The sequence below is a fragment of the Brachypodium distachyon genome, chromosome 4, assembly GCF_000005505.3.
Source record: "Brachypodium distachyon strain Bd21 chromosome 4, Brachypodium_distachyon_v3.0, whole genome shotgun sequence".
NCBI lineage: Eukaryota > Viridiplantae > Streptophyta > Magnoliopsida > Poales > Poaceae > Brachypodium > Brachypodium distachyon.
This window is the reverse complement of record NC_016134.3, coordinates 37,898,169-38,035,743: the sequence shown is the minus strand read 5'-3', so window position 1 is coordinate 38,035,743 and position 137,575 is coordinate 37,898,169. Positions and strand designations below refer to the sequence as shown.

Here is a 137,575-nt window from a genome sequence, read left to right as displayed (position 1 = left end):
GCCGTCGTCTCCAGCCCTCCACCTCGTCTCCCTCGTAAAAAGCCTCGGCCAACCGCCGTACCAGAGCTTGCCCTCCTCAAATGCCCGAGACCCCAACTCCTGAGGCCAGCGCTGCTACCGACCCGTCCCCACATGGCCCCCAGTCTCCTCCGGCCCGCTTCTCACCTCGCGCCCCCCTACGCTGCCGACTCCGGCCGGAGCCGCGGCACCGCGTCGGTGAGATCCCCGCCCGCCCATTTTCCGGAGCCCGCGCGGTTCCTCGTGATTCCGTTTGTTAATTTGTGACTTTTGTGGGGAGTGGCAGATCGGTGATTCCAGAGCGCGCAGCGCTACCCTGAGGGTGGGAGGATCTAACCGGTGAGTTATTTCATCCGGGGCATGAAATTTGTAGCTTTGTTAGTTTGGAAGAGTGACCAGACCATGAAATTATCTGCGTCTCTCTGAATTCTGCTTTGATATGTTTTTTTTTTGTACTCTTGGGTGGCGATGTGGTGCACAAATAGTAGTTTTAGTGCAATCTGGGTTAACTGTTCTGGTTTTTTATTGGCCAGCTCCCTTGGAAGTGTTCTGACGCGTCAATTTTGCTGATCTCTCAGTTCTTACTTCTCATCAGTGCCCGTAATTAATGTCCATGCCTCTGTTCTGTGCGTGTGTTCAATTTTATAGAAGGATTGAAGAAGGATTCAAATTTGGGGCCTAATAATTCTTCGCATGTACTCCCTCCGTTCCTGTTTTAGTGCACTAAAACAACGACAAGTATTTAGGAACGGAGGGAGTATAAATTTTCAAGAGATAGTGACATAAATATACAACTGTAATTAATGTTTCGTGTCACACTGATAGTATGATTTGAATTGTGTATATTCCATCGGTGTGATGCACCATTTCCAGTGGAACACTATGGTAAATGGGTGAACATAGTGCTCTGTTTTAACACAATACAAGGGCTGTACTGTACTACACTACTACTAATCACGAATTCCTATTGTCAATGTTCATGATTGTAAGTATAGTTTGTAGAAATAACATCTCTCTTTAACTCAACTATTCATTTTCAGTGGGTTTGTACTGTTATGTCGAGAATTTTGGGCAGGTTGATGGATTATGGTTACCACTGTGTGTTCTTCTTCAAAGAGAACTGCTGAAATATTAACAATGCAGTAGACCTTAAATGATCTTTTTTGTCAACTTTACCATGCTCCCATATTTTTTATATTTGCATATGTTAATGCTAGAAAGCCAAATCTTAGGATGTCCTACTTGATACCAAATCCTCTCTTTTTTTTCCCTTCTAATCAGCAATATTTTTCTGTTGTAACATAATGTGTATCAAAAAAATAAAGTTTTTCATTTGCAGGAGAGACTTCTCATATATTACATATGCCTCGAGAGATCATTCTGGCTTGACCCGACAACTTCTAGATTTTCAACATGCTGCAGTAGATGAGACAGATGAGGACCATGATCCATTCAGGAAACTGAAAGCGAGGTTCATGGACTTCAAGCAACAAAACTATTTGTAAGTGAACCAACCATCTAATACACAATGAATATTTCACTTTCAGATGTAACTTTGGGCACTTGGATGTTAGTTGAATTTCTTTGTTGCTGTATTTGTAACTGTGTTCAGGGAAAATTTTACGAAATATCAAAATCTTGCTGAGCAGCAAACACCAGAGGTACAACATTGTGATGTTAGTTTCAAATCTGTTTAATTTTCACATTACTGAGTCTGATGTAGATGCTTTTGGTTTCATGTTCTATTTCCAGTTCATGGTGATTGCTTGTGCTGACTCCAGGGTCTGCCCTAGCAGTATTTTGGGGTTTCAACCTGGGGATGCATTTACTGTCCGTAATATAGCAAATTTGGTACCACCATACGAGGTATTACCAATGCAGCATATCTTTAGGTTTTAATTGAACTTGGAGCAATGCAATTTTATTGTGGAAGTTCTGACAGTAAAAAAATGCTGCAATGTTAGCATGGAGCTTCTGAGACTACTGCAGGACTGGAGTTTGCTGTGAATTCACTTCAGGCAAGAATCGTTGTGATGTTGTGTCAGCCATATATTTTCTTTTTTCACTTGCATGTGACAGAACATATGCAGCTAGTAAGTATCCACTATTGATAAATTACCTATCTTTGCGCAGGTACCAAATGTTTTAGTTGTAGGTCACAGTCGTTGTGGTGGCATCCAAGCATTAATGAGTATGAAAAGTAAGAAAGATGGCTCAAACTCTAGGTAAATAGCTCTCCTCATTTTCCCTTTCCTCTTTCCAAGATGTATTTGAACTTGTACATGATGCGTATCTGTTTTTTCTTTAACAGAAGCTTTATCAAAGACTGGGTCTCACTTGGGAAGAGCGCAAGGTTAAGCACGGAAGCAGCCGCTGGAAATTTGAATTTCGAAATGCAGTGCAGGCACTGTGAAAAGGTGATTTTGTTCATAATCAGGGTGATGCATGATTGTTAGAAACATTGAACTTTCGGGGTACCAGTGCTTCCAGAGTAGTGCATTGGATTAGTCTCTTCCATCCTTTGTAAATTCCATCTCAAGATGTTAGGCATAGGCAGTAAACACTTATTACACATTCAAATTTCGGTATTAGAATCAGTATGATTTTATAGCTTTACTCATAAAATTTAACTTCACAGGCATTGTTCATTCCCTATTTCTGATTCCTGTAAGGTTCCTTTTTTTAGTTTTTTTTTGGTAAAGGATTAAGGTTCCATCAAAATTTAGCATGGGAGATAGCTGAACATTGATTCACGTTTAGCTGTTACTTGTGTGAAGTGGTGAAGTGGGGCCATCCGCCATTGGCACTGTCTGACATTGAATAAATTATTTGGTGCAGGAATCAATTAATAACTCACTGTTGAACTTGTTGACATACCCTTGGATAGAGGAGCGGGTGAACAAGGGAACTCTGAACCTTCATGGAGGATACTACAACTTCGTTGATTGCACATTTGAGAAGTGGACATTAGTGTACCGTCAAGGCTTGGAAGGTGGCAGCAAGTATGCCATAAAGAACAGATCTACTTGGTCTTGATCAACGTATGGGCCTTGGTAACTTGGGTAAATTTCACTCCGCCTCCTGTCGTTTTGCATGCTCTGCCATTGTGTTGTTCATTTTCATTGCACCTTGCACCATGGTGGTATTGATATAGGTGCTCTTTTTACTAAAGAAGAACAAAACCGTGATATTCAAGGGCAACACAGCAGACAATACATAGCAAAGTAAAGACCGCCAAACTGCTGGGGACTAATTCAAACCAGTTACTAGTGTGTTGCTTTCTGTTTAGAATCATGAAACAGTGATTCAAGAAACTGCAAAACCACAATATACAGGACAATGTATAATCCTGGCACATATATCGGACCATCGTGTTGTAATTTGTATCATTTGATGTATCATTGTAACAATAAGATACAGGTTTGTAATGATGTGTGTAAGTGTAATAATTTTGAATACATTTTGAACGCAAATATAAAAGACTATTCTGTAATTTTGTACATTTTTGTGGGAGACATTAACATTTTCCACCTCGTTGCCATCTTATTTATTTGTGTATACTGTATCCAAAGGTTTCCGTTATCTGGAAGCAGTGTTTCTTACCTCCTCTAATTGAGTTCTATGCTGCCGCCTGCCGAGATGTAACCTGTTCTAAGAGACTGGCCATTTCACCTTTTTTTGGTTGCTGAGGTCTTTGCTGTTCAAAAGAGGGGTGTACACTTACCTTATCACACAGATTATGCAGCAGAACTTGACCTCTATCTATGCTGTACGTCACTGGCGAAAAAACGTGGAGTACAGCAATTCATTATTAATGTGCTATATCTAGCTAGAGGTTATTGTACCCTCATTTATCTCATTCTCTCTCACGGTATGATAGATACAGAGTTCAGGAATTGCAGAGCCAATGGAATGAGAAACAACGGATCAAAGTTAATTCTGTGGTACACAACATACTACAGGGGTGATGGATCTAATTAAAAGGTAAACATGCCACAATACTGTTCATCACCACTTCACCAGGCCCCTCAGCTACCTAAACCTCGGAGATGAGCGCCGAGAAGCGCTGCCTCTTGTAGCCGCTCTCCAGGGCGAGCAGCTCCTCCCTTCGGCCGAGCAGCACTGCACGGAGCGCCGCCTGCAGCGCCGGCCGGGACGCGCCCACGGCCTGCCCGACGTCCAGCTCCAGGACGCTTCGCGTCCTCCCGGCGACGGTGGCGATCTCCGCGCGCACCGCCCTGGCGCTGACCGACCGCACGGCGCGCCCCAGCTCAGACATGAGCCCCGGGCGGTCGGCGCAGCACACCCACGCCCTGACCGGCCGCTTCGTCCTGATCTCCCCGGAGCCCCGGGCGTCCCAGTGCTGCTCCTCCTCCTCGACGCCGACATCGTCGCTCTCTCCCGGGAGGAATCCTGCCTCGCCTGCCGGCGCGCGGTCCCGCAGCTCCCGCACGTGCCTCACCACCTCCCCGAGCAACGCCGCCTTGTCCATCTGCACGCACGCACGCACGCAGCAAAATGTGTTCCTTCAGCTCAAATTGGCACATCATCAAGAACAAGAGCGCTGGCTTTCACGAGGACTCAGTCACCTGGGAAGCCGACGGGAGGAGGCTGCGCAGCGTGGCGAGGTGGGCGTTGATGCGCTGCCGCCGCTTGCGCTCCGCCTCGCTGTGGCTCCTGCTCGTCCCGCCGCCACCACTCCGCGTGGCCGGCGCGCGCTCCTCGTCCTCCATGCCCATTTCCTCCGGTTCACCGTTCCGCGTCGGCACCATCATCGTGTACATATATGTATGTAGTGTAATGTAATATCCTCGCGCTGTTTAAAACGACCAAGGGGCGGGAAGCCGGGTCGAGCCGTTAAATAAAGAAGGAGGCCGGACGGCAGTACGTACTACGGTGGCATCATCGGCGCCGACACGCGGCTCTGCGGCGCCGGTCGGGCCGAGAGAAGAAAAGTTGTTGCGCGTGTAGACAGCAAGCAGTATTCGCAGTATCTATCCCACTGAAAAATTAATTCTTCTGTTCTTTGACCGAGAGGTGAGACGGTAGCTACTCTCCGTAAAAACGATCGGAACAGCACCGGCAACTGCAGCTCCTAGACGTCGCCTCTCGCTGCCGCCGGACGTGTGACTGGCTTTGAAGGTTATCTCGGAGTGATGGAGATGGATGACGCTTTTGCCGGGCCTTTCAAATGTGGTAGAGTAAGTAATTCTGTCGGACGGGGGCGTTCGATGGCATTGGCAGTGAAAAAGCGTCGGCGGCCGGACAACGGTGCTGCCCAAACTGTTCCTCCTTTCCCCCCTTGGTCGTTGCCGTGCTACACCATCTGATGATGATGTTTTGGTTCTTGGGGCGTAGTACCAGCCCTTCGCGAGTACATGTTGCGTGATGGATCAATGTCGGGACCGGACAGCAAAATAACGACGACCCGGTCTCGATCTTCTACCCAAGCAGAGGAAACGAGGAAGCCGCGCAAGAAAGTCCGGATCCCTCTCATGAAACCCCGCGACCTTTGCGTCAAAGGCCTTCAATCTTTCTCCCTCGGTTCCCCTTGTTACTAACTAGATCCAGCAAAAACGTTGAACAAAAGCGACGGACAAGTGATAGCCAACCTGCTTTAATCGTTTGCCCTACACGACAATGCAGGCAGAGGCGTGCCCCCTCGCGCCGTAACAACGGGCACCCCCGCTTTAGGATGCAAGTCAGGCAAGAAAGGTAAAAAAAAAAAAAAAGAGCTACTCCTTGAGAGGCAGAGCCAAGGTTTAAGGCCTTCAGATTCTCATCTTACACCACAGCCAGCGCCATGCGTTGGCACAGTGGAGACTCGTGGTTCCTCCCGGGGTCCGGCCGGGCGAAAGGCATAGCGGGGGAACAGAACCGTCTGGCATTCGTCCCCCTTCCGCGCGCCCCGTGCCGGGCAGCTAGACAGGGGATCGGTGTAGCGAAACAGGGACGACGTCTGGCGCGCAGGATCGATGATGCTAGCTAGGACATGATGCCGTTGCCGACCGGCATGAACACTTGTTTTCCTAGATGATAGTGTTCTCCTTGCCGTCGCATCAAGAGGGTGCTCACTTGTAGTTGCAGGCGAGGATCGGGGCCGGCCTCCACGGCGTGCATGCATCGATCGCGTCCTCGCTCGTCAAAGGTAAGACAGCCACAGCCTACCATCGCTGGTGACGTTGGTCCCGGCCCTAGCTTGGTAACAAGAGATCGTCGTTCGTCCACAAACCACAGTCCACATTTGAGGGACTGCTTGAGATAATCGAACTCTCGAGCGCTCGGATCCAATTTGTCGATTTCTAATGAGATATCTTGTGCTGGAATTTCATAGGGATCACGAGAATTTTCTTCAAACCAAAGAGGTCCTAAACGGCAAGCCGAGAGAACGCGTCTCTCTTGGCACACATTATTTGCGTATTAATAAAGCTAGTCATGATTGGTATTTCCTAAAAAAAAAGTGCACTCTCTTTCTTGAGGGCTAGTTCTGTCTCCAATCCCCTGGCAAACCGAACTAGGCCTGACTTGTCACAACACACAAGCAGATACGTAGCAGTTACGAAGCCCTACTAAGCAGGTACGAAGCTCTAATTAGGTACTAAGACTCAAGTTTGGCAGCGCTGAGCTGTGCTAACTTATTTTATAATCTAACGTGGAAAAATATACATGAAAGTAAGAAAAATTTTGTTAGCCAAACACGAAAATAGTAAAAAGGATGAAAAAAAAGGAATTACGATAATCCACTGCAATGCCAAACGAAGCCTAAGAGCTGTGGTAGTGTGGTCGGCGCTTTGCTCATAAACAGGCGACCGAGTATGCAACGAATTTACCAGAGCAACATCAGGAAAAGCTAGGTAAGAGCTGCTGTTCTTCTTCCCGTCCATAGTAAAGGTTTCTGCACAGCTAAAAAAACATGTAACACTGTCGAAGCTGAGCAGCTATCGTCAGCTAAATCTTACCGATGATCGTCATCTCCAGGTACACTGGGGCACATGTAAATATGTTACCCCCATGTCTCCCGCTATCGTGCCATCACCTCAGTCTTCGATGCAGCCGAGCAGCTCCAGGGATGTACTAGCGCTATGTTCAAACATGTGGGCGCCATGTGTTCCTTCATATTTCAGAGCACCGCATAGCCAACAACCTTCTCTTAGCAGTTGTATTTCACAGAGAATCGTTGTCAAATTCCAATTCAAACTTGAAATTGAGTCCGAAACACTTCAGTTCAGACGCTGGAGAGTGGAGAACTAAAATCAATACCTGGAAATTTAACTACTTGAGGTCTCGCAGATCCTGCTCACTTGAGATTTGAATACGCATGCCAACCTCACACAGGTGTAGGTACCATGTTTCAACATTGACCTCACTGTGGATACCATGTGAGGAATCAGACCAAAATTAGCTGCTAATACAAGTCCATAGGAGAACACAGCTTGCACAAACAAGTCATCAAAGATTATTCAAAAGTAATGAAAAGAAAGCATATCATCAACTGTCAGTAAAACATTGTTGAGTTTTCATCAGCAAAATAGAGAAATCTCAATTCATATGGACCTGTGGCCTTCTTTGACCAGTCATCCAGATTTTCTTACAGTGATCCATTTACATGGTAGCAAGTTGACTAATATAACACGGTAATTCAGTATAATGATGGAGGAAAAAGGTGCATTGCATCGAAGTAAATCTGAATTCATAGGTCATAGCACGATCTCATAGGAAGGACAGCTAATGTTCAAAATTCTGGGACTTGGAAATTTCGAGCAAAACACGCTGGAAATAAGAAAACTATTTTATTCATTGATGCAACCCTATGAAGACTAGAGCATATAATAGCATCAAATTTGAATGTACAGCGCACAGTATCAAATAGGAATCCCCAATAATCATAGATCCACACGGCTAGCTAAAGGAGAATCATGAAATTGGACAACATACAACAGCTAATACCTAAAGCATAATGGCAAGAAAGGTAGCACAGGTCAGGATCAAAGGATTTCTGCCATCTCGAAGAATTGCCATGCTCCTAATGTAAGATAATGTCAGCAACGAAGGCGAAAGGAGCATTCAACCTACACATGAATGCTTCAGTCAAAGACAACAACAGGATCAAATGAATAGCCCGACTAACCAGGCTGATCAATGATCTTGTCATTCAATCCATCTTCATCACTATCAGTCACGATTTCATCTTGTTCTTGCTGCCCTTGGGTCGACCACGCTTCTTTGCCCCCACCTTCACTGAGTTCACTCTCATGGGCATTACAGGTTCTGGCATGGCTGGCACCTGCACCCTCGTGTGCATTACAGGTTCCGGTGCGGCTGGCACACCCACTCTCATGCGCATTAAAGGTTCCGGCGCCTCTGGTATCTCCACTGCAGCACTAACGGGCGTCCCATTATCAACACCAATCTCACCATTGGCTTCCACACCACCATTGGCTCCAAGCCATGGCTGATTCAGCTGATCTGGTTCCCCCAGCTGCGAATTAACCAGTTTTTCGAAGCCCGGGCACCCAGGGAACCCGATGGGGAAGAAACCCCAGGTACAATAGTACATGTCAGTGCCCGGAACAATTGGCGGTGGCTCGGCCATTGCCTCGGCTACAAACGGCTGGCGGCAGCTAGAGCACTTCAGTCTGCGTGCCTCATAGAGGCGGTCGTACTGGTGAATGTGGCAGCAGGCCCTGCACACCGCCCAGAATGTCGAAGGCAACGTGCCAGACTTCACTGGCGTGACCGCTGCTCCGGCGGGCTTCACTGGCGGGACCGCTGCTCCGGCGTGCTTCACTGGCTGGGGAGCTGCCCGTAGCGGACTCCGCCGCTGTGGGGGCGGCGGTGGCTGCGCATGTTGCTGTTGAATCGGAGCGGGAGAGTGGTAAGCGCGAGCTGCAGCGGCATCCAATTCGGTGTCGAGGGCGGATTTAAGTTCGGCGTCGGAGAGGAAGGCCCAGGATTCGGCGACGAGGCCGGCAGCTTCTGCGATGGAGACCGAGCAGGGGCGGTCGGGCTGGGATCGGTTGAGGAGGAGGGAGAGGCGGCGGTAGTGGGAGTGGATAGCGTCCCGGTCGCGGGAAGCAGGGGTGGCAGGGTCGAGCCCAAGAACAGCGTAGGGATCGGGCAGGCCGTTGGGGATTCGGCGGCGCTGGGCGGATAGGAGGACGTCGGCGGCGGCGTGGAGATCCTCGGCGCCCGGAGTACGGGGGTCGGCGGCGAGGGCCTGGGAGGAGAACTCCTTGCAGCCCTCGAGGTCCCGTGCCATGAGGAGCTTCTCGGCCACCGTCATCCACTTCTCCGCCTGCCGCCGTGCGCCGGCGGCGGCAGGATCCATCGAGGGTTGGAGGATGAGATCAAGAGGTGGTAGGATAGGGACTCGAATTGGGGATTCCGGGGTTGGGGCGGTGGGCGCAAGCTTGCTGTGTGCGAAAAATAATTACATGGACGTGGCAGGCTCTTCCGTAATTAGGGACGAATGTAATCAAATCTCATCTATGCTGCTTATAAAAGCACCAACATATTCATTCCAACGTCTACCTCACTAAACGTACACGGACTATCAATAACCTCACAGTCGGACTCACTAAACATGGATTATTTCTTTCCTGGGTGCGTTTAGCGAATAATTGACGTCCGATCCCTCTCTGCGTCCGAACTCCCGATTGGCCGATCCCCACATACCTTTTCGTCAATCGATCTATTTCTTTTTCCTCCCGGTGTTTCCTTTTTCCCGCCTCCGCAGACCGATCGCTGCCCGCATGCCCTGACGTTGCCCGTCCGCCTGGCGCCGCCGCCCACGTCTCCTCCCGCCCCGCGCCGCCGCCCGCCCCGATGTCTCCTCCCGCCCCGCGCCTCGAGGTCTGCTGCCGCCACCCTCACTCTGCCTAGCTGCCTCGCACCGCCGCCGCCGTCTCCTCCCGCACCACCGCTCCTCGAGGGCTGCTGCCGCCGCCCTCATGCCGCCTCGCCGCCTCGCGCCGCCGTCGACATCTCCTCCCGCACCGCGCCTCGCGGGCCGCCGCCGCCGCCCAGTCCTACCTTCATCGGCTGGCCGAATTTTTTTGCGGGGAATCAGGTAATTGACACGGCAACTACTCTTTCTCTGTTTTTGCCCTTTTCGCAAATTCTGGTTCAGATTCAATAGCTGAGTTTCAGATGTTGAAAAGTTAGAACATCGTGTGGATAATTAGATTTTTGAACCATGTGTATAGCATGTTTTGCATTCTTGAGTCGAGACATGTTGGACGCCTATAACTAATCTTTTTCTGAATGAGACCATGCGTGTATTAATGTTAACAGTAAAGTTTCCATGTGCCTGTGACATGACAGAGACCTATTAACATGTCATCTCGCAAACGCACTGGGCCTCCCTCCCCATTCTAAGATATAAGCGAAGGCCAAGACTTGGGTACGTAAGAGCCACTGGCACCTACTAAATGCCTCATATTATTTTAGTGTAATGAACGCTACTGTTTCTGACCTGCAATATTGGTGCATGTGACTAAGACCAAGCTAAGGAATTAAAGAATCAGAGGAACAGAGAATATTATGCACGTAATAGAGATCATATTCTGGCTAGACGGCGTGAAGCCAACGAAAATAAACAAACTTCAGCTGCGGTCACCAATGGCACGGACACTGTGCCACATACACCCCTATCCATTACACAAGGTAGTGTTCATAACTGCATTCTTTTATATTTTAAGCTTAACATATGAGGTACATATTCCATTTTTCTTCTGCATCTTGAAGAGATACTTTGCATTTGTGGATCGATTTTATTTTCATCATATTCTGGATCGATTTTATTATGCACATTTGACTTGGGCAAGTAAACAGCCACCGGCGCGTACTAAATGCCTCATATTATTTACCGTAATGACCGCTATTGTTTCTGACCTACACTATTGGTGCATGTGAGTAAGAACGAGCTAAGGAATTAAAGAATCTGAGGAATAGAGAATATTATGCACGTAATAGAGATAATATTCTGGCTAGACGGCGTGAAGCCAATGGAAATAAACAACTTTCAACTGCAGCTACCAATGGCGCAAACATTGTGCCACATACACCCCTATCCATTTCACATGGTACTGTTCATATTTGCATTCTTATATTTATTTCGTATATGATATAATCTGTCCAACAATTCAATCTGACAATCAGTCATACCGTTCAAGCTCATCATGTCGTGTCGGCGGCCACTACCGATGGAGAACGTACCCCATTTCAAGACATCACCAACTCCCAAGGCTCAGGTAAATGTGGGCAGCAACCGCCGATTTGACTACGGATTTGCTCATATGCTAAATTTAACACATTTATGTAGGTCCGAATGACATAAAGAGGCAACGGGAACAAAATTCACTAAATATGAGTGGTATAGTAAAGAGACTGCGTCAATCATATGGTGAGACAAATAATACTGCGGATGATATGAATGGACAAATAAATGAAGCACATACACCGCTTGACGTGTCCCATGGTAATGATTATCAACTACTCCATTTAAAATATTGTGCGTACTAATGAGCTGTATCATCTATGCAGACCCAAAAGAGAATACAAATCGGAGTGAAAGGGAGCGACATGCACGAAATAGAGAAGAGATATTAAAGCGACAACGCCACTCACGCGAGCAAAGTAACAAAAAGGAGGCCCTCCTCGAGGGCAATACCAATAGGACTCCTACACAACCAACTGGACGATGAGCTCTCACCCAACAACTACAACAAATAGGATGTGCAGATCCTGTACTCCCATAAATTTGAAATTGCATATTCTGAGCTTGCAGATTGTTCAATTACTGACTGATGTGATTTTTGCTATTTCCCTGCAGGCTTATCAAGCAAGGACAATTTAAACTACGACGATGAGTCCGATTGGTTACGCAGGAATGACGCATACCGGATGCAAGAAATTTATGGGCGAAGGAGGGCTGTTCTTATGCCTTCTGGACAGAACCAACAAAACAAAAACAAGTCCACAGTAATACGAGATAGTACACAAGGTAATACCTTAACGCCTTGGTACGAGGTCAATAACAACAACACTATAATAATATTCTTGTGATTTCAACACTTTGCAGGGCTTTTAACACAATTGATAGAGGTTCAAACACCTCAGCTGAACCAAGAAAGCGACAAGAGGCGAGGAATGGAAGAGTCCCCAGATGCGGGGCAACCAGACAATTATGAAAAAAATGATGAAACAGACGATGTATATGGAATATTTGAGCCTGCTGAACACCCATCAGACTCAGAAGGTACATAGGTCGTATTAATATAGTTTGAATATCATTTGAGCCTGCTGAACAACCATCAGACTCAGAAGGTACATAAGCTCGTATTAATATAGTCTGAATATCATTTGGGAATGCTGACACAGAACCTAATGAGGGCAATGAGGCAGACGATAATGACATTTAGGAGGAAGAAACATTATTCAGGGAACGTATGTACATTAACATCTCAGTTTTTTATTACAGCACTATCATATACAGCTAGGATAGTACTCCTTAATTGTCCACTTTACTTACACTTGTACATGTTGAGTATGAATCGGTCCGAGACGAACGTCAGGCTGCTGGTGGAATACCGGAGCATGATAGTTTTGATAGTGTCTACCGAGATCTACCCAGAGAACACCATGTTCTCAGAAAAGTCAGAGACTGCGGCCATTGTGAAGCAACAAGGTTTCAGTACGAGGGGCCTGCATTTTGTTGTAGAAAAGGAAAAATCCGTGTATTCATTCCAGATGTCCCTGAAGAGTTGAAGCTGTTATGGACCAGTCAGGACGACGACGAAGCTAAGTATTTCCGAGAGAATATCCGGTATTTCAACTCTCACTTCTCATTCACAAGTCTTGGAGTTACACTTGACCGCCAAGTCAGCACTGCGGCAGGGACCGGCATATTTACATTCTGTGCACATGGCATGCTGTACCACAAAGTGGATGATTTGGTGCCTAGCAGAAATGGACCACGGCATTTGCAGCTTTACATTTATGATGGTGATCAAACGTTGTCTCACAGGATCCAGAGGTCACCTGATCTTAATGTAGACCTCATCCGGAAAATTCTAAGTATACTTGAGCACAACCCTTATCTGCAGACTTTCAAGACCGTCGGGTCGTTCTCAAATCTAGATGAGTACAAGATTGAGCTGAACACAAATATAACCTTGGATCAGCATCGGTACAATGCACCCACGACTTCTGAAGTGGCTGCGATTTGGGTTGAAGGGAACGACCCGACAAAAGTCTTTGATAGGAATGTTGTCGTGCATGCAAAAGGAGGAGGACGTCCTCTATATATTAGAGCATACTATGGGTGCTATGATCCCTTGGCATACCGATTGTTTTTCCCGGGTGGGGAGACCGGTCACAATTTGACCTCCTATCGGACTTATTCCCTGAATCACCTATTATCAATCCAACAAACGACGACCTCATAGAATTACTTTGCTTGCAACTGGAGATAATTGATCCCCGTTTATTCGAGAAAGCCACCTTTTCTAGCAAGTTCATTTTTTTGTGTTCAAATAAACTATTATTTGTTCCATCGTGCTTGACAAAATTTGCTCTTCCACAGGATCTCTAAGCCTTATCCAATTAGTTTAACTCTAAGACAAATAAGGAACATATTGTTCACGGATTATGTGGACCCGGATTGCTTCAATGTGTGTGTGCGTGTACAAGCGAGCCACCCATCAAACTTATGTAGAGATCAGCTGGTTCACTTAATGGATCTGAAGTTTTGCGTAAGTTACTTTAATCACATAATCACATTTTCCATCATATTGCTAAGACTTTTTTTTTTATCATTTTAGACGATGTCCAAATTTGCACGAGACGCGGGTTGTCGTGAAATGTTAGACGTTGAACAGCTAGCACAATTGTTTCGTAGCTGGCCTGGCTGCATCGACGAGTACTCAGATTGTGACACGGTAATACTTCATTCCTTCTTTCTTATGTAAGTTGGGGTTATTTTTTGTCATAATGCGACTAATGTATTCGTAAACTTACTGTTACAGATTTATTTGCCTTATGAAATTTATGGGCTATATATGTTGTTCGTCTTCAACCTTCAGAAAAAAATTGTCTATATTTTGAATCCGCTTCCAATACAATCTTGGGAGAGCATTTATTTAAAACTATGGAAATAGGTAAAAATTTAAACCTTGCCGTCGAAGTTGCAAATCCTGGATGGAACGATGATATATGTAAATGGGAATGCAAAGTTTCTGATGCTATTTCAAGGAACTATCACGGGTACGAAGTTTCTCACTCCCACACAATCTTATCTCATTTGTTTCAACGCACAATGTAACGTTACATATGTTTGCAGTGGTCTGTCTGGATATTTGGTTTTCAATGTCATGCACTCATATCACAATGAAAGGCTACGCTACTGCTCCTAGCTCCATGGATCAATTACCAATTTGAAATTGATGCGTACGTGCTGCACTACTGCTCTGCCTTTTTTTTTAGAACCACTACTCCTCTGCTCATCCAGGGCTATTATCGATATTTTCTCATATTAATTTTGTTTGCTCGGGTGTCCCCAAAAGGGACATATATTGGTCAATGAGATTGATACATTTATTACCGGGCCCTGCAATCTCTCGACCAGGCCATTCTAATTTGAAAGCACGGTTAATTCCTCAAATAATCAAATAGTTTATTGCAAACATTGATAACCAACAGGTTGGACTTAAATTAGGGACTACGATAAACCGCATAGAAATAAAAAAGTTGTGCCACCTACTTCTAGGTAGGTGTAATGTAATCTAAGAGCACGGAAGTACACCAAGCACATATCTAAGCGACGTCTCGGTATCCTTGGAAAAAAACTCTTGCTGCAGGCACGCGCTTATTGCTCTATCGATCAGGCCTGCTCTATCTCCCGCGTACGCCGCCGCCTAGCTCCGTCTCCCACCTCTCCTCTTCGATCTTCTGTCGTATCCTAGGCAACACAGATGTACTTACTATATCGGTTGAAGCACCATATGATCGGGCCTCCTATCATATAATGACACTGCCGCATCCGCTCCACTGTAGGTACTGATCTCCGTATGTATCTATCGCTGATCTATTTGCTCCGTCGTGGAATCGGTATACATGATGAATCGGTATATACAGGGGTCGTATCCTGTGCGTGGATCCGTGCATCCAAAGCATTTCCACCGGCCGGTCCACGTTTGACGGTAGATATACCAAACCTGGTAATTTTGCAAAACACACCGCCCGCCTACTGCTTTCAACCTAGTAGCGAGGCTACAGGTTTTGCAAAAACACCCGTGTCTCCCTAACTCAATAGGCCGGTGGCACCCAGTCCCGAATCAAGAACAACACCTCGACGGGTATTCCCAGTGCTATGCGGGCACCCCTGAGTAGCAACCAGGGAATCCTTCGGCCTCGACAGTGATTTGGGATGTTGAGCACGGGCCGCCGGGCCGGCAAGCGGTGAACAAGGGCCGGCGTGTGCTGCCAATTTTCCAAACAAGAGTATAACTTTTAGCCAATACGGGCGGTTGATCCGATCCGGCTTCCGCAGGAAATCAATGGAACAAGGGTGCGTGTAATCACCTGCATCCTATTGCATCTGAATTGACATTTTGCAAAATTTGATGGTGTATAGATGAGAGTGGATTTTCTGCGCATTTGCTGCTGAACCAATTATCTGAAACTTCCATTCACCGGCAGCTTGCAATCCTCATTCACCAATTACAGAACATTCACGTTGTAAAGATGCGTCCAGGCATACACACCCAAGAAGAAGAATTGCAGTCCACGAAGAGAGATCAAATCTGGGCAGCAGGGGCAGATTGGGGAAACTAGTACGGGTACACAGGTCGGAATTAGGAGACTTGCCCCTAGCGGAGGGGTGTTTAGCAAATTAACTTGATTAGCTTTCGTAGGCTGCGGCGTTGAGTTGCAAATTTACCAGGTTCAGTATCCTGCCGTCAAACCTGAATCGGCCGGTGGAAGTGCTTTGGATGCACGGATGCACTGAGCCAGACGGATGCATATGATACGACACCGTATATACACAACAAGCAATTGATCTGGCAAAACCTATTGGTCTTTGGACTAAAATTAAAGTTAGATTTATCCATCCTTGATTTAATTGGAACCACGTTAAGGAAAACAACAAAACACTACTCCTTCCGTCCTAAATGTAAGGAGTTCTAACTTTGTATTAAGTTGTTAAACTTCTTAAAACAAACAATCGATCAGTCAGATTCAAAAGTTGACCAGTCATTTGACACCCAAAATTTAGCCGAAATAATAGCTACCCGACAATTCGGGTACCCGACATTTCAGGTTCGGGGTCGGGGTTTTCCCGATTTGCCCGAGCTGCTGCACAAGAGAAGGTCAAGCCAGCACCGCACAGCTGGCGACCAGTGAGATACTAGCCGGCAGGATACAAGGAAGGCATCCTGCATGGCACGGTGCTGCTCCACTCCACGTTGTTCATGGTTATGGCCTCGCTAGGGACAAGAGGAGCTGAGGGAGGTGGGAACAAACCATCAAAGATCTTTAGCACTGTCTTTATAGAGACCAATTGTGTTGATGATCCGAACTTTATTTGACAGTATGTGTGCAGTGGCGTTTATTAATTATGTGTTTCTAAGAAACAGTCGTGCCGATGATCTATATCCCAAGTTTTAATTTCTTTTTTATACTATTCTAATAACACACACAAATGATACACACCTTCATTTATTAAATGCTTTTAAAATAATGCAAACAATATAGCGATATGAATAATAAAGACGTATAAAGATGTTTCCTGCGCAAATAACACCATGCTAGTGCTAAAAAAAAGTGAGACCTGATCTCAAAGCAAAGCAAAATAACCCAACAATGATTAAATACATGCAATACAATTGTCAGCTATCTCTGTTTTACTAGGATTTCAAAATCAAAATATTAATAAAAAACAAAAATTCTTAGTCTAAACAAAGTGATATTTTAGCGAAACTGGAATGAAAGAATAATGCATTTTTCAAAAACATATTTCATCAATGTTTTGTGTTTCAGTTTCATCAAATTGTATTTTGGTTTGACTAAATTTTAATAATATCTACATGACTCTCACATTTAAAATATATAGGAGGCCATGCCCCCACAGAGTTGTTCCGACGTGCGCAACAACAAGGACAGTGACACAGTGTATTTCTAGGAATCACCGGAAAGAAGGTGCACTACGGAGAGCTCGCCGGAGGAGGTATCGGGGTGCTGTTAGCTCGCCGTGTGTTGTGTTCGTTTTTTACGGAGAGATGCACAAGTGGTTTTCCAGACTTTTGTAGACCAAATGTGAAACACAACAATTTTATGACAAGGTAATTGCATGTATATTTACTTAAGCCATTAAGTAGGGAATTGTAAAAAAAAATAAGGGCTACTCACAGATTTTCCATTCGGGTCCAGTTTATTCCAGATCAATGCATTTTAAAATTTAGCATTTCTCTTAGGAGATCAATTATTTTCTCGTGGAGGGTGTCCTTATCTTTATCTGTTCAGTCTCCAATGTTGTTTTAGTATTAATTTTTTCAGGAAAATGTCCTTTAAGTTTTTTTTAGAATACTGTAACTTTATTCAAATTTGAAAACTATTACAAGTACAGTATTTGGATCATAGACACAAGAAATTACGAAGTAACCCCTCAGAATAACAATGAAATATCTTGAAAACATATTCTCCATGGTATTAATCTTTGCAACATGAAGTACTATCCAAGCTTCAGTAAAAAGACTCCAATTAGATAGGAGCGGCAACATCGTCACTCATATCCCTGCACGAATTTGACTATCTTCAAAGGTTTTAAAAAGCTCTTGAGTCGCCCATAAAAAAAGATGGGAAGCCGTGAGCGTTGAACGTACTTGGGCCGAGGATGATCCCCTAAAAGCACAAGTCGTTGAACCACATGATCTTCACCGGAACGCCAAAAGACTCCCAAGTCACAAAAGATCAGACCAACAAAATCACCATGACACACTGACAAAAACTCATCAAATTCATAAGAATGGATCTGCGACGAACAAACTCAAAATCCGCAAGGAATTTGCGGTGAGTAAAACTCTCTGGTCCCATAACACTTTCTGAGAAGGCAATGCCGTAGTAAAAAAAAACCCAGAATACATTTATTCTTGATGGCATCGCACCCTCGGCCTGAGGAAATGCAAACTTCGAATCTGCTAGAATGGGTTCTCATGGGCTGCTGCTGCGAACAGCAGTATTGCATGCTACTTGGGCCACGCACACTGGTTTACTATTATGCACCCAAATCATCTAGGCATGGCCTGCAGTTGGACATTTTGCGTCGAGGGCCCTTTTGTATTCGGTCCAGTTTACTTACCTAATTTCTTCTTTCCATTTTAGCAGATTCTCTAACAGACAGTTCTTGCGCTTTCACTGTTAAGAAAAGTCAGCTCACTACATTGCCAACATGAAATTTGCTTCATGATACTCCAGAATATCTCATGAGAAATTCACGCAAATCTTCTCTGACCTTGACCCGCCGATACAGTTGTTCTACTTGTACTGGAAGCTCTGTTTACAACAAGCTGGATATATAAAAATTAACTCAAGTATGTAAGCAGTCGACGGTACAAGTTAAAGAACATTATCACAGGTTTACAGATATTGAAATGCAATGAGTGAATTCCGGCCATTTTTGACCCACAAGTTTCACTTTGTTGACAGCTTTGACCCATTTAGTGAGATTTTCAATTTTTTGACCCCATTGAGCAAACTTGTGCCACGATGACCACATTTAAGATTTTTGCGCAATCCCCTCCGTTCTCTACCAGCATTTGCGTCCGGCCCACCGCTTGTGGTGGACTTAGTTCTACAAGAGTGTAATTTTGAGGGTTCAGAATCTCCTCTATCTCAGTATCAACTTCGGTTATAGTTTCGGTGATCAACTTCGGTTCATCCATTGATGCTGGCTAGTATGGCTAGAGTGAGGCATTATAGGGTTATATCATTGGGTTCCGGCCCACCGCCTGTGGTGGAGTTGGTTCTCCAGGAGTGTAATTTTGAGGAAAAAATAGTTATCTCCTCCATCCCAATATCATAGTTTCAGTGATACAACTTCAGTCCGTCCAAGATACTCTAATTAAGATGCTTACTGACGCTTTTTTTTTCCGCTCCAATACCCCTTGGTGTAGATATATGTAAACTAAATAGAAAATGTTCACAGAGCGAGTTCTCCCTCGCAAAGTCATATCTACCATCTTCGATACCTATTGGAGCCAGTCGGTCCATCCAAAAGCCAACATGTGCCATTAACTTATACTCCCCCCCCTCCCATTCATAATAAGCGTCGGAAGTTTAGTACAAAGTTAGTACAACTTTGTACTAAATTTTCGACACTTATTATGGATCGGAGGGAGTATATGTGTAATGACGCGGAATAAAATACATATGTTGCAATATAATTTCATTGATATAGTTATGAAATATGAATAAATATTAATGAAATATTTTAATATTGATATTGCAATCAAATCTCATTGATATAGTAATTAAACTTGATTGATATGAAATAGATGTTGTATGAAATTTGATTGATATTCATATTTTTGTGCTCCCGTAGGTACGGAAGCTGTTAGAAAATTTTCTTTAAACTCTCCCTCTACTCCAACTTTCTGAACTGAGCGAGAGCACATAACTGAACCGTCGATGACAGAATTCATCAACTCATGGTTGATGTTTGCCACGTCCGTGGACTTTTTATTTGGTGATACTTTTGGTTACTATAACCACATATTTAGGTCTTTATATTAAAATAGATTCAAAAGAACTTGAGATTTAATAGAAAAAATCTTGGAGCAGGATGATTCAAACGGGATCAGTAATTAACCAAAACCTTGGCCACAGCTAGGCTAGCTGGAGGCTACGAAAGCAAGCTTGAAAGTTATGATGAACCTGTATACATCTTACTCATCAATCTATAACACTAGCAGCACTTCATCGATCCTATACATTCTCAACAATCCAGATCGTGAATTGTGGCCCAGCATCAGCATGCATGCATGGAGTACATTACAATACATAGGTCGCCCATGCATCTTGAAAGATGAACAGCCCCACGTACTGAAGATGATTGCCTTTCGGTTTCAGGACCAAAGCCTGTCCAAGGGAGATGAGTCTGTCATGCTGGACCGATGTTGCAGATCGATCGACAGCTACTTGGCCTTGCTGCGTACGAACTTTGATTCGAGTCCTGAGTGCATCACACTCTAGGAGTCCCATGTTTCTTCTAAAGTATGGTTAGGATACTCCAGTTACTGTGATCTGTCGTATCTAGGCAACAGATCACAGATGGTGGACTAGGATCAAGATTTTCGAAAATAATACGATCGAGTAATAATCAAAGTACACAAGATTACCACAGCAACTGATATCCTAGCAACAACAAAAAAATCTGCCTAGTTCTCTAACGATTAATCATGCGCACTATCCGAACTTCATTTGAGTGTATTATTTTAATGTCATGTCAAACACATACATCAGTTTTTTCAAGCGGCCAACTGGCTTACATTGCGTCAAGACCCCTAAATTTTAATTTCTTATGTTGGTCTAATATGACATAAAAAATGACACACATCTATTATAAATTTTGCGTTTTGTTTGAAATAATATACTTCCTCTTATGACTGATCCAAATTAATTGTTGTAGTTTTGTCTATACGCATGTAACTACATGCTGAAACACGTCTAGGTCATGCTTATATAGATATATAAAGCTACGGCAATTAATGTAGATCGGAGGGGTATATACGATGTATAAAGACAAAACCATTTTTTTAAATGAAATTTAATGTATTACAAAGACAGCCTAGCTTAATTTCACAATAAAAAAAAGGAGGAATGTACTGTTCCAAACTTATGACTACTGTGTGTCAGTGCGTGTCTACCGACTTGTACATGCATCGCCTTAGGACGAAATTATTGTAGTTCGTACATGGTCCATTATATTTACACCTCACAGTCCAACTCTCTAGGTTCCCATCTTATGAACAAGAAAAGTAAGTTTACCAGAAAAGAATTTATAAGGAAAAACTAATGGCACATACACTTTTTTTTGCGTAGAAATGGTACATACACACGAGTAATTAACATACAAAAAGTTGCAGCGAAAATATAGATTCCATCATCAATTCACCATGCATGAAGACATACAAAATTAAGTGTCTAGTTAACATGGATATATACATTTCAACTTTCTAAACTATACAATTATACGTACTCAGCTCTATGTTCCAATTTCGTCGAACAGCTGATCTGCACACAAGAGGGTATCCAAAAAGGGGGAAGGAAAAATGGTATACAAAGATGAAGTACGGAGTATCAGCCTTTGATTACTCTGTTTATTTCATCCTTACTAGGAAAATGCTCAGCTCCGGCGCGTCACCGTCGCCGGCGGCGCCACCGTCGGCCCCGCCGACGCCTCCCTCATTGGGGTTGATCATGTAGAACGCCTCGGAGTCCTTGGACCCGACGACGCGCTCGACGCGCGCGCGGACGTACGTGAGCTCCCCGTCCGGCCCCGCCGCCACGGGCGCGCCCTCGCCCACGCCGCCAGCCTCCTTGTCGCCTGGCCCGGGCGCGTATGCCGGCAGCACGCCGGCGCCCATGGACACGCCGCGGAGCAGGCGCATGACGTGCCGCTCGTCGTCTGAGGCCTCCTTCCGTCGGATGGCGTACCCCGCCTTGCGGCCGTTGCAGAAGACGGCCCACACGTACTCCTCCACGAGCCTGCGGCGGGCGCTGCGGGTGTCGCTCTCCAGCGCCAGCTTCACCGTCCCGGACGCGATCTCCCTGTGCAGCGCGCTCGTCAGCATTGGCAGCTCGATGAGGAACACGGGCGGCGCGCGCGTGTCCTCGTGGATGGCCAGGCTCACGCGGCCCCTGCGGTGCCCGAACAGGGTCACCGTCGTGGCGTGGTCCGCCAGGAGCGCCCTGGCGGTGTTGTGCCGGCCCAGCAGCGCCACCATCTTGCACCCGGACGACAGCATCGGCATCAGCTTGAACATCTTGAAGATCCCTCCTCCATGGCCTGATCCCCTTCCGCCGCCGGCGCTGTCCGAGATCTTCGTCCGCCGCCCGTTGGTGGACGGCCGGAGCAGCGACCGGAGACTGGGGCCGTCGATGAAGGACGGCATTGACGGATGAGCTAGCTAGGTAGAACCTGATCGATCGGTACTTTGCCGATCGAGCTGGTGCGGGTGATGTACACCCTTTTTTTTCTTAAGCAAAGGGACTTCTGATGGAGTGGATATATAGCCGTGCGAGGAAACGGGGTTCGCCTTGAAGAGGTTGGATGGTCGTTGTTGCATGCGCTGTGCATCGTGGAGTCTGATCGAACTCATCGTTTCCCTGTTTGGGTCGGTCCGGTTGTCCGTTCCGTGTCCCTCTGCACTTGCATTTGAGTGTGGCCTGACAATGGATTTCCATATCGTTCGATCCGTGGTGATTGAACAACGATAACGAAATAAAAACGACCTCCGCCTAATGGATATTGCGGTTGCATGCATGTACGTCATGGATGGCTCAGGATCACAGAATGATCCACTAGATCCGTATGTGTATGCATGTCATGATCAACCGCATACAATTGTATCAGCATATACGCCTCTGTTCCCTTGTCAGCGTGTCAATCAGGCACTTTCGTCATTGCGTGGTGATTTAGTAGTAGCAGCTAACTGTGGGTCGATGTTTACGGCTTTCCCTATCGATCCGAGAACTGGGATAGGCCAGTGGTCTTGCCCGCCCGCCCGTATAACGAAGCTAGCCAGAGAATTATTGGGGACTACGTGCATGCACTAGCTAGTTGTGGATGTGGATTAATTTGTGGATCTGCGCGCACATGGCGCGTTTGATCGAACAGCACGGGCTGCATGCACATCCACCTTTAATTGCCCCCGATCACTGTTAGTTCAGTTAACGATTGGCGCCCATTTTCGTGTGAAGAAGATGGGATCGACTCGGCAGGATGCTTGCGCGCGCCCCCTTGTTAGTTACTCTCTGTGTCTCTGTTCATGATCAGTAGAATCTGAAATGGAGCATAATCTGCCAGCCCTTGTATAGATTGCACGCAACTACAAACTCTTTCTCTGCATGCATTTAACAGAGAACTCGACCTGTCGCGTGTCATAGCAGCCCTTGTATAGTTTTTAAACATGGTTTCTGAAATTCCGAAATGGAGCATAAGTTACCATGACAAGAATTTAGGATCGATTGAGAGTACCAGCTAAAGGAGCATATGCTCGGTTTGGTGAAGGAAAAGCCAGCAGCATACGCATATGATCTAGCTAGCTAGGCCGCCCTACACGACAGAGGATCGAAGGATTTAGGCGGACGATGCTGACCCGTCGTTAAAGCAAAGCAGGCACGCACGTGATGCTGTGCCTCGCTAGCTCACCTTAACTTCTCGAAGAGCTGTGCCACATGCTCGTGTCGTCGTGCCTGCTTGCCTGCCCGGCCCACGGATATGCTTGCTTTCCGGCCAGTTCCCGTCGATCTCCATGCATGCCCCGGCCCACGCCGGAGAGGGACACAACGATCAAGATGCGTCTGCCGGCCGGGCGCAGGACTCGTTCGGTGGATTGATTGCCGGGACACGCCCCGGCCGGACGCTTGCTGCTTTCGTCGGACGATAGCATCTTATCCCGCTAGCTCTTTCTCTCTGTACAGAGGAGGAAGCTAGCTACTAACTCGTTGGAATTTTTCTGTTCTCTGTACGTGCGTCGCGTACTACTCCTAGCTATACATTCCGTTGGAAATCCTAAAGTGTGGGGGACCGTTTCGATAGATTTTGCTGGCTTTGGTTGCCAATCGATCACATGTCGATCGAGGGGTATAGTACTCGACAGATCGATAAGCACATGGACCCGTCATTTTCATTTCGCAGGTACCTGAGAACCTTCCTTAGTTAGGATCTTTAAAGTCCAAGAACACACTCGGTTCGTCTTTCGCGGATAAATCGTCCGTTTTAAGCCCCTCTGATAGTTTAATTTCCTGGCGATTAAATTGTGGAATCTGTTTGTTTATTGGTCTCGAACCTAGAATTTATTCAGGAAAAATCATGGATTAATTCCAATTCGAGACGATGTATACGTGCCATGCTTCGTCATGGGCCAAGTCGCCAAGATGATATAGGGAGTAGATCATAGGTGTTCTAAAGTTGACGCTGCCTGCCGCACCGGGCACTGAAGCCTCCGGAATGATTGCGCAATTGGCAGCTGACGGCCAATCCTTCATCCATCCATCCGTCGAGGCATCGACCCGTCGATCTAGATGGTGATGCGCGCTGTTCACGTTGTTGCTGTCGTCTCCTTTCAGTTGTTGCTCGATTCTACAATTCGTGGTCCGCCATGATGGGAGGATCGGGTTTTTCTTTCTCTCCACGGAGGTATACGCGACGACGGCAACGTACACCCGGCCATATCGATCGCCCACCGAACTGCTAACGGGAAAGTGACCGATCGGTGGATGGCCAGACGTGAAACTGGTGGCCGGCGTCGGCGGGCGTGGTGGTGGGGCGACGGACTCCGACGTCGCACGAGCACGGTTTCGCCTTAGAGTCTGGAGATGGAGACGTTCTGCTTCAGGTTCGCCTTAGAGTCTGGAAATGGCTTTTCGATAAATAAAGGTCGCACGAGCGTGAGCACGAAATGACAAGGGCCCAGGCAGGCGGCCAGCATTTGCGGGCTGCACAGCGCGCCTCTTTGGATAGAAGGCTGTATTTGGCAAGAGCAAGGTAGGAGTATTTCACAACTGATGGCCCGTTCTGCTTTGGGCTGAGTATTGTTTGTTACGGCCCAAACGCTGAGACGCTATCGGACCACGTAGACAGCAGAATTGTCATCAGGCCCGTGGTACCAGGATGCGTTTTGGCACACGCGAATAAACACATACGAAAAATGTAATGTGTTATAAAAAAACAGAAAATGTAATGAGGTTACAGAATAGGCAGAGTTCGTGCGTGGTGATCAATTGTGATTGTCGTCGCACGTGCGTGGTGATCAATTGTGATTGTCGTCGCACGGTGCTTCGACACCGGGGGTGTGCGGTCACGGCCTCTTTTTAGGTTCGGTAGGGGCGTCGGGACAGAGCCCCGGCGATCGCCGGCAGGGCCGATGAGGCCCGGCGGGGCCGGCGATGCGAGGTACTAGAAAGTGCGTGCTAATCCAAGAACAAACACACGCACGTTTTTTACCCAGGTTCGGGCCACCCGGAGGTGTAAAATCCTACGTCCTGTTTGTCTGAGCTGATATTGATTGTGGATCAAACGTTTACAAGTTGCCGGGCAAGTTCCCGGACTTTCCTTACTACTCTTTTCTAGTGCTCCAAGCTAACTCAACTCGCGCGGAACCAGACTCTAACCTTCTGAACCCCTTCACCGTTGACGTGGGTCCTCCTTTTATACTCAAGGGGATGGCACAGGTGCCATGGTGCATGAGCTACAAGTGTCCAGCGGGGAGGCATACAACTCCCCCCGGTGAGCTGGTGGCGTGCATGGATGCCACCTCCGCTGCTAGGGGTCTAAAACCCTAAAGTAGGATTGGACAACCACTGTTCCTTTGATCGGACGGGTAACGATCCGTCGGTCGGCTCGTTTACTGAGCCGTGCGCCTTACTCCTTGCCCTGATGGGACCGCGCATCCCACGCCCGCCACGCGGCCTCGCGTGGCGCTGTTGATCTGGCCACTGGGCCTCGTGCTGAGGCGGGGGCAGGTGCCCGGGAACCCCCTGTCCCGGCAAGTCAACCCCGGAAAGCACCCAGGCCCAACGCACCCGGGAACCTCCCCCCGGAAGTAGCTTCCCGGGAGGTGCCCAAGCGAGAATGTTCCCAGAAGCCCCGCTAGCCCCTTCAAGGCTGGTAGCTTGCTGGGCTGCGCATAGACGCTGCCCGGGATGAAACCTTCCCGGGAACTCGGGAATGGGGCCCACGCGTCGCGCAGCGGTGGTACCCGGGTGCCACTGGTGCAACAGTAGCCCCCGGGCGTGGGCCGGCATCACCTGTTCCCGGAAGAGTCTCCCCCTGGTCGGTTGCTGGGCTACGCCCTTAACCGACGCATGGGCCCCGATCAGTCGCAGGCCCGCTTCCCTTCGCTGCCCCGTGTACGGCGCCGTTACAAACGGAGCAGTGGACGTGTGACTTCCGCCCTAACACCCCCCGTGAATAGGGAAGTTAAGGCCACTCCGCACATTACTCCCAGTGATTAGAAGTTATCCCCGCGCACCCGTAGTGTACGGAACCGGCCGTTACCAAACGGCCGGTTGTCATAAAGCCACCATTGTTGCCAAAAGGGGAACAATACTCTGCCCCCATCGCCTTCCCCTCCATCCCCTTCCGCATCTCGCATCCCTGCGCTCCTGTTAGCTTCCGCCCTCGCTTTGCATGGTGCCCCCCACCACCAGAAAAAGGAAGGAGGTCCAGGTCTCGAAGAGGGCTGCGACGAACAAGACCGATGCGGCAATCAAGGCGGCCGCCACCAAGGACCAGAAGAGGCGGGAGATGCGCGCCACAGTCGCCTTTTTCCGCCCCGGCTATAACGGCGAGGCGTTGGGGAAGCTCCGGCATGCCGTCGCTTCCCGCTTCAACGAGCATGGGGAGACGCAAATCTTTCCGACGGGCGCCGAACACCAGGACAATGACTTCCGGGGTGTTCGCGCGCTTCCTCCTCTGCGGCATGGTGCCGCCCTTCTCCCTATTTCTCCACGCACTGATGGAGTCCTACCAGCTGCGGGTGGCACAGCTCCACCCCACGTCGCTGTTCCTCCTCGCCACCTTCCAGTTCCTCTGCGAAGCGTTCTTGGGGGTGATGCCGTCAGTGGGGCTCTTCCGCCACTACTTCTACCCCCACATTGACAACGCGAAGGCGATGTCGTTGGGGGTGGTATTCTGCGCCCGCGACCAGATGAAGTCCGAGTTCATCGTCCGGTCGGGGAAGAAGATTGAAAAAGAGTGGCGGAGCGATAGGTGCTGGGTTCGAGTGGACGACCCCCAGGAGTTCATCCAATCGCCGACGGAGCTGCCGCAACCCTAGAACGGTTGGCAAGACAGATACCACTGCGACGCCGACCTTTTCCCCATCGTGGAGAAGATTAAGGCGCTGTGGCTAGCGCGGCTCACCGATGTGGACGTGGCACGCACCTTCGTCCATCGGCGCATAGCCCCGCTGCAGCTACGCTCCGGCCCACGTGGATGTACACGGGTCCCGGGGACAGGACAGTCCTCCAGGAGGACAGCGTGGACTTGGAGACCCTCAGGACATGGGTGAGGAGGATCTCCGGCGAGATCTTCCAATCAACGGAGTTCCCGCCGGGGGTTTCTCTCTTCACGCCGGCGTCGAGGCGCTCAGCGACATCGTCGGTGCCTTCCCGTCCTGCAACGAGTGGGGGTTGATGGACGACACCCCCACCCGCGTCCTGCACGCTCCCCCGCAAGCATCCCGCGGGAAGCAGGTGCTCGAGGAGAGCGGGGGTGGATCCGAGCCCAGCTGGCCCTCCCTCCAGTCGCTGGAAGACGAGGTGGGCCAGGCGGCTGCGTCCCCGGAGGTCGTCGCCATGGATGACGACGACGAAAGTAGCAACAGCGCGCCCTTGATCGTGAGGAGACCGAGGACGTTCGCGGCGGCCGTAGCCATCTCCTCAACGGCGCGTCCGCCCCGGCAGTGGTCCCCAACCTTGCGGCGGCGGCCGCTTCAGGGGCGCCCGTCGGCACCTCGACGGCATCCGCGGTAACAGGGGCCGCGGGTGTCTCGGCGGCGGCCTCCGCCCCAGTGACAGCCGCCAGCACCGTGGTGGCAGCCGGTCCCGGGGCGCCCGTCGGTACCCTGGCAGCGCCAGCGCCTGCAGGGGTCGCTGGTGCCCCGGCAACGGCCTTCGCCGCGGTAGCGGGCCCCTCCACGAGTTCGGCTTCCGGCGCCGCGGCGGCATCGCCGTCGACACCCGGGGTTCTCCGGGTCACGACGACCCCGTGGGAGGCGCCTCCCGCTCGGGGGGTCTTCCGGGGCTTCGCGCTCCGGCGTAACCCCCCGAAGTCTTCCTCGCCGGTGGGTACCAGCAAGAGGGCGAGGAGCGATTCCCCGCCCGGTACACCAAGCAAGAAGGCGCGCGCCGAGGCCAGCGGCGCCGCCGACTCTACCGCCGCAGGGGTCTGCAGCGACACGGGCGCGCCCCTTGGCGACCCAGCCCCCACGGAGGCAGGGCCGGCAGCCGGTATGTCCCCGTCGCTCCTCTGCAAATGCAATTCCTGTTAGCCAAACTCATGAACATACCTTTTCTCTGCAGTGAGTGGCAGCTCGCCCGCGGCAAGCCTCTTAGACGCTCCCGCTGGCGCAGGCGAGGCACGGGAGGTTCCCCCAGCAAGCCCGACGGCCGCGCAAGGTAACCACGCTGGTCACCCTTGCACGTCTTCAATAGCACCACCCCTCGCTGGTCCTCATGCTTTTCGTTGTTGCAGGCACAAGTGCACCCCTGCCAGGAACGGGCGCACCAGTGGTCGATCTTGACCCGGTCATCGAGGCCGTGGGGGCGGAGGTGGAGCCGGAACCGGCTCTCATGTCCAGCCCCGCTGTGGCGGACACAGTGACAGCCGTGGACACCTCCGCCGTCGTGACTGCGCCCGGCGACACGCCCGTAGCTGCGGGCGCGGCCGGCGCGGGCTCACCTATCATCCAGCAGGGGGCAGCTCCCGCCCGAAGCAGGGAGACTTCTCTAGCCCCGAGGTCCCCGGGCACAGGCGCAGGGGACGTTGCCGGGGGAGGACAGCAAGCCGCCCGGGAGCAAGTTGGCGACCCCGTGCACAGCCCCGCATCGGCAACAGGGGCTTCACCGTCCTCGGCGGCTCTCCCCGGTACTGACCTCGGCACCCTCGCCGGGGTCGCTTGGAACCCCCTTACCTGGGATCCGAGCATCTTCGAGCGGGGGCACCGGTTCCTGGACGCCGTCAAGGACCAGCAACTGGCCTTCGTCACCTCCTTCAACGAGGTGAGGGAGCACCACACCGCCGCCAAGAATCAGCTCGGCGAGGTGCGGAAGACAGTGGAGAGAGAACGGCGTGAACTGTCTTGGGTGCACGAGGAGACGCGCCTCGCGGAAGAGGAGGCGCGGCTGGCCCAGCAAGCCCTGGAGGACGCCCGGGAGCCGGTGGTCCCGGAGACCGAGCTCCATCGACAACTGGAGGCCCAGCGCGTGGAGCTTCAAGGGAAGCTCGACTCGATGTCAGTCACCCTTGAGGCGACCAGGAAGGAACACGCCGAGGTGGTCGCGGCTGCCTAGGCCCGGCTGGACGAAAAGAGCGTCCTGATCGCCAACTACCGCGGCGAAATCCAAGGCCTCCGCGTCATGCTGGAGGTGCAGGTCAAGGCCACCGAGGACGCAGCGAGAGCGGCGGCTCGGCATGAGACCGAGCTCAACTCCGCCAAGGATAGGGCGGCCAGGCTTGAGACCGAGCTGACCACCGTCCGGGAGGAGCTCGCCAAGGCTGGCGAGGACAATGCGGCCAAGGCCGCAAAGCTCGAGAAGCTGGCGGGCTGCCTCAGCAAGGCTAAGAAGGCCGCGCACGACACTCGACTTCATCACGGCACGCTGATCGGGCAGCGGCAGATCGAGACAGAGAAGCTGCTCAAAATCGCCCAGGCGCTGCGCGATTTGCTACCCAAGTTTGAGCTACAGGCGGCGGAGGTGGACGGGACGGATGTCACGACGTTGATCCCCTTCTTCTCCGACTTGGTGAGGAAGCTTGGGGCGCTCGACGTCTGGATCGCCAAGTACGGCGCCAACGAAGTCGCCAACTGCGCTCGGGAGGTTGCCGGGACAATCCTCCCGTGGATTCACCTCTGGGACCCGGAGTTTCCCTTCGAGTCCCTGCTGGACGCTTGGTCCGACAGCGAGGACGAGCCCATGCACACCCAAGCAGTGCGCGAGTTCTTCGACGAGGTCGTCGAGCGGATGCAGATGAAGCCGGAGCCTGATCTCCCCACCGACCCCCCGGCCGAAGACGGCGACAACTAGTTGCCGCAGCCGCCGGTCGTGCTTGTCGCTCCCAATGTATTCTCCTTTTGCTCACTTTCCCTGCAAGTATGGCGCTTAGCGCCGTTTGAACAATCATCTTTTGATTAGTCCATGTAACCGTTCAGTACTCAGTCAATCCAGCTTTTTAATTTGCTTAATTTTTGTCCCTTGTTCCTGGGGTTGCCTCGCGGGGCGGCTCCCTTAGCCTTTGCGTGTTGTGCCTTGTGTTGCGGGGACTCACGCGCCTCACCCTTGACCGGACCAGGGACCCGGGACGGACCCGCAGTGCCGACCTGGGGCTAAGCGGTAGCGGCGAGCCACTCCACTTGCGAGGTAACTACTCCAGGCCAAGCCCTCCCGGGACGGATCCGGGAGTCACAGGGGGAGCGTCCTCCCCCTGCAAGCGTCCTCCTAACACTCCGGCCACGCGCAGGTTCCGGGGCCGCACTTAGCGAAGCAGCGTTCAATTCTTAGTCAATTAAGTTTTTCGACATGTTCATTGTTCCTGGTGCTGTCTAGTGGGGTGGCCCTTTTAGCCTTTGCGTGTTTCGCCTTGTGTTGCGGGGGACTCGCGCACGCCTCACCCTTGACCAGACCAGGGACCCAGGACGGACCCGCGGTGCCGACCTGGGGCCAAGCGGTAGCGGGGAGCCACTCTACTTGCGGGGTAACTACTCCAAGACATGCCCCTCCGGGATGGACCCGCGAAGCCACACGGGGAGCGCGCTCCCCCCGCAAGCATCCCTTTAACACTCTGGCTACGCGCGTGATCTGGGGCCACACCCAACAAGACGGTGCTCAATTTCGTTCAGTTCTTAGCGAATTCAGCATTCATGTTCAGACACTTAGCTTTTCCGCTCAGTCCAATGCCTCGTGACGCTCGACGGTAAAGTGCATCTAGGGCACTGCCTTGGTAGGGACCCTCCTTGGGTACCTGTTCAAAGGAAACGGTTCCTGAGGGATGCGGCAGGAGCGTGGAGGCAGGATCGCCGCCCGCGGCAACCGCCGCTGACGATGCTACCACCACGCTCACGCGACAACCCTCGCCTTCAGGGACGAACCCTGGCTTAGGAGGACTCCACCCCGGGAGCAGTCGCAAGACGGCTATAACGTCCTCGCCGCCAGCTGCGCCCCACCCCGAACGGCGGGCACGGGTGGCGAGGAAGTTATAGCCTCCCGGCGACAGCCCCTGCAACTGGGGAGACCTGGTTTTTTCTGGGGAGCTCATCCCAAGGGATATGACAGCCCTTGTTGCCCGGGAGCAAAGCTGCTCGAGGGCCGTGGCAGGGACGCGGTGATGGGCCGGAACGGGCGGCGACCGCCGGCACCGGCGCCATCACAGCGTTCTCGCGACGACGCGCGCCCGAAAAAAGGCTCTCTCAAGGGGAATGCGGCCGGGTCTCTCTGATAGTGCACCCGTCGGCACAAGGCACAGATGGCATGCACTACCATAGAGTCTCCGCGGCAGCCCCTGCTCCTTGCGGAGGTGTCTTATGGAGGGGCGCGGCAGGGGCACTACAGCAATGCACCCCGTCAGCGCCGGGTGCTAATGGGATGCACCACCACAGTGCCTCCGCGGCGACCCTCGCCCAGGAGCCACCCATTTGAGGGGCGGGTTCGATGGGGTGATGCGGCAGGGGCGCCAGGGCAGCGCACCCATCGGCGCTAAGCGCTGATGGGACGCACCACCATCGCGCCTCCATGGCAGCACCCGCCTTAACAGCCCCGGACCCGGCTTCGCTCTGAGCCGTTCCATGGTTGGGGCGCGCATTTTATAGGCGCAGGAGGGGGGTTTGCCACCGTGCGCGACGGGCCCGCGCAGCACCCGTGGCACCCCTTCCTTGAAACGCGGTACGGTCTCCGCCGTCATGCACACCAGGCAACTGTGGCACACGTGGCGGCGCCCTCCCGAGTCAGAAGCCTCGGAGTGCGGTGAGCCTCTTGCGCTGTGGTCATCCCGCACCACAAGGCACGGTGGATGGTGCGACCCGTGGGCAGCCCACGGGCATCACAGTGCACAAGATTCCATCCTTTCCTACAGGTTAGATTCTTACCAGGCTCGAGGTGCTGCAATTTTTTTTCGAAATTTATGAAAATATACAAAGCAACACAAAGAAAACTCCTCCTGCCTCCCAGCCCCCGGGCACATAGGGGCCGATACTAGACTTGGATGTGAGCATTTTCTTTCCCAGGCGCAATGATTGCGCGGTGCACGTTGCGGGGAGCCCGGCAACCGCATGTCCAGTGATGTAGGTTGCGGGAAACCCGGCAATTGCATGTCCCGTGCCGGAACGATCCGGCAACGGGTTTATGTTTTCGAAGCTCCAGCAGCCCCCTACTCACAACCAAGTATGGAAAGACACCTTTGTGCTCTTAAAGCAGGAGACAGAAGAGGGAGAAACATGCGAATAAATAAGGCAAATTAAAAGCTCAGGGGCGAGACACTTATCTTTATTCACAATAACTAGAGGTTTACACACGGGGGCTGCCCGGCTACACTAGTTCGAGAGGTATGCATCGGCGACATCACCTGAGGGTCGGGCTCCGCCGCTTCACAGGTAGAACTTGCGCAACTGCTCAATATTCCAACTATTGGGCACCGGCAAGCCGTCTTCGGTTTCCAGGCGGACAGCCCCCGGCCTGGTCACCTGCACTACCCGGAAGGGGCCCTCCCATTTCGGAGTCAACTTGTTCCCGGCCTTCGTTCCTTGTATCCGCCGCAGGACAAGGTCTCCGTTCTCGAGCCCCCGGGCACGGACTCTCCTGTCGTGATAACGACGGAGTCCCCGCTGGTAGCGCGCGGCTCGCATAGCAGCCCGGCATCGAAGCTCCTCGATGAAGTTTAGATCGTCGACCCTTTGCTCGTGTTGGCTGGTGTCACCGTACGCGCGTACTCGGGGAGATCCGTGCTTGAGCTCGAGGGGCAGCACCGCTTCTGCCCCGTAGACAAGGGCGAAAGGAGTTTCGCCCGTTGCCCGACTAGGTGTGGTCCGGATGGACCACAGCACGGGCTGCAGTTCTTCGACCCAGTGTTTCCCGTGGCCTTTGAGCTTGTCAAATGTTCTCGTCTTGAACCCCCGCAGCACCTCTGTGTTGGCTCGCTCCGCCTGTCCGTTACTCCTCGGGTGAGCAACGGACGCGAAACGCAGCTTTGTGCCCATGTCCTCACAATAGGCTTGAAACGCCGCGCTTGTGAACTGTGTGCTGTTGTCGGTGAAGATGCTGTTAGGCACACCAAACCGGCACACAATTCCTCTGAAGAACTTGATGGCCGCCTGGGCGGTCACCTTCCGCACTGGTTCCACCTCCACCCACTTGGAGAACTTGTCGATGGCCACGAACAAATATTCGTAACCGCCGACCGCCCTCGGTAGCTTGCCGACGATGTCGAGCTCCTAGACCGCGAACGGCCATGAGGACGGGATGACATGTAAGGCTTGCGCCGGCTGGTTGCTCTTTTTCGAATGAAACTGGCACGCTCCGCACGTCCTCCCCAGCGGCTCCGCGTCGGCCAGGGCCGTGGGCCAGTAGAAGCCGTGCCGGAACGCCTTGCCGGCTAAAGCTCGGGAGGCCACATGGTGCGAACATGTGCCTCGGTGTATGTCTTCCAATGGTGCGCACCCTTCTTCCTGCGACACGCAGATGAGCTTGACACCGTTCGCACGCTTGCGGTAGAGGTTACCATCTACCACAGTGTACATCTTGGCTTGCCGCGCTACACGCTCCGCGGCGACGTCATCTTCCGGGAGAGTCTCCCCTTTTAAGTAGCGGGCGATCTCTCCCGCCCAGGAGGGAATCTCCCTGCCAAAGCATGCCGCTATGTCAGCGGCATGGGCCCCTGCTGCCGCAGGGGTTCCTTCGGTTGCCGGAAGGGCGTCCCCGGCAGTCGGCCGGGGGCCGACTGAAGGAGCCGCTTGCTTCTGACAGAACACCCCCGCCGGAGGCTTCCGGCGCTCTGCTGCCATCTTGGCCAGCTCGTCGACAGCGAAGTTATCCTTCCGCTTGACGTGCTCGAAGCGCAAACCTTTGAACTTTCATTCTAGCTTGCGGACCTCCTCCACGTACGGCGCCATTTGAGGACAGTCGTAGTCCTTGTTCACCTGGTTGATCACGAGCTGGGAATCGCCGCGAACAACTAGGCGCTTAATGTCGAGGGCGACCGCTGCCCGCAACCCGGCAAGCAGGCCCTTGTACTCCGCCGTGTTGTTGCTGGAGTTCGCGAAGTCGAGTTGGACAGCGAACCTCAACTGGTCCCCTGTCGGTGACTCGATGACGACCCCAGCACCTGCTCCCTGAAGGCTGAACGCACCGTCAAAGTAGAGGACCCAGTGGTCCTCGTCCAGCTTGCCGGGCAGGCTGATCTCCGCTTCACCTTCTTCTGCGCCCGTGGACGTCCATTCCGCGACAAAGTCCGCCAGGGCCGTGCTCTTAATGCTTTTGGAGTTGCCGAAGTGGAGGTCGGACACCGACAACTCCATCCTCCATTCGGCCACCCTCCCGGCGGCTTCACGGTTGGTGAGGGCCCGCTCAAGGTAGAACCCGGACACCACCGTGACGCGGTGCGCCTGGAAGTAGTGGCGCAGCTTGCGGGACGCAAGGAGAATCCCCAGAAGGAGCTTCTGTACTTGTGGGTACCTCGTCCGCACGTCGCGCAGCACCGTACTAACGAAGCACACCGGGTGCTGCATCAACCGCTTCCACGGTGCCGAGGTTGCTGACTCGGAGGTGGTCCCCGGTTCTGAGGCGGTTGCCGGGGGCCGTTCATCCCCCTGCCCCGCAGCCCCAGTCCCCGGGACGTCTTCCTCCCTCTCAGCAACCAGCACCGAGCTGACCACCTGTTCAGTCGCCGCTAGGTAGAGTAGCAGCGGCTCGCCCAGCTTGGGGTGACGAGGATGGGCGTTTTTCAACCCGAAAGGCATGCATGGATGCCACCTCCGCTGCTAGGGGTCTAAAACTCTAGAGTAAGATTGGACAGCCACTGTTCCTTTGATCGGACGGGTAACGACCCGTCGGTCGGCTCGTTTACTGAGCCGTGCACCTTACTCCTTGCCCTGGTGGGACCGCGCATCCCACGCCCGCCACGCGGCCTCGCGTGGCGCTGTTGATCTGGCCACTGGGCCCCGCGCCTGAGGCGGGGGCAGGTGCCCGGGAACCCCCTGTCCCGGCAAGTCGACCCCGGGAAGCACCCGGGCCCAACGCACCCGAGAACCTCCCCCCGGAAGCAGCTTCCCGGGAGGTGCCCAAGCGAGAATGTTCCCAGAAGCCCCGCTAGCACCTTCAAGGCTGGTAGCTTGCTGGGCTGCATATAGACGCTGCCCGGGATGAAATCTTCCCGGGAACTCGGGAATGGGGCCCACGCGTCGCGCAGCGGTGGTACCCCGGGTGCCACTGGTGTGACAGTGATGCCCTGAATTTATTTTATAATTACTCCCTCCGGTTGAGATATGTGTTGAATATATTTACGAGTAGGGTTACAATTAGACTTGGAATTAGCGAAGGGTTAGGTATTGGAGTCGAACACGTGTAACCCGACCCTAATATATAAAGGCACCGCGGGGCAGCCCAAAGAGATCATGACAACATAATAGCAATATGCTCGTAGGGGGAACCGGCGGCTTGTGCCGGCGCCCAGGGTGGCCGGTGTTGCGGTGTTATGGGGGAAGGAGCGCCCATAGTCATGTCCTGGGGACGTAGGCTTCGGCCAAACCTCATTAATAAATATCATGCCTCGGTGTCATTCTTGATCGTGCATCCGCCAGATTTCGTAACACGTCCGATTCATAAAAAGTGTTGCCCACTTAGTACAAACTTGTACTAACTTAGTACAAAATGTGCGACATATTTTATGGATCGAAGGAAGTATTATTAAAGAAAAGCACATGCAAGCAGGAAGAGATTTGTTAGCTAAACAGTAAAATAACAAAAAACGGGTGGAATAAGCCAAATTATCACAATCCATCTCAATGTCAAACTTGCAGCTTTACATGCGATGTGGTGAGTGCTGCGTATAGTCAAAGAGGCCAGCAAGAGTTGTACGTGGTTGCATTGCATGCATTATTAATAGTACTTGTTTGACAAGAGTCTTGCATGTTCCCTCTGCAAAGGTCGCCATCAGAATCGGTGCCGCATTGTCGTCGGCACGAGTGGTTGACTGTTGCATTATGGGCCAACGCTAGTTTGCGTGTCTATTGAGGCAGGAGCTCTATTGTTGATCATCCGAGGTGAAGTCGGAGTTCTCACGAGGAATGTTTTGTGATGGCAATGACATATGCATGCAGTGTCTATTGAGGCAGGAGCTCTATTGTTGATCATCCGAGGTGAAGTCAGAGTTCTCACGAGGAATGTTTTGTGGTGGCAATGACATATGCATGCAACCTCAGACATCGCTCTTCATTTGGCATCGCAAACGTTGATGCATGTTTTTTGTAATATAGTGGCCAAACTTTAGAAATTTTGCTAGTCGATCACCAAAAGTTATATGACATACATTGAAATGAAGAGAGTGCTACACGATCGAGCTCACTTTTTCATTTTATTTTATTTTATTTTTTAACGATACTAGTATGTGTCGGTGGCACGATAACACCTAAATGAATGGTATCATGGTAATATCCAACCTTAGACCTGTGTTTTGGTATGGGACAGATTAGGAGATTTTCTATGCCTAGTTTTCATGGTAATACTCAAAATGATGGTAGCACAACAGCATACTTGGGCTCAAAAGTCATTCCGTACTTAATGTAAAAAGAAGTACTTCCTCCGCCCAACAAAAAATATCTCAACTTTTACTAAATTCTAAATACATTTATACACTAAATCATGTCTAGATACAGAGGGAGTAGAATAATGATGCATTTCTAGGTTCCAAAATGTCGGGCAACAACAATTAGCAAAAGCCAAAATTGCCCGTGCAAACACACGCTACCGATGCTCGCCGCCCAACCGAAAGCAAACACAGACTACCAAGCTACTACTAGCCGATCAAAGCCATGCCATCATCCCTCGACTGCCATGCCCTTTCCCTTTTTTCTTTCATGAACAAGAGAGGAATCCACAGTTTTTGTTTGTTTTCTATTTCTCTCTTTCCAAAAACAAAAGGAGTGGCTGCCGCATCGGGATGATGTGATAGATATGCACGCACACAAAGATGAAAGAACCCTTGTGATAGATACGGATCTAGCTGCACAAGGCCTTCACGAAGCACAATCATGCCAAATCTCCCCCCACGCGCACCAATGGTCCAATGCACCGCCGCGCGCACAAGCGGACAGCCCAACCCGGCTGGAATATAAACGTTTGCGCCTTCGTCGCTTGTTGCCCATCGCCAAACATGTACTAGCTCCAAAGCCATCAATTTGAGCGCTTGCAACGCGACAAGCGCAATCCCGGGGTTCAGACATGGAACGAAACGATCGCAGTGGATGATCCGGGGGCAATGGAACTCTCCGAACGTATACTCTGCATACTGTTGCGTTGATCCTGAGGCTGCCAATCCCATGCTGATCACCCGAACTGGCCTGGCCTGTCAGCCTTTTTATACGGGACAGGAGGTTATCAGTTGCAGGTCCGGTTCTCAGTTTCTCACGGATCTAGGCTTATATATACATGACGATTACAGCTCTTCAATCGTTTAACAACAGTGAGATTAGCCTTGTGAGCTCTAGCGACAAATCAGTAATCACTGAGAACATCAGAAGAGGAAGGAAAATCGTATTAGCCTTGTCAGTTGTGAGCTCTTGCGCAGTGGCGGGCCACTTATTTGCCCGGTTTTTACCCTGCTTGCCTTTTCGCCGTCAGCTCGTCCGTGTAGGTTCTTCTGTTCTACCGTTGGCCTCAATCATCGGAACTGAAACATTACAGCGAGAAAGGGAGAGGCGAAAAGCTGCAGTGTCAGGGTTAATCACTGAGGCAACCGACAAGAGGTACCATGCTGGGTGCATGCCTTGCCTTCTTTCGCCTTTTCACATACAAAGAAATCTGACACGCCTGCAAGCAAACTGTGGAGTAGTATTTCTTCCTTGCAGAAAAGGAGGAAAAATAAACAGTGACACATGTACCTCGATCTCCACTGGAGAAGGAAAAGAAAAACTAAACAGTATATTTTTTCATTCCTTTACCAAGAAAACGGGCCAGATTGCGTCGCAGCAAACACAACCTAACCACAATTTTATTTGCAAGCCTGTGTACAATCTACGAACACGGAACACCTTGAATCAATGGTGTTTTCTGCACGGCACGATCGATCAAAACGCTAGCTGCATGCTTCACGAATCACGACGCCAGCAGGTACCTGAACCTGAACTCGTAGGGGAGCACCTGGATGCGGCGCGCTCCGTCGGCGGCCACGGCCCGCAGCGCGCTCTGCCGCAGCTCGGTCGGCAGCTGCAGGCAGACCCAGTCCATGAGCGAGTCCACGTCCTTGGCGAAGTCCAGGAGGTACCAGTGCAGGAGCTTCGGGACCGCGAGCCTCGCCGGGGAAGACACGCCCACGGCGGCCTGCAGGTAGTCCCCCTTGGCGCCCTCCAGCTCCTCCTCCACACGTGCCGCCGTGTACACCCTCACCTTAAATTCAATTCAGAGCCAGAAAAAAAGATGACGAGCAAGATACAACAGAGAACAGAGTGTCGACGTTGTTACTGTTTTGGAACCGTGCTAGCTAGAGAGAGATCTTGTTCTTACGGCGGGAGAGGACCAGCTTCCACAGGAGAGCGCGAAGGTGACCAGCGGCTCGGGCCACTCCAGGCCGAACCCGCCTCGCGCCGTCATCGACGCGTCCTCGCCCTTGGTTCCTTCTTCGGGATGCACCTGCTCACGCACGGGTCATACGTTTAGCTAGCGACGGGTCATACCAACGCAATTCGATCTCCATGTTGGCTATAATATACGGTGGGTGGCAAAGCATGGATCGATGGTGACAAACGCCTTACATGCTTGGCGCTGTAGGGTAGCCTGAGGACGAAATGCTCGATCGACATGGCGCTGTGCGTGCGCCCACCCACCTCGATCGTCGCCTGGGAAAATGGAGATCGTCGTCAGAGGCATGCTCATGTGTGTCTTTAATCTCACCGGTTTACTGCTTGCAGCCGTGATTTGAGTAGTAGTAGTACTAGTATGTTCTTGGTGAATTCAGACAGAAAGTGGGGGCAGCAAGAACGGGTTGATGGATGGATGGATGGATGGATGTGGTACCTTTGGCATCATTGCCACGAGCATATGGGGCGTGGTAGGTATCCCTTGCTCCAGGAATGCCTGCAGTACATGACAGGCAAGTATATACTATTAACATAGTAGATCAAGGCAAGGACACTTTATCTGATTCAGAGTAACTTAAGCCTCTGGTGATGATTATGGAGACAGGGAACATTTACTTAAACCAACATGTAATGGGCCTAGACAAACAAGTACTACATGAACATGCCAGGATTGTGTTGAGTGTTCAAACTTAAAGAATAAGCATCGTCAGAACTACCCAGGCTGTACTGTCGCACAGCCAAAGTTATGGCACTTCCCCAAAATGCTACAGGCATGCAGTAGTTCTAGCAAACGCTAACACTGACAACTGAGCTGTGAGATGCATATAGTGTAAGATCGACTCGAGATGGAAAAGAAAATTCAGGGGAACTAAAGGGCAGCCGCAATTATGAGTGCCAGCTTACATTCATCATGCAGGAATTGTAGATGTTGATCCAGAACGCCAGCTTCTGCTGATGGGAGAGCCCCACCAGGTCAACTGAGGAGAGCTTCCGGAGCAAGGCCCTGCAGATTCGCCAGATCGACAAGAACCGTTCTATCAGCAATGCCATTAAGTCAAAGAGAGACACCCCCACTGTCCAGACAACCAAATCTAGCTCGCAATAATTCCACGAAAAACAAACAGTTGGTGCCGATGACAACAACTCACTTCAATCTCCGGCCGAGAAGCGTGTTATTGGCCAGCGCATTCCGATCGAACGAGGCGGCGTCGATCACGTGGAGTCGCTTGTATGGGCCAATGTCCCTGCTGCCCAATTCCAGTATGCCGTAAGGGTCCTGAGGGTACGCGTCCTCTGATGAGCTCGCGCAGGAACCTGAAACCGAAGGAGACAATGCCTGCTCTTCTTCTTGCCCACTGCTGGATGAGCTCATCTGCGAGAAGATGGTAAGCAGGCAGCTCAACAGTTCCTCCGACAATCTGTTCGGCCCGCTAGAGCCGTCCTGGGACACCTTCTCTGAATTATTGCTGGCAGCGTCTGCGAGCCTTTTACGGTCAGGCGCTGTATTAATCGTCTGTCCGGAAAAAACAAAATGCAGAGTGCCAGTACAAATTCAGAAAGTTCCTGGATACACATTGTTTTCTGGGGATAATTCACTAATTCAGCAGCAGTAAGAAGTTCACTGTCTTTACCTGAGCAGCCCTGCGTTTCTCAGGCGCCACTGCCGGCACCCTGGATTTAGCAACCTTCTGCAACGGCGACTGGCGACAATTTCTGGTCGAGGTGTTGCTGCAGGACTGGTTCTCTTTTCCAGCCCCGGAGCCGGCGCGGTCGTCTATGTTAGCTGTGGCAGGAGGTGGCTTTCTTGCTGCCTGCTTGCCGCTAGCGGTCCCGTTGGGTGATGGACGAGCAGGAGCATGATCCGTTGGAGATAACTCTGAATTTGGCGTCGGGCTCGACGGCATTAGTTGCGCCGGCACGTATCCCTCGCCGCCGTTCTTGGTGGAGGAGGAGAAGATTATGGCCTCCTGGTAGATGCCTTGCCGGAAGTTGACCACCTGCTCCTCAAGCCGCACGACTTCCTCCTCCAGCACCGCCACCTCCGCGAGAAGAGCTAGCGTCTTGACGGCAAAATTCTAGGTTTCAGAATCGAAATGCTCCAAAACAGAAAAGAACCATGCTCTGTTTGTGATACCAAATGCAGAGGAGAGGACTAACTAACATTGGACGGCAGATACGGGGGCAGGCGAGGCAGGGCGCCGAGCGGCCTCGTGAACGCCCTCTCCAGAGCTCGGTGGACGTTCTCTTCGTGCCGCAGCTTCTTCTTGAGCTTGTCGACCTAGCAGAAATTCGAACACCGCCAAAGCGTCAGGAACATACTGCGGGAATCAACGGGTTCCTGAATTCGAGAAATCAAGATTAGAATTCACGTACATCTTGCTGCAGCGCAAGTTTGCGCTCTCTCCTCGATTGGATCCTGTTCGCCATGCCTCTGGTCACCGACCTCGCGGCGTTGGTCGGTCCCTTCACCGGCATGGCTTTCCTCGGGTCCTTCTGCATCATCTGAACACAAATGACATGAAGAAAAAGAGCGAAAAGAGCCCTATTTAGCTGTCAAAGAAACTAACAAAAGCAAAGCGACAGATTCCTCTGCCCCTGATGATGAAAGATATAAAGCAAGCAAAGCGGATTAAAGAAGAAACCGGGGCTCAGTAGCGATCAAGAGGAGAGGAGGTACCCAATTCGAGCTGGTCTCTGAAGCAACAAAAGCCGTAGAAACCAACGAGCCCATATACTACTTAATTGTTTAACTTGCACGAACATCAAACAACAGTGCCCGCCGTTGTACTCTTGCACAATAAATAATCCATCGGACAAAAACCAAAATCGACGGTGCAACAAATTAACAACAACCACTGCCCAAATGGCCACCAATGCCAAACAACCACAGAAGCTCGTACCTCGAGAACCAAAAATGGAAGAGAAAATGCAGCAGTACGCGGAGTTCGAACGACCAGCCTCAAACAGAGAGCAACCACCGCAATAAAAAAAAAAGTCGCAACCTCGCCGATCCCACGGACGCCGAGTACCGAGAGCTCAAAGGATCCAAGAATCCGTCACGAAAACCGAAAAATAACCGCACATTGTCACCTCCTGCGCGCTCAATTCCACTAGGAAAAGGAGCGTCATTCTTTCTGAACAACCAACTGCAGAGAAGAAAAACAGAGCATGCCGAGAAGACGGAGAGATCGAAGCCTACCCTGTCGCCCTTTGGGAATGCCTTCGCACCGTGCGCCCCCGCCGGCCTCCGAGCCCGGCCATTCATCTCCGACGCGGGCCGTAAGCTTTTCGGTATCAGCAGCACCACTCCGTGCACCGCGACAACGGAACAGAGCAAGGACCATACAAGTTAAATCTTCATCGCCGCGGGGCTATGGACCGCGAGAGAACAACCCAGCGCCATTAAAGGCACCGCGAACTCAGCGGTGGTGTTCTTGCTGCCTCTTGTGCGGTGGGACGAGCGCGGTCCAGCCAGCCACCGCGGCCAGACTATGCAGGCGCGAGCTCTGCCAGCGGATTCGATTGTGGTGTTTCCCGACTGGGTTTAGCGTGGGATTGGGATTTGGGAGGCGCGTGCGTGGAAAATGGGATTTGCGGCGGTGGCGATGGGTGGCGGTCGCCGTTTCCCTCGGGTTGCGGGAATTGGGTTTGGGTTGTGCGCACAACCCCTTCTAGTAGTTGCGGTGGCAAAATTAAGGTCCATCGTTTTGCAGATAACGCCCTTCACGAATCAGTATTATCGTCCCGGGTCGTTCGTGCGCAATGTAGCAACTGTGAGTTGGGTAGCTGGCTGTGTGAGTGTGTGGATTTTGAGGAACAGTCCATAAGTAAGATGCAAGGGCAAAGTGAAAAGAAGCCATCATATGCAGATACACGGGGAAGGGTGCTCTCGAAACCAAGCGATACCTACTTAGGGCCTGTTCGTTTCATCCCACACCGGCCGGTATCAACAGGGATTAGCAAAATTACAGAGCAAATTCCATGTCAATCCCCCTCAAAACCCACCGGGATTCTGCCAACCGAACGAGCCTTTAGGCAGAGTGTTTGGTTAGGAATGGAATGAAATACTCTCTCCGTTCCATAATTCTTGTCTCAAATTTGCCTAAAAATGGATGTAGCTATTCCTAAAACATGTCTAGATACATGTAATATTTCGACAAGAATTATGGAACGGAGAGAGTATAGTTTTAGTTGTATAGTATAAGGAGTCAAACACTTGAAAGCAAATGATGTGTATTTTTTTTGAGTTATTTTATAATTCAGCATATTGCGGAAATATTCCTCTTGCCGAACCATATGGTTTCGTTACAGTTTTCATATTCTAGAAACCAAACACACAAATCATATAAAAATCTGGCACGGTTTCATTATATCCTATCATTTCTACCTTAGAGGCCAAGTAATAAACAACCTAATCATTGACATATGTGAAACCGGTCTATGACACTGACAGATAAAAAAAGTCAATGACATTACCATTTTCACAACTGTCGAAAAAAAAACTAACATCTCGTTGATCAAGTTTGCACGGCCTCTCAAGCACTTATTTGTTGGCCATTGAGTTTTGTGTTAAGAGTGACAACACAAGATGTTCAAGGTGAGATGCAACTAATTACCACAAACACATAGCAATGTGATTTTTTTTTCTTAAATTAGGATACTCGTGTGACAGTTAGTCGATTTTACATATTTCACTCGACTGCCCTTCTATGGGATTTATCAAATAAAAAATGTTTGATTTGTAAAAACCACCGCTATTTTGCATTCATGAATGCTTACAATAAAAATACATCAGGTTTGGAAGATCACTTGACCTTTTTTGTGACAATTAGATTGAAGATGATTGAGCTCACAAGATCTTTTATTTGTGACTCGTGACTATACCTGGGCATGGGTGGCCCGGCCTGAAGCCGGACGGGGTCGGGCTTCACTTTTCTGCCCAAAGCCCAGAAAAAGCCCGAAATGGTTTAAATTGAGTTTCTTTTTGGAAAAAATAGGTATAAAAATATATTTATTTATTCCAAAAATAATTATTTTAATGCTCAAAGGGCCTATTTTCCGGGCTTCGGGCCGGACCGGGTTCGGGCTTCAGGTTTGACCGTCGGGCTTTTATGAAGCCCGGCTCGGGGTTTGCCCAGGTATACTCTTGACCGCAGTGTTTCATATGCAATGCTGCATCGAGCTCTTGTTCCAGGTGAAGGTACATTCTAGTTTTATTTCGGTCTCCTTCGTGATTCCCCTCGGAAAAGAAAATTACAAGTTTTTATGTTAATAAAGTTGCACAAACAACTGGACTACTTGGGAAAATTACGCAAAACTCTCCTGGACTACTGGTACGGTGAGCTCTGGATTTTATTTCTGCTTACTGGCCAGGGAATTATGCAATTTATTTGCAGTACGTACGAGCACTGCACTGGAAGCAGGCAGAAAGTTCTTGGTATACCAAAGTCAGTGCCGTACCGTCGTACCACATCCGTGGCTCCGTGCGGGCGGTGCATCGCCTGCATGCGTGTCCAGTTTTCCTAAGAAAAAAAACTGCGTGTCCGTGGGCGACGTGAGGACGGACCGCGTACACGCTCCTCTTCTGCCACCGGGCGGCCCCCGGCTACGCGGGTAAATGATGCCGTAGCGTGCGCTCCTCGGCCCTCGGGGGATCGTTCATTCGATCGCCCTGCCTTCGCTTTTGATCGGCTCGACTTTGCAACGTGCGGGGAAAATTATTGCACGCCATGGGGTTGGCACCGTGGCGCGGTAATTAATCGTACCCAACGGTAAAATGAGGTAGTAGTACGCGTGGCGCCAAGGAATGGGGTATTGAATGTACAAGGAACAGTGCCGGCACCCTGTTTGGCCGTATGTACGCGAGCCCCTGAGATTGGGACCGGTCCTGCGCGCCTTCCCGGGCAATCTTGGTTCTGGTGTTCTGCTAGCCAGCGGAATCAAAGACGTACTACTACAACAGTCACGGTATTGTCATACATCAAGCTCACTGCAGCCTCTCAACCTGGAGAGTGGAGGCTGGAGTGTACACATGGTTTCAGGTGTTCAGATTCAAGACACTTACCGTTTCGAGTGAAGACCATCAAGATTGCGCGAAAGATCGGCCTGTCCTCAATCCCCTTGGCCCTTGCCATCTACTGCTACAATTCTTCCGTCAGATCGATTTGGAGCAGCACCTCCTGATGCCAGCAGGGGATTAATGTCCCACGCGGCACTAGCCGAATGGTCCGACTGGTACGTGCGGGCAACCTGCATCGATCGCGACAGAGGAAAGAGGGGAGGCACGTGCCCGTCGCGGAGCGGGGAAGCAATCCATGCACTCATGCATCCGGCCTTTGCTCCCCGCCGCGCGCGCTTTCCACGGCTGCCTCTGTCCTCGTGACCCGATCCTTCGTGCATGTGGCCCAACCCGGGTCCTGCTGCATATATTCCGTGTGTTTGTGTGTCGCGCGCGGCTCTGTGCTTATATATGCCGCTTGCGGGATGGCCATTTAACGGTACGCATCACGGTATCAAGTGTCGACGACGTGGAAGGGACGACGATAGAGTCCATCGTGACTCGTGAGTTTAGTTGGTGGCGGCATGCTGCCCGGTGCTGCAACCAGCTTACGGAGTATATATGACCACAACATTAATCCATCTTACCTGCCACCAAACCAAGAACGCAACACATTCTCAGGGCATCATCAATGGTGGGTACTAAGTACCGGTACTGAGAAGGGTGAAAAGCATCGTCTAAGTTTTAGTAACAATGGCTCCAACGGTCAGTTCCTAACCAAAATATCTAAAGTTATTTAATTGTTGCGTGTATGATTGATTTAGGGATCCACTATGAAACTATCTTTGTGGCATCTATGCTGTCTAGCTTTCACATGTGTACTAAAGTGACACACAGGAAGGGACAAAGAACAAACTGATCAAGTAACTGTGGTGGGGTCCATGTCAAGTGACGACCTTGCCTCCAACAGCAATTTTTATCGTTACCTAGGGCGTGTTTGGTCGGTCCGACGTCCCGAGCTCGCAGCGCAGCCGGTGGGCAATCCTCTCGCTACAGCTGAGTGTTTGGTAGCCTTTGCAGCAGTCGATGGAGGAAAAGGAGAAAGGGAGGAGAAATGGTGGCGGCGGAGGAGAAACGGCGACAGAATCTTGCGAGGAACATCAGAGGAGGACCGGTGTTGGGCACAATCTCGGAGGAGGACTGGCGCGGGATCTCGTCGGAGGAACCGCTCCTTGTGCGAACCGCGGCGGCGGAAAAATGGATGGGCGGCGGAGGAGCAGCCAAGGGGCAGCACGTGGGCGCCGGAGGACGGCGCGCACGCGGGCGACGGCGGGATGGCTGAGAGGCGGCGCGGGGTGGAGGAGAACGACGAACAGAGACGACAGTCACAGCGCTGCACGAGAAAAACGCCCGATTCGGGCGTATCCGGCATGCAGGCTTGAGGCCCTTTTTTGCAGCCGTGATGCAGCGTGCGGGAACTGGTCCGTTTTTGCAGCTCGGCTGCGGGCCAAGGCCCATGCGGGAGACCAAACACGCCCTTAGTTCTTGGTAACGGCGCTGGGTGGTCAGAGCATCTCCAATAATACATGTCAGAAGGTACCAAGGGTGTGCCATGTAAGACTTTTGATGATGTGGAAAGGAAGAAAAGTGAAGTAGCAGTTGCTTGTATAAGAACGCAACACATTCTTATACCGTTGTTGGAGAGATCTCTTGTACCAATACATAAGTAACAACAAAATATTTGTTGGAGAGATCTCTTGTTACTAAAACGTTACTTTGTTGGTCTCACCCTCTCACATTCATCTATTTGTTTTTCAATCTTAGTACTAGATCTTGGTAACCATCTATTGGAGGTGTTGTTACTAGTGCAATATAAAATATTCACTCTCCTCTTAATAATGCCCTGAGTATCACCTTGTTGAAGCAACAAGATGCCCTTACTCGTGCTAGAAACCGTTTCTACTTTTCCCCTTACTTTTTAACCTCCACGTCATCCAATTGCTGATGTGTACACATTATAGTAACAGCTGACTGGACCTGTTGGAGACGCCCTCAGAACCTCTAAAGTGAGAAGCTGAACAGCGCGACCCTGCATAATTACATCCCAAGGTACACACAGCACACCGGCTAGATAGATCATGGTTCATGCATGGCCTCCTTTTCCAGAAAAGCGTGCAGCCTTTTTCCTGCGTCCGGTCCACATGTCCAATGCATGAGAGTAAGCAAGGAGGCCCCACGATGGCAGCACGTACGTACTGAATCCGATGACACCTGGTCCCGGACACCGTTCCGTGCATATAGCATGGCCAACATTTTTTTTCTTTCGAGCGAAACGGGATGACCAACAATTTGGAGACTTCACAGGTTTTCTCTTCCATGCTGTTTGATCACAATGTGGCTTACTGTGGACGTACGAGGCCGGCGTCTTGTTCTGGAAACTTAAACTGTTCAGGGAAGGGAGCCCGCGACTGTACATGCTTTGTTATTACCTGACAGAAAAGTCATACTCCACTGCTTGCTTTTTGTTTCGTTACGGTACGTACGTTTGTTTCCCCTTGTTCCGGTAAACAGTTCAGAGCTCACAAATATATTGAGCCTAGCTAACTGCATGCAGCAGTTTGTCCATTAAAAATTCGCCAATTTAATTACTCCGTCCATAACGTGTATACTGAAGTATTGAAGGAATCTATATCAGCTTTTGGACATATCTGCATTTCTGGGAAGGCAACTGGGGGTCTGTCTTTGGTTCCAAACTTGTCTCGCACTGCAAGCTGGCCAGGAATATATGCGCTATGCATGCATCTGTAAAGTGTGTCAAACAGAGAGGTAATATATATGTGCAACAAAGCTTCCGTTCATCCATTTATAAGGGAAGTAAAAAAAACAATCATTTCTGACGATGTACATGTTTGCATTTTACCTCCGCTCAAATGTCCTTGACGAAATCCTCGATCAGTACGTGGAGGGATTTAATGGATGATTAAGAAGTTCGATCTCACTACACTAGCAAAATCTTATGACAACGGGCCAGCTCGTTTGACACACGATTCATCGATCCCATCATGTAAATCGAGGACGACGTACCTACTTAATTATCTAGCCGAAAAACAGTATCTTGAGACGGTGAAAGATGGTATGCATGCATGCAGGGACGCACTGTCGATCCGGCAGCAGCCAAAAGAGAAGGAAGCAAATCGACCGCAAGATTGTTGGTGTCGCCTGCCCGGCCGTACGTGGTCCATACGTTGCTGCTTTCCTACGAAGCTGTGACCACGCTACAGAAAACGCATCCAGCCATCCTTGCATGCATGCTTTGCCTGACATGTTTTGTGCCTTTGTGGTGTGGCTGGTGAAAATGATAATAATCCGTACTGAAAAAGGCCTCGAGTTGTCGTCTCCTAGCCCGGCCCTCCGGCTGCGTCGATCGACGCGCACCGCCGGCCGTTCGTTCGATCCGCGGCCGCGGGCTTAATTCCGGGCCTTGTAATAATTGGCAGCTTCGATCGGCGTCGGAGTTGGGTGGCTAGTGGTACCTTGTAGGTTCGTGAACGCGGCGCGGTTTCTCCAGCTTCTCTCTCTCTATCGGTAGCTATTTCTTGGTCGGCAGAAGAAAACGGCTGATAATTAAGGAAGCGTCTTCAAAGAAGTTGTTGGTCTGGGTCGGTTTCCTGGCCTGGCTTTGTACTGTAATAGTACGGCTTAATTAGCTGGTGTCCAAATGTGCATGCACGTACGGTGCACTTGACGATGGCTTTGCCAAAGTGTTTTTGAGCTAGCAGATTAACCATGCAGGCATGCCTGAGCTGGTAGATAGAACACGAAAGATAGCGTGCGGTGTACCGAGAGAAGTTTCGAAGAACGTACCTAACAAGTTTTTTTTTTCTTGCCTTGTTTGGTGCCACATTGATAAGTATGTGATCATGTGAACCAGGGAATCGATCAGCATGCATCACGCTTGCTAGCTTACTCAAAACAGTGCATTGCGCAATACTCAAAACAGCTCCCTCCATTTACAACTAAGTGTGCTTCTAAGTATTGCGCAATCGATCAGCATGGAATCACGCTTGCTAGCTTACTCAAAACAGTGCATTTCAATTATTTTTTTGTGTACATGCCGTTTCTGTTATATGAACGGACCGAAAGAGATTTTGCACGGATTTTAATCCTACTCGAGACCAGTACTCCCTCCGTCCCATATTAAGTGACTTTCTATTACATGTATCTAGACGCATTTTAGACATAAATACATTTATATTTGGGCAAACTTGAATCACTTGATATAGGACGAAGGGAGTAGCAGTTAGGCGCGACTTGTATTTTCTCATGCACGTTTTTCTGTTCTGATCGACATCCAGTACATATATCTTACTGTCCGCACATGCTCCTACGCAATGTAGCGTCTGCACAAATGCAACGTAAACCCAGTTTGGACCGGGACATGACTGTGCATGCATATATCTAGAAGAGTAAAGTCAATTTTAAACCCTGTGCTTGTAGAGCTTGTCCAAATCAAACCTCCACCTCTGAATTCCTGAAGTTGGCACCCTAACCTTTTAGTTCCCGGTCAAAACTAACCTTTGATCCGTTTGGTTCGCCGGAAAAAAAAGCGATCCTGACCGGTATTGCTAACACCTCTTATTTACACCCACTGACATCATGGCCCACATGTCATGTTCATCTTTTTTCTCGAACTCATTTCACCAGATTCGCCGCCGGGAACCACGGTTGCCTCCTCGAATCAAGCCGGCGTGCCCTGTCGGCTGCTTCTCCGTAGCCCCGCCGGCCGCTGCGCTTCGTCCCGAGGCGCCTCCAGCCTCTTCCTCCACCGGATTCGCCGCTTCTGTGGCCTCCGCGTGCAGGAGAACATGGACAACTCGTCCGTGCCGTGGACGTTCGAATCATCCAGAACGACGGTCTCTGTGGCTGCACACGGGAATTGAGGAAGAAACAATCTCCCTGCAATCTACTAGTCTACTAATTTCACTTTCATTGCTACAGGAGCTTGCACAGGATAATCGAGGAACTTCATGTGACATGATCTACTCCATGGTTGAACTACTGCAAGCTACGGAATTATTTCTACTGGCTACCCGCTAGTTGCTGTAGGAATTTAATGTTGCTGGGACATTCCGTCGCGGCTGGAAATTTGGCAAGCGCCTCCAGGATACCTCTCCGCCACTCGATGCCAGCTGCTCGCTTCGGAAGATGATCCTGAGTCACGACGAGGTCGACGTTCCTGCAGAGGAATAGGGTAGGCTGCAAAATTAAATTTCCTACAGACGCCTTGCTGCACCTGCATCTTCTCCTCATCTTCTTGCCGCTGAAAACATATTAGAGAGGGCCATGGACTGAACTCGAGGAAGAAGATGAACATGACACATGGGGCCATGATGTCAGTGGGTGTAAATAAGAGGTGTTAGTAATACCGGTCAGGATCGCTCTTTTCCCGGCCAGCCAAGCGAATCAAAGGTTAATTTTGATCCGGATTAAAAAGGTTAGGGTGCTAACTTCAGGGATTTAGAGGTGGAGGTTTGATTTGGACATGCTCTACGAGCACAAGGTTTAAAACGGACTTTACTCTTTGTCCTACACGTGGCTTTATTTTTGCTACCTGCCAAAGGTAACGTAGTAGATTAGTAGGCAGACCGTACGTACGTAATGCCAAATGCGCGACACTTCAAGAGTTGAATTTGTCGTACTCCTATCCATGTACACATATTGCTTGTCAGTTAGGCCATGTTACTCCCCACGAATGTGCATGGCACATGGTGGAAATAGTGTCCTTTTGGAAGAAGATAGCTAGTAGTACACCGTACTATTATATTAGCCGTCGTTGCTAGTTTGCCACCTAATTCTAGGCATCAAGTTCACGACATGGCTTGCTTATTTAAGATGGTAGTAATAGTGCACCACATATTGAACTGGCGAAGAATTATGATGTAGATGCAGGATCGTTTTCATTTTAACGGAATCTGGAACTTACGATAGGGCTGTGCGTTGAAAATTGGAAATCTAAATATTACAACATGCATCATGACAACCATGTTAATTATGTCGTCGTTTTATGCTACGGGGTACACCATTTAAATCGTATATAGGATCGTGATCGAAATGATCAGAACAACCTTTTCTTTTCTATGCATAACAAGCTTCCAAATTAAGTGTATCTAGTGTACGTACTAGTAATCATCTGGACATCATTAAGACAAGTTCAACGCCGTATTAAAAAATTCTTAATCATGCACGTTTTATTCTAAATCATCTGCACGGAAGCTCATCCAGGTTATTAAACAACTAGACCTACCTACATAGGGGAACAAATCAGCAAAAGGCAATTGATCTACCAGCAGACAGATTGCTGTAGGCCTTCATATCACAGGAAAAGCAGCGGTTTCCTATAATCATCCTCTTTCACTGATGTGCTCCTTGTTTAGAACCCTGCACCGAAAAGCTCTGGTGGTTGGTTTCTCGAGTCTCACCCAAAAAGGACGGGCCAATTGTCCTATCTGATAGACTGATAGGTATCCCCGCGTCCTGGCGCTCTGCATAACATGAAGTAAATCCTTTGCTTTTGAGTTGGAGGCGAGGTGAGAGCATGTGTTATCTGAATTATTGAGGGGCATGGCATATGCTCTGTGATCTGTAATTCTTTTCACGCAGGCATGAGGAGAGGAATGTGGCTAATGCTGAATTGCTGTTAGATCGTTTTGGCAGACAGGATTGGCCTAGGATAGGATCAGCTCTAGGAGAGCTGGATTCCATGACATATTGACATGTAGTGAAGATTACATATTAGTGCAATATAGTGGTGGTCTGGTGCATGTGTCATGTGCCACACTTCAGCCTACCACTGTGAACGGCAAGATCTGCATCTTTGTATGTGCATAAGCTAGCTATTGGAGTGCTTGTCTGGACACATGATGGAAGGGAGAGATCAGCTGCGCTCCCTGGCCATCCGCCTTCCTTTTTTGTAGAAATATCTGGAAAATCCATTTTGTTGCATCGAAACGTCGAATAAAATTTCGTGTGTAGCAAGGTTGTTCTTGCATCCTTACATCGCTAAGATGAGACTCAGAGAACTAGCTGATTTGTTCGAGTAAGCTGCTCTTGTCATGTCACACTCCGTGAACACGGATCAGTTCTTGACAAAACAGAAGATCGACGGCAATGAGTTTTGGTCCCTTCCGAGTGTGTATCACGACAAGCATAGGCAGAAGCAAGAACATACAAAGTGAGGCCGTACTGTCCATCGTGAATTTGGAAGCTTGTTCTAGATCGTGAGGTCTACCTGAATATCTTGTTTTTATTATGTTTTTTACTTCTAGTCTTTTAGATCTGAGCCATTATAATTTTGGACCCACGATGATGAACATTGAAGATTATTTTTTCTATGTGGACGAATGTGGTAGCTTCATGCTTATGTTTTAATTATATACTCCACGACAAGAATTTAGGATCGGATCGGAAGGAGTAATTAATACATGTTTTTTTTGCAGGAACATTTAAATACATCAGTGCTGATATAAAGAGAACGAGTTCATTTGAAGTCCTCAATATAAGTTTATATATTTTTATCCAACTATAGGTTTATAAATGGCTGTGTGCATCAGATGCAGAGGCCGGGGGTATTCCCTCCTTTTCGAAAAAAGACTATATCTTTGTAAATGTTTATCTAACTAACGGAGTGTTCCTGTCGATGAAGCAATGGCACTTCGCATGGGCCTAGAGCTTGCCAACATTGCAGGATGCAACATGCTATTAGTGAATTCAGATAGCATGGAAGTTATCGAGGTCATGAAAGAGGGAGGTAGATCTGCAGGTCTCGGTGCTGCAATTTTTGAAGGAGAAAAGTACTTTTTTCGTCCCTCAACTTGTTGGAAAGTTCGCTTTTCGTCCTCAAAAAAATTTCGTACTTTTTTCGTCCCTTAATTTTCAAAACCGGACACTTTTAGTCCCTCAGTCCATCCAAAGTGGTTTTCCTAGCCACGTGTCTGGTTTCGCATAGTTTTTTCACTTATTTTTTTCCCAATCAAGATATGGTTGATGCAGATGGAGGAGAAGTACAAGCAGTGCCTGGACGAAATCCAGAGCACGACGACGGCCAATTTCAACAGCCTCGGCTGTCACGGGATTAAGTGCAAACCGGACACGTGGCTAGACAAACCGCTTCGGATAGCCTTAAGGACTAAAAGCGTCCGGTTTTGAAAGTTGAGGGATGAAAAAAGTACGAATTTTTTTTAAGGGACGAGAAATGAACTTTCCGACGAGTTGAGGGACGAAAAAAATATTTTTCTCTTTTTGATGACTGCTTCTACCTAGCTGCTGATTGTGCCAAAGTAACGTTTTGTCACTGCCCTCGGGAAGCGAATATTGTTGCTCATGAGTTAGCCCAACTTGCTAAATTTCTCCCTCCCTCACCTGGATGGAGAATCCTATTGAGAGTATTGTACTCACTCTGGTCCTAAATTCTTGACTCAAATTTGTCCAAATATGGATGTATCTATTCTTAAAAAACGTTTAGATACATGTAATATTCCGACAACAATTTAGGATCGGAGGGAGTAGCTCTTCTCCTAAATGATGTAACCATTGTCGATAATGAATAAAGAGGTATTTTACTTGGTAAAAAAAAAGTGACCTGCACATTTAATTGACCGGATTTCCCCATGTTATTATATAGTTCTAAAAAACCAATATTTTCATAAGATTTTTTTGCGGAAAAATTTATCATGGTCCTTTAAAGTCAACTTCCGTAGATCCAACTTTTGCATGTTGACGTTTTCCGTCGTATTAGGTGACGAAATTATAAATACCATAATTGTACAAACTGACTTATTTTATTGATTTGAAAAGCCCATATGGACACCGGGATCACTATTTGCCGGAGCGGCCGGCAATAAGATTTCCGATGCATTACAGATGTTTACCGATTCAACCAACCGGCCTGTGTACAGTTTCTGAATGGGGCCTGTTATTATAATGTTACAGCCCAAGCTGTCTCTTTAGATTTGGGCTGGTTTTTGTTATGCCAACGCATGTTTCAACCATGACAAGGTCGTAAGCTGAAGAAAGTATAACTTTGTCGCTTCGTGAATCGTGAGTAAGCAATGCTGTCAGAGTCACCGGCGGAACTGTTTGTCAGATGTCACCTCGGTCCCATCGTTTGGATTGTTGCCGAGAGATGTCACCTCGGCATCGACGGCGTCGCCGGGAAAGGCTGCATTGCTCAATGTTCGGCACACTGGAACAATGTGGAAGATATCTGGAATACTACCTTGTCAAACCAAATCAAACGTCCATGCATGCTGCAGAGCTATTAGCTAGCTTTAGGTTGTTTTCTTTTCGCATCGATTTCGGAGAATCCTAAACTGCAAAGTTTGGAATGCCCGAAAACCTATACCATGCATTTCGCAGCAACTTACCTCCTCTGATCACTGACTGCCTATATAAACACCAAATCATCTATCTACATATCCTCATCAAGCAACTAACACGACTACAATGAGGAACAATAACTCGTATCTCGCGGTGGCACTGGTGATCCTACTGGGCGCATCGGTGACGCATGCTACCTTCTTGCAGCACGATGCGCTGAAGAGCTTCCTCAAGTCCAGGGCCCAGACGCTCGCTAATGGGCCTGTTGAGGCGGACACATGGGCCGACCCGGACAGCAGCTTCAGCAACCTGCCCACGAGCTGCAAGAGCCCGCCGCCGGGCACGAGAGAGGCCGACAAGATCGCGGCGCTGCCCGGCCAGCCCCCGCGCGTCAACTTCGACCAGTACTCCGGCTACGTCACCGTGAGCGAGCAGCACGGCCGCGCGCTCTTCTACTACTTCGTCGAGTCCCCCTACCAGGCCTCCTCCAAGCCGCTCGTCCTCTGGCTCAACGGTGGGCCTGGGTGCTCCTCGCTCGGCGCCGGCGCCATGGCCGAGCTCGGCCCGTTCCGCGTGAACTCCGACGGCAAGACCCTCAGCAGAAACAGACACGCCTGGAACAACGGTACATAGGCCGGCGAACGATCAATGATCAATGCTCTAAATATACAATTTAGCGTATACGATGTCTCAGCGTGTCATCGATACATGGTTGCATGCATTTGCAGTGGCAAATGTGATCTTCCTGGAGTCGCCGGCTGGCGTCGGGTTCTCGTACTCGAACACGTCATCGGAGAACACCGTGAGCGGCGACAGGAGGACCGCGGTGGACGCCTACATCTTCCTGCTCAACTGGCTCGAGAGGTTCCCCGAGTACAAGGGCCGTGACTTCTTCATCGCCGGCGAGAGCTACAGCGGCCACTACGTCCCCCAGCTCGCCACCGTCATCGTTTTCCTCCGCAAACTCGGTCTCACAAGCATGAACCTCAAGGGAATCTTCGTAAGTCAACCGGCTGCATGCCTGACAGCGATAGCTTGAGTATATCACGACCGCCGATATAGATTAATTTGGGGTTCATGCATGCAGGTTGGCAACCCGTTACTTGACGACTTCAAGAACGACAAGGGGTCTCTGGAGTTCTTGTGGAACCACGGTGTGATGTCCGACGAGGTGTGGGGTCAGATCATTGCGCACTGTAGCTTTTCGGGGCAGTTGGAGGGTAAGGAGTGCAGCGTGGCAAAGGATTCGTTCAGTGCCGGAGACATCGATCCCTACAACATTTACGCCCCGATCTGCCTGCAGGCGAAGGACGGGAGTCTCCACTCCAGCAGCTACGTACGTTACGTAACAACATTATATTCTTTTCTAAAAATCTTAGCAGCATTAACAAATCAAAGCTGTCACTGATTAAACTGTTGTAACTGATACAGTTACCAGGCTATGATCCGTGCATCAGCTCCTATATCCAGGACTACTTAAATCGTCCTGAGGTGCAGACGGCTATGCATGTTCGGACCAAAACAGACTGGTCAGAATGCAAGTAAGTAATGAACACCCCCCGGCTACAAAATCTCGGTTATTTCTTAGCAATTTCTCTTAGCAATTCTATCCACAGTAACTACGACTGGACCGATGCCCCAGTTTCCATGGTGCCAACCATCAATTGGCTTGTCGATGCCGGATTAAATGTTTGGATATACAGGTAAATTACACACGCATTTGCAGTTCATTCCTTAACTACAAAATTTGAAGAACAAAATTTTCGTTTATAGTTGCTGCTCCTAGTTATTATGATATCATGGCTTCTTCGATGTTCAGCGGCGACATGGATGATGTGTGCCCGATTACTGCGACAAGGTACTCCGTCAAGGATCTCAATCTGGCTGTCACAAAACCGTGGCGTCCGTGGTACACACCTGAGCGCGAGGTAATGGCAACGCAATAACCCCAATAAGCCCCAGGTCACCTTTTATTTTATTCTATCACGGCGATTAGACTAAAATAAACTTGATTTCGATCAAATCTAGGTTGGAGGCTATGTTCAGCAATACAAGGGTGGATTCACGTTTGCATCGGTGCGGGGAGCTGGCCATCTGGTTCCTAGCTTCCAGCCTAAGAGAGCTCTTGTTCTTTTCTACTCCTTCTTGAAGGGTGTTCTCCCACCAGCAAACGTCTCAGTCTGACGACGTCCATGAGCAATGGTTGTTTTAGTCCTAAGTTTGCAACCGGCGAGACTACCTGTCCAGCCGGATATGAATAAAGTGGATCGATGTCGAGGTCCCTGCGTCTGAGGAGTCTTTCTAAAAGGAGTGTTGTTCGTATCATGTATGTTGTCCCAAATAAGATGTGGACAACGCTGTTTAACTTAATAATACAATACAATATGATTTGCCTAGTGCCTGTGTTTTAAGTGTAAGTAATAATTTTAAATATATTGTGTACAATGTATGAAAACTCAAAACACACATGCTCCAGGGACAAAATAAAATATTAACTCATGGCAGACTCTGCCGTACCTAATACTCCCTCTAAACTAAATGGAGTATTAGGAAAGCACTTCTGATTCAATACATCCCCCCTCCTCTAAGGAAAAACACAAAGACGGTTTAGATTAATCCGTACCCCTTCATAAAAAAGGGCACGATGGACATTAAACAATATTTTCTTTTATCATTTTCGTATGTCTTCGAACAATACTGAGTGTTTTCAATTTTTCCGGAGATTGCACCGTTGTATCGTCATGAAATTTCACGCTATAGTAGTAGACACAATTCCACACAATCTCACCGAAGGGATCGACAAAATATTTCTTGAACCAGCGGAAAACAGACAAACAAGTCGGATGTTCATGCTGTCCCGCAAGGCCGCGAGAATTCGAAACAGCACTCGGTGTTTCGAAGCTTTCCGGATATTCCACCGTTGGATCACAATGAAATTTCACATTGTAACAGTAGACAAAATTCCGCACAAGCCCACCGAAGGGATCGGCAAAACACTTCTCAAAAAATCAGGAAACATGTGAACAAGTCGGATGTTCGTGCTGTCCCGCACGGTCGCGAGAAATCCAAACAACACTAGGTATTTTGAATTTTTCCGGAGATTCAACCGTTGGATTGCAATGAAATTTCACACTGTGGTAGTACACAAAATTCCGCACAATCTCACCGAAAGGATCATCGAACATTGTTTGAATCAGCGAGAAACCTGTGAACATCGTACTATCACGCAGGGCCGCAACAAATCCGAACAACACTTGGTATTTTGGTATTGGCCAGAGATTTCACATGAAATTTCCTAGCATTGTAGAAGACACAATTTAGAACATTCTCACCGGAGGGATCATCTAAAAAAATTCTTGATGCAGTGGATACCTTGCGAGAGAGAAAAGAGGCAGGAAGAAGGAAAGAATAGGAGAAAAATAGGAACATGAAAAAGCTATCCTACCCTTTTGAGTTTGGGGAGGGGGTGTATTGAATTAGACCCCTTAGGAAAGGGCATTATAGAGTTTTCACAATTACGAAAAAAATTTAGATTTCTCAACCGTGGTGCGCCGCCGTCCACTACGTTTCAGGCCGCCGCGCCGTCCTCCTTCTGGCGTGCCGTCGCTGCGCCTTCCACCCAGCTCGCCAACGTCGTCCTCCTCGCTGCCCGTTGCCGCCGCCGCTGCCCTCGCCGCGAGCCGCCGCCGTCTCCTCGCTTCCCGCCGCTGCTGCCTTCGCCGTGAGCCCCCGCAGCATCCTCGCAGTCCGTGGCCTGCCGCCGCTGCCCTGTCCGTGAGCTGCTGCGCCATCCTCGCGGCCCGCCACCGCCATCCTCACAGCGTGCCGCCGCTGACCTCGTCTGCACGACTGTCCTCGCCCTCTTCGCTGCCATACATGTTGTTCGCGGCAGCGGCGGAGGCTCACGAGCACATCGACGGGACAAGGAACGGGGGAGAGAAGGGGATTTAGTTTTTTTGACCGCTATGAGATTATGTTTTTGCCCCTGTTTCTGGAGGAGGCGCCCACTCAAGGAGGGTACACACTTTGCAACAAAACTAAACAAACTATTTTAGAATCGTAGGAGGTTGAGTAAAGCTTTTTCTCCGAGAGCATTATGCTCTTCCAGGACAAACCCCGGGCCGGATTTTGGGCCAGACTTCATAAAGCCCGACGGGAAAATCTCAAGCCCGAGCTCGGCCCGGCCCGAAGCCCAAAAAATAACCATTTAGCATTAAAATAATTGTTTTTGGAATAAATAAATAATTTTTATACCTATTTTCCTTAAAAAATACCCGCTTTTAGTCATTTTGGGCTTTCGGACCGGGCTTGGGACTGAAAAGTGAAGCCCGTCCCCGGCCCGAGATGTTGGGCTTCGGGCCGGGCCACCCATGCCTGGGTATACTTCCACCTACCCGAACTCCGAGGAGAGGCCCAGTTGTAACCATCTTGTCAGACCGAGGCACATCCCGTAAAAGCAACTCTCAAATCGTCCGCTGTAACACAGATGGATAAGAGAAACCGTCGCCACTACTACACCAACAACTGGAGATCAGCCCCTACAAAGGGCTAGCAGCACCACCACCACCGCTACAATTGGAAGGGCCAACCAACCACCTCCCACATATGCACCAAGCGTGGTCCAAAATCTGGGCACCACGATCACACAACAAACAATCTGCTGAACCCACCCCACACACTGGCCTCTGGTGCGCCCAGATCTCGGCCCGCGCTGTGTCTGCAACCACACCCCCCCTCCTCCTCCTCCTCCTCCTCGTGTCACCACATTCACCGAGCGCCAGATCCCATATGCGCCCTGCCGCCACCGCATGGGCTTGGCGCTCTTGACCACCGCCGCTACTATGAGCATCACCGCTGGTTAAACCACATTATCCGTCACCTCACTGTCTTTGCTCGGTGGCTTCTACCAACAATAGTGAGGGGGAGGAGCAAAAAGAGAGGTGGGGACGTCTTCCGGTTTGCCTTGTCAGTGAATGTGTAATATACAATCTAGAAGTTCTTGTAAAACTTGCAAGTACTGTTCGGTGGGGGAAGGGGTGTGGATATGTCTCAAACGTCTAATTTCGAAGCAAAATGATTAAATCTCAATCAACGTATCGAACCCGTTGGATTAGTATGTGGAGGGCATTCTACTAGTCTCTTTCCATCGTTCGTTCCGAATCTTAAAGCAAACCATGTCCAATTAATGACTAAGAGAACGTTTTATCTCAAACTTAAAAATCAGGCGATTTAGATATAGCAAAACCGACGGAAAGGAATTCACCACCATGATAAGATAAAATCTGACAATATACAAACTCGGGAGCTCCCAGAGGCATCCCCCAAAGGATGTTGTGTGGGTAATATGCAATCTAGAAGTTTTTTTTAGAGTTGGAAATACTAGCCTGGTGGGAAAAAATCTACCAACATGCTAAGATAAAATTTGACAATATCGAATTACCGGAGTGCAATCTTTTAAGGCTTCATTTGGTATTGCGATGGATTATCATAATCCTGTTTTTTTCATTCACTTTTACTTTTTTTTCGTGGTTGGCGAACCAACTTTTCATGTACATTTTTCTCCACGGCAGATTATAAAATAAGTTCAGCGCATCACATGCCCATCAGCATTACACTTGCATCCATCGATACTGAGTGCCAGACAATTAATTTTTTGTTTGAATTTAGGAGCTTCATTGGACTGATGTAAAAGAATGTTCCAGCTTGGCCTCCATCGGATAAATTGGCACTAAGCCAGCGAGTTAAGTTGTTTTCCACCTTTTCTTAAACTACTGCGCAAAGTAGGTGCTTTCAATGTAAAATCGTTAACCACTGCCTTGTTTTCCACCTGTTTCCTGAACAAACGTATGTGAATCCGCTGATCCTGAGCAGAGTAGTATTGAACTGAACCAATCGGTGACCGGATGTGATATGACGTGGTACGCTGGCATATTACTCTCAGTGGCTAGCGTGATCTTCAGTCACCGGCCGGCATCGGGTTCTCCCACGCGAGCAACAACTCGAACAACTGAACAACAAGGAATACTAGCCCGGTGGCAAAAAAATCTACCCTATGCTAAGATTAATTTAGCAATTTTTGAAAATATTCAAAGCTCACTTTCCGAAGAGCCCATCAACATTAACTTACGTCAAGAGATACTATAGCAATTTTTTTTTGAGGCAATCATCAGGGGAAAAGACTTCCCACCTGAATATATTACTCCAAAACAAGAATTACAAACGGGATGATAAATAGTCACGCTATAGACCGGTGACTATTTTTTATTGTTTTTCCTAATTCTAAAAGTCCATAAGGTTAGGTCCTCAATTATCATTACAAGGCTATGAGCTGAGGTGACGACCTCATTATTGAAGACCTTGGCATTACAAGCTTTTCAGATCCTCCACAGAATGATAAATAAGATTGAAAGCCAAATAACAACGGTGAGACCCAAATGAGGATGGAGATGCCAAAGGTCGGTGAAGGCAGTTACATGAGATGGAATACCCAACGTACCCCAGAGCTACAGGCGCAAGAGAGCACGAGAGAAACAGGTGGTGATCGCGATCTTCTGAACCATGAACGCAGCTCGCACAAGCCGCCGTTTGAGTGGCGAATTTGTGATACAAATTTTGTCGCGTGTTGAGTCGATCCCTGAAGAGGAGCCAAGCAAAGACCTTGATTGTTAGGGACGAAAGCCCGCCAAATGAGATCAGCGTTAGGGTCCTTGGGGGCAGCGAAAAGGGCAAGGTAGGCGCCTCTTGTGGACAGCGGAGACCCGTCCTTTAGAGTCCTAACATTGGGAGCATCATCAAGAGCAACGTCCTGCAACACAAGAAGCAAAAAATCGAGTTCTGGCTCAGCAGCGAGAGTTAGCCGATTCCGCAAGCCAAGTTCAAGTCCACCGTCCATAATTTTTGAAACTAAAGCATTTGGCTTGGCATGGTGGGAGAAAAGAGCGGTAAACTCCAGCAATTTTTTGTCTGAATGCAGGTGCTTCCTTTTTTATTTTTTTAAAAGGAAGCATGACGTAGGTGCTCCCTGAGTTTACACTGGACAGATGTAAAAAAAAATGGTTCCAGCTTGGCCTCAATCGAAGTAAATTGGCAGTAAGCCAGCGTGTTAAATTGTTTTCCACCAGTTTCTTAAATTACTGCTCAAAGTAAGGTGCTTCCAATGTAAAATCGTTAACTATTGCCTTGTTGTTTAGCCATCCCTGGTAAACTCAAAACTCTCTTGGGGGAATCCGAACTAGGCAGCCTTGGAGAATCCGTGCTGCATGCTTGAGTCCTTTGTTCTTCGATTTAACTCTTCTCACCCATATCGACCCCCGTACATATATATACACATATAAACAACATAACGGCGAATCTTTGACAAGATCTCACAAACAAAGATGAGGAACACCATCGCCTTCTCCCTCACACTCGTCGTTCTGCTAGGCGCATCGCTCACAGCCACAGATGCCTCCCAGGAGGAGCAGCTCAGGAAGTTCATAGAGGCCAAGGCCGCAAAGAGGTTCACGAACAGGCCGAGCGCAAACGGGCCTGAGGAAACTGACCCATGGGCCGATCCGAGCAGCTTCAGCGACCTGCCCACGCGCTGCCAGGGCCCGTTTGAGGGCAGCAAGGCCGCTGACAAGATTGTAGCGCTGCCCGGCCAGCCGCCCCGCGTCAACTTCGACCAATACTCCGGCTACGTGACCGTGAGCAAGGAATTCGGCCGCGAGCTCTTCTACTACTTCGTGGAGTCCCCCTACGACGCGCCCTCCAAGCCACTCCTCCTCTGGCTCAACGGTGGGCCGGGATGCTCGTCGCTGGGCTACGGCGCCATGAAGGAGCTCGGCCCGTTCCGAGTCAACCTTGACGGGAAGACGCTGAGCAGGAACAAGCACGCCTGGAACAACCGTAAGTGAAGCCGGAGTCTCAGCCGGACTAGATACACTAATGGATATTACTGAACTGAACCGAACCTAACCTATATTGTTCAGTGGCTAACGTGATCTTCCTGGAGTCACCTGCCGGCGTCGGGTTCTCCTACGCGAGCAACAATTCGAACAACAACAACAACGTGGGCGACCGCAGGACGGCCGAGGACGCGTTCGTCTTCCTGCAAAAATGGCTCGAGAGGTTCCCGGAGTACAAGGGCCGGGACTTCTACATCGCCGGGGAGAGCTACGGCGGCCACTACGTCCCCCAGCTCGCCACCGTCATCAAATTCATGAACGAACTCCACGGCACCCCCTTCATAAACCTCCGTGGCATCTTCGTGAGCCAACATACTCATACGTGGCTTATTAATCTGCTGTGTTAACTCGATCACTGGCAACATCTTGTGCAGCAACTTGGTCATCTCCGTGTATCTATCTCGTAGGTTGGCAACCCGTACCTTGACGATTACAAGAACGGCAAGGGGTTTGTGGAGTTCCTGTGGAACCACGGGGTGTTCTCCGACGAAGTGTGGGCAGGCATCCTCGCCAACTGCACCTTCAGCCCGTCCGATGACTGGCAGTGCTTCGTGGCGACGCACGCATCCCAGAAAGGGAACATCGATCTCTACAACATATACGCTCCGATCTGCCTCCAGTCATACTACGGAACGTACCACTCCAGCAGCTATGTAATGCTATATATATGGCCAGCCACAAGCTCACACTAACACTGACTAAACTGTGTAGTTTTTCCAATTTTTTATTTTGTCAGTTGGCCGGATACGATCCGTGCATCGACCACTACACCGAGACTTACCTGAACAATCTCGAGGTGCAAGCAGCTCTGCACGCTAGGATCAACACAAGCTGGTCAGGTTGCACGTAAGTAGTACCAGCTGCCTATTGCTTTGCTGCTTATGAGCACTTCACCCCAAAATCTGAATTCTTTTTACCCCAATCTGAATTTGTTTAGAACGATTACCCCAATCTGATATGCACGCACTTTACTCCTCAATTTCTTTCAGTGACTTGGGCTATAACGATGGCCCTGTTTCCGTGGTGCCAACCATCAAAAAGCTGGTCGAACATGGGTTAAGCGTATGGCTCTACAGGTATACTGAAGATATTCCCTTCCATGCATGCACATTAACGACCATGAAACAAACCAGGATGTGAATATGAGTGAGGTTCCTAACTAGAACGAGTTTTCTTTTTTTTCAGTGGCGATATGGATTCCGTATGCTCTATTACAGCGACGAGGTACTCTGTCAAGGATCTAAACCTGCCCATCACGAAACCATGGGACCCTTGGTACACCCCTGACAGTGAGGTAATTGATGTCGACGTGCAGAAACGAAGATATCCGTATGATTGGGTTTATTCAAATTGAGTTTCTTTTAAAAAAAATCGAGTTTTTTTTGCGAGGAAAAAAATTCGAGTTAACTATGTTGATTGAGTCTGTGCTGACATGGGGTTTGTACATGGTGGCTGTAGGTTGGAGGATACGTTCAGCAGTACGAGGGAGGCTTCACGTTTGCATCGGTGAGGGGAGCCGGCCATCTGGTCCCCAGTTACCAGCCCAAGAGGGCGCTTGTTCTTCTCTACTCTTTCCTCAAGGGCATGCTCCCACCTGCTGATATCCCAAACTGAATTGGGTGCTCCAATGACATCTTCACGGTGTCTTCTGATTTCTGATTACAAGGGTCTTCAGAACTCCAAATCCTTTCTGTTTCAATAAACCGCTCCTTTCCCCCCAAAAATGAGGACATCCCTTCAGCGTGTGTATCGGATGATGCATACAACCGTTATATTATTATGGAGTATGAAATAACAGAACAAAGGAGCCTTTTAGATCATCGTCGACTCTTATGTTTTTTCTGACAGCTTTGACTCTTATGTTTTAACACTGTGTTGAAATGAATGTAATGGTGTTCACAAGGAATAGAATAAGGTACGATCAAAGCGTGTTTTCTTGAAATCTTGTGCAGACTGCAGAGTGCACGATCAAAACGTATTTTCTTGAAATCTTGTGATCGCCTGGAGAATGAAAACCGAGTAAATTAAGCTGGCCTGCATAAAGGAATATATTCACTTCTCTAGCATATGCATAGTTTATGCAAGGGCAGAGATAAACCACAAAAGAGGATGTTCTTCGGATTAAGTGACCTATCCTTCTTATATTGAAGTGTATCATCATTCTGTTGCTAGTTAGTTGATTCTATCGGTTTGTGTCTACGTGATTGAAAACTCAGGATTAATCCTGATTGAGAATCACCGAATACGTCAGAGTGGAACCTCTTGTAGGCAACTGTTCTGGCAGAGTATGGACAGGACACGAATATGTACGCATGGAAAATTCATAAGGCACGCCAAGGTACATGCCAAATGTCGATTTCTTCTTAATTGCATGCTTCAATAAGCTTGTGTACAAAGTAGAACTCGACAACATAGAGCCGGCGATGTAATTATTCAATTAGCCAGTGAGCAGAAGAAAACATCGTTGAAGAAGTCAGAATAAATCTTCAAGATCCTGATAGTTTGTTTTCTTATGTTTGAGATAGTGGAGATTGACTGGCCTAGGTACTGTAGTAGTACAAAAAATCTTCAAAATCACACATTATAATTTATGACAATATTGAGAGTTGCGTCATAGCCACAGGACACGAATGAGAGCGACAAGCTACATAAAAACATGTAAAATCAAACATTACATACTCTCTCGGTTTTATAAATAGATTATTTTGCATAGTCTCGATGTGCTGTTTTAAATGAAAAAAAATGTGATAAGAATTCCAATGGTTTTTTCAGTCACCGTGGTTACGCAAATTAGGGTCTCGTGAGAAAAAAAGGATGGTAGCAAAGCCTTGCCCACTGCAAGGTATGCCTCAGGCAACCAACTTCCGGAATTATGAGACAGTGTGAGGTGGCATACTTCCAAAAATATTGAGACAGTGTGAGCTAGCTATGGTCGCGCGACTAATCTTCTCAAAATATTCTCATTCCACCACCCCCACCTGTTATAACCCCAACCAAATCTCAGCTTCCTCCTGGCTATAGGCTATAGCTACTCATTTTATCTAAGCACGTCATGAGGATCACCTTCCTTTTACTTCTCCACATTTGCGTGGCCGCGTTGCTTGCAGAAGCATCGCAAGAGGCTCGACTCAGAGAGTTCATCGTGTCCAGAAGGAGCAGCAGAAGCAGCAGAAGCAATGCGTACAACGTACATGATGAGCAAAAGGTAAGAGTTGGCGCTACCAATACCAGAAGCCTCGGAGCAGAGCACTCTGTCTCTCACCAGACCACTTTGAAGGCCGCCGATAAGATTGCGGCGTTGCCGGGGCAGCCCGATGGTGTCAGTTTCAGCCAGTACAGCGGGTACGTGACCGTCGACGAGGCGAACGGCCGCGCGCTTTTCTACTACCTCGTGGAGGCTGCCGGCGACGCGGCGGCGAAGCCACTCGTCCTCTGGCTCAACGGAGGTAATTTGACACGCTGAAAAATGCCTCCAATTGCTCCAACTCTTGCGTTGTCTGATAGATTTGATGAGTAATACTGTCTTATATGATGCACTTATAGGTCCTGGATGCTCATCATTTGGCTACGGAGCAATGATAGAGCTAGGCCCGTTCCGCGTGAACAGCGACAACAAAACCCTCAGCAGAAACAAGCACTCCTGGAACAACGGTGAGGGGCACATGCAGCAGCAACACTATCCATCCATATGATCGATCCAATGTATATATCCAATTATCCATTCCATCTTGTGGGTGACTTGAGAGGTTTTGCAGTGGCTAACGTGATCTTCTTGGAATCGCCGGCCGGGGTCGGGTTTTCCTACTCCAACACGACCTCCGACTACGATAAGAGTGGAGACCAGAGGACAGCGGATGATGCGTTTATCTTCCTTGTCAACTGGCTTGAGAGGTTTCCTGAGTACAAAGGCCGAGCCTTCTACATCTCTGGCGAGAGCTACGCTGGCCACTATGTCCCGCAGCTCGCAGCCACCATCTTGAGTCACAACATGAACGATACTACAAGAACCTCCCTAAATCTTCTGGGTATCTTGGTACGTGTGATTAATCGGTTAAATACAAACTACACCTGATCTTACATGCTTTCTTTCTTTATTTTAAAAAGCGCGTAAAAGTAATAAAAAACTAAGACAAATTTTTCGAAGCCTATCACATGAGGGTAGTTTAGATTTTTCACATTTCAGTCGGGATGCAGACACGTAGATCCAGTCAGGGTTTGACTCTGTCTGAGCTTGAGAAACTACAGACGAACCTGTTTTTGCTGATAATAGAAAATTTAGCATTTTTCCATTTGTTAATTACGATTTTCTTCCAGTGTCAGATTACTATTTTATCATGCTTAGTTTTTTGGATGGTACTCCGTATTGTAGTATGAAGGAGTATAATCAAAACTCCTAGTCGAAGAAAATGGATGACACATATTCATCTCAAGATACCGTAAAAAGGCTAAAAAATAAAGTAAATCTCACATATAGATATTATACAATGGACTATACATGTATAATTCTAAATGTTAAGTTTATAACAAAATTTAGGGATTTGTAGTGGTCTGCGTAGAAATAACAAAGTGAGGCCACGAAATGTATTTTTTTCAAACTTAAAATTGATCTAGACGTGATTCCATCATTTACATGTGCGTGATTTTTGAAATATAATCTTACCGAACGGAAAATACACTTAATAATAGTTATTGCTACATTAATTTTTAGTAGGAAAAAAAATGCTTCCTGCATCTCAATCTCTCTCCTTGGTCAGGTTGGGAACCCATACCTTGATGACAGCATGAACACAAAGGGGGTGATTGACTACTTGTGGAGCCATGCGGTGATATCAGATGAGGTGCAGATCAACATCACCAAGAACTGCAAATTCAATCCGTCGGACGGTACAGCATGCTTGGATGCTATGGCCGCATATGATCTTGCTAACACGGATGTGTACGATATATACGGACCAGTTTGCATCGACGCGCCCGATGGAAAATACTACCCCAGCCGCTATGTAAGAGAGCGCATCTGAATTACAGGGAGCACACTGTCCTTCAATATTTGTTTACTGAATAGAAAATTCCGCTATAATTTGTGCAGATACCGGGGTATGACCCGTGCAGCGGCTATTACATAGAGGCTTACCTCAACGATCTGGAGGTGCAAAAGGCTTTGCATGCTAGAACAACCGAGTGGTCCGGATGCACGTAAGATTGCTTTTTTTTGGCCAAGCTAGCAGACTACTCTTATGAGCAAACAGTCTGTCCACTTAGCACTGCCCTTAACTGATGCTCTACTTGTTTAGGGACTTGCACTGGAAAGATTCACCGGCGTCCATGGTGCCTACACTCAAATGGCTGTTGGAGCACGGACTTCCCGTGTGGTTGTTCAGGTAACATGGAAATCCCAGATTGAACCTCACATGAATATATCTGCAAAAGTGTCTAACGGAGGGATGTTTTCAGCGGCGATTTTGACTCAGTGTGCCCGTTTACTGCCACGAGGTACTCCATCCATGACCTCGGCCTCGCTGTTGCCGAGCCGTGGCGCCCCTGGACTGCAAGCAAAGAGGTAATTAACAGACAACTCTTCCCCCCACACCCCAAAAATAAATAAATAAATAAATAACAGACGACTAGCTGCTCTTATTTGCACTTGTTTGTAAGTATTGTTGCCACTGATAAATCATTGCAGGTTGGAGGATATATTCAATTATACACGGGCGGTTTGGTGTTTGCGTCTGTAAGGGGAGCTGGGCACCAGGTCCCTTACTTCGAACCTGAGAGAGCGTTGATATTGGTCAGCTCCTTTCTGAAAGGAATGCTTCCGCCCTATGAAAAGGGTCTGTAATATGTGGCCTGAGTACAAATTATGCTTTAAATGCTTGAGCGCCGCACACCGGGCGCCATGCAGTCATCAGTCATGTATATTGTTGCATACCTTTTTACGAGCTCCTAAAATATCTCATTTTTCTCTCCAAAAGGAGACGCCCACCTGAGTGTCTTGCCAATTCTCAGTTTCCCTCCAAAAAAAAAATCTCCTCTGTTTTTTTTTTAGAAACCAGCAGGAGCTCGACTATTCGTTAAGAAAAAATCAATTTGTCACGGACAACTCGTTTTTAAGGGCAAACGCAAAGCCCACTGCACCACATGTTGACTACTCCCAAAATAAGAAACAACAAAACATTGCGTAACAACTGTCTTGCACCAGTTTGAAGAGGCGAGCCTTCTTCTCCCACACGTCAGCAGAATGATCCGTCGACACACAACCAACATTGCCTAAGCGAAATCGGCGACTAACAGAGAACCACTGAAACCACACTGACAACATCGACCACCACAACATAATATATGCCGGCAACACTGACGACCTAGAAAACCGAGAAAGACCCATCAAACAATTGTGGTCGCCTTCTCCTTGGCGCAACCTTTCTTTGGTTTCTTCTTCTTCACCATCTCCACATTCTTAACGAGGCTTTCAATTGCCGTGATGGAGCGCGGAGACAACGGGCTCTTGAACATATCCATGTATGCCGCAGAGTAATTTCATCAAGCTTTGCATTCTCACCCAAGAGGCCGCACACCCGCGCAAGCAGCTCTTGTGTTGCAGTCTCGTTTCTGTTTGTAGTCATATCCTTTTTCTTCTTTTGTTGCTCAATGCGATTGCTCCGGTGAGGCGTATCATTGGAAGCGGCCTTGCAACTTATTTTCGGCGTAGTAAGGATTGGTGTCGGCACAGGCCGAAATATCACAGCCATGAAGTCGTCGAGCTTGCTGCCCTCAACGGTCCCTGGATCATTGTTAGAATCGACCGAGGTCTCCGGGATGGTGACGACCTCCGCGACAACAGTCACATCATCCTGCACCATAGGCTTCTGGATAGACTTAGTCGAAGAGATTTGAGCCAGGTAGTTGCAAAGCCACACCAGAAACATCAACTATTTCATTGACAACATCAATGTCGCCAACGACAGTCGTTGCATGGTCCGTCGCGACGTGTGAATTAGTGTCCAGATTTTTATCTTCATGGGCATCAACCGTAACATCCGTCGACCCAGAGTCCACATTGACAAACAAGCCCTGTGACCCAGCGTGGGCCACGACATCATCCTCATTACATACGGGCGTGGCGCATATACCACCCATGGCCTTGGTTAGATCACCACAAAACTCCTGCAACTCTTAGAAAAATTAAAATTCTGCTTTGTTTGACTTTCAGAAAAAATTTAAATTCTGCTTTGTTTGAGATTAGTTTTCATTTTCCAAAAAAAGATAACTCCAAGCACAGCTGTATTCTAGAATGTATCAGTTGATACAACTCATGTATATTGCGAATTGGCTACCCAAACTGCACAAACAAGCCCTGAGCTATCATGCAAAACATAGTACGGGTGTGGCTATTGTAACTCGCATGTTTTTTAAGAAATGAGCCTTAAATATATCAATCGACATTTTCAATGCCATTGGATTAAGATCTGAGGTCATCCACATTTCCTCATCTCTCAGTTGCTATCGTTGGATTAAAATCCGATGACTAACATGTCGATTGATCTCTAACTAAAAAACTGACGACTTATTATCAATAGCAAAACATAGTATGTACTCCCTCCGATCCATATTAGTTGTCGAAATATTACATGCATCTAGACGCTTTTTAGACAAAGATACATCCATATTTGGTAAATTTGAGACAATTAATATGGATCGGAAGGAGTAGTATATGTCGTCCGATGAAACACATGAAACCGTTCCCTGCATGCATGTACAAGGTGAAAATCGTTGCCAGAGACAGGAGGCATGAACAGGGAATGCATGGAGAGCTGCCTAGCGTACCGACCCTACGTATGTAGGCGTAAGGGCAACTCCAGCGGGGTGACGCAAATGGGCGTCCGCGGTCTGTTCGGGCCGAAACGGACAAAGGCATCGCCCAGCGGGGCGACCCATTTGCGCGGTGGTCTGGATTCTGGTCCGCGTCGACCCATTCTAGCCCCAAATCTGGGGCGGACTTACGTCTCCACGGATGCAGAACGGAGCGTCGCGCGGTCTGGTTGGTCTGCGCGGTCAAACCCCTTCGCCTTCCCTGTCCCCACCTGCTAGCGGCCCAACGCTCCCTGCCGCGGTCATATTAAATGGGGACCACGTCGTCCCCATTTCCAACTTCACCGCCCAATCGTCCCTAGTCCTCGAAACCCTAGCCCATTCCCCACTTCACCGTTGGTCCCAAGCTCCAATGGCGCCGCCCTTCTGGCCACGGAAGACGAAGAACGACCACAAGGCGTCGTCCTCCTCTGAAGGGGAATGTAGGCAGAAATATAAAATATTCCTACGAATGAACCAACCAAGATCACTATGCAGATGCGATAGATTGATCACGTACCAACAACTGTAGCGGAAGTAGATTGTTGTTGAAGCCTGTAGCAGATTCCCGCAGCTAGGTTATACCTCCCAGCTGCGAGAATATTCCTCGCACGTTCTGCTGCGCCTGAAAGCTTGAAATAGACGAACATCGATCCGCCCGCAAGATCGAAGTGGACGATCTCTCCACACGTATCAACATGTCCCGAAGGAATAGTTCAGCAGCACTTCGACGTCCAGTACGAAGAACCGCCGGAAGAAACTAGATCGGAAAGTAAACGATCTACTAATTAGACGTCTAAAAACTTTAGAGAAGAGAGCTTGGACTTGACGGCCAAAGGACAACTAGCGAGAGTGCTCCTATAGCCGGCCACCCCTCCCCTCCTTATATAGGAGGGTGGTCAGCCAAAGGGAGAAAGGAGTCCTCCTCCAAAAGGAGTAGGACTCCTATCTCTAATAGGAATAGATATGGACTTCTAATATCCAAACCAAGATGGCCGGCCCCCATGATCAACCTTTGACCAGGGTTTGACCCACCTTTGACTTGTGACCTTTTGCCATTTGACCTTTCGGAATTTCCATCGGATCCTTCTAGAGGCTTCTAAAACCTTCCGGAAGCACTCGTGGTTACTCCGAACATTTTGGTAACTCCTAAATCACATTTAGGACCTCTAGAAAATATGTCTCGTCATTCTGAACAACTTCGGTATTCAACTCTTGACCAAATTCCAAACTCTAGACCTTCAAATAACCATTCGTCGTTAAGCGTGTGACCGCCTAGGTTCGGAAATGTGTAACTATGACCCAGTCAATAATTATTTAAAGAGTCTGGACACTCAATAATTACTACACATCCATGAAGACTTTCGAGCAAACCATTTGTTACTAAAAACCATTTCCCTTTGCTTCGCGATATGTTTACAAAACCCGGGGTGAGACTTCCGGTACGCCCGTGAACCAACCCTTGTTCCACTTGTAGCTAGTTATCCCCGTTACCGGTTTTGTACTTTTAACTCGTTCCGTACTCCGATATCTCAATGATCATATCATTCTTGTGTCTGGCCAGACGGTCATAGATATCGTCGTACCGAGTGGGCCCTAAGTGTATCTCTCCACCGATAGAGGAGCAAATCCCAATCTTGAACTATCGAGTCAATTCATACTTTCCGGAGTACCCGGAAATCACCGTCACGATAACCCTATTATGGGAAACAATAGGTAACACCAAAGTATCCTTCCGATATAAATATCATACGATATTCTCATGGTCTAAGGATAATGATAATTACAACAATAACAATAATACCGATAACAAGTAATCGATGTGAACTCTCGGTATATTATTAGTTGGGTCAATCCAACACCATTGTTCAGCCAACAATCTGCTCTCATATATAACCAGCATCATATGCTCATGATCAGGAAAACAGAATCATCAATTATATATAAGCTAGTCAAAGAGGCGCGACTAGGGACCTTTAAACTAGGGTTTATGTTTCCACACATGCAAATGAGTTTTCCTCCGAATCTCACATTCAAGAACCATTGCAATTATAGCATACAAATATAAACATCAATTACAAACTTGGGAATATAATAATACAATATTATTACCTCTAGGGCATATTCCCTTCATCCTTTGGTCCGCGCTGGAGCGTACCGCCGGCGTCGCGTCGGAGCTCCACGGCGCCTCCCCCGTCGCGCTTTGACCCGCTGGCGTCGCGAGGATTCACAATCACGCCGCCCGCGCGCTCCGGCTTGCTGGGTCGACGCAATGTCGGCATCGAGTTTTGGGAGCGGGGCATTCCGGTGCCGTGGCCAGACGTCCACCTCCCGCACGGGTGGCACCTGAGCCCAGAAAGGGTTCCGATGCCGCCCGTGCCATTGACCGCCCAGGCTCGCCTCGCCGAGATAATGCGGCGGCGGCGCAGCTCACCCCGGAGGAACGCCGGCTGGACATGTACCGGCCGGAGTCCACGTACAGGGATGCGTGGTTTCGGGGCGAGCACCGGATCCGGCGGCAGGCCATCGACCTCGGCGCGGTGCCTGTCGCCAGCGCCACCGTCAAGGAGGAGGATGATGAGGAGGAGGACGCCAACCTCCAGGCCACCATCGCCGCCTCAAAGGAGGAGGTGGCGCTGCTGCCGTCGACGGAGATGCTCCGCAAGGCGGAGGAGGAGTCTGCCCTGGCGGAGCTGTCCATGTGGCCCGAGCTCGCCCTGGCGCTGCGCATGAGCGCCCAAGAAGACGCTACAGCCTCTCCAGCGGCTCGTCCCGCCACCGCCGTGCCCGCACCTGCACCGTGGGGGTGCAGGTCAAGGAGGAGGAGGAGGAGGATGACGACAACGGTTGGATCTGAGAAGACCAGCCGTGGTCTCCATGGCAGTAGGGGAGCAGGGGCAATTCCCGCCGCCGCCGGAGGACGAGGAGATGGCAGAGCAGTCTCCACCGGTGGAGTGCTGGACTCCATCGCTGCGCCCGTCATCAACCTCGACTCTGACTCGGAGTAGGGTCGATAGGATCCAGTAGTAAAGTAGTAGTACTACTTTTAATATTTTGTGTAGTACTTTTAAATTTGCATGTATGAATTATCTACTATTAATGTAACTATCTTCTATACTTTTTTCTTGTTCTTTTGCGTCCTCGCCACTCGGCGCACCCCACGACCGAAATGGACGGCAGCTTTTTTCTGTCCGGCCTGCGACCCAAACGGACCAAACCGGATAGAAAAAACGGACTATTTGTGTTGGCCCGCTGGAGTTGCCCTTGGCGGCGCCGATCCATACTGCGAAATGGCCACCGGCGGCACGGTGATGATCAATCAAGGAAACGAGTCAACGACAACGGCGTTGACCAGGCGACGTCCCCACTGCTTTCTCTGGTAAAGCGTTTTCACCCACGGCGTGATGAAGGCCGGCGCCGGTTCTTCGGCGGGCAGCCAGTGGCCTTCAGCTTCCCCGCGCGGCACCGCAGCGCCATCCCGGCCCATCTCCGTCTCCAGTTGCGGCATGTAGCTAATAGCTAGGCTGATACTGCACAGTACTGCGAGCCTCTCCTCCTCAGTCTCGTGATTTGTGAAGCAAAGGAGATTAAAGCTCCAGCTAAAGTCAAATTTACTGCATGCCTCCTTTTCTTACTGTTTTGGGGACACGGGCAACGGCATTCAATGACCATTGTGGGATTTGCCACTGTGGGATTTGCCACTGCGGGTTTAAGTTGACGGCCACGTACTCCCAAATGATCGATCTTACATCGAACTTCAACATTTTTAACTGACGAGCTGACGAAGATGCATCTAACACCACGCTTATGCCTGCAAACGATGTGCGGCGTTCGAACGAGAAAACGTGTGATGTTTTTTTTATTGTGCAAGCACTTCACCGACGAGTATCAAATGAGTGGAGAATGCATTTCCGACTTGTTTTCAAAGGTCGCCCAAAAATTTGGGAATGTCTAGAATCATTTTGGTATTATATCGATCAAAATTCATTGAATTTAGATCAATTTTGGCCAAACTTGAATTTTATTATTTCAGTTTAGTTTGAATCCATATAAAGTGGCCCCATGTATCAGGTATAAATGGAGTCATTCGGTGCGGTCGACTGTGAGCCGGTGTGCCTCTAGCTCGGGGGTCGGGGCTAGCAAGTAGAAACCCCTACCTATATAGTCGGAAGCAAAGGTTTCAATTGTTTTTATAATTTCAGTGGGCACCAAAAATTTTTCTAGCTCAAAATGTTGGACAATATTCAAGCAGAGTTTAAATCCTAAAACTTAAGTTTTGTGAAAATTTGTCTAAAGTCAATAAGTATCGGTCGAAATTATACGAATATGATTCCAATATTTCAATGACCTTTGAAATTTTAGGGTTGCCAAAATTTTAAAGTTTAAACCATGATTGGAAGTGTATTCAGTAGATACGCCACGTGACGTGGAGATGGCACGTAGACCTGACGTGTGGAGCCAAGTTTGTCAAGATGGTCGTAGATCTTATGAGGAGTAAAACTATGTCAAATGTTTTTTAAATGGGATAAGACGAAAGAATTTTTGGTAATAAGATAAAATGTGTCACAAGCTTTCTTATAGAAGGGGTAAAATGTGTCCAAAAGAAGTTAAGGAAATACTTCCTTCATGTGATCAATCCGTCACGGCTAGCAAATTCTTACAGCGGCGTTACACATTTTGTCGTTGGATCGAGGCGAAACGTTGGCTGGCATTTGCCTGGTGTTAGATGCACTTTTAGCCAGCTCGTCTGTTAAAAATATTTCAAGTTCGATGTGAGAACATCGGAAAATGGACGTCAACAGCAAATTAATCTCATCATGGTCATCCAGTGGTTTCCCCAAGTCCCCGAAAAGAGTATAGAAAAAAAAAAGATAGTACAGTCGTGTACCAGTAGTTGCATTTTTTGAGGGAAGCTTGCTTCACAGTCAAACAAGTGAATAAAGATTTGAGCTTTCGATGATCCTCTAGGACGGCAGTACTCTACTACTAGTGTAGTCTCTATTTAGTTGCTCCCGGGCACCTGAGCAACGCTACCGGTGGCCAGCAGAAGTACTAGGACCTAGTAGCCTAGCGAATAGCGATGCCGCAACTGGAGATGGAGACGGGCCGCGATGGCGCGCCACGGAAGGAGGCTGAAGGGCACTGGCTGAACGCCGAAGAGCCGGCGCCGGCATCCGTAGTCACGCCGTGGGTGGAAAAGCTCAGCCAGAGGAGGCCATGGGGATGGGCGGCGAATGCCGTGCTCGTTGCCCTGATCATCTCTGTGCCGCCGATGGCAATCCTCTTTGGCGTCGGCGCGCGGAACAGCGCGTCGGCGGTATGGATCGGCGCCACCAACGCCTTACGCCTAGGTATCTCCCTCATTTTTTCGTGGCACCAAGGTCGTACTACTCAGTACTCACCACATTGACTAGGCCGAAGAATGATGACTTTGTTCTGTCTGGCAGGACCAGCAACAGCACACGACGACAGGCGTCTCGGCGGGCTTCTGGCTGACGGCTTCGACGAAGGAGCTTGCCACAGCAGGTTCCAATCCGCCACGTACCGCCGGAACGCCCGCAAGAAGCCCTCCCCGTATCTCGTCACCAAGCTGCGGCAGCAGGAGGCCCTGCAAAGGCGCTGCGGCCCGGGCACCGCCGCCTACAGCAACGCCCTGGAGCAACTCAGGGCAGGGAAGAAGCAGAGCCACACCGGCGGCGAATGCAGGTACCTGGTGTCCATATCGTACCAAGGCCTCGGGAACCGGATCCTGGCGGCCACGTCGGCGTTCCTGTACGCGATGCTCACCGACCGCGTGCTCCTCGTCGACCCCAGCAACCAGATGGGCGACCTGTTCTGCGAGCCATTCCCCGACACCACGTGGCTGCTGGCCCAGGCCAGCTTCCCGCTGACGAACTACAGCAGCTTCAACATCGACACTGCCGAGAGCTACGCCAACATGCTGAAGAACAAGGTGATCGGGACCAACGACAATGAAGCGTCGTCGACGATGAGGCCGGCGTTCGCGTACATCCATCTCAACCACGACGCCAGCGACCAAGACAAGCTGTTCTTCTGCGACGAGGACCAGAGGAATCTCCGGGACTTCCAGTGGCTGGTGATGAGGACGGACAACTACATCGTGCCGGGGCTGTTCCTGATCACGGCCTTCCAGGAAGAGCTCGACATGCTCTTCCCGGAACCGGACACCGTGTTCCACCACCTCGGTCGGTACCTATTCCACCCCAACAACAACGTCTGGGGCCTCATCACGCGGTACTACGACGCTTACCTGGCGACGGCGCACCAGCGAGTCGGCATCCAGGTGCGCGTCTTCGGCAAAGACAAGGAGTCGCCAAAGCTTCTAGAACAGATCACCACGTGCACGCAGAAGGACAATCTGCTTCCGGAGTTGGGAGAGCCCACCGACCCCGTGAACCGGCCCGCGGCCCGGAAGTCCACCAAAGCCGTTCTGGTCACCTCACTAAAGGCCTGGTACTACGAAAAGCTCAAGAGCATGTACTGGGAGCACTCTACGGTCACCGGCGAGGCTGTCAGCCTGCACCAGCCGAGCCATGAGGAATACCAGCAATTCGCTGCCAAGTCCCACGACGCCAAGGCGTGGGCCGAGATATACCTGCTGAGCCTCAGCGATGCGCTGGTGACCACTGGGCTGTCAACGTTCGGGTACGTCGCACAAGGCCTTGGCGGCCTGACACCATGGGTGATGTACAAGCCGGCCAACGGCTCCGTGGTACCGAACCCGCCATGTGGCCAGGACGTGTCCATGGAGCCGTGCTTTCTCCAGCCGGCGTTCTATGATTGCAGGACCAAGCAAGCGGCGGACGTCTCAAAGATTGTGCCGCATGTTCAGCGGTGCAATGACACACGCTGGGGGTTGAAGCTTGTTCCTCGTAGTGTGTAGTCACTAGCTGGGGCAGACCCAGAAAAAATTTGTATGGGGAGCTTACTATTAGAAAGGCAAAAATACAAAGATACATGGTTATAGTATAAAAAATCAGGGACCTAGGAATAATTTTTGGATCTTAGGGTGTGTGTGTGTGTTGGGGGGGTAGTTTACCATACACATCTTAAAAGTTCATATTTCTATTTCTAATCCCATCTAATCTAACCTAATATATTATTAAAGCAATAGAATTACACGGTGGAGATTATGCCAAAGACAACGGATGGTTGAGGATTTCAAATCAAGTAGGGTAGAATAGCAAACTCAATGTTCAAAAAACAAGATCGGACATGAAAACCAAGGCTTACCTGGTATGCAGCCCTTAATTACTTGCTAAAATGAGCTTACTTGTGGGGAAAAACAATAACCTATAAATTAGTAAGGAGAGAGTATCATGTTAGGAATTTTTTTTGCAAGAGAAAGTCCAAAAGGGCATCAATACGAACTTGACATGGATTTTGAGACAATGCTACCAAGGCAGCTGCCAGGTCATGTTAGTAGCAGAGTGGTATTCATTCAATGCAAGTTCAGTGACATCTGGCTCGTTTAGGTATTTAAGATAAACTGCAACATCACTAGAAAATATATTAAGATACATTGTGCGGGACATAATTCCAATATTGGATCGCAACTTTGAAGACACCGAGACATGTATTTTTCAATGCACGGCGAGCCACACTATCATGTTTAAGTGCGTAAGCTTCAGAACTATCGTTGTTTGTAACCTAAGATGGACAAATATAAGTAAAAATTAAGGTGATACAGCTGAAACATCAAAGCCAGTCGAACACCACTTCAGCCAGTATTTGTTATCAAATACCCCTAGTCAGCGGCTATAGATTTTCATTACAAAAACAGGTAGTACTAAAATAGAGTATTGCCGGAAAATTTCAGAAAAATAGTGGTATGCTGGATGTCACTTACAGCTGCAAGATCAGAATCCCAGGTACATTGTTTAATATGTAATTGGTATCCCAGGTACATTGTTTAATATGGGTTATTCCTCATTCTGAAAGATAAAGATATCAACGACGATCGGACGATGCATAGCATAAGAAGGGAAGGACCAAGCATAGAAACGGACCACTCACCGTCCCAACACTCTGTCAACTCCACCGATGGTCCCGAAGCTCACCACAAGTCGGCCACGCTTATAAACAACTATATGCAGAAATTCTTGGAAGACTGTAATTTTTTATAATAAAGACAATGCAAAACCACAATACTGTTATCACTGTATTTGGAGAAGCATAGCATCTCTCTTGTGAACTCGAGAACCAGTACTACATATAGTCCTACAAGATAGGGCAAACATAGACATATCATATTGATAATAAAAGAATCCAACATAATTTTTTTGACCAACTCCAAAATTCAAATGAATTTGGCATAAATTTAATACCATCAAATAGATACAGTGCCATAAAACCATGTTTTCATGAGTTTGCACCTAATTCACCGGAAATATGCAAATGAAATCCTTTAGCATGGAAGAGATGAACTGTTATTTTTATCGCTTCAATTTTCGAAGAAACCCATTGTAATTCATACAAGCTCGTAGCAGCTTTTTGCCATGTGGACGGGCAACGTTCATGCCACACTTTTTGAAATCAAGCATTTCATTATGCATAATGCTTGATTGCTGGTTATTATAACTATAGTTTGCGTGGGAAAAGATTATTTGGTGTTGGCAATAAACAATTGGTTTGGTGATGTGGACTCTGTTTAAGCTCTACCAAAGCACCTCCTAGAACTGACAATGGTGCCACCTCCTTTAGTGAATGCCAGAGCTCATGGTCTTTAAAAATACTAAAGTGTCTTCAAAGAAGCCATAAAAGAAACATTTTCAAAGTAAAAAAAATAACGTCATAGGATTGCAAAACAGATCTTGTAGCAAAGTAGTTCGTGGATTTAAACAATGCATTTCCAACGTTTCTTAAGACATCGTATCCCAATCTCCACGAATGTATATCCGAGATCAGTATGAAACTGTTTGTGCTACCGCACACATGGCAAACCCTTTGCATTTTCGTGCACATGGAAACTCTTTTTGTTATGTCATTCTGACCAATAAAAACTCAAATAAGCTTGTTCTAAAGATCGAATTAGCAATCAATTATTCGATGGAAAGAGACATTTCACAACTACCAGACTACAAATTGCAGAGATAAGAGTAGTAATAACTACACAGCAGTAGTAAATTCCAAGAGCCATTCGATCAAGAAAACGAGTGCTATGGACTGGAGCATCAACTAAGAGAATTTGTGTGCAAACCTCAAGACCTTCTATGCCGGCTTGGCTTCATCAGGCATCTGGATAAAGCAGGGAACCCTTGGTTCACCATCCTCTATGGGCCAATTAGATCCTGGGTGACATGATGGGCATGGCCTCGCCTAGGTGGTCCTCCCAAATCCAATACTTCTCCTGCTCCAGAAAGTAACTGCAATTCAAAATCAGATGAAATCTAAAAATAAGTTTAAATCTGCAAGTCTAGTCTCTTCAATGGAGTACCATAACCAGCTCAAACGAATCCATGTTTTTGGCCACAATTTGACACTTCATATAATTTGAAGGAAACGAGCACTGTGTTGATGTCATCAACTAGATGAGATGATCAGTGGAATCTAGTCACTAAAGAACTCAAATAACGCCAGGAGCTGAATTATTCTATTGGAACAATACTGCGCACATGCCTAGGCATTTCGTCGAGCACCTCGCGCACGAAGCCTGCGCAGACAGGGGCAGGAGGGGTTGTGGTGTCGAGCCGAGGCGCCCTGGCCTTGTAGAACTGCTCGGTGAAAGCAACGACGACGGCGGTGCAGAAGGCGGCCACGTACGTGCCGACGAGCGGCGCGAAGGAGCAGGGCGGGCGGTACGGCTCCCCCGTGTCCCACAGCACCGTCTTCTCCCACTTGTGGAACTGCCGGTCCGCGTACTACCTCCAGAACCTGCTCGCCATCTCCCCTCCCACGAGATCGTGCTGGTTGAATCAGACCGGGGTTACGGCGAGATTAGCGCGCCGACGGCGGGCCATCAGCGTCAGCCCCACGAACACGTCCTGGTTGAATCAGACCGGGGTCAGCACCGCGGCCAAGCAGCCGTCCCCACGGCGGCCCAAGAGCAGCGTTTCGACGCGTGCGCACGTGTGCCTGACAAAATTAATCCGAATCGCGTTCGTTCAGTTCACCAACACAAGTCTGAATCGAGAAGGAGTCGGACACCAGCCCATGTTAAATACCAGAACCTCCGGCTGCCCCGTCGATCCATCCAAATTTCGTCATCTGGGCAACCCGACCGCCAGAAACCGCTGAGCATCTGGACCCCGGACGACGATGAAGCTCGTCCAAAGCGACTTCGCCCGCGACGGGGCCGGCTCCGCCAAGCTACTGCCGGAGGTGGACGACGACCTGTGGGACGCGTACAACCTCATCGCGGCCGGCGACACCGTCGAGGCCGTCACGTTCCGCAAAATCGCGAGGCCCGGCGGCCGCGACGCGGAGCGCGTGAAGCTGACGCTGGAGGTCGCCGTCGACTCCGCGGAGTTCGACGAGGACGGCTCCGTCCTGCGCGTCCGCGGCAGGAACCTCAGCAAGAACGAGCACGTGCAGGTCGGCCAGCACCACACCCTGGAGCTGGAGCTGAAGCGGCCCTTCGTCCTTACGAAGGAACTCTGGGACTGGCCGGCGCTCGACACCGTCCGGCAGTCCTGCGACGACACGGAGGCCAACGCCGACCTGGCGGTGCTCTTCATGCAAGAAGGGCTCGCCCAGCTCTTCCTCGTCGGGAGATGCGTGACGGCGAACCGGGCGCGCGTCGAGGCGCCCATCCCCCGGAAGCACGGCTCCGCGGCCGTGGCCGGCGCCTACGCCGCCGCGCTCAGGGACTTCTTCGGCCGCGTCCTGGAAGCCTTCCTGAGCCACGTGGACTTCGGGGTCGTCAGGTGCGTCGTGGTCGCCAGCCCCGGGTTCACCAAGGACCAGTTCCACGGCTACATGCTCCTCGAGGCCGAGCGGCGGAGCCTGCGCGCCGTCCTCGAGAACAAGGCCCGGATGCTGGCCCGCGCGCCCTCCGGCTACGCGCACAGCCTCAAGGAGGTCCTGGCCTCCCCTGGCGTGAAGTCGCTGGTCAAGGACACGAGGCTGGCGCAGGAGGCGCCCGCGATGGAGGAGTTCTTCGCCATGATCACAAGGGACTCCGACAGGGCTTGCTACGGGCCCAAGCACGTCGAGGTCGCGCACGAACGTCTCGCCATCCAGACCCTCCTGCTCACGGACACCCTGTTCCGGAATCCGGACGTCGCCGCCAGGCGCAAGTGCGTCGACTTGGCTGAAGCGGTGAAGAAGCACGGCGGCACGGTGCGGGTTTTCTCGTCCATGCATCACTCCGGCAATCAGCTGGAGCAGCTGACGGGGATAGCGGATATACTTCGCTTTCCCCGGCCTGAGTTGGATGAGATCGACATGTAATTCCTTAGCTTAGGTCTTGAAGGGTCCATCTGTATCTCAGTCGACTGAGAAATTGTTGTTTCTCAATCAACAAGCGTATACGACGTCATAGTGCCCGATCGATCCTCCGGGGCGTGCGTTAAGTCCAACATCGATCCCCGCCTCTTGTAGTATCTGTTAAGTCCAACATCTATCCCTGGCTCTTTGTAGTATCGGCTAGGCTTAGGGCCTTTGGAGCATCTCCAACGGATGATGCAAAATAGAACACTGAAAAATTAGGATAGGATACCATTTTTGCAGTTTTTCGTGTCATAAAATAGGAAAGGCATTTCAGATGATGTAAAATAAGGCACCACACATCACAAAATTTCGCAATGACACACGGGGTCCACCAGTCAGCGACACATCTCTTATTTAGCCTTCTCTTCTTCCACGAGTTCCCTTCCCCTTCCTCTGCTCTTTCTCCCCCAACCGAAGCTGCCCTCCCTCTCCGCTCCGGCAAGCCCACCCCAGCTCGATCACCAGCGCCCGCTATTCCCCCATGCTGCACTCCACACGATAGCCCCCGCCCTAGAGCCCGCGCGTGCCCATGGCCGCCGCGAGGCATTCGTCTTCCCCAAATCCGGCGGAAGCGTCGCCCGCGTCGACCCGCCCGACCACAGCCTGCAGCGCCCCGTTGCCGCCCTAGGGAGCACCGCAGCGCCTCTGCGCTTCGTCCGGTGCGCTCGCCCGAGCCCGCGGATGCCCGCGTCGCACCCGCATCGGCAATCGCCGTCGGCTGTTGCCCCTCATCGTGGACAGCCTCCACCTCTGCGTTTTTACTGCTACCACCGACCCTAGGAGCTTCGCCTCATCTCTGCGATGCTTTAGACGGGAGCGGGGCCAGTGCTCATCGAGGAAGCGGGCCGCAGGCGCCGTGGGGCACCGTCCGTCGGGGCGGAGGAAGACGATGGGGGCGGGACAGCAGAACGATGGGGGCAGAGCCGAGCGGCGCGGATGAGCAGTGCGGAGGAGAGCGGCGGAGGAGAGTGTCGGCCCGCTTCCTTTTCGGCGACCGTCGAGGCGGAGAAAGAGTTCGCGGCGGGCCAGTGGTGGGGGGAGGCTTGGGGCGGGCGGCGAAGCAGCTCGGGGAAGCAAGGTGGGGCGGCGGGGCAGCAGCTCGGGGAAGCGAGGTGGCACGGCGGCGCAGAGCAGCGGTGGCATCGGGGAGATGTCGCGGGATGAAGTTTCCTGGCAGTTGGTTCGCGCGACGGTGGGAGGAAGGATAGGGCAGCCCTATCCTGTGATGCAAATATACATCACTTGTCTCAATTTTTTGGGGCATGCCCTAAAATTATAGGGCACATGATACATCATCTGCGGAGAGACGTTTTTGGTTGTTCGTACTAAAAAACGGTTTTTTGGACACAAGCTTTATTTTACATCATCTGTTGAAGATGCTCTTAGGTCGGCCTCACGGATTAGGCCTTTGGGCTGGCTGGCCTGATTAAGATCTTTTGTTTGTATGTTTAGAGATGTGTGCTGATCCCCTAAAGAAAAGGAAAGAAGATGTGTGCTGACCCCTAAAAAAAAGAGATGTGTGCTCATGAAAAAAAAACTGCACATCAAGAGAGGCACTGCCTCATGGTAGACATTTGCCGCAGTATGTTAGCCGCACTTTGCTCAAATGTAGTTAAATTTGGTTTTTAACTGCACTTTTAGCACTTCAACTGCAGATTTTGTCAAAAAAAATGCGGCAAATACTTTTGCCAACACGAGTATATTCAACACTTTTAAAATGCCACGATTATGAATTTGATGCATTTTAAAGCCAAAATTAACGCACTTTGGAATGCGTCTGGTTATCTACGGTGACGTAGTGAGATATTGTGCAATTCACCCACAAAAAACTCAATTGCACATCAGTTGTCTTTTTGTGCAATTCACCCTCCCAAAACTGAATTGCACATAAAAAAAGATGATATGCAACTAACTAAAAAAACTCGATTGCACATAAATATGAGACATGAGCAAGTGATAAAAAAAGAACTCAATTGCACTCAAAAATAAGTCTTGTGAACCCGGCCTAAATACTCAAGTCGGCATATCACCAATTAGCAATCAGTTGCACATCAGTTATCTTTATGTGCAAGTTATCCTCCAAAAAGCTGAATTACACACCAAGAGCGAGCTGTGCAACTAAGTAAAAAAAATCTCAATTGCACATAAATATGAAGTATGAGCAAACAATAAAAAAAACTCAATTACACAACAAAAGCAGTCTTGTGCAACTACCTAAAATACTCAAATCGTCATATCACTAATTATTTCTCACACCACTTTTACTTAGCAAAACCTAAAAAAGGAGACACATAAACAGCCCCATCAAGCCTACACGGGATAAGAAAAACCTTGATTAGGACTACACATTCAGCTAGCAACACTCCAGGCTTGATTAAAAACAACACGTAGCCAACTTACAGAAGCAAGCCCACAACACTTCAACCCATGAACCTCCCCTGTCCCTAGCCCAAAGAACAGTACACAGTACACACCTACACGGACAGAAAAAAGAACTGAGACATGCACCAGCACGGATCTTCAAGCTGATCCGACGGTTGAGAAGGTCGACGGAGAAATAATAATTATTTCTCGGTCGGCTGAGAATTAGCAAAAGCCATTATTTAAGGGGACATCTAGACAATCACAACTCTGACCATCCAAAAGCAGATACTTGGTTTCGCGCGCTTTGCGGCGTCGTGTAATATTGTCGATGGTCCGATCACCGATGCGGTTGTTATTTGTTATATGGGCGGATGGAGATGTAGTTTTCATGGCTCGATTGTTGTGAAGGCCCGCACAGAAGATCTTGTCCTTTTGGATTCAGTTTGTCATTGCTGAACCGTGCTGCCTTGAACTTATTTTATAATCTGTTGTATAAGAAACATGAAAGTAGGAAAAAATTGGTTAGCCAAACACGAAAATAGTGAAAATCACATGAAAAAACAGGATTATGATAATCCACCGTACTGCCAAAACGAAGCCTTAGTTATACCTCGATTGTTGTGTAGGCGCGTGGTCGGGAGATATAACCTAGCTACAGGAATCTGAAACATACTTCACCGTCAGTCGATTCTCCGCTGCAAAGGTTGGTGATCATGTTGCTTCCCGGATCCTTTGTCATCTTCATCTGCTCTTGGTTTGATCGCATGTAACAAAATATTAAATTAAGCAACGCGTTCCCAAACAATATGAAATTACGCTTCAAGCATGATATATGGCGCCAGCGGCCTAGTAAAATCCCGAGATTTGTCTATATTTTCAGCAATCTGGCTCTCCCAAACAAGATTTGGTTTTCGAAGGTCGGGATCGAACGGGATTAATAATAACAGTGTGTTGATTTCAAGAATCGATAAGTCAGAGTTTATTTTAGACTTGGTTTACAATTTAAAATGGACTTTGCTGTCGGATATTCCCTTCTATTTGCAGAACTGTATGATGTGTTACTGCTGCCGGGACTAATTTTCTAATGCCCAAATGGACCAGAGTTCCATTTGGCACTCGCTGACTCGCATATACCTTCAATGGCTTCAAATGAAAATTTCCTCGCTGACGTACAGTACACACACAAGTTGCCATGGATTACCTTCCAAATCATCGTTGTATACAAGAGAAGTGCGCATAAAGAACTGGCTAAAAACCTGCACTAGAAGCAGAAGAAACGGCTTAACCATGCACCGTTCGCTCTCAATAGCCGGCTGCATGTAAATTCAACCAGATCATGCATGGGGCTGTTTCCATCAAGCAAAACACGAGCAGAAACAAGGCACAACAGCATATACTCCTTTAAGGCTTTAACTAAAACATACGATGGCACACAGCTGCAAGCAAAGCCAGGAAAACTTGTTGCACATGCACCGTAAGTACCCGAAACATACACAGGGAAGAACCCAAACCTCCTTGTTTCAGAGTACGCCATGACCCCTTCCTCCTGCCGCCTGCGCCTATATAAACTCTGTCGACAACGATATATCCCTCAGACAACGATTAAACCATCTTCATCAAAGATGAAGAACCTGTCTCTTTACTCCCAGCTGCTTCTCATCTGTGTGGCGGCAGCCGCAGCACTGCACGCAGCCAATGCCTCCCAGGAGGCTAGCCTGAAAGAGTTCATCTCGTCGAGAAGGACCAGCGATAGCAGCAGCGACACGTTTAGAGCCCGTAATGTAGCCGACAGGTTTGCCGCCAGCCTGAGTGCAGAGAGCTCTGTTTCGGACCAGAGTTCCATGAAGGCGGCGGACAAGATCACGGCATTGCCCGGGCAGCCGAAAGACGTCGACTTCAACCAGTACGGTGGGTATGTGACCGTCGACGAGGAGAACGGCCGCGCGCTCTTCTACTACCTCGTCGAATCGCCTTCCGGTGCCTCGGAGAAGCCACTCCTCTTGTGGCTCAACGGAGGTTAGCATGATAAACATCTCTTCCTCGCAAAATAAAAAGAATGATAAACATCTCTCTTGTATAAATTTTCTGTACATCATGAGTAGTAGTTCACGTACAGTTAATTGCATTTGTTGCAAGTTGCTTTATTTTACGAGTTGTTGATCATGCTAGTGATGTTTGCATACGAATCTATCCACAGGACCGGGATGCTCATCGCTCGGCTACGGAGCAATGCAAGAGCTCGGCCCGTTCCGTGTAAGCGAAGACAATAAAACGCTAGTCAGAAACATGAACGCCTGGAACAACGGTAACGAAATTAACCATTAATCCTTCCCTTTTGGAACTGCCTTAATTAGCAGGTCCAATGGATCACAGCTGGATATAGCACGGGACGTACACTCCTAATTTGATTTGCTTGTGAAAATCAATAATGACAGTGGCTAATGTGATCTTTTTGGAGTCACCCGCCGGTGTGGGATTCTCCTACTCAAACACATCCTCCGACTACGATCTTAGTGGAGATGAAAGAACCGCAGACGACGCGTTTGTTTTTCTCGTCAACTGGCTCGAGAGGTTTCCCGAGTATAAAAACCGCGCCTTTTACATCTCCGGCGAGAGCTTTGCCGGGCACTACGTGCCGGAGCTTGCTGCCACCATCCTGTTCCACAACACATATCACAACAGAACCATCATAAACTTGCAGGGCATCCTGGTATGTACATCAAATTTACAAGCTATATATAATGATATGAAACATATTTATATGGTAAAAAAAAGGGGGCTAAAAATCTCGTCTCTCTTGAAGGTTGGAAATCCATATCTTGACGCAAACAGGAATATCATGGGGGCAGTTAACTTCTACTGGACCCACGCGGTGATGTCGGATGAGGTCTACGCAAATGTCAGCAAAAATTGCGACTTTGACGGCTTGGGTGGTAGTAATACATTTGGAGAGTCGGGGGCATGCAGCGGCGCTTTGGATGCGTTTGTGGTTGGCCAAATCGATGCCTATAACATATATGCTCCGGTTTGCATTGACGCGCCCAATGGAGCATATTACCCCAGTGGCTACGTAAGACAACACTACTTATTTAAAAAACACTTTGTTAAGAATTCTTACTTCCACTATAAATAGTCAAGTTCTGAATTGCTAACCATATTTCGATCTTTTTCTCTTCATATTGCAGCTACCTGGGTATGATCCATGCAGTGATTATCCTACCCATGCTTACCTCAATGATCCGGCGGTGCAATACGCTTTCCACGCTAGAACGACAAAGTGGGCAGGCTGCACGTAAGATCCTCGAATTACATGCGAATGTATCATTACTTGATTAATGGCCCGGCCTTGTTTTTCACCCACTGAACTCGATCATGTGATTTCTGCAGAAACTTGCAGTGGAAAGATGCGCCGATGTCCATGCTCCCAACCCTCAAATTTTTAATCGAGAGCAAGCTTCCCGTTTGGATATTCAGGTAACAGATCTTGACTCAAATAATGTTCTCAGACACTTCATTCAGCATTTAGTACTAACAAACTTGGCTGCACTTCTCAGTGGTGATTTCGACTCCGTGTGCTCGCTTCCAGCGACGAGGCTTACTATCCAAGACCTCGGCCTCCCTGTCACCACTCCATGGCGCCCGTGGACAGCAAAGGAGGAGGTAAATTCCTATTGGCATCGAAAGATTGTTTTATCTAAGACGATCCTTCACCTTGATTCTTATGGCTTGTACGGATACAGGTGGGAGGCTATGTTCAGCAGTATGCTGGGGGATTCACGTTTCTATCGGTGAGAGGAGCTGGCCATCTGGTTCCGTCCTTCCAGCCTGAGAGAGCGTTGGTAATGTTGAGCTCTTTCCTGAAAGGGATGCTTCCGCCTTACACCCAAGAACAACAGTAGAAATGATTCATGATGCCCACAATAAATTCCATCCATAAAAAATCGGTCGATCTTGGTCAAGTGCTATCGCGTTGATGGAGTTGTCACTTACTACATGAGTGTACTAATGTCTGAGCTCTCTTCATGTTTTTCTTCAGAAGGTTTATTACTTCATTTTGGTTGGATAAATACTTGTATCTGGCTACATTTGAGAAAGGTTCACTTTCCTATATGTGGTCATGTATTTCTTTTGAATAAATTTATGATACGACCTCAAATTAACAAAGAAAAAAAAATCCTGGCATATGTCCAATGTTGATTAGTTATGATTGCAAATGTGAATTTCATATGAGACAAGAAAGTTCCCCTGTAAATTCATGATTTTCATTTGAAAATGGATTTTGTATGTGCAATGTGGGTGCTTAATTTAGGTACTTTCGCAACCTCATTCTTTGAACGCCCACAAAGTCAGGTAGCTTTGTTTTGCAAAAAAAGAAAAATGGTGCCTTTGTGTAAGATCACATTTTGTGTAAGAATTTTATTGTGAAAATGTGTGAATAAATTACAAATTACATTTATTTTGTGAAACAATCAATTTAATGAGTGACCTATGTAGAACAAAAAACTCTCCAACGGTTGTGCTCCTGCATTTTAGTTGTAACAATATGTTTGAAAATGAGCTCTTTTACGGTACCCCGGATTTAATATGGATCATTCGTTTATCCAAATCTAATGGTCGGTATTATATGGTACTCCATTGTTAATCACACGGAGTACCGAGTCGAAAACCACCGGAGTACCTCCAGTTGTAGGGTAAAATTGTAATTGCTTGAGGATATTTTTTCTAAATAAACTAGATATTTGTTTGTAATTAAAAAAAATATCTTCCTGCAATCTAAGCCGCCGCCATCTGAAAAACAAAACGAAAGCGCCGATTACATAGGCTCCGGTACTTGTAGTAGAACCACGAGACGCCATGGACGAGTATGACATCGGCGACGGTGAGGATGGACACGGTGCTCCGGCAGCCAGCAGTGGCTCCTCTGTCCATGCTGGATCACACGCTGCTTCAGAGCACAGGGTTCCCGAGGAAGCTGTGAGCCTGTGATCGTACATGTTGCTGGAGAAGAGAGGACAGAGGAGACAAGCTGCCGGTGAGCCGGTTGTTGGACAGGTTGAACAGGCTCCGCTTGAGGTTCTCCAGTTGCACTGAAACGTCGACGGTGAGCTCGTTGTTTCACAGGTCGAGCGAATTCAGCACAGGGAGCTCCCCGAGGCAGCTCCTATGCGGCTCGATTGGAACGGCTGCGCAGGCAGCAGGGATCGCTTTCCATCGCACGGAGAAGAGGAGTACCGGCCGCCGGCCGGTGATGAGGACAATCAATCGAGTTGGTTCTGGGCACGGGTCGGGGCTGCTGGCCACTTCTCAAAATTGGGATGACAGAGGGGAAAACACCAAATTACCCTTCGCAAACGAACGGTTAGATGTGTTTGGTACTTCCAGATGCGTTTTTGGAGTGCCAGGGTACTGTAAAAATGCTCTTGAAAATACAAAAATATAAGACTCACACCCTTTCGAGATTTGACTTTGATCATCGATTAGCCCAACTACAAGTGAATTATCTGATACAAAAACCCTTAGCATTTAAAAGTGATTTTTCATATGGTTCAAACCATCTTATCCCTCAACATTTTTTAAAAAAAGAGAGGTTTTCCCTCTCCGATTTTTATTAAAGAAACCAGCCGTTCTACAAAAGGTCGAAGCCTTGGTTGTGGTAAAAAAAAAAAGGTCCAAGCCTTGACAGTGCAAAAAGGAAAGCAACAAACAGAAGCACAGCCAGCTCCAGAACTGTAAGCGACAAAGTAAACAGGAAAAGCTCCATCTTATCAACATAGAGTTGAATAAAATTGTTGGTCAAAGATAAATCTTGATGGGCATGTCCCCACAAAAAATAATCTTGAGGAAGTATGCGCCTTACAATTCTAGATAGAGTGAGAGCACCATAGTAGTCGCTCCGTTGTATTTTCGCTTGTACATGCAACCTTTAGAGATAAAATAAGTTGAGGAAACAAGTTGTTATTTGGCCTCCCTCATCATATTCCCATGCAATTTAAGTACACATTTGCTTTTTTTTAGGGAAAGTACACATTTGCTTTTGTGAGAGGAGCGTACAAATGGGGCCGTCATGGCAAGCCGAGAGAGCAATGCTACTGCTCCAATCTTTCCTCAAAAGAAACCCTTATTCCTTTTACAAACAGTAATACTGTTTTCCCTAAAAAAAAGTAATACTGTTTTGTTATCTAAGCAAATTAGTTATTAAACACAAGAATTATGATATGCTCCGTATAAGCTTAGCCAAGCATAATGAATCTCACTCAAACCCAACTCATTTGGCTATCCTAATTGCATTACTGTATAAGTTGGGTCTAGATTATTAGTCAAGTTCAAAACTCAGTTTCAAAAGCTAAATCAATCTTCTTCGTAAAAAGAAAAGGTAAATCGACTAGAAACAGCACACCAAGGTATTGAATAACTTATTGTTCTACCTTAATTAATATCGAAGCTCCAGGCCGATTTTTTTTTCCCTGGAAGAATCCAGCAGGCCATGGTGATAGAGCCAATACGTGTCTTAGTGGTGCTAGTTCTCGTAATAATAAGTAATGTACTTTACATAACCAGTCACTACATCTAGCTCACCTAAGAAACTGCCGTCGTCTACCATCTTCTTCCTCTAGCGAGAGCTACGGCTACCGCTCGTGCGTGAATGAGCCTCCAATTTTTTTGAGTGATCGGCCTGTGCTACTCTTGTTCAGCTGACCTGTTGCTGGTTCCCGTAGAACGGGTAGGCGCCATAGGCGGCGGCTGTGTACATGCCCGGATCAGGGAACGGCGCTGCCGGGTAGCCGTAGCCGTTGTAGAATGGCGATGCCGCGTAGTACATCCCGTTGTTCCACTGGTTGCCATTGTCGCTCCGCAACTGCCAAGAAGAGATGCAGACATGCAGTAGAGTTAGGCTCCTGAGTCATGTTTGCTGCACAATTTTACGGTTCGGGGACAGTTCAAAATTTAACAGTTGGGAGCAGGGTAAAAATTTCAAAAATTCAGTGCATTCAAGGGGTACCTAAATATTGGTATCTCAATCAGACCAGATTCAAACTAAACACAATCGTTGGAATTCGATGAAATTTTCTGAAATAATTCCAAAATGTTTGAAATTTGTTTGTCTCCACAGGGTCTAAAATATTTCTGTATTCGTAGTTCTAAACCCTTGATTCGGGATATGACAAGAAGAGCATGTCGATACCTGCTTGTTTGCAGGATTGCGACCCCAAGAAAGGCGTACGGTCTGTTTTCCAATAGTGCTCCCATTTAGCCCTTGTAGTGCATCTTCTGCATTCTTTCTGGGAAAGGGAAAAATGTTGACAGCACCAATTAATTAGATTTCATTGTGATGAAAGATGCAATTTAACCGAGCAGAAATGTAATACGTGTGGTGAAGTGAAATGTACTCCCTCCGTTCCATATTAAGTGACTCAAATCTACCAAAATATGTATGTATCTATACCTAAAAAAAGTCTAGATACATATAATATTTCGTCACTTAACATGGGACGGAGGGAGTATGTGCTAATCATTCATACCTCTGAAGAAACTGCACGAAGCCGCACTGTTTCCCAACAGGAATCTTCACCGAGGAAATCTCACCATACTGGGAGAAGCTTTGCCTAAGGTCATCTTCACTAACATTTGGGTCGAGCCCGCCAACAAATACCTACGGACAGTTAAACAATGATGATGATAAGTGGAGAGCTTTAGTGATGTTAGGCAAGGTACGGCAAATGCATCTGTACTCACTGTTGTGTTTGTCAAATCTCCATCTGATCGAGCAGATGAACCAGTGGACCCAGAATTACCTAAAGTAACGAATTTTTTAGGAAAAAGAAAACACGTACAGCTATTCCAAAATAGAAAATTTATCTAGGAGAAAAATGTTGATAGTCATTCAACAGGAAACAGCCCACTGTTATTGTGGGGGGTTTTAGCCAATCGATGAGATCAAATACTTCTGCATTGTAAGGAGTTTTAGCCAATCAAGGAAACACGCTACTATTATTGTCAGGGGTTTTAGCCACCGTATCAACCAATCTCTTCATCCCAATACAAAACAATCTTCCAAAAATTTATTGCACAAAAAGAGAGGCAGATGTGATGCTAAAGAGTAGAGCCATCTAAAAGTAGTTCCACACTGCCATGCAAACTAGACCGACCTGGGAGGCTAAGAATGATTAAAGCAATAAGAATCTCGACCCATAACCATAAGGAAATGTATCAGTCAGATTAATAATTTGCATAGAGAGTTATGGACATATAGTATAAGCTTTAGCTGGACACAATCTCACTCTCTCAGTAGAACACGAAAGTTAGCACAGAAGGAATAAAACCAAATAAAGAAACAATCTTTCAGTTGGGCCAAAAATAATAAAATTATATTCAGAGCATATACCAATTGAGAAACTTGTGAACTGAACCTGAAGATTTTCTTGGAGTCGCAGGACCAATCCTCATGGGCCTAGTAGAGCAATACACCCCATTCATCTCAGTCATGGCGTGTGTCTTCTCACTATCATCTCCAAATCTCACAAAACCATAGCCTTTGGATCTACCAGTGTTAGCATCAATGACAACTTTTGCACCTTTAACAGAGGAGTACCTGCTGGAGAAAATCTCTAGTAATGTGGCATCATTGACATCAGAAGCAAGATCGCCTACAAATATGGAATGGTCTGAAGCAATGTCTGAACGCCTATCCCCCATGCTAAATGATGCCCAGTTTATCCTAAAAGGTTGGTCAGTATTTGGCATTATATGACCAGCAAAACCATCAAGTACTTTTTCAGCTGCAGCATGACTGTAGAATTCTACAAATCCATATCCTTCCGATTGTCCAGTTTGCTTATTACGAATAACCTTGATGGCAACAACCTACATCATATTTCAAACAAATTAGTACAAGTTTGATTTTTTTAAAATACAAAATGACACACGCCTCAGCGCATGTTGGAGGAAAAAAAATAGGTTTGGTCATGTAGAGAAGGCAAGGGATGTAGAATTGCATCTGAAGACACATTGCAGCTTAGTTGCAAAACTTAAAAGCACAAAGATTTTTTTTTTCTTCCATGCACACCATCTTTCATCACATCCTCCATTGTTCTGGAGGTGATCATCTTGATTAATGCTTGCACCATATTCTCATAGGAATAGTTGAAAATGCAACTAGCTTATACCATAATCATTTCTATGTTCAGCTCAATGATATTTTGGCGCATAGGAAAGGAAAAGACAGTCCGCTCATTACAAATTGAAAACCTCAGTTTGGATTCTAACCCGAATGGAGAGCGCTCATTTCTTCTAATGTCTAAAGCCCCTAGCTTCTTTTCGATGAAAGAAGCATAGTTCCCTAAGCTCCTAGCTGATTCAGCGTTGTTTTAGAAAATGTAATTTTATCACCACAACGCTCCCTTTTCTGTATAGTTTCTCTGCACAAAAGAAGCATGCATGTTTTATCATGAAAACAGCACATCCCAATGCAACACTGCCAAATTAAAATCGACCAATCAGGGATGAAACAGTTGTACGGCCATTGTGCATCAGGAATCCGGCCGTTACAAGGTAGGCAACCTGGCACATCAGACCGAACATTTCTAATGACCAGTACAGGAAGAGAAAGGTATCTTCCCGCAGCCAATCTAGTGAAACGAGGGGACTGCGAGTTTCCAGTTTTAGCTCGTAGATCCATGCCTTCCGTTTGCCCAGCGGTTAAGCCATTTCCTTTTCCCCCACAGTGACCCAATCATTTGTACCCGCGCCTGCAAGTCTGCAACTACCTACCTTGTCTTAAGATCCCCTCCCTCTCTCTCTCTCTCCCAGACCTCGCGTAACCCGAGACACGAATCGCATTTCGGTAACTTGTCGTCGCATTCAAATGTTGTTTTTAGTTAACTGGGACATGGATTAATACACATTTATGTCACAGGCTTGTCACATCCAAGAAAAAGGGAAACCATGGGTAAGCGGAAGAAAAATGTTTCCTTTTTTTCCGTAGCTTTGGCCTTTGGCTCGGGGGGCAGCGGGGCCGCGGGCAAGATCTGGACTCGGGAGAGGGCGCGCGTGCTCACCTCGCCGGTATAGCCGAAGCAGCTGTGGAGGTAGTTCTCGTCCATCCAGTAATGGAGGTCGCCGACCCAGATGGTCTTGTTCTCCTCCTGGCCGCCCTGCGCGGCCGGCGAGCCCAGCGCGACGGCCACGGGCGCCGGCCGCGGCTGCAGCGGCGGGGGCGGCGGGGCGGCGACCGCGTGGAACGGCACGAAGTGGGGCGCGAACTGGGGTGGCGCCGGTGCCATCTGGTGCGGCATCACCATGGCCGCGGCCCCGGGTGGCGCGAACGGCATGGCCACCCAATGAGGCGGCGGCGCCAACGCCGCCACCGTCGGAGGCGGCGCCCCCACCTGCTGCTGCTTCTGCACGTCACCCGGCCCGCCGTTAGCCGCCGTCGCCGCCTGCATGGTCGCCTGGATCGCTCGCCGCGCGCGGAGCTGTCCGAGCGGTGGCTAGGCCCTCTGACGAAAAGATTTGGAGGCGAGAAGAGGGAAGAGGAGGAGGAGAGGAGGGAGCAGTGGCAGCTCGCGGGAGGGGCTGGGAGGAGGGTGGCTAAATAAAGCAGGCGGCGGCGGAGGATATGGAGCCGCGCTGGCCGTCCGATGCTGCGCGTGGAGGCATCTCCAGCCGTAAGTTTGCTGCTTTTGACCGGATCCACGTCGATGTCGGCCTGACCCAGCCCCGCGGGTTACACGTAGAGTCGTTTCTGACTTTCAGATTAGGGCGCGGATGTGCATGTAGCGGTGGAGCTGATATAAATTGATGATACCAACTGACCCTGTCAAAACAAATGATACTACTATTGATGCTATTGGCAATAAATAAATAAGCCGATAAAAGAGAGTGAATATAAATGGAATTGATTTAAAAGTCGTTGAAAATAGGAATATTCAAATAAACTGATAAAAGAGAGAGTGGAAATAAATAAGATTGACCCAGAACTCATTGGAAAATACTCCGTAGTAGAATATACATAACTCGTTGATTAAGAGAATTTTAAAAAAGGGATACTCTATTTTGGTATGCTATTGTAGTGAACCAGATCTAATGCTGCCTACACTCGTCAGCATGCATGCGTACTAAAAATAGTTTCGACTATAAAGTTTTACCATTCGTTCTTAGTTCTGCATGATTGTTTCTACTGTTGTATCATGCTTACAACGAGGCTGATCTAATTTTGCGCTTGGTTCGTGACTAAAATAGACAGTCTAGATAATTTAGCCAAAGTTTTACTTATATTTATATTCAAAAATAGTTTTACTTATTAAACTTCTACTCTAATTTACGGTCCGATCAGTTCTTTACATTTTTAACTATATTGGCACGGTAACCCACGCATAACATCTTTAATCTCTTTCTCGCAACTAACATAATTTTCTACGATTATTGAAAAAACAATTAATTTGTAACATATAAACTAAATGTTTGTTATATATTACTCCCTCTTTTCCACAAATGTTGGCGTGTTTGTTTCATTAAGACAAGACTTGACCAAAATTAATATCTATTTTTAAGATATGAAATTTTTATTGGTAGATTCGTCTTCAAGTTCTCGATGATATTGCGGTTTTTGTTATATAAATTACGTATTAATAGAATTATTATTGGTCAAAGTCCCATCTTAATCTTAATGCAACCAGAAACGCCAACCTTTTTGTAAAGGAGTATGTATTAATCATATGTATGTTTGTTATCCAAAGTGTGCTTAATTAACTTGCTCTATGATCAATGCCGCCTACTTGTACCTAACTTTATTTATAGTTTTGGATTTTGGTCAGTTTTGCCTCATGTTGGTCATCTATTTCTCTGTTGTATTGCTTTGCTTGACTTAAATTTACATTAAAATATTCTGCGGGTGTGATATTGTTGTCCTCCTCGCATCTTCCGCAAATCTTTCATCGCTACCTCTTAAAGTCAAAATGGTGTCCTTTTGCCCCAAATCAAATTGTCGGATTACTCGGCCTGATCCCCTTCGACTTCGTTTCGAGTATGTGATTCCACTGGAGGATGACCAAACGGGGTATATGATCAATTATGCTGCCTTCTCTCTCCCCCATGTCAACAACATTCAAACAAAATTCAGCTAAGAGAGTGTACCTTTGTGAATTCCCTAAGTTAGGTTAGATCAAACCCAGACAGTTTCTATAGTGAATTAATTTGTATTACAAAACAGTATGTCATGACTTGCTAATAAGAGATGGCTTTACAATATATAAGATGCACGCATTTCAGCTAAAACTGTCCGCGATAATAAATAGTATAAGCTCTATATAAGTACGTGTGTGACACCATGGTATTCTAGGTACTTGATCATGAACACGTTCTCCCATTGCCGGATATGCATCAGATTTACTCTCCTTATTAAAGCGGCATGGTCTCTAGCCAAAGCCGGACACGGACACACCACACGCACCAGCAGAGAAAACAACCGGCTGGCCAAGCTGCAAGTTGCACCCGCAGATTCAGACTCTAGCACTTGTCCACTCTGCCCGCCCGGAGCCACGGACAAAAAACCCTATCATGAAAAGGAAACAGCGTTGCAGGGTACACACTAACCCTCAGAAGGGCAATGGTAAGGATAAAAAAACACTTGTCAGGACGTTCCACGACCCCCTGCCTGCAACCTGCAGGTAAGCAACCAAATCAAGCCTCGGCTGCCTGCCCTGCCGTCCTGGGCCCCTTCCCCTGCCATTGTGACAAGTAGAATCTGCAAAAGTGTGTGTGGTGTTTATTATTTGTTACCCTACAAACAAACAAAAGGGAGGGGGCACCATGTGGTTGCAAACAGCATGGTTGCAAGTGGTGGTCTGGTCTATCGCCTCCCTCCGTTCGGCTCCAAAACCAAATGATTCAAGCGAGTGAGTGAGCGTTGGGAAAAGACAAATGCAGATAGAAAAAAAAAACTGACTTCAGGGTTCAGGTAAATGATTCTGAAAGCTGAGGTGAACATCGGTTAAAAAAAAGGAGAATTGAACCAAACAAAAAATCATCGGTTCAGATGAAATCAGAAAGAGAGGTGACAGAGACTGAATGGATGTAAAATTTGTTCTGGGCCAAATGTAATTTAAGTTTGGGCTTGATGCATGAAATGGCAGCTCTGCTCGTGGGCTAAACTTGAAGCCCAAAACTGGCTGAAAATGGACGCCTAGGGTTCAAATTTGGAGTGTCGCAGGTCACAACTCTGTCCGCTAAGGGCTATATGCTACTTTAACCCTTTCCTCTTATTCCGTTTTGGGGAAAGAAAAATTCTTTCTTCTCTTCTTTTTTTTAATATTTTTTTGCAGACTTCTCGTTGTTACATAAATCGGTGGTTTTGTTTTCAACCCTTTTTACTGAGACCGAATGGTCTCTTTGTTCGGATGTGACAGAGGGCGATAAACTTGGGAGAAACACGGAGGATTTCTTAGTTTGTTGTCATTTTGAGTTGTAATAATTGAGATTTGTTTCCTATTTGAGATTCAATAATATTATGGCTGTGTGCATTGATTTATGCAGTGGTCGGTGGAATGTCTCCTTTTTGAAAGAAAAAAAACGAGACTTAAATGAAATCATGTACTCATCCCATCCAACAAAAGATGTCTCAAGTTTGTCAAAATTTGGATGTATCTAAACATGACTTAGTATATAGATGCATTCAAATTTAATCAGAGTTGAGACATCTTTTGTTGGACGGAGAGAGCACTGAGTTTTCTCTGCGCTAGACATCGCTGAAGCAGTATATTACTAGTACGTACCTGTTGATCATGAGCAAGTTTTGACCGAACACAGTGAAAGCACATGCACTCGTTGACTGAATGTATGAAGCCTTTTCTTTTCTTAAACTAAAGGAACCGATCTTAATTTAGCCATAGAAACGATTTACCTTTCCAGTAGTCTGGGGAGAAAAAGGGGCCTATAGACTCTTGTGCGCCGTCGCTTTTCCAACGCCAGATCTCACGAATGCATGTTGCGCCTAAGTGCGCATTAGGCTAATGCTCTCTACGCTGCCTGCCTGCTATGCGTACATTTTATACGCCCAGTTGTGCCACAAAAGCTTACTTGATATCGACGGCTAGAAAAAGGTCTTATTTTTTCGTACGGCTTGACTATATATGCGTGCATGGAGGCATGATTCCGCGAAGCCTGCAACAGCCAGTTCAAGCCCCCGGTTGGTTGCTGTTAAATGGTTCAGAATCTTCCATGTATTTGCCTGGAGAAAATTATACGACCACACTTTTTAGTTTTACCAGTAGAAATATAGCTAGTTGGGAGGATCGATCTCATATTGGAGTATCCTTTTCGGCGGCTACTGCTACGGAAAGTACTGTACGTGTCCTGAGCTTTCTCATAGCAACTAATTACCTATGTTTCTTGATTAGCTTCTGTGAGAAGATTAGCGTAATTTAATTGCTGCAAACTAATACAGGTCTCGGAGAATCACATATATATTTGGCTTCTTTGGTTGACAGCCATGCATGCATGCACAGTTTAATATATCTCAATATATGTTGATCGAACGAATGCTGCCACTTTATGCCTTCTTTTGTTCGATGTCAGTTCCTAGATTTTTATCTCTGATTTATTTATTGATTTCATTTTTGGTAATAGTATCAATCACCCCTTTGATGCACCTGTACTTAATTGTGTTAAAATCGTACAATGTGTTACCCAGAAACTAATGCCAATAATGCCGATTTTGCGCAAACCGGTTATTGTTGGACGAAGTAAGAGAATGCAATGCAGAGACTTTACTCGAATGAACGGAACAGGAATAAGAGAAGGCAATGAACAGACTTTATTCGATTGAATCAGGAAATACACATCAGTCACACTTTTTTTTTCTTTCTATACATGAGCGGATCAGCCCAGATTCGACATACAAACCAAGAGAACCAAGTTGATATAAACAGACTGGCCGGCCATCACGAGAGCTCTGTACCCATCCATCCATCCAGCATTCTGCGCTCTAGCGGTCGTTCCCTGCAGCATGCAGCTTGTTGCCTATTCCGGGGCTGTGCCCAGGCGCCGTGGAGCGGCCGTCGGTGGTCGCCATCTTCGCCGTCGCCGCCGCCGCGAAGGTTACACTGCCTTGCACGGCGCGGCACCCTGCTGCTGATTTGCAGGCTTCGTCCTCGCCGTTGCCTGTTGCCGAGGCCATAAGCCTCCTTGCCTCGCCGGGCACCAAGTGGCTCGACACCATCAAGACGATCAGAATGCATGTGCATGGTGGTATTGATACCTTGGAACCTGCCATGAAAAGAGCCAAGTGATCGATCGTGGTCTAAGACTTGAATACGGGATTTGCAGCGGTACACTCGCCGGTATACTGCTACTCTTCCTTAATCGACTCTTTTAGCTTGATTTGAAGGGCGTCTCCTGCGACAATTTATAGGGAGAGCAAGTGCTTTACTATGCAATATTGTAAGTGTCATTGTCAAACAAGAGATACTCTTAGAGCATAGATACTATGTGTATATAGACTAGACAGACAGGGAGCTCTGTCCAATAATATAAAAGAACATCAAAAGGGTAATAAAAGTACATGAGCTAGGAAACGCCAATGAATAGTACATGGTGCAACCTGTACAGTTTTCTAACCTTGTTAATACAATACAGTAAATTAGTAAATGGTGCACCATGCATGTCATTTTCACCAAATTCAATTTTTGTTTTCACATGCTAGTGCCACAGTCAAAAACCATCTTTTTCATGTTGACTTGTGCATGCGTGATTATATTTCTAAACGTGCGCGCTTAACTATCAGTGAAATAAGTTCTTCGAAATGGCAATGACAAGAAACAATAAAAGTCACAACAGTGTATATATGCATGAAGATCTGATAGGAAAAGGGGATTTGATATATTTAACACCCACTTTCACATCCGACGTGGATGTGGAAAGAAAAAAGCTCCCCCACGCCCGACGTGGATAATGATGGGAAAATGTGGGAGGATTGAGACTCAAACTCGAGACCTTTGATTCTGATACCATGTTAAGATACCCTATCTAGCCATTTCACCTAAAAGACCGATCTGATAAGAAGAGAAGATTTGATATACTTAACAGAATCCACTTGAGAAGTTGAGAAACACTAGCTTGTAAAAATTTCAGAAAAGGGCGCCATCTGGTTGGGCCACACATAGAAGGTGCTCATTGTAGTGTTTAACTTACAGTTTGCTCCGTTGATCAAGCAACCAGCTTTTGACTGGCCAGTTGACGCATTAGATAGCTCCCCAGGACCTAGGAGATCGCATTTTAAACATTAACCTTATAGCCTGTGACTCGAGGAGAGATATATATTCATGTACGAGCGATGGCTGTTCAAAGTTGCTCAGGACCAACGGTCTAGGATACTCGACCGGTGCAAGCCACAAACATGAGCAAAAAGTTCAGGGTTTCAGCGTACTATATTTGAAGACAGACTTGTCAAATGTGCTTTTTTTTTCTTCTTCTTCAAAACTATGGTCGACCAAATTAATGCAACACTGTGGCACTATCAATGAACCCATGGCTAGCCGCCAGAAGGTCTAAGCTTGTACTTGTATATTGCAGCATATTTTGCTGCCACTCAACCAAAGGAAGTATTGGGATTCCAAAATCCCATGTGTCTCACCCTTAAACTAGCTATATTATGTGTTTATGGCCAATTTGCATTCTAAAGTTGGTACATATACTCCCTCCGATCATTAAAAAATGTCATATTAGCTTTCATTAAGATGAGGCCTTGACCACAAATTACTATGTTTAAGTGTGATTTATATAACATGAAACCACAAGTATCATGAAGTATTTTTGATAACGTATCTAGCGATACTAATTTCATGTCATATAAATCACACCTTAACATAGTAATTTGTGATCAAAGCATTGTCTTAATGAAGACTAATATGACATATTTTAAGGAACGGAGGGCCTACCTCGCGTGCAAGTTAGATCTTTTGGTGCTTCAAGTTTGATTGGTCATGGATGCAAAATGTCATTTCCTTGTAGTGACAGTGTTTTGGTTTGGAGAGCACACTGCTAGAGTCGTTAGCAAAGGATGCACACCGTTGCATACATATGAAAAATATTCAGTTCCAGCCACCCTGCAGCCTAAGTCGTGCTCCTTGCTGCAGTGTAAAAAAATCCAACTTGGCAGAGTTAATGCTATGATCACAGGATATTGCAGGAAAGTAACAGAGTTGGAACTTTTGCTTCAAGCTTAGCGATTCATAATAAGTGTATTAGGTTTAATACAACTTTGTACGAACTTTGTAATAAATTTAAGACATTATGAATCGGAGGGAATATTCACTTATGAGCCTTGCCCTACAAAGTCTGTCGGTAAATATGAACTACTTTGAGTTAGTGAAGCAACATGCATACATTTGTCTAGTCTCTGACTCTGTACGGCCCAGACCCAATAGGAATTGGATGCCTCTCTGACCATGGCAACGCAGAATTTTCCTGAAAAGGCAGCTCATCTTGCATAATACTCAAAGAAGAGATAATTTGACTCTACAAACAAAGCGTCGTACCAGGTGCTTGTGCCATGCAGCAGTACCGGCTACATGGACTGCATTGGCTGAGCTGGAATCTTTCAGAGCTCGTCGGCTGAAAAAAAATGCCCCAAATCGAGAACACAACAGAACAGTAATTTGATGCTCAATTTTATTTATAAAGTATATTTGTATTTACATATCAATAAAACCAACAGCAGCAAACATTGTCAAGCTATAGCAATCAGTCTGCCACAATTTAACTATTTTACAATGAAACTTCAACAAACGTATCAACTAAATGCTGACTGAGGTATGTCACGCAGAGAAAATTTCTCTTTGATGGAGTATTGACATAAAAGAGACCAGACTTCCTTCACTTCGGTGATCTTGCTTGCCGAATTCGCCTTTCTTCAGACAACAGATTCGCAAATCTGTAAATAAGGTGCTAATTAGCTCATAAGTGGATGCATAGTGCAATTATAACAACCTGATAAGTGATTTCAAGTTCACCTCTCGAGAGCTTTCTCATTGGTCATCTCCGAGTCGCCACAAGTAGGCACCATTTGGCCAGTCTCCAAATTTGCCCGTGAGACAGATTTCTTTAGCAGCATCTCTCCAACATTGACAAGTTTCTCCAAGTTATCCTTGGTGGCAACATCAACCGAGGAGAGTGTCCCCTGTAGGGTATCATCCTGTTATTTAGAAATGGCAGTCTGTGAGAGAAAAAGAAGCGCATTAGTTACTAAGTACAAAATAACTGCCTGGTTTTAAATACCTGAATCCGAAGATAGTTCTGCTCAGAATGTAAAGCTTTAAAAACAGCAGCGATGTGAATATCCACCATATCTGCACTTGCCCGTGTGAAAATATCTACCAGCGGTGTGGATCCACTGCTAAGTAACCAATCCAACACTCCCCATGATTTAGCCTTTTGTGCATTGTACTTCTCTTCAAACTTTGATGAGCCTGTGCCCAATGAGATGACCAAAAACCGGCCATAGTCCATAGGTTTTATTGGGAAGAAATCTGGATTTTCCTTGAATATCTGCTTGGTTACTTCTCCAATGGCAACTAGCGCCTAAACACAGACAAGACAGATATTAGGTCTCTTATACAAAATCAAGACTTCCCTTCGATTTCTGAATCAAGCATTGCACTGCAAGTGTGCGAAGTACGGTAACTTATAAACCATACACGAAGATTAAAGTGAAATTTTCGGTACCATGTTATGCATAACTACAGATAACAATAGTACCGGATTATTGGCAGCTACTCCCCCATCAATAAGATTAAACTCCTTGATGTTTCCATGAAGATCTTCAGTCTTGAAGTAATGTGCAGGAAGATAGGTTGGAGCAGCGGAAGTGCTGATGCAAATATCTGATAGCAAAGCATCCATTGTGTTCCTCTTCTTCTTAACCTGTCACATGATAATACAAAGTTTATTTCCATGCGAAATATCCATCATATCGGATTGATGAAATTTTCAATTTCTCAGTACTGCTCCCTATCTTCTTCCATTGAATTCTACACAGAAAACTAGGAACTATATGTTTCAGTAGAATGTGTTTCCTGTCCATTAAACTTAATTGGTTCTGACTTACAATAACTGGTATTTAAACAAAAGATGTACAATATTATACAGGTACCTAAATTAGGACTCCTGAAAAATTTGAGGGAGAGGGAAAGAGGGAAACCTCATATGACGAAAAAATGGTTGGTTGTAGCCGCTTGATGTCGAAAGTTGGTATTACCACATTTGTTAATGTCTGATGCAGCCTGATGCTTCCTAACTTCTTTCTCACAACTTCATGAAGGTACTTGCCATCATAAGAAGGTCCTGACAATGATCGAAGTACCTTCATTATCCTCCCAAATGCACCCCTAAAGAAAAAAAAATTATTTACCAGAAAAGTTCCCAATTCAATCAACAAAACTGTAATATATGGGTTCACCTAAGCTGCGGGAAAATTTTGGGAGCATGGTCCATATAAAATGCTTGAATATCCTTGGCTGCAAAAAGTGGTCTTCTGTCCTTGTTTGGTGCAGTGAGCATCGCAGTCACAAGCCCCCCTGTGCTGGTCCCAGCAATGACATCAAAGTAGTCTGCTAATCTGGCTTCTTCTCCATCAAGTTTCTTCAGAAATTAACATAACAGTTTCAGTGACATGCAATCAAGAGCACGATTGAAAATCAATACTATATTTCTAAAGAGCATAAGCTGGTGCAGGAGGGGAAAAGAATAGGTGTTACTAATGTAAAAGGATTTAAGATTTACTTGGGTTACAGAAGTAACTTTATTTTACAGTTGAAGTTAACAAGATATAACAGTTTGAAATTTTAAACTAACAAACTAAACAATAGAGTTGTAAGTTCATTTCATCTAACACGACATATGGAGCATGGACTCTTAACCTATCATATCTCTATCCAGGCAATTGTTGCCTGGGCAATATAACAAGATATGAAAATCAATTATGCTAATAACAGTTTTACCTGCAACTCTGTTTCTAGAAAGGCAAGAGCAACAGCTGCAATGATTCCTCGAATCCCTCCACCGTCGATAGAGAGAACTGTGATGAGGTTGACATAAGTTGGTGGCTGTCTGCACAAGTTATGTTTTACAGTCTCCATATTTTTGCTCTCTTCAAGGGTAGGTTGCGCACAATTGTATTTCTCTGATGGCGGCGATTTTGGGTGCTCAAGTTAACGTAGAGAACAAGTATTAATAGATTTTGCACGAGAACCTTCGCGGCAATGAAGGCAGAGAAGGTCTATATCATTCAGAAGTCATTACACATAACATAAATGTGCGACAACAATATCATTTCTAACCTCCATTCATGAGAAGATATGTAGAACTAAAGTTGCAAAAGTACACGCTTTATGTCTGAAACATTGCTAGGTGCTTTCGAGGAAACCTCTATCCATATAGACCTAATAATGTGTTGAAGTGCCAAACAAATTTCATCAAACATAAAATTTAGATGGAAAGGTATGGTTCTCTTTTTTCTGATGATTGGGAGGCTTGTAACTGCTTGTGTGATTTGAAATGCAGTGTAAATCTCTTCTTTTGGAAAAGGATAACGTCTCTTTCTCAGTTGCCCTTGGACTAAGGGCTATTCTTGTGCCTTGAAGGTTCTGCCAGAAAAAGGAAATTTCTATGATCCAGATGTTAGTCATGTTAGAAAGTTGACCTACAGCTTTCTGCTCTCACCTACTTGCATAAATGCACGCAATCTAAAGAATATGATGAAAATTTTGTGTGTACCACTTCAAGTTGATTGACATAAATGGGATAAGAAACTGCAAGATCTTAGGCGTCTAAAGCCCTGCCGAAGCATTTGATTTTTAGGCAGAGTATGCAGCAACTGCCAACTGGGAAAAACATATTAACAGCTGGCATTCAATCTGTGCCAGTTGTGTCTTAGCAGGATGATTGTTGCATCATTGATTATGTATTCTCATTTCTTTGTACCCCAACGATGCCATAGTTAAGGACATGATATTATTGCCTAGATCCACGAACTTACGAGTCACAAAAAAGTCATCCATTAGCTCTTTTGCAATACCTCGGAATGAATATAGGCCATCCATTTTCTTTGATCTAAGGGTCTAGATCGACTGATACTCCTTAATACTCCAATATAGATGAATGGAGTACCATCTCATAAAAAGGGAGTATAAGAAAACAGGGTAAAATTGTAATCTATCAGCAAAAACGGGTTGGTCTGTAATTTCTCCAAACTCAGCTAGAGTCAAGTCCTGACTGGAGTTTTTTTTTTTTGCGAGAAAAGTCCTGACTGGAGTTGCGCGCATGTGCCTCAACTCACATGTGAAAAGTCTAAACTGTCCAATTCCGGTACTCCATTTTGACAGAACGGAGTATTAGGTACCGTAAACGGTGACTTATTTATTAGATTTTTGCATGTATCAATGACGAGAAATAGTGTAATGCTCCAGCTTTCTCTAGGTCAGATATGCAAGGAAAGGTGATGTTGCACGTCAAGTAAGAGATGTGATAAAACCAAAGTATCATATATTGTGGAAAATATTTAACGATTAGGGACACTCTTAACAGAGAAATATTAAAAGAACTAGTTAGAAGCCCATGCGCTGCTACAGAAAAACAAAATACAAGTAAAACACAATATGTTACTATGAACACATGAAAACAAAACAAAACATATCTAGACATGAAAAGTTGTTTTGCGGGTTGTAGCTTTTGAAGTTCAAAAGGATCCCAAAAAATACGCAAATAGGTCAAGTCATTGGCTCATTGCAGAAAGGACTTCTGGTTACACCACGGAAAACTATTTTCATTCTATATATTGTTTCTTTTATATGTTAAAGATGACTTCCTTTCCATCATCAAATCTCAAAACAGCATAATCTTTCAAAAGAGGCACAAATGAAATTTGGAGCTACTCTCCTACTCAAGGTACATAAGTTAATTCAACAAAACTACCGCCCAACTCTCTAACGCGGAGAAAAGGTGCACATGATGTCGAATCCGTCATGCCGTCATCAACCGTGAGCAGAGAATTGTGTTTTGCTGCTTTGGCCAGCTGAACAAACCTCCGATTCTTCTATCAGTCGCGTTCAATAAAACTCATGGCTCAACAGATCACATTAGAGGTCTTTTTTTTTCTCTTCAAGGAAAACATTTACTCCCTCCGTCCTATATTAAGTGACTTTCTATTACATGTATCTAGACGCTTTTTAGGTATAGATACATCCATATTTGGACAAATTTGAATCACTTAATATGGGACGGAGGGAGTATATTTCAGTAAGACTAACAGATTCATAGCTAGATAGATGTTGCACAATAAGCAATCATCCTCAGAGAGCGGACTCAAGAGATGTAATTGTAGCAAACAGCAATATTCAGACCAACTACTTTCTGGAATCAAAATACCAAATGCAAGTAAAAGACAATGTAGACTGAGATACCATGAGGGAGTACTCGAGTATTTGCTTACCGATATGCTTTCTTTCTGGTCCATCATAATCTCATAAGCGAGAGCGTGCATCACTTTCAGATAGAGCCTTACAGAAAAATCTTGAGATTACATGATAACAAAAATATCGAACCAGCTAAGAAGCATATCAAACCAGCTAGAACCTGACAAAGCTAGGAAATAACAACTGGTAATTAATCCCCATGAGAACAGCTAATAAACAATTAAAAAGAGAAGCTTGCCTTGATAGTAATATAAATGAGAACAGGAAGGAACTCATCAGCCCCAGATGGTGATCAATCATTTGACATTGATACATTCAGCAACAAGTTACTGTTGACTTGGCAACAGCTCATAATACATAGAAGCTTATCTCATGGTGATTTGAAGGAATTAATCTTCTGCAACTCTTTAAGTACAAGCTAGAGTGGGATGTGCATCCACAGAAAATGTCTCATAAGCCAGAGCATGCATAACTTTCAGATAGAGCCTTACAGAAAAATTGTACTAAATCTGAGACACTTACTATGGATCGGAGGAATTATTACGGGTTGTTTCATTTCCAATGAGAACGGAACAGGGAAGAGGCCCTTCTATCTAAAAGATGTCGTGTTGTTACCAGACCTTGCCGTTTGAGCTTGAGTGTAAAACTGTAAATACAGAGTTCTTAGTACAAAGGAATTATTACGGGTTGTTTCATTTCCAACGAGAATGGAACAGGGAAGAGGCCCTTCTATCTAAAAGATGTCATGTTGTTACCAGACCTTGCCGTTTGAGCTTGAGTGTAAATACTATAACTCAAAGTCCTCTTTTGATATATAAATAGAAAGCTTCTGAATAAAAAAATGAGATTCCAATGTTGCACACAAGAAGAAATTGTTGCGTCAACAGTAAGTTGTTAGTTTCGTAATGAGCCCAATATATGTATGTCAAGAAAACCACACATCTTGAATAATTCAAAAGAACATTTGCACCATGGACAACACAAAAGAAATACGATGTGGTTGTTACCAGATATTCTGATCTTTCAGTACAGTCTGTTTTCCGGATGCTGGCACCACTGAATGACTGAAGACCTCCTCTTCTCACAAAGTTCTTTTCACAAAAACTTTGCTCCTCACATGGGTCATGACGTAGTAATTCCGCATATATGCGCAGCCCTGCAAGAGCAATCTAAGTGATGCAACATTAGTCTGAAATTTCGGCAATATACTACCATTATGCAACATAGCATTTCCTGCATATAGCAGATAGGTTACTCAAGCAGTATTTCCTTTGCAGATGATACAGGAAACTGCATTTGGTCAATGATACAACAATATGGCAAGGAAATAAAGGAAGCTCTGTGCAAAGGCTTGATGCCACAACAAATGGAAGTAAAAGGTTATCCAAGACATTATCCATGCCTGTTGCCTGGGACAGGGACCTCCGCAGTCATCACCAGTGGAGGTCTCTCTGAGGGTTACCATCGAACATGTAGGTACTTGAGAAGTGCTCCAGACTTGGAGATATTGGTTGTACGATCGATGGCTTATCATACTAGTCATAAAGCCTGGTAGACTGCCTGCTTTGCTGCTTAGGCTGCTGCAGTTGACCAGCATTTAATTTCATGCAACATCAGAATGAACGTTAGAAAGAGAAAGGTAAATGTTTGTCTCCAAATTAAGCCCGAAATGGAAAAATAGATAGTATGCCAGTATAGACAATTGTACTTTTTAGCAGTAAATATATGTACATAAAGCTAAAAGATAAATCTAAATATCTGATACATGTTGTACTCTGATACTGAATTGGCAGACATTGCCGAGATTCTGTGGACAAACAACCAGTTCAAATAGACTTATGGAACATTCCCATAACCCGTAAAGTTGCCGATTATGAGTTGGCCGTTTTAACAATTCAGCCATTGATTTTTAACAAGGGTCATCATACATCTCGAATAACCAATTTTCATATAGAAAAACTTACCATAGAAAAATGAAATAAAAACTGTTCAGAGATGGGAAATCTTCAAAGATCACTATGAGAACACCTCTATGGACCCTCAAATTGGAAGAGAATGAGACAAACTAAGGATCCCGGTTCTTGCTTTTTAGTATCTGATGAAGAATGGAGAACCCTAGATCACATCATCGGCTCATGAAGTCGGTGATGACGCGAACCTGCGCCTTTGTCTGCGTGCTCGTCGGGCAGAAGAGGTGGAAGCCATGGCCCTGTCCATCCGCCTCCCAGACCTCCACCTCGCCGTGCCATCCACTTCCCATCAACTTCTCACAATACAGCCTTCCCCTACCCCTCATGGCGTCCTTGCCCCCAACGCATACTAGCGCACGCGCACACCCTAGCCCGGCCAGGCTGGGCGCCCCGTCCGACATCGGGTTGATCCACGGGTCGTCGCACCCACTGGTCCCCGGGCAGACCACGGGCCACAGCCGGACCAGCTCACGGAGCAACGCCATGCCCATCTCGTCGGACTCGGAGCTGTCGCCCCCCAAGAAGTACGGATGGATCAGCACCAGCGAGTTCACCTTCACACCGTGGCCGAGCTCCTCGACGCCAGCGCGCATTGCGGTGTGGTGCGCGATGTTGGCGCCGGCGCTCTCGCCGCCGACGTGGACGCGCCCGAAGTCCGCGTGAGCAGTAAGCCAGGGCTCCGGCCCCTGGCCGGCCGCGTGCGCAGCCACCCACTGAAGCGCCGCCCAGGCGTCCTCGTAGAGCGCGGGGACCGGGTGCTCCGGCGCGAGGCGGTATTCCACCGACACGACGATTACGCTGGCCTGCGCGGAGAGCTGGTTCGCGTGGCCGTGCACGGCCTCGTCGAACGCCGAGCCAAGGCAGAAGCCGCCGCCGTGGAAGAATAAGAGGACGGGGACCTTGCTCTGGTGTCCACCGGCGGGAGCAGCCGGCAGGTAGATTCGCGCCGACACGCCGGCTCCTGGAAGGATGGGGACGTCCTTTGAGGAGACTCCGGTGGTGGGGTCGATTGAGGGTGGGGCGAAGTCGACCGGCAGAAAGCGCTCCACGCGGCCGCTCTTGTAGACGCGTATGAAGTTGGGGGCGTCGTGGATGACCTCGTCGCCGCCGGCGTCCGCGTCGGACATGGCGTGGGGGAGATCAGGGAAGGGGATGCAAGCTTGTGTATACCTGCTTCGGAACTGGATCCTTGTGTTGTCCTGCTTCAGAAATCGGAACTGGATCCGGAAGACAGCGCGGAGGTGAGTCGGTGACCCGGCGGCTTGGCTGAAAGCCTGAAACTCATGTCTTGGTCTCGAGTTTTTTTTTTAAAGATAACCACATTACGTTCGTAAGAACAGCATTACAAATGCATTCCGAACACAAGTCACAGCGTTGCAAAATGCATTCCGAATCGATCGTACAGATCGAGAGCAAACACGTGTCCACAGAACTGTACACAAAACACCTCCGAAAAAAGAAAATGTTTTCTGCAACTGCAATCACCACCGCAACCGTCGGTGGAGACGAAGGAGAACCATCACCCTCAAGAGGCTTTGTGAGCCGAAGAAGAAGTCTGCCGTCGGCAAAGCCTTTGTCGCGATGGCACGTCAGCCGGGGAGTATCCTCATCCTCCTTGAATCCCAGAAATAGTGTTCTCCATCGATGTCGTCAAGGCCGAGCATCAAATCTGCCGTCGGCGGGCCACCTACCTAGAACTTGGACCGGCATCTTCCCTCGCACACCAATGGCGCCATCCAGGACGACAACCACTTGACGAAGATCTAAACCCACCGACCAAAAACCCACTGGCTCCTCGACGCAGCTGGTAGCCTCGTCGAGACGAGACTGGAGCCCGGACACCATTATTGGATAAGTCGTTGCCGTCATCGTCAAAATCAACGTCACCCCACGCACTACTCCTGCCTTATCTACAACCGGGCTTGAAGAAACTGGGGTTCCCCTCCGCACCCGTCGCCGGAGCAGACGTGCGTGAGAGGAACCCACGGTCCCGCCGGCGGTGGATAGAGGAACGAGGATCGCCTCCTTCGGTTTTCTCTCCTGGGCGGTTATGAAAACGAGAGCGTCTTGGATGGATTTAGGGGTGAGTCGCATTCATCTCATCATTGCCAGAGTCAGCATGTCCACGTCGTCTAAATGACTAAATCACATTGACTCTCCAGTACTTATATGATTTGTGGCATCAGATTGACTCTTGGCTAGGAGTTTAACTAATTACGAAGAGTAAGTTTTCGCCTCTCTTATATTTTTCTCAACTCCACGTCATCGATTTTCAAATAAGAGTCAACTAATAGTTCAGTGCTTGAATAACACATAAAATGAGTTGTATCTTTAAACTAACTCTAGATGATCCGTTAGTATTAAATAAGATGAAGTAAAGTGGTAAAAAAAAGTTGACTCTTAGTTGGCCCTTATTCGAATCTTGTTTAAGAGTTAACTCTTCATGAAGAGTCAGTTCTCTTCTAGCTCACATTTCTCTTTTCTCCACAACATCAGCAAATTTAAAGAGTCGACCTTTGTGGATGTCCTCAGCATCGAAATAGTTGGTCCATAAAAAGCTCTTAACCTAATCGCCTGCAGGCAATCGTGTGTTTGTTAGTGAGCAAAACCCAACTCTATATTTGACATAATACCTCAACATGGGCTACATATTCCACTTGATCCATTGGTTAGAAACCCAACTTTTGCATTATTTATCCGAGAAAGTTCACTCACACGATCATGCACAGTAATTGGACAAGCGGTCCAACTTATAGGCACACAAACTCATGTCATATTCGCGTTGAACATAGTAGATACTCGAAAGCTAGTTGCACGTAGCTTAATTATGATAACAGCACAAAACAAAGACGCATTGGGAAAGAAAAAATAGTGCCACCCAAAATAGGGTGTAGTGGTTCGCTAGACACTAACAATTTTATAAATGATGTTGCATACACTAATACAACAACACTCCTTCAAATGTAGTGCATCAATCTTGCACATAAGGATGATAAGCATGTTATTGACACCACATGCACTTCACCTATTAGGAACTGGAACCTGCCCAAGTACCTTCCGAGGTCCCTCGCATCTAGAAGAGGACATCTAAGATATCTTCGTTCATGAAATACACACATGGAAACTATGTTAGGATGTTCAGTAACCTATTGGTTAATAAGCTGCAAATCATGCACTTGATCAAGGGAAGGATCCTTAATCCACAAGATTTCGAAAATATTAGCTAGATCCTTCATAGCATTCTTCTAGACATCGTCAGATTGACTGCCCAAATGCTAGACACGATTGCACGCAAGTCAGCATCATATAGTATCTCTTTGCAGGATGATGCACACCAGCCACCCTTGCTCAAATTCAGCAAAGCAGTGGCGTGGTTTGAGCATGGCGAAACCAGGTGAACCACCTTAAGGCTTGTTCGGTTACCGATCATTCCCCCGGATTGATGGGCTCGGGAGGGATTGATGAAAAATGAACTACAATTCTCATCGATCTCTGCAAGCCTATTGGATTGCAGGGGACAGGGGTTCAAGTGCCGAAATATTACATGTATCTAGACGCGTTTAGGTATAGATAAATCCATATTTAGGCAAATTTGAGTCACTTAATATGAGACGGTGGGAGCATATTCTTCCATGAATTGTCTGCAACAACCATGTCTAAGCAAACTCGGAGTCAGCATGTATGTTGTTTATTGGCGAAGTATCCGGTGAAAACCACCTCTACGGTGCAAACTGTGAAAACTCATCGAAAAAAGTTCAAAAAATTCTCAAAAAAATTACATATGTTAGAAAAGTGATGTTTTATATATGTGTAAAATTTCAAGTCCAAACTCAATTTCGTTTGGTAGCAGCGAAAAAGACAAATTCTGCATGAATAGTGGTTTTTCAGTGTTTGACACTATTCATTGTAAATTTCTCTTTTTAATTTCTCCTAAATACTTTTAATTTTGAACTTGAAATTTTACAGGTTTGTAGAACGTCACAGTCCCAACATACTGTATTTTTTTAGAATTTTTTTGAAACTTCTACATATGATTTTTATGAAGTTTGCGAATGAGAGTTTTCACCGGATACTTCGACGTTGTTTATTATCCTAAGTGTTGGAAAAATCATCTAGTGTATCATTCATGAATCATAACCATTCATATATGTTCTTCAGCTACCACAGCCATCTCGTTATAAAGTCCAAATCAGCTCCATGGAAATTCCTCTTCCGAAAAAGCGAAAAGGAAGTTTACATCCAACCACACATCAACGTGGGCCAAGCACAACCAACCAGAAGTGACCAACTACCTTCATCCGCCAACGCCTTCACCGATCAGCGACCAACCCACCCCAGTGCAAACCCAGAGTCCACAATCCATGGCCGGCTCCGGCGCCAGCAACGACGAGGTCGTCCTGGAGATCGAGCACTGCATCCGCATATTCAAGAGCGGCCGCGTCGAGCGCTACTTCGGCTCCGACCCCATCCCGCCTTCGACCGACGCCAGCACCGGCGTCGCCTCGAAAGACCGCACCATCTCCCCCGACGTCGCTGTCCGCCTCTACCTCCCGCCCGTCGCCGCCACAGGGAGCGGCGACGGAACAAAGAAGCTTCCCCTCCTCGTCTACTTCCACGGCGGCGGTTTCGTCCTCCACACCGCCTTCAACGCCGTCTTCCACGCGTACCTCGCCTCCCTCGCCGCGCGCGCCCGGGCCATCGTCGTCTCCGTCGACTACCGTCTCGCGCCGGAGCACCCCCTCCCCGCCGCATACGAGGACTCCTGGAGGGCGCTAGTCTGGGCGGCATCCCACGCCTCAGGCGGGAGCTGCTGCGGCACCAGCGAGGAGGCGGAGGAGGAGCCCTGGCTGACCGAGCACGCCGACTTCTCCCGCCTGTTCCTCGGCGGCGAGAGCGCCGGCGCCAACATCGCGCACCACATGGCCATGCGCGCCGGCACGGACAGGCTCCCCGCCGGGGCCAGCATCAGCGGCATCGTCCTGGTCCACCCTTACTTCTTGGGCCACGGCAAGGTGCCCTCCGAGGACAGCGACCCCGTGATGGCCGAGAACGTGGTGAAGATGTGGCACGTCGTGCGCCCCACGACCACCGGCGTCGACGACCCGTGGATCAACCCGCTCGCGGCCGGCGCGCCGCCGATGCGCGGGCTGGCGTGCGGGCGCGTGCTCATGTGCCTCGCGGAGACGGACGTGTGCCGCGACCGCGGCCGTGCCTACTGCGAGGGGCTCATGGCGAGCGGGTGGGCTGGGGAGGTGGAGGTCCTTGAGGTGGCCGGGCAGGGCCATTGCTTCCATCTCGGCAACTTCACTTGCGATGATGCCGTCAGGCAGGACGATGCCATTGCCAGGTTCCTGAATCCGTAGAAACATGGGCGTTTCCAGGCTGCGTGTTACGGTGGCGCAAAGCTCCTGGTTTAATTTTGCTGTTAAGACTTGTGTGTTCGGATTTGCCTGAAGCAAACGCTGCATTAGAATTTCTGTTCATATGGTGGAGTACTGGAGTTCGGCTGATATGTGCATCTGGAAAAGATTGATCAATCACTGTTATAGTAGTAGCTTCCCGCAACAGGCGTCGATTCAACAGAAGGCTAGGCACATGATGTTTAGCAACTAGCGTGGTCCTTTTGGGAAATCACGGACAAACAGCTTCATTTGTCGCCCCAACAAAGTAGTTTCCTCTGTTCCTCTTCAACAACTACTACTCATTTGTCTCTGGAAAGAGACATTTCGAGACAGATAGGGCAAAGGTGCATAGGATAGTGTGATGCTGCCATGACTCGAGGTTACCGTCTGATCTCACCGTTCAGATCGAGGGAGATGTGACGGAATCAACAACTCTTACACGTATCGACGGATCGATTGTCAGCCTGAGAAGAGAAAACAGCTTGGTACGTGGAAATGTGCAACAGTGGAATCGTCCAGTCCCTTTCCGTCTAGTGAAATGTCATCCTGATCCGGTAGACTCGTGGTACTTTACCCCCGCCCATAATCGTTGTCTACTTTATTACCCCGTCCGTATCGTTGGTTGTCCATTTTGTGCCCCTGAGTGCACTTGATAACTTTAATTTCCCCTTCGCGTGAAGGAAAGAATTTAGCATTACCGTCAGTCGCAAACAGATTTGAGGGAGAAAACGACAGTGTAGCACTAGCACTACATCCATCAAGGCTGACATCGCGCGACGGGGCGAGCAAGTGAGCAACCCCAGACGAATAAACGAATTTGACCTCTTGGAGTTGAAAGGAGCGGGATGTAGAGATCGAAATCCTGTAGGATTGCGATAAATTGATCCCGTGGTGTAGAAGACAAAAAAGTTCATAAATTTTAGGCGGTTGTACTGGAGTCCTTCGCGCTGTCCTGGCGGTCCTTTAGTCCTCTACTTTCCGGACACATTCTACGCTATATACCCAACTGTACCTGCTGTGTTCTTGCGTCGCGTGTCCGGCCGTTACTACCTACCATGAAAGACTCAAGATGTGTTGGTTATCAACGGTTTTGACGCCCACCGTAGCCTTCATGTCATGTTGCTAGTTAAGGGACTGAACAACCAAATTAGTATGGCAAGTCAACATTCCCGAACTTGTGAAATGGACTCAACGGACAATTCAGGAACGTTGGCAGATCAGACAGTGCACCTGCGACAACAGCCGTGTTGGGCGAAACACTTCCTGCACAACTAGTCACGGAAAGCATCGGATCCTGGCATCTTTCCCCGAAGGCGCAGGCCGAAAGTTTCCCCCAAGTCACGGTGGCCACCCAGGTGAATTTTTTGGTACCCAGCTTGGCTCGAATGATGTCCAAACGCAAGAAACAAACAAGAACGGCGTGTTGTAGTTAATAATCAACCAATTATTATGTACGACAATCAGCAATCGATCCCCCCGATCTCACGTGCACCGCTCTGCTCCCTGGCCCCGATGGGGATGGATCCATCTACTCCCGGCTCAGGTATCCGGCCGCGAACGCCAGCTCCTTGGCGGACTTTGGGTTCTTGGGCGCGTCCAGGAAGTAGACGTGCCTCTCGCCGGCCGTCTCGTACTGCACCACCTCCCCGTCCCACCCGCTGTCACGGAGCGCCGCCGCGTACGCCTTCCCGCGCTCCTCGAAGTCGTCCAGGCCCGACACCGTCACGGCCACGCGCGCGCACGCCATCTTCCGCAGCTCCGACGCCGGCGTCGCCAGCGGGTCGATCAGCGGGTCGTCGATGCCGTACTTCCCGTCGCAGATGAAGGACCACGTCGCCTCGTACTGCCGCCGCTTCGCCTGGTCCGTCGTCTCCGCGCCCACGGGCTTCTTCCCCCAGAAGTAAGGGTCCAAGAGCAGGATGCCCGTGATGGCGGCGCCACCCGCCAGGCCCCCCTCGTTGCCAGCGCGCATCGCCATGTTGTGCGCGATGTTTGCGCCTGCGCTGTCCCCGGCGACGAACAGCCGGGAGAGGTTCCCCCGGTCGCGAAGCCACGGCTCCGGCCCGGCGTCTGCGTTCTTGGCAACCCAGTTGAGCGCCCGCCACGAGTCCTCGTACGCCGCAGGCAGGGGGTGCTCCGGCGCCAGGCGGTACTCCACGGACACGGCCACGACGCCCGCCTTGGCCACGAGCGAGTTGAGGTAGACGTGGTACTTGGGCGTGAACGCGGACTCGATGACGAACGCGCCGCCGTGGTAGAACACGAGGACCGGAAGGAGCGCGCCGCTAACAGGATCCTCCTCCTTCCCCCCACCGCGCGGCAGGTAGAGCCGGGCCGCGAGGCCGGTCTTGCCGTCGATGACGACGTCCTTGGAGGTCACGCCGGTGGCCTCGTCGACGCCGGCGGGGACCCGGTCGGTGCCGTCCATCCGGTGGACGCGGCCGCTCTTGTACATTACGAGGAACGGGGAGAAATCGAACGCCACGACGTCGTCGGGCCCCGTGGAGCCATTATTGTTCCCCGGGGAAGCTGGTGGCAGCTCCGCTCTGTGGTGGTGCGGGATCAAGAAGATGGGTAGCAAGATGACGGCGAGGAGGAGGAGAAGAATGAGCAGAAGCAAGGCCGCCTTGGCGAAAAGAGGGAGGCTGGCAAGCTGTCGCTTGATCTTGGAGACCATCCTTGAGTTTGTGCCTGCGGTAACTAACCTGACACAAGATTGCGCTGAAGAGGAGGAAGCGGCATAGGAGAAAGCCAACTGAGATTTGGGAATTATATCTGCTAGTACTACTTCAGATAACTTCAGATAAGATACGCGAGGATCAAGAGTAGATGACGTTGCAGCCCGGTCGAGGATTCAGGATTTGATGCCGGAAGAATGGAGAGATGCAACTAGGAAGTAGTCCTAGGAACGTGAGGACTGAAAGTGACCCTTCGCTCGGCGTTGGTGCTGGCCTTCTGGACTGGTGGTTGTGCACCAGTAGAGTCTGGAGTCCGGCGCAGGGCTTCCTGTGCTGGCTACTCCGTAGTATTTAGTGGACCATTTGACAATTATTGAATCGAAACTTCTCGTTACAAGATTCGTTCCCCACCCTTTTCACCGGTCTTCCTCCCATTCCCCAATTTGAATTTTTCCTCCACTATCCGGAGAGCGATGAATTCGGAGTTCAGTGTTAAGTGTAATCAGAAGTACAGTACTCCTTGTAAGTCAAAAAAGAGTAGTTTTGTGATACACATGAGAAATTCAGAATCAGTACAACATGAGTAAAATCACCAATTATGTGCTCCTTTATTGCTGAATCATTCACCAGGCGAACAAGCGAAGCAACCTCAACAGCGCCGGACGAAGTCGGCCACGACGGCGAGCTCCTTGACGGCATCGTCGCAGTCGGGCTTGGGCAGGAAGTAGACATGGCCCTCGCCCTTGGTCTCGTAGAACTCGAGCTCGCCGTCCCACCCGCACTTCTTGATCCCCTCCGCGTACGCGCGCGCCCTCTCCACGAACCAGCAGAGCTCAGCCGTGGTGACCAGCACGCGGCCGCACCCGAGCTGGCTCCAATCCTCGGGCGACGCCGCCGGGTTGATGTACGGGTGGTCGGGGCCGAACTCGCCGCCGCATATGACTTCCCACGCGCGCTCAAAGCCGCCGCGGTAGGCGGCGTCGGCGGACTCCCCGCCCACCGGATCTTTCCCCCAGAAGTAAGGGTGCAGGAGCGCCACGCCGCTGACCTTGTCGCCGTAGCCGTCGATGCGCTCCTTCCGCAGCCTTATCGCCGTGTTGTGCGCCATGTTGGCGCCGGCGCTGTCGCCCGCGAGGACGATGCGGGAGGCGTCGCCGTGCGCCGCGAGCCAGGGCTCGGCGCCGCCCGGGCGGCAAGCGGCGACGACCGCCTTGAGGGCCGCGAAGGCGTCGTCGTAGGCGGCCGGGAGGCGGTGCTCCGGGGCGAGGCGGTAGTCGACGGAGACCACGACGGCGGGCGCCGCGGCGGCGAGGGCAGCGGCGTACTTGTGGTAGAGCGGGGAGGCGGCGGTGTGGACCATGAACGCGCCGCCGTGGAAGAAGACGACGACGGGGAACTTCTTACCAGGCTCCGCCGCGGCGGCGGCGGGAAGGTAGAGGCGGGCGGAGATGTTGGCCTCGGGGTCGAGGACGACGTCCTTAGAGGCTACGCCGTTGGCGGGGTCCCCGGAGGGGGAGGGCGGGACGGTCTCGGTGCCGTCGAAGCGCTCGACGCGGCCGCTCTTGTGCAAGCGCAGAACACCGGGCATGTCGTACTCGATCTCGGGACTGGGATCCATGGCGGCGGCTACCTTTGGCTCCGCGGCACGGTGCTTCGGGAGGATGTGGATCGGGAACCGGAAGAGCAAAGCGGCGAGCGGAGCGACGAGGAGAGCTGCCCACAGCACCTGTCGCGCCGAATTCGCAACGGGAATGGGCATTTCTTTCCTTGTAATAAATCCTGTACGGTCTGCTGAGAAGTCACCGTTCAGAAAAGGAGAGTTGAACGATGCGGTCTGAATGAGATCTGGTGTTGCTGGGATTCCCATCGAACGCTTTTGGGTCTGACACGCCAGCTCGCAGACTCACCAACCGTTGGATACCTGGATGCGATGATTTAGCCAGATTTAGCCACAATAATCACCACATGCGCTACGATCAAATTGGTGTACCTGCCGTTCTGTCAAAATAAAATAAAATTGGTATACCTACCGCGGGGACGTGCGACAATCAGAACTTCAGAAGTACTCCGTACTTGCTTTGGTCATTTTCTCTTTTTTTTCTAAGACAACGTGCAGACTTTTATAACGACCGGATATATTTTTGAAAGATGGAAATTGGGATTTGCCTGTTCATATCTTATCTCTTTTTTGCAAGCCAGAGATCCTCGAAAGTTTGCACTACCAACTCGAGAGAAAAATATTAGTACCTCCGTCCCATAATTCTTATCAAATGTTATATGTATCTAAACGTTTTTTAAGAATATATACATTCAGTTTTGGACAAATTTGAGATAAGAATTATGAGATGGTGGGAGTACGTAACAGTACTGATTTTTTTTGACTAAGAGAACATCTATAGCACGGAGTACCACAAAGCAGGCTACAAATGAACGATGCCAGAAAAAAGTAGACTACAAATGAAACAATCAAAAACACAAGGAGATGTGCTAATAATTTAAAAAAAACGAGGATGATGCTAATACAAATCTGATGTTTCGAATTTTGCGCAGATTGAATGAAGCAATTTCCTATGAAAATTTGGAGCACCATCTATAATTGCTAATCAATAGTCCATTGACGTCACACATATCCCGCGTTGGTGTCCAGTGCGTGTGGGATGTCGCCTGCGGAGGAAAACTCAGCCCCAACCACCACTATATCAACCCACCGTTAGTGTCGCTGGAGGAGTGAAGGCAGCTAGGGAGCAACCGCATGCTGGCTACAACGGTGGAATTATGCCGCGTGCTTGAAAGGATCAAGAACTAGGGGTGGTGCGGCGAGCTCATTTCTACGAGACCAAGGGCGACGGACATATCTTCTTCTTGCTTAAGTCTGACTGCGACAATGCCATCAAGTTGCTCGTCATCGAGGCCGATTTCATTGGGATTGGTTTGCCTGTTTCCTGGTCAATGATTCAGCAACAAAGAAAAAACAAAAGTAGTTTATGATTAATTCGTTTTTAGTTCTAATCATTAGTTCATGTTTTACTCAGAAAACATTTCTTGGTGTGGTGGTGGAGTTGTGGATGCTCACAATTATGTTGTAGGGCTTTATTACGGTCTTTCCATTAAAAAAATCATTTTTACAGACTCTGAATTTCTCATATTTGCATCACAAAAGTAACTACTGCTCACTTCTGTCTATAATTGTACAAAATTCCCGAGACTTATTACTTTCTTGTAGCACCCGTAAATTGTGACGGGAAGAGAATAATTTTTGAAATGAAAAACAGAAGAAAAAACTCAACAACATAACAGTCTCCTCTGGATCATTTGCCGCCAAGGAAGGCAACCACCCGGTCCATCAGCGCCAGAGATTCGCCGCTCTCCGGCTTATTGAGGAAGAACACATGCTCCTCTCCCTTGGACTCCAGCCACTCCACCGAGCCGCGCCACGCGCTTGCCTTCACGGCCTGGTAGTACGCTGCGGCCCTTGGCCGTGCGAAATCTCTCTCGGCCGAGCAGACAAGCAGCTTCCTGCACGCCAGTTTCTGCAGGCTTGGCGCTCCATGAGCCATCGGGTTCAACCTCGGGTCATCCGCCCCTTCTGTGCCTTCGGGGCATATTATTAGGAGCCAGAGCTTCTCCCCGAACTCTCTCCCCTCCGTGGCCTCGCCTTCGACGGGCTCCTTCCCTCCAAACATAGGATGAAGTATGATTGCCCCCTCTAACACTGTCCCCGGGGGTAAACCGTACTCCCGAGTGCAGGCCATGATTGCTATGTTGTGGACGATGTTCGCGCCTCCGCTGTCGCCGGCCAAGAAGATGCGGCCGGCATCACCGTGCTCCGACAGCCATGGATCCTCCCGCGACGCGGCCCAACCGAGCGCCATCCAGGAATCGTCGTAGGCTGCTGGAACCGGGTGCTCTGGTGCGAGGCGGTAGTTGACCGACATGGCCAAGACACCAGCCTTGGAGACGACGGAGTTGAGGTACCTGTGGTAGGCTGGAGAGGCGGCTGAGTCCAGAACCAGGCCACCGCCGTGGAAGTAGAGGAGGATCGGCAGCTTGCTGCTCTGGGAACCGGAGCCACATATGTCGGGGATGTAGAGGCGAGCAAAGACGCCGGTGGCGCCGTCGATGACGACGTCCTTGGAGGTGACGCCGGTGGCGGCGTCGAAGCCCGGTGGGGTGGTGTCCGTGCCGAAGAAACGCTCCACGCAGCCGTCCTCGTAGACGCGGAGGAGCGGCGAGTCGAATCGCAGTTTTGGGACGGGATCCATCGCTGATTTGCTCGTCAGGTAAAACTGTGGGGAGGAGACGAGGCCGAACCGCTGAACACTCGAGCTGAAGAATAGTCCGTAACAAACAAATGTATTCGCTACTTCCACGGTTCCACCAGCCGAGCCCAATAAAAACCATTGATTGATTGATGCTACTCCATAAAAACCATTGATTTTTTTTATTAGTTGGTGCCGTAAATCTATTACCCCTATGAAAGGGGGCGCCCTCTCCCAGCTTCTACGTGGTCCTTCAGTCGCCGTTCGTTTCCGTCACGGTAGCCGTCCATTTGCGCGGCTAGAATGCCACCGCACAGAGCCTAACTCGCTGAGCCCCTCACCCAGCAGCGCCTCTCTTTCTCTCTTTCTCCGCAGGTTCGAGCCTCCGCCGCCAACACCCTCCGGCCCCGTCGCCTCCAACTCACTCCCCGCCACCCGCGAGTTCCCTGAGTCCTCCGCCGTTCTCCATTGGTGCGATTGCTTGGCCGCGTTTCTTGCTGGGCGTGGGACTGCTGTTTGTGGAGGTGCCGCGGGGGTTGGGTTTCGGTGGGTTGTGCCTGCGCTTGGGCTTGGTGTCTTCGGCGAACGGTGGCTCCGGCGGTCCTGATCTGTAGGTGGCGGCGGTCCTCGTTGGGTGCTTCGGTGGGGTGTGGAGTTGCTTCCGTCTGTGCTCTGCGATTGCCGGCGTGGTTGGCAGGTAAGGCCTATGCCGACTCAGGTCCCTGTTTTTGGTTCCATTTTCTCGTGCTTGTATTGGTTTGTTGCGATTTTTCCCGAGTGTGAGAGGATCTTTGGTTTGTTGTGGTTAGCGATGTGGTGATTGGGGGTTGGGGCCAGCGAGCTTACGGTGGAGGGGGCTGAATTTTTTTCTAGCAATGTGCGGATTTATCACGTTCCTATGTGTGGATCGTGTTTGGGCTGTATTACATTGACGAGTTTATGTTTCTCATATATTTATACGTTGTTTAGTTATAAAGTCAGTTTAGTTGCTAAAGGATAATAGGCAGATTCCAGGTATGAGATTTTTCTCCTGATGTGAAACATGGTTCAATCTGCAGTTTGCTTAGTGTAGTTGCTATACATGATTAGGAGCTTCTGCAGCTAGATGTTGCAGCTGCATTTGAATCTATTTTTATGTGAGCAGCTTCGAGATAATATTTCGGTGGATCAGCCTGAGGGGTTAGTTGTTCTCCCGGAAGAGGGAACATTGTCTGTAGGGTAAAGAAATCTCTTTGTGGACTTAAATCGCCTTGTAGCTAGTGGTACAAAGGATTTAACGCGGATAGTTTGGTAAAGCTGACTGAGAAATCTCTTTGTGGACTGAAATTTGACGCGGGTAGTTTGGCAAAGCTGAGTGAGAAGGAGCCAATAATAACTTTAATTATGGGCTGCACCTTTGAGATGCAAGAAATTGAGTTTTCGTGACTGTACGTAGTTCATATTTGTTCCTGGTATTTCGTGCTAATTTGTTCTTTGGACCTACATAATCTGTCTAACGTCGTTTTTATGGTTCATGGATGAATGCAACGATGTTAAGCTTGTCAGCGAGCTATGGTTCTATAGTGTGTATTAATTGCAAATCTGGATGTGGTTTCTCTCTTTAATAGGTCTTTGCTTTTATCTCTCTTTTCCACCTTTTACTTATGGAATTACTAACATTTGTACCCCTGATTTTTCCCTAAATTAATGTGTTTACCATTGTAGGTTGCTAGTGTTCACCACCCGGTTAAATGGGTTGCTGAGGAAGGCTGAAGTTTTGTCTCCAACAAGCGCTCATTCCACATGTTTCAACAGTACCTTCGTGTTTGCTCTTTTTTGTACATAACTTTTAGGCCGTCAACTATTTTGTGTTTTCTGCAGAATAAAATGTTTAGATGCAGAATATAGCTGGAAGCATCATATATACATGGACAGAAATGGTGGTTTTTTGTCATGTGATATCTGCACATCTAAAGCGGTCAAGGATGGTGATGCCTATTAATGCACAAATAACAGATGTAATAACAGGACTGCTAGCCCAAGGTAACAGAAATGTCTAGGAAAAATATTTTGCAGTGCGTTACATATACATGATAATGCTTATTGTAGTACAAGCTGGCAGTGCTGGCAGCTGATCAGGATTGTTCTGTGGAGATTTTTTTTTCCTGGCGAAATTGCCAAAAACTTGGTTGGAAAGCCAGTAGATATTCTGGTGGCGGACTGACCGTCATTACTTCCGAGATTTCAGGGTCGACTGGAAGGAATTACTTTGTTGGTGTGGCTGTCTCCCGTAGAGATAATATATCGTTTCAGGTTCTTAGGTTTTATCCGGAAGGTGGAGCCGTTTTTTCAGATTTTATATCACATATTGTTCCGGTTGGTGTAACGGCCTATCCTGGGCCTTCTTCAGGTAATAGTCTTGGAAATTGTCTATGTATAAATGTGGTTAGAGTCTGTTATTTTTTTGTTTCCAGTTTCACTGAACGTGAGTTTTGTTCCGTGCTGAACAGAGCTCAAGCGAATTAGCTGATGCAATCTCCTTACTCCTTAGGTATAGGCGTTTGACTTTCTTTTAATCTCATTTCACAGAACTTTGTCTTGATCTATATAGCAAATAGCAATGAGCTACTGCTTTATGATGCTACTTTGTATACATCTTTATGAGGTATTGCTTAATGTTTGTGTACTTCTTTTGTCTACAGGAGACAGTGAGTTCACAGTTGAGTTGGTGTGAATAAGTATGCTGACGTACCAACCATGTTTGTGAGATCTCTCCAGTATTTTTTAACTCAAAGTTTGCCCACTAGCTTACAGCTTGCCCAAGTGTCAAGTCACTGCTGAATGGTTGGTGCTATATACATGCTGCGGTAACCTGACATGGTAAGGTATTCAGCAAGGAGGAGCAATGCAGAGACTAACGACGTGTGGAGATGCAACCAACGCTATGAATACAGAATCTTCATTTTTGTGACAACTTTTCCAGCAGGCCTTTCTACATCAATATTTCCTGAATCAACTTTGTCATGTGCATTTTTTTATGACATTATGACAACTCAAACAACACAGGTATGGAAAGCAGGATTAATTAGAGATGGCATGACTGCCCTGTCATGATATTATCTGAACAATTTTCATAATGGTGTGTGTCAAGTGGTGAAATTATTATGTTTCTGGATAGTGAGATAGCTTCGTTCCTATATTCTGTTATTAGTACATCGTTAACTCATTGCCCCTAATTTCATTGGTTCAAATTGGTAACACAACCACAATTTTGCACAGAGTTGCTCTTTTCTTTCCCAAGTTAAATTGCAATCATCAGAGTAGATCCCCAAGTTCTGTAGTTGTCCTGATTCTTGTCTCTTTTTTGTAGAGTACGCAGACTCATTAAACTATGTACCCTTATCACTTTTAAGTCAAACAAGATTGAATTAGAACTAATGTTCTTTTCAACGCAATGCTCTCTCGGACTCGTGTTCTTTTTTCTGCAATGTTCTTTACTGAGGACTAAAGATTTGCTTCTACTTATTAATGAACTAATGATTATTATTTTGTCTTCCTCAGTATTTTCCCTATAGATTGTCAATAATCGTGCTTCATGATAAGTTTCCGCTGATCATGCCAAGATGACATTCAAGTGCTCAAATTAAAAAAAAGCTCACCTACAACCAGCATAAGTTGTCCAATCGATGGAGATTGTAGGATCAATTAAGGATGTTACTAAGTTTCTTAGGTTGCCGGTGTATACTTATTTTAGGTTAAGTTCTGTTAGCGAATTATGTATTTCTTTGTGCAAACTAGAAGTTGGATGTGAGCTCCGTATACTATGGGAATTCCAATCAATGAGATCAAAGTTTGTATAGTAACATTTAGCAAATGGGTATAATACAAGTGTCATAGTCTTTGCAGTACTTTGACTTCTCAAACTTCTATATCATGATGTTGTGAAATGGTGTGTATTTCGACTTCTACTTTTTTTAACCTGGGCAATCTGGTTTGTTCAAACATGTCGTGGGCGATATTTGTCGCTCACGTCTGCATGCTGTCTTGCTGTCAGAAACTAGGCAGATGAAGTCGGATATCATTGTTGATGCAGAATGTCGGTGCACAAATGTTTACATTTGCTGCATGTTCGATTTTATATCTGTACACACACAATAGATGGCTTAATAATGATTGAAAACGATGTAAAAAAGTAAAAGAAAAAATAACCCGTCAAACAACGCCGCAGCGAAGCGCGGTTATCAGTGTGGTGTTCTTTAGGTTGTGATTGTTTGGGCTGCACCTTCGCAGCTGCAGATTCTACTACAGCTGTAGATTCCAGAATCAGCTGTGGTTGCCAGCTGCGGCCGGAAGGTTGGAGCTGTCTGATGTCTGTTTGTTTCGACAGCTGGTGCAGCTGGAGCTGTAGCTGAAATGTGCTAAAATGATCTGAATGACCCCGTAGTTCTAGAGATTGGATATAAGTGCTGACTGTACAGTTTTAAATGTAAATTAGTGGTTTAAGATTTGTTTTTGCTGCAAATATCATTTTATCTCTCCATTAGACAATGTATCCATTCCATAATACAACGTGTGTGTATATTTCTCATTTGTTTCACAATACACCTTATTTTCTCTTGGTACCCGCACCCGTCCAATAACTACTCACATCCATTTATTATTAACCCAATATGAGTGGTTAGACAGTAAAAATGAGAGATGCCTTAGTCCAAGTGCACAAATCTATATGAGGCGTATTTTGGAATAGAGGGAGTACACTACATACCGAGCTTCTGTGAGGCATTAGCCTGTGTATAGGAATTTCTTTTGCCCTGACCTATATGCATCGAACTATCAAAGAGATGCACAAAACCAATTTATTGCAAAGTTGTAAAAATCAGGTCACAAAATGTGGATAAAAAATAAGTCAAGGGAAAATTTTGCCCTCACTTAATGCTAGTTAGTTAGAAGACAATCAAACTTCTTGTGTGTTGATTGTCCTGGCGACTGTAAGAACAATTTCTCGCAAGTTCAGACTCTCAATAATCATATTAAAAATAAAGAGCCATCTAACCTTAATGTAATCATGTGATGAAAGGCGTGTTACCTCTCGGACCTCCTTTTTGGAGATATATTCAAGTGAGGATTTCTTCAATATCACCTAGATTGTGCACCACATGAAAAATTATACTATTGGGTCTGTATTTAAAAGAAAATTCAATTTTACAATTTTTATGTCATACTCCATAAAACACATGTTATCGATATAATTGATGGTTAAAGTTAAACTTCAGATACATACATGCCGTTTGTATAAGTACTCACTGGGACAACGAGTATCTGAGGCCGCTCAAGATGCAAGTCTCCTGATATCGCCTTTTATTGCATCTCAAACTACTCCAATGACAAGGACTAAATGTTTATTATATTTTAGGCCACAAATTCATTAAAGATTAGAGCCTAATTGGATGATTAATGTGAGACTTGATGCTTTGTGTATTAGAGTGCGTGTAGAGAAGGTACGTAAAAATAAGGGATGGTTTCATCATGTCTTGTTATTATTGATATGTGACATAAGAAAACTCGGATGTGGAAGGCTAAGCACTAACATTAAAGTGTGTAGCATTGCGAAGGCTAGAGTGACGTAAGAAGTTTAGATACCACAAAATGCAGCAAGAGTCACATCCGGTGAAAACTGTCATTTAGTGCAAATTTAGAGACTATCATTGTTGGGCATTAAATAGAAAAAACACGACTCATATCAAAGGTGGAAGTCCCACTGACCACTTAAACTTAATGGCAGGGATGTGCAAACAAAGCCCTAACCAATGCTAATTCATTTTTCTTTCCTTACAATTTCGCTGCAAGAATTGTAACAGTCTGCCGTCTTGCCATGGATCACTCGGGCACATTATATCAAATTGGAGTAGTAAAGGACCTGAATGCGCAGCCCACAGGCCAGAGACGACTCAGGCCCATTTTTCTGTTTTACCGTTGTGCTCGGCTTTTCTCTGGAGTTTATCTGCTGTACCTTTAGGCCCAACAGCCCAACTCGTTCCCTAGTCCCTACATATACTGCTGACATTTTCTTTTTGACACAACATATACTGCTGACGTTTTTTTTTTTGACACAACATATACATGCATATGCTGCCTGCTGCCTGCACCAAACGTATGGATATTACAGGACATGTCATGTGCGCAGTATTGAATGCGTCGTTCGCAGTGTAGAGTGCAGAGGCGCGGACCGCGACACCGGCGCCACTGTACATCCGTCGTATACGCAAGATTTCCCGGTAGGCAGTAGGCCTGCACGTGACGGCCGCTAATTCCAGGCCGCGCACGACACCTTACTCGCAAGCATGAACGTAATCACCAACGGCGCCTCTGTTCTCCAGGTCTTCGCTCCTCTCGTGGAAGTGGAACTGGAGACCGATGCGAGCAAATTAACCTGCGGTGGTCCGTCCCTATCGCCTCCTCGTGGCCAGACCACCGGAGTGGAAGATCGAACTGGGCGATGATTATAGATCGCCTTTTCTGACTGGCATAGTAGCGTGCCCAGGACAGACACGGCGCCAGCTCAGGGCGTGGCGAGTCGAGCGGCTCGTTAAAGGTTCGTAGGACAGAGCGCATTTACTTTGAGCAAAGGCTGTACTGTACGCAACGGACAGTCCTCGGCGCCCGAAGTTTCTTGAATTCGATACCGTTTCGAGCTCTCATCGTCGTCTCCGAAGGGCACGGGCACAGACCGAGTGGCTGTGTCTCCGTGCCCGAGCCTTTCCACCCACATGTCGCAAGACAGAACGGAGACACAACTCAGTAAAGATCACGTACACCAGCTGGAAAGGAAGGGAACCTGAACTTTCTTTGAGGTACTACCGTTCAGACCGCCGGGTACAGATTACTATCAATAAACGAAGGCACCGTAAACAGGACAGGCTTAACTCATTTTCCTGGAGCATGATAGCGTCGTGCCTACCCGGTAGCCAGTGAAGCAAACAGTTCGTTCATGCAAATCTGATAAAAGGATATGTCACACCGTAAACAACAACCAACGGAATAGTACAGTTTGTTGCAGGCAAGGATGCGCACATCTGTTCATCAGAGCGCCATACTACGCGCCATGTGCTTGATCTTTAAATTAGGACGGGTACAGTTTCACCGACAAGCTAGAGAGCTCATCGGCCAGCAGTGCTGAAGGCATGGGAGCTAGCGTGGTACGCATGGCGTGATGCGTGCACGGCAGGGAGAAGCTCATCTGCCCGGGACTCAAAGTGACTCACGATCACAAAGAACTTGTTTCATTTCAACGGAATGAAACTGGCTGCGAACCTTTCTGCTCAAACAAGGAAAATGGTTCACGAACAATGCAGACTGAGACTTGCAACAGCACGCAGCATGCGTGGCTCTGCTCGAGACCATTCATTCATGGTGCATTTCACACATGCATGCATGGTGGACTGGTGGTCAGGGACCAAGGGCAAAGTTGGCTAATTGAAGTTATAAATTGCAAGTACCGACCAGGAATGGATCCTTGAGGCGAGGGGAAAAGTTGGGATGTCGGCGTCGCGATGATGGTTTGATAGAACTCGTGCAGGACCGATCCGTGACATCAGTTCCGCGAAACCCTGAAGGGCATGCAGCGAGTTGGAGATCTCAGACACGTCATGACCAGATCGTTCCCATGACTAGACATCAATCGATGATCACAAAGAGGCGAATTTATCTCGGAAAGAAGCACAAAACGGTATTTTCCGGCTCGTCATATCAAGTCTTGGGCGCCATGATTTTAAATCGTTGTCACCTGTCAGAGATCGTTTTCGCGGTCTTTAAAAACGGGAGCATACCGGCAGCTCTGAATTTAGTACCAGTACACCGTACACGCTTAACTACACCGGATTTTACACCGAAAGCAACGCAAGACTCGGCAGGAAAAGCTGTATGAGCAGGAGTAGAGCTCACACCTTGCAACAGTCTTGGTTTACACGACCATCGATCAAATCGAAAAGCACCCCCGCAATCCAGATTCCAGATCGATCGATTCGCACATTCTCGGCATCGCTGCTGCAAGCCTGCAACAGATCTTGCAGTTCCTCCTTCCAACGATCGGCTATTTTATGCTCACAGAGCCACAGGATCACGGCACTACAGACGTTACTTTTCTTTCATCAGATGAAATGGCATAATTACATGCATGCATGATGTTGTCACCGTACTCTGTCACTCATGTCATGTCAGGGTGGGTTTCAGTTCGAAATTATTGAGTTAGGTGCGGGGAATCGAAGACCTCCTCAAGAAAGATGAATTGATGAAAGGCATTGATGGCATAGAAAGCTCTAGGTAGGCTCTAAATTCGGCCGGCAAACCCCATTCAGTGCAACAAAGGTTATTACCCTTGCAGTTGCAGGTACCAGTACAGTTTTACAGACAGGCACTAGTCACCTCCACGCCACACCTCTTTTTTTATTTTTCTTCAAGGACAGCTCCAGACGTCGAAAAGTTCTTAGGTGTTCTTGTAGCGCAAGACCTTGTTTATCTTCCGGATTCCATGGTGGTAACTCAACTATTTACCATGTAGCCAATATAAAATTCCACCACGGGATGGCAAAGCCGTTGCCGGACCGGGCAGCAAATGCAGCTGCGTATCTCAGACACGATCAGAGAAGAACAAACAGGAGATCATCAATGCTACTGCCACAAGCGTCCGTGAACGCTACACTATTATCCCCCCGTGAGGCGTGCGCCCGTGACCGTAACCACAGCATTTTTCTATGTCGAGTCTCCAGGAAAGCCGTGGCAATGCATGCAAGAGTATACAGGGTGTTCTGCGGCTTTGTGTGCCAGTTTCCTTTGCCTTCGCGACAAAGCTAAGCGTCCAGCACTTAAAATCGTTTTGAGGCCAGACTGATTGGCGAGTGCCGCCCCACTCACCGAGACAGGTCGATATGGGGGAGCCCTTGATTAGCAGGCTAGACCACCTAGGCGAAGCAGCCATGCGTGGAGGGGGAACGACACAAGGGGAGCGTGCTACTAGTAAGTTGGAGGAGTACATTGGTGGCATTGAATGGTCGATGTTGCAGCATGGTGCTAAGCGCATTGTAGTCATGCAGATGAGGTGGTGCGACGATAGAAAAAGATATGTGTGAACCAGCATTTTCTGATGAAACCTGAATCTTTAGATTCAGAAATGAGAGCTTTTTCCGGAATGAGAGCTTTTTCTTGTGAATCAACTAGTAAAGCAAAGTGTAGTAGAGAATTGGGAGTTGGGACGCGCCATTACAGGCATGAATTCATGTGAGCTTTTTGGCGATTGTGTGAACCGGAACCGCGCCCAGGCACATGCGCTGCACGGCGCGGCGGGAAAGGGAAGGAAAGAAAAGGCCGGGCCGGGCGGTGTTAAAGCGGTGAACCAGCCCACCACGATCCGCGCCACGAAATTAGTGCGGTGCGCCCAAGCCTTGTCGGCTGCCGCGGCTCAATATAAGCGGACCCATCCCGCGTGGCAGCGTGTTAAAGAGTTAAGACACGACGCAGCCGGGCAGACACTTCACTCCCGGCCCTCACACTCCACACACGCTGCTGCTGCCTGCCACTCTCCCTCTTCGCTGCTTTGCGCTCATGGCGTACACACGGATCTTGCTCCCGGCGCTCCTCTTCCTCCTCTGCAACAACTACTGGCATTGCGGCCACGCGGCGCGGCCGGGGAAGCGCGCCGCGGAATCCAACTCGCAGGTCAAGTTCGACTTCTCGCCCTTCCTGATCGAGTACAAGAGTGGCGTCGTGAAGCGGCTCATGGGCACCGACGTGGTGGCCGCGGCGGCCGACGCGCTCACGGGCGTCACCTCCAGGGACGTCACCATCGACCCGGCGTCCGACGTCCGTGCCCGGATCTACCTCCCGAGCTTCCGCGCCAGCACCAAGGTGCCCGTGGTCGTCTACTTCCATGGCGGCGCGTTCGTCGTGGAGTCGGCGTTCAACCCCATCTACCACGCCTACCTCAACACGCTCGCGGCCAAGGCAGGGGTGGTGGCCGTGTCCGTGAACTACCGCCTCGCGCCGGAGCACCCGCTGCCCGCGGCCTACGACGACTCGTGGGCGGCGCTCAAATGGGTGCTCGCGCACGGGAACGGGAATAACGGCACGGACGCGGACACGGACCAGTGGCTGTCCCAGTACGGCGACATGTCCCGCCTCTTCCTGGCCGGCGACAGCGCGGGGGGCAACATCGCGCACAACCTGGCATTGCGCGCCGGGGAGGAAGGGCTGGGCGACGGCGCCGACGCGAAGATCAAGGGCGTGGCGCTCCTGGACCCGTACTTCCAGGGCCGGAGCGCGGTGGGCGCCGACTCCATGGACCCGGCCTACCTCCAGTCGGCGGCTCGCACCTGGAGCTTCATCTGCGCGGGGAAGTACCCAATCGACCACCCGTACGCGAACCCGCTGGCGCTGCCGGCGTCCTCCTGGCAGCACCTCGGCTGCTCCCGCGTGCTGGTCACCGTGTCCGGGCAGGACCGGCTCAGCCCGTGGCAGCGCGCCTACTACTCCACGCTCCGGAGCAGCGGCTGGCCTGGGCAGGCTGAGCTCTACGAGACCCCCGGCGAGGGCCACGTCTACTTCCTCACCAAGCTCAGCACGCCCCAGGCGCAGGCCGAGATGGCCACCCTCGTCGCCTTCATCAACCGCGACTAGCGACTGGCCCCCGCGCGACGACGGCCCGGCAGCAGCAGCCAGTAATTGCAGCGCCTGCTGCTACTACTAGTAAACTACTCCGTAGTTGAGGAGGAAGGTTGTCTTGTTTTCACGTTCTTTTTGAGTCGATTTCTTCTCTGTCGCTACGGTCTAGAGAACGATATACTCCTACGTTCCTAGGTTCCTCCCCAGCAACCGGCCGGACGGAGAGGGGGACCTCCGCGCTCCACCACCGATCCATCGCGTTTTTCATTAACTACAGTGTACGTACGGTACGGCTGCCTCGCAACGTTAACGCAGCGGTTGGTCGTCGCGTGTAGTCACTACTGGTAATTTCAGTACTAGTAGGGGTACCATATATATACGATAGTATAGTGTTTACCAACCAACTGCAGTGTGTATTTTTGGTTGCCGCTATGGTGAACGAACCGGCCGTGGTGAATGAAGTGTGATTTACGTAATACTCCATCGAGTGGCTTTCTCTAGCTGCTGTTGCAGCAGCACAGCTCGTAGTACTATACTTAGTAGTAGCATCATGCGGTGATGCACGTGCCGGCCAGCGCGGCGGGGAATGTGTGTCTCTTCTTTTCGTTTTCTTGAACGCTTCGTTGGCGCGCGTGGGAGTGTGTCAGTGTGTTCCCCGCGTTCCGGGGACTCCGGCTTCCATTGCATCGATGCGCACCAGCGCGGGAAGATGCTAGCCGCGCTCTCTGGGTTTTGCCTGCGCATGGATGGCGGAAGTCCCGACTCCAATCTCTCGAGACAAGGCGCAACCGGCAAACCCATCATGGCACGTTATTATGGTGGTACGAGGCACCTTTTGAGAATTTTGATCGGAACGCAGTGCACGCGCCGTAGCAAGCAACACCTGCAGGCTACAGCTAGTCTGCTTGCCCAAATGTTCGCGCTCACATGGGGTGCTTAATAACTTGGTGCACATTTTCGGAACATTTGAGCTTGCGCGAATATCCCTCGTCCTTTCCCCGGGCAGAAAGACGTCTCCGGAGAGCCAAGCTGGAGTATGAGATGCTGCCGTCGCTAATGGTCACAGAAATTACGGGCTTTTCCCTCGGTAATCTCTCGACATGTACTGTACTGTACGCCGGTAACCACGGCAGGATCGAGAACGGGCGCCCGCCCCGCGCATCTCTCATTTTCCGTTGGCTTTGCCCGTCCCTGTTGCGACGACTGGACATGGCGTTTTGTCCGGTTCAGAATCAAAAGCTGCGCCGCTGTGTACTGTCCGTGAACACGAGGAGGTTGTGGCCCATGACCATGGGAAGCGTGGTGGTCTCCACGAGCACGGCGGGGCCTGTACCTGTTAATCAGAACCGGATGCGCCACAGCTTTTGTTTTCCGGGGGAGAGCATGCAGGCCAAAACGCGGTCACATGGCGTGCCCAGGAGAACCACATTTTGGTGCTTTGGTGTGTGCCCCAGCGCGCATGTGAGGCTTTGGGTTGTCTCGGTCGGACGTCTCGGGTGTGGGGTGTTCATAGCTATTATCCTCCTAAAACACTCTGGGGAAACATTGGCGAGCAGGTCAGTCATCAAATTTCACGAAGGATACTAGTGTATCTATCAAGTGAACGGGAGAACGCTCTTACCGGCAATAAGCATGAACACTGCTTCCAGACACTCTTACCGGCAATAAACATGAACACTGCTTCTATGGACTCCGTTAGTCAACTTGTCCTCCGACCTCTGTCTGGCCTTTTGAGATGCAGCCATGAAAGATGTCTAAATGTGTTTTTTTTCACTAGTTACGTCTTGTTACGGTGGTTCTGTGAGTATGTGACTTGCTCATTTCAATTCCTTCTTGATGAGAGGCTAACATGCATATGGATCTCATGTCCACCTCACGTAAACATAGACCAGTGGGTGAGTTGCAAGCCACGGCGTGTGTTGGACAAAAATGAATGATTTAGGGAATATGATAGATGCAGAGAATAAGTTGTGATTTTGGATATACGAGTGTGTAGGATGCAGAGCATGAAGGAGATCTAATTGCAGACTCAAGTTTAAAAGAACAAAATAGGGAAGAAAAATAAATTGTTATTCTTATTCACGTTCACTTATTTTCGGACGGAGTGAGTATTTGCTTGCATGGCTTCGAAGTTGCAAATGACATGTTGCTCTGGCTATACAACACACCATGATGTTTTCTGATGATTTCAGAGTGCCTACAATGAGAACATATCGAATGAAAACTTTGTTTTGGTGAAATTTTTAAAACTTCCTTCCTGAACCTCCATATTATAGACAACACAGATGCAATGTGGGATGGCCCCTTACCAGTTACTCCCTCCGTTTCATAATTTTTGTCTCAATTTGTCCAAAAATGAATGTATCTATTCCTAAAAAGCTTCTAGATACATGTAATATTTCGAAAAGAATTATGGGACAGAGGGAGTACGACACAAGCATGTTTTGTGGAAACCACCCCTGCCAGATACCTTTCTTATTCTCCTACCTCCCTCTCAAAAAGAAAAGGAAACCCAAACCTAGGCTGTGAGCCGCCGCCGTCCTCATGTGACGCCTGTGACCACGTCTTGTTCCCTAATCTCCTACGAAACATCCCATCTCAGGTACCACCCTTGTGTGACGAACAGCTATTGCCGCTGACGTCGGTCGCCCTTTCAACAACGCTCCTCCCAGCCGATGTTGTTGCCATCGATTCACCATTGTTTGACGTCATGGACCTCCCAGAAGCTTCCATTGATGCCGGTCTATTACAATGAGAACATGTGTTGGGTTCCTAAACATTCCCTAAAGATGTCATCTGAAGAAAGCAAAAAAAAAAAAACTATCCCCACATATGCTCACTCACTCGACACGTCACGTGTTGCATGAATAGTGTTCATGTTGATTGGCTCGGCCTAGTAGTAGGCCTCTAGAACCGTGACTTCAAAATCTTGCTTCGGGGAAGGTTTTTGGAGAGTGTCCTCACGATTGTTCGACTACTTTCTTGTCGGCATCTTCGTCGTTTACATGGCCGACGACGTGACTGCCGCCGCCGCTCTCAACATGGCACCTAACTACAATCTACCAAGAGTCAACATCAAGATGACTTGACCGTGGTTAATTCACCGGCCACCTATTTTTTTCTCCGTCTCGTGTTAGGTTCTGTGCCGTGGTTTTTTGAGTTAGATTATAAATACTAAAATTACATGATTATTCAACACGAGCCACACAGTAGCATCTCAAAGCTAATAATAGATACAGTTCGGCTATTTTGAATTCCGCTGTTTTTAGTTAGAGATCAATAGACGTGTTTGGCCGTCGGATTTTAATCCAATGGCAGTACGTGGGAGAAGAGAGTGGGAATGACACACAAATATTAATCCAACGCGTCGACTAGATTTAAACCATTCCTTAAAAACAGGACCACTGAGACATAACCACATCCGGATAGATACGCAGAAATCTTTCTGAAAAAATAGATACGCAGAAGGCATAAATACAGCAGCATATAAAAGTCCGCGCGCAATGCACGGGTTCCTGCTGCTAGTTCAAAGAAAAGCTTACATCCGATCCGCCATGGCCTATTTTTATTCACCCCGCTCTCACGCAGATCAAGTGATCAACTCGATCAGGCAGGCATTCAGGACCCGGCTATGAACGCAACGACGCGGTCCATGAGCTGCTTGGCATTCTCGCACCCGGGCTTTTCCAGGAAGAAGACGTGACCTTCCCCCTCCGACTCCAGCCACGCCGCGTCCCCGCGCCACCCGCTGGCGACCAACGCGTCGTAGTACGCGCGGTCCCGCGCGGCGAGCCCGTCCTTGAGCCCCGCCGTGACGAGCATCCTCACGCACCCGAGCTTCTCCAGCGCCGGCGCGCCCGGCGCCAGCGGGTTCATCCTCGGGTCGTCCGCGCCGCCAACTGCTCCCGGGCACGCGTAGGACCAAAGCATCCCCGTGATCATGGCCGCGGCCGGGGGCTCCCCCTCGATCGCCGTGCTCCCGCTGAACCACGGGTGCAGCAGTATCGCGCCCTCGATTCTTGGCTCACCGCCGTCGTTGTCGGAGGCCGCCCTCATGAGCATGTCGTGCACGATGTTGGCACCGGCGCTGTCGCCGGCGAGGAACAGCCGGGACGTGTCCCCGTATTGGGTAATCCAGTCGTCCTGCGCGGACACGGCGGCCCATTGGAGGGCGGCCCATGAATCGTCGTAGGCCGCGGGGAGCGGGTGCTCCGGGGCGAGGCGGTAGTCCGCGGACACCACGAGGACGCCCGCCGCCGCGGCGAGCGCGTTGACGTAGCTGTGGTACGTGGCGTCGCCGGCCGACCCGATGAGGAAAGCGCCGCCGTGGAAGTAGACGAGGACCGGGAGCTTCGTGGAGGCCGCCGGTTCTTTGAGCATGGGAAGGTAAAGGCGGACGGAGACGCCGGTGTCTGCGTCGAGGACGACGTCCTTGGAGGTGACGCCGGTGGCCTCGTCCAGGCCAGTGGGCGAGAGAGTCCGTTCGTTTAGGCGGTCTATCTTCCCGCTCTTGTAGATGCGGAACTGCGCCGGAGACTCTAGCAGCACCTCGTCTTGTGCTTCAGGTTCCGTTGCAGTTACCGGAGGAGCTCCGTTATCGTGGGAGGTAGAAGAACGGGCTCTCGATCTCCAGACACCTGGGCATTTTATTTGTGGCGAAAATCTGAAAGATAAGTATGGTAGTTGGAGTAAGCTTCTACGATGTGCTGCTAGTCGCCGGTAAGGTTGGGTGGCCGCCCAGCCAGCCCAAATGTTAGCTCCGCTCCTGATGGCCATGGAGAAGAAGGGCATTGGTGTATTAACAGACGAACAGATAAGCCTTTGTGCTCGCGCGCGCATGGTGATAAGGTCCTGCCATTCAGGATCACCAATTCACCAGCTATATATGTACAGAGAGAGCCGCGTCCACCTGACTACACACGGGCTCTGAGCCCTTGAACGACAAGTCAACCGCCCAGCTTCACGCAATGGTCCACTCTCCAGGTCACCTGAGTCCGAGTTTAATCTCCACGTCACCTAGTAGAAACTAAGGTTGTTTTTTAAATTGGACTACACACAATTTGTCAGCGTTAAGTTCGCTCCTGTATATGACATGTGACAGTTTAACTTTCATTTTCTCCCCCCTGTTCACAGGACCAGACGACCCAGGAGACTCGTGAGTCTCTCCAAGGTGGCGAAGCGTTGGTGGCGCTGCGACGGCCGGTAGCGTGTTTTTTTGTTCTCTCCGGTCCTTCGACCAGCAGCCTGTTACGTTTTCTCTGATCTCTCTCTAAACAAATGGCAAAGAGTAAAATGCACCGCAATCACTGTACTTGATTCGTATTCTCAATTTAGTCACTGAATTTAAGAAATCGAAAATTACGGTCACCGATTGACGAAATATCTCATACACAGTCACCGGTACAGTATTTCTACGTATTCGTATGCCTCACATGACAGCTAGGCACGGCTATTTTGCAATTCGGCACTCTGGCGCTGCTGAAGCAGGCCATCTGGTTCTTCATCGACCAACTCGGCCCAACTGACCGCCTCTCTCTGGTGACCTTCTGGTCCCGCGCGACGGCGCGAGCCGCTGACCAGCCTCGTGCGCATGTCGGACGCAGGCAAGGCCGCGCCAAGGCCTCCGTCGAGTCCCTGATCACTGGCGGCAACAAGACGATCGGCGAGGGCCTCCGCGCGGCCGCAGACGTGCTCGGGGCCCGCCATCACAAGAACGCCGTCTCCCACGTCATCTTGTTCTCCGATGGCAGGGACGATTGGCAAGTAGCCAACTACATGGCGGCTAACCATGTGAGGAGCCTTGTTCGTCTTCGTTCGCTCACGCCAGCGCCTGGCCGCGTCGATCCACACATTTGGTTTCGTCCACGACGCGGTCGCGCTGCCCACGGGTGTCACCTTCTCCATCGCCATCGTACTGAGTCAGATTGTATGGGAGCAGAAGCGGCGGCGGCAGGGAGCAACGGCTGCGTCGAGCTGGCCCTACACCTGAATCTCCTTACCTGCTTGACAGCAAAGAGAGCAGCAGCAGCAGCTAGGCCTGGACAAAAAGATCGAAGTTCGACAATCTTATTGAACGCTCGCTAATTCGGTTCGTTAAGGGCTCGGTTCGTTAATTAAAGAACCAAACAGGACTTCCTTTTCAGATCGCTAAGCTTAACGATCTTAACGAGCTCGCTCAGCGAGCGCTCGTTAAGCTCGTTAGCGAGCTCGTCTCGTACATCACTTGTGAATGACTATTCGAACTTATTTTGCTGTTGGAATTGTGATGTTATTTCTCTTTTGCTGTGTTATTTCCGATCTTTATAGCGTTGTTCGGCTTTTGATATATTTTGTTTGCTGCCAAAATTTATCCCAAACACATAATTAATGCCAAAAAATTTAGACCAACATG

General features: G+C 48.4%; 19 protein-coding genes and 2 long non-coding RNA genes across 29 annotated transcripts in view; 9 read left to right on the top strand and 12 right to left on the bottom strand.

The window, feature by feature from the left end:
- Positions 1-3,539, top strand: part of LOC100834132 (beta carbonic anhydrase 5, chloroplastic) — a 4,593-nt gene extending 1,054 nt beyond the window's left edge. Inside the window, exons 1-9 of one of the 4 annotated variants that reach the window (XM_010239945.3) lie at positions 1-216; positions 305-357; positions 1,358-1,519; positions 1,631-1,679; positions 1,771-1,884; positions 1,983-2,036; positions 2,152-2,243; positions 2,330-2,435; positions 2,857-3,539. The exon at positions 1-216 is cut by the window's left edge and continues 51 nt beyond it. In XM_010239945.3, the coding sequence (XP_010238247.1) occupies positions 133-216; positions 305-357; positions 1,358-1,519; positions 1,631-1,679; positions 1,771-1,884; positions 1,983-2,036; positions 2,152-2,243; positions 2,330-2,435; positions 2,857-3,054 (912 nt within the window). In that variant the 5' untranslated portion in view covers positions 1-132 and the 3' untranslated portion in view covers positions 3,055-3,539. The remainder of the gene's footprint in view (positions 217-304; positions 358-1,357; positions 1,520-1,630; positions 1,680-1,770; positions 1,885-1,982; positions 2,037-2,151; positions 2,244-2,329; positions 2,436-2,856) is intronic. The other 3 variants (XM_024454699.1, XM_014903258.2, XM_010239944.3) reach the window with 3 other exon arrangements.
- Positions 3,540-3,928: 389 nt separating this feature from the next.
- LOC100833822 (transcription factor bHLH30) lies at positions 3,929-5,066 on the bottom strand. Its single transcript, XM_003576570.4, has 2 exons — positions 4,608-5,066; positions 3,929-4,510 (listed from the first exon to the last, which is right to left on the bottom strand). The coding sequence occupies exons 1-2, from the start codon at positions 4,800-4,802 to the stop codon at positions 4,055-4,057; spliced, it is 651 nt and encodes a 216-aa protein (XP_003576618.2). The 5' UTR covers positions 4,803-5,066; the 3' UTR covers positions 3,929-4,054.
- Positions 5,067-7,789: 2,723 nt separating this feature from the next.
- LOC100833514 lies at positions 7,790-9,469 on the bottom strand. The gene has a single exon (XM_003576569.4). The coding sequence runs from the start codon at positions 9,344-9,346 to the stop codon at positions 8,195-8,197; it is 1,152 nt and encodes a 383-aa protein (XP_003576617.1). The 5' UTR covers positions 9,347-9,469; the 3' UTR covers positions 7,790-8,194.
- Positions 9,470-21,140: 11,671 nt separating this feature from the next.
- On the bottom strand, positions 21,141-22,399 carry LOC100827113 (protein MIZU-KUSSEI 1). The gene has a single exon (XM_003578205.4). The coding sequence runs from the start codon at positions 22,188-22,190 to the stop codon at positions 21,396-21,398; it is 795 nt and encodes a 264-aa protein (XP_003578253.1). The 5' UTR covers positions 22,191-22,399; the 3' UTR covers positions 21,141-21,395.
- Positions 22,400-38,040: 15,641 nt separating this feature from the next.
- On the bottom strand, positions 38,041-42,472 carry LOC100826809. 3 transcript variants are annotated; one of them, XM_010239942.3, is made up of 10 exons: positions 42,004-42,472; positions 41,178-41,297; positions 40,966-41,082; positions 40,436-40,864; positions 39,953-40,317; positions 39,708-39,807; positions 39,241-39,300; positions 38,979-39,062; positions 38,731-38,856; positions 38,041-38,613 (listed from the first exon to the last, which is right to left on the bottom strand). In XM_010239942.3, exons 1-10 carry the CDS (start codon positions 42,067-42,069, stop codon positions 38,323-38,325), a joined length of 1,758 nt encoding a protein of 585 aa, XP_010238244.1. In that variant the 5' UTR covers positions 42,070-42,472; the 3' UTR covers positions 38,041-38,322. The 3 variants fall into 3 exon arrangements, with proteins under 3 accessions (XP_010238244.1, XP_003578252.1, XP_024310961.1); XM_003578204.4 differs by having other exon boundaries at positions 41,178-41,306; positions 42,004-42,471; XM_024455193.1 differs by lacking the exon at positions 42,004-42,472 and adding an exon at positions 41,482-41,993 and having other exon boundaries at positions 41,178-41,306.
- Positions 42,473-54,267: 11,795 nt separating this feature from the next.
- Positions 54,268-64,028, top strand: LOC100832892 (serine carboxypeptidase 24). The gene is given in 11 exon segments (XM_014902401.2): positions 54,268-54,802; positions 54,906-55,177; positions 55,997-56,105; positions 56,683-56,690; positions 61,554-62,064; positions 62,148-62,425; positions 62,531-62,776; positions 62,860-62,969; positions 63,113-63,199; positions 63,309-63,417; positions 63,582-64,028. Coding segments are annotated over 11 exon segments (2,385 nt in total). The 5' UTR covers positions 54,268-54,303; the 3' UTR covers positions 63,738-64,028.
- A 1,095-nt stretch (positions 64,029-65,123) lies between these two features.
- LOC100832582 (serine carboxypeptidase II-3) lies at positions 65,124-68,048 on the top strand. Its single transcript, XM_003576566.2, has 8 exons — positions 65,124-65,569; positions 65,667-65,774; positions 65,879-66,156; positions 66,878-67,123; positions 67,210-67,316; positions 67,415-67,501; positions 67,575-67,680; positions 67,804-68,048. The coding sequence occupies exons 1-8, from the start codon at positions 65,176-65,178 to the stop codon at positions 67,957-67,959; spliced, it is 1,482 nt and encodes a 493-aa protein (XP_003576614.1). The 5' UTR covers positions 65,124-65,175; the 3' UTR covers positions 67,960-68,048.
- Positions 68,049-74,905: 6,857 nt separating this feature from the next.
- On the top strand, positions 74,906-76,938 carry LOC100832070 (fucosyltransferase 2). The gene is made up of 2 exons (XM_024455363.1): positions 74,906-75,316; positions 75,413-76,938. The coding sequence occupies exons 1-2, from the start codon at positions 75,046-75,048 to the stop codon at positions 76,867-76,869; spliced, it is 1,728 nt and encodes a 575-aa protein (XP_024311131.1). The 5' UTR covers positions 74,906-75,045; the 3' UTR covers positions 76,870-76,938.
- A 526-nt stretch (positions 76,939-77,464) lies between these two features.
- On the bottom strand, positions 77,465-80,089 carry LOC100826496. The gene is made up of 3 exons (XR_002960557.1): positions 79,423-80,089; positions 78,003-79,335; positions 77,465-77,920 (listed from the first exon to the last, which is right to left on the bottom strand). It is a non-coding gene; the product is annotated as an uncharacterized LOC100826496 (long non-coding RNA).
- A 66-nt stretch (positions 80,090-80,155) lies between these two features.
- Positions 80,156-81,738, top strand: LOC100826184 (protein PELOTA 1). Its single transcript, XM_003578202.3, has one exon. It carries the CDS (start codon positions 80,244-80,246, stop codon positions 81,375-81,377), a length of 1,134 nt encoding a protein of 377 aa, XP_003578250.1. The 5' UTR covers positions 80,156-80,243; the 3' UTR covers positions 81,378-81,738.
- Positions 81,739-85,376: 3,638 nt separating this feature from the next.
- LOC100831767 (putative serine carboxypeptidase-like 23) lies at positions 85,377-87,980 on the top strand. Its single transcript, XM_010241085.2, has 8 exons — positions 85,377-85,796; positions 85,978-86,085; positions 86,216-86,490; positions 86,584-86,850; positions 86,966-87,072; positions 87,168-87,254; positions 87,335-87,440; positions 87,521-87,980. Exons 1-8 carry the CDS (start codon positions 85,403-85,405, stop codon positions 87,677-87,679), a joined length of 1,503 nt encoding a protein of 500 aa, XP_010239387.1. The 5' UTR covers positions 85,377-85,402; the 3' UTR covers positions 87,680-87,980.
- Positions 87,981-90,160: 2,180 nt separating this feature from the next.
- Positions 90,161-94,355, bottom strand: LOC100825555 (polyadenylate-binding protein RBP47). Its single transcript, XM_003578200.4, has 6 exons — positions 93,836-94,355; positions 92,189-92,642; positions 91,515-91,573; positions 91,301-91,431; positions 90,964-91,060; positions 90,161-90,636 (listed from the first exon to the last, which is right to left on the bottom strand). Exons 1-6 carry the CDS (start codon positions 94,220-94,222, stop codon positions 90,469-90,471), a joined length of 1,296 nt encoding a protein of 431 aa, XP_003578248.1. The 5' UTR covers positions 94,223-94,355; the 3' UTR covers positions 90,161-90,468.
- Positions 94,356-101,421: 7,066 nt separating this feature from the next.
- Positions 101,422-108,351, bottom strand: LOC100831468 (patatin-like protein 2). Of its 3 annotated transcripts, XM_010239941.3 has the most exons (8): positions 106,261-108,346; positions 103,772-103,848; positions 103,231-103,412; positions 102,973-103,159; positions 102,531-102,695; positions 102,051-102,353; positions 101,786-101,967; positions 101,422-101,706 (listed from the first exon to the last, which is right to left on the bottom strand). In XM_010239941.3, the coding sequence occupies exons 3-8, from the start codon at positions 103,329-103,331 to the stop codon at positions 101,649-101,651; spliced, it is 996 nt and encodes a 331-aa protein (XP_010238243.1). In that variant the 5' UTR covers positions 103,332-103,412; positions 103,772-103,848; positions 106,261-108,346; the 3' UTR covers positions 101,422-101,648. The 3 variants fall into 3 exon arrangements, with proteins under 3 accessions (XP_010238243.1, XP_010238242.1, XP_003576611.1); XM_010239940.3 differs by having other exon boundaries at positions 101,786-101,952; positions 103,772-108,351; XM_003576563.4 differs by having other exon boundaries at positions 103,772-108,347.
- LOC100825250 (2-hydroxyisoflavanone dehydratase) lies at positions 108,096-109,500 on the bottom strand. The gene has a single exon (XM_003578199.4). It carries the CDS (start codon positions 109,338-109,340, stop codon positions 108,369-108,371), a length of 972 nt encoding a protein of 323 aa, XP_003578247.1. The 5' UTR covers positions 109,341-109,500; the 3' UTR covers positions 108,096-108,368.
- A 2,846-nt stretch (positions 109,501-112,346) lies between these two features.
- On the top strand, positions 112,347-113,904 carry LOC104584687 (probable carboxylesterase 12). The gene has a single exon (XM_010239939.3). It carries the CDS (start codon positions 112,575-112,577, stop codon positions 113,574-113,576), a length of 1,002 nt encoding a protein of 333 aa, XP_010238241.1. The 5' UTR covers positions 112,347-112,574; the 3' UTR covers positions 113,577-113,904.
- Positions 113,905-114,781: 877 nt separating this feature from the next.
- Positions 114,782-116,626, bottom strand: LOC100824947 (probable carboxylesterase 2). The gene has a single exon (XM_003578198.4). The coding sequence runs from the start codon at positions 116,290-116,292 to the stop codon at positions 115,144-115,146; it is 1,149 nt and encodes a 382-aa protein (XP_003578246.1). The 5' UTR covers positions 116,293-116,626; the 3' UTR covers positions 114,782-115,143.
- Positions 116,627-116,785: 159 nt separating this feature from the next.
- LOC100831167 (probable carboxylesterase 12) lies at positions 116,786-118,110 on the bottom strand. The gene has a single exon (XM_003576562.4). The coding sequence runs from the start codon at positions 118,050-118,052 to the stop codon at positions 116,943-116,945; it is 1,110 nt and encodes a 369-aa protein (XP_003576610.2). The 5' UTR covers positions 118,053-118,110; the 3' UTR covers positions 116,786-116,942.
- A 1,258-nt stretch (positions 118,111-119,368) lies between these two features.
- Positions 119,369-120,698, bottom strand: LOC100824642 (2-hydroxyisoflavanone dehydratase). Its single transcript, XM_003578197.4, has one exon. It carries the CDS (start codon positions 120,553-120,555, stop codon positions 119,602-119,604), a length of 954 nt encoding a protein of 317 aa, XP_003578245.1. The 5' UTR covers positions 120,556-120,698; the 3' UTR covers positions 119,369-119,601.
- Positions 120,699-120,801: 103 nt separating this feature from the next.
- LOC112272512 lies at positions 120,802-124,440 on the top strand. Of its 2 annotated transcripts, XR_002966442.1 has the most exons (5): positions 120,807-121,249; positions 122,257-122,574; positions 122,780-122,941; positions 123,042-123,082; positions 123,234-124,440. It is a non-coding gene; the product is annotated as an uncharacterized LOC112272512 (long non-coding RNA). The 2 variants fall into 2 exon arrangements; XR_002966441.1 differs by having other exon boundaries at positions 120,802-121,249; positions 122,257-122,941.
- A 5,562-nt stretch (positions 124,441-130,002) lies between these two features.
- Positions 130,003-131,662, top strand: LOC100824130 (probable carboxylesterase 2). The gene has a single exon (XM_003578196.4). It carries the CDS (start codon positions 130,129-130,131, stop codon positions 131,197-131,199), a length of 1,071 nt encoding a protein of 356 aa, XP_003578244.1. The 5' UTR covers positions 130,003-130,128; the 3' UTR covers positions 131,200-131,662.
- A 2,876-nt stretch (positions 131,663-134,538) lies between these two features.
- Positions 134,539-136,191, bottom strand: LOC100823821 (probable carboxylesterase 12). Its single transcript, XM_003578195.4, has one exon. The coding sequence runs from the start codon at positions 136,021-136,023 to the stop codon at positions 134,803-134,805; it is 1,221 nt and encodes a 406-aa protein (XP_003578243.2). The 5' UTR covers positions 136,024-136,191; the 3' UTR covers positions 134,539-134,802.
- Between the last annotated feature and the right edge of the window lie 1,384 nt (positions 136,192-137,575).

What these genes read in the sequence shown, in the direction of transcription:
- LOC100825555 (XM_003578200.4), bottom strand. Translation starts at nt 94,222, where the DNA reads ATGCAGGCGGCGACGGCGGCTAACGGCGGGCCGGGTGACGTGCAGAAG. An exon ending in TTCGTGCAGTTTCTTCAGAG is followed by an intron (nt 91,061 to 91,300) that starts GTATGAATGATT and finishes TCCCTTTCCCAG; the next exon opens with AAAGAATGCAGAAGATGCAC. An exon ending in GCAATCCTGCAAACAAGCAG is followed by an intron (nt 90,637 to 90,963) that starts GTATCGACATGC and finishes TCTTCTTGGCAG; the next exon opens with TTGCGGAGCGACAATGGCAA.
- LOC100826809 (XM_003578204.4), bottom strand. Translation starts at nt 42,069, where the DNA reads ATGAATGGCCGGGCTCGGAGGCCGGCGGGGGCGCACGGTGCGAAGGCA. An exon ending in TCGTGGCAATGATGCCAAAG is followed by an intron (nt 39,063 to 39,240) that starts GTACCACATCCA and finishes CCATTTTCCCAG; the next exon opens with GCGACGATCGAGGTGGGTGG. An exon ending in GAAGCTGGTCCTCTCCCGCC is followed by an intron (nt 38,614 to 38,730) that starts GTAAGAACAAGA and finishes ATTGAATTTAAG; the next exon opens with GTGAGGGTGTACACGGCGGC.
- LOC100824130 (XM_003578196.4), top strand. Translation starts at nt 130,129, where the DNA reads ATGGCGTACACACGGATCTTGCTCCCGGCGCTCCTCTTCCTCCTCTGC.
- LOC100831468 (XM_003576563.4), bottom strand. Translation starts at nt 103,909, where the DNA reads ATGGAGACTGTAAAACATAACTTGTGCAGACAGCCACCAACTTATGTC. An exon ending in TTCTAGAAACAGAGTTGCAG is followed by an intron (nt 103,413 to 103,771) that starts GTAAAACTGTTA and finishes TAATTTCTGAAG; the next exon opens with AAACTTGATGGAGAAGAAGC. An exon ending in AAAATTTTCCCGCAGCTTAG is followed by an intron (nt 103,160 to 103,230) that starts GTGAACCCATAT and finishes TTTTTTCTTTAG; the next exon opens with GGGTGCATTTGGGAGGATAA.
- LOC100823821 (XM_003578195.4), bottom strand. Translation starts at nt 136,023, where the DNA reads ATGCGCGCGCGAGCACAAAGGCTTATCTGTTCGTCTGTTAATACACCA.
- LOC100826184 (XM_003578202.3), top strand. Translation starts at nt 80,244, where the DNA reads ATGAAGCTCGTCCAAAGCGACTTCGCCCGCGACGGGGCCGGCTCCGCC.
- LOC100824642 (XM_003578197.4), bottom strand. Translation starts at nt 120,555, where the DNA reads ATGGATCCCGTCCCAAAACTGCGATTCGACTCGCCGCTCCTCCGCGTC.
- LOC100824947 (XM_003578198.4), bottom strand. Translation starts at nt 116,292, where the DNA reads ATGGTCTCCAAGATCAAGCGACAGCTTGCCAGCCTCCCTCTTTTCGCC.
- LOC100833822 (XM_003576570.4), bottom strand. Translation starts at nt 4,802, where the DNA reads ATGTACACGATGATGGTGCCGACGCGGAACGGTGAACCGGAGGAAATG. An exon ending in TCCTCCCGTCGGCTTCCCAG is followed by an intron (nt 4,511 to 4,607) that starts GTGACTGAGTCC and finishes GCGTGCGTGCAG; the next exon opens with ATGGACAAGGCGGCGTTGCT.
- LOC100833514 (XM_003576569.4), bottom strand. Translation starts at nt 9,346, where the DNA reads ATGGATCCTGCCGCCGCCGGCGCACGGCGGCAGGCGGAGAAGTGGATG.
- LOC104584687 (XM_010239939.3), top strand. Translation starts at nt 112,575, where the DNA reads ATGGCCGGCTCCGGCGCCAGCAACGACGAGGTCGTCCTGGAGATCGAG.
- LOC100831767 (XM_010241085.2), top strand. Translation starts at nt 85,403, where the DNA reads ATGAAGAACCTGTCTCTTTACTCCCAGCTGCTTCTCATCTGTGTGGCG. An exon ending in CCTCTTGTGGCTCAACGGAG is followed by an intron (nt 85,797 to 85,977) that starts GTTAGCATGATA and finishes ATCTATCCACAG; the next exon opens with GACCGGGATGCTCATCGCTC. An exon ending in CATATTACCCCAGTGGCTAC is followed by an intron (nt 86,851 to 86,965) that starts GTAAGACAACAC and finishes TTCATATTGCAG; the next exon opens with CTACCTGGGTATGATCCATG.
- LOC100832070 (XM_024455363.1), top strand. Translation starts at nt 75,046, where the DNA reads ATGCCGCAACTGGAGATGGAGACGGGCCGCGATGGCGCGCCACGGAAG. An exon ending in CACCAACGCCTTACGCCTAG is followed by an intron (nt 75,317 to 75,412) that starts GTATCTCCCTCA and finishes TCTGTCTGGCAG; the next exon opens with GACCAGCAACAGCACACGAC.
- LOC100825250 (XM_003578199.4), bottom strand. Translation starts at nt 109,340, where the DNA reads ATGTCCGACGCGGACGCCGGCGGCGACGAGGTCATCCACGACGCCCCC.
- LOC100832582 (XM_003576566.2), top strand. Translation starts at nt 65,176, where the DNA reads ATGAGGATCACCTTCCTTTTACTTCTCCACATTTGCGTGGCCGCGTTG. An exon ending in ACCGAGTGGTCCGGATGCAC is followed by an intron (nt 67,317 to 67,414) that starts GTAAGATTGCTT and finishes CTACTTGTTTAG; the next exon opens with GGACTTGCACTGGAAAGATT. An exon ending in CTTCCCGTGTGGTTGTTCAG is followed by an intron (nt 67,502 to 67,574) that starts GTAACATGGAAA and finishes GGATGTTTTCAG; the next exon opens with CGGCGATTTTGACTCAGTGT.
- LOC100827113 (XM_003578205.4), bottom strand. Translation starts at nt 22,190, where the DNA reads ATGCCGTCCTTCATCGACGGCCCCAGTCTCCGGTCGCTGCTCCGGCCG.
- LOC100831167 (XM_003576562.4), bottom strand. Translation starts at nt 118,052, where the DNA reads ATGCCCATTCCCGTTGCGAATTCGGCGCGACAGGTGCTGTGGGCAGCT.